Here is a 122611-nt window from a genome sequence, read left to right on the forward strand (position 1 = left end):
ACATTTAATGGAAGGGCGAGGGTATGGAGGCGGAGGGCGGGGGATTAATGGAAGGGGCGTCTGGAGGGCGGGGGATTTTAATGGAAGGGGCGGGGGAGAATGGGTTGGAGCTTTGGTGGAAGGGCGGGGCTTTGGTTTAAGAGCGGAGGGCTTTGGTGTGTGAGCGGTGGCTTGTTAGAAAGATAACGGAGGGACGGGGTCTTAAAAGGAAGGGGCGGGAGGAGCGGCCGTGCCTGGAACGATGCGGGGCGTGAAGGGGCTTGTATGGAATGAAGGGGGTTAGAGCGGGGGCCTGGAAGTAAGGGTGGGAAGTGGGTGCATTGGAAGTAAGGGGTGGTAGGGCAGGGGCTTTGAAGGAAGGGGTTGGGAGGGCAAATGGGTCTGGAACTTAAGGGTTGTGGAGGGCGGGGCTTGTGTGGAAGGACAGGGGTGGGAGGAGGGGACTGGTGTCAGGAGGGGCAATTGGGAAGCTAGATGTGTGGCAGGATACTGCCCTGAACAGTCTTTCCGGTCGAGCGCTGAAAAAAATAGAGAAACATTTTAGAAATTGTTGAAATAAGGAAAAACTACAGACAAATACTTGTTCTTTAGATATAAAATGCTGGGGCTACAGAATATCCGCTACCTGTAAATGGTACCTTTCATTCTTGTATCTGGTTACCTGGCGCCTTGTGGGAAAACCCATTTGGTAAGGTGGGATAACTGTAAGCCAGCGCTACAGCAGCCGTTTGTGCCTCACCCCCCCATTGGGAATTCAGCAGTGTATCTGATAGGGTAGATCGTTACGAACAGTCACAGGAATGTGAAATGTCGCCACAAAGGCCAGCACATGATACAGTTGGGCTCATTCATACACACTGGGCAAAACTGCACCTGGGCAGTAACCCATTAGCAACCATATAGCTATTACCTGTTCAGCTCAGTTACAGGTAGAACTATGAAAAACAAACATCTTATGGCCACTATTTATTAGCTCCCCAGTGCAGAGTGTGGTTAGTTACAACCAAATCTCCTCCTCCTCCACCTCCTGGAAGTAGGGCTTGAATTGGAAGGAAGGGGTGGGAGGGAGGGGCCATGGAACAAAGCAGGGGGCGGGTGGGGGCTTCTGTGGATTGAAGGGGTGGGAAGAGTGGGCGGCCTGGAACAAAGGGGTTGGAGGGTGAGGGCTTGATTGGAAGGAAGGGGTGGGAGGGAGGGGCTTGGAACAAAGCGGGGGGGCGGGTGGGGGCATTGTGGGAACGAAGGGGGGGGGAGAGTGGGGGCCTGGATTTAAGGAGGTTGGAGGGTGGGGCTTGATTGGAAGGAAGGGGTGGAGGAGGGGCTGGAACAAAGCGGGGGGTGGGTGGGGCTGGTGTGGAAACGAAGGGGTGGGAGAGGTGGGGTCCTGGAACTAGGGGTTTGGAGGGTGGGGCTATGAATTGGTAGGAAGGGGTGGGAGGGAGGGGGCTTGGAACAAAGCGGGGGGCGGGTGGGGCTTGTGATGGAACGAAGGGGTTGGGGAGCTGGGGGCTTGGAAAACTAAGGGGTTGGGGGTGGGGCTTTGATTGAAGGAAGGGGTGGGAGGGGGGGGCTTTGGAACAAAGCGAGGTGCGGGTGGGGGCTTGTGTGGAACGAGGGGTGGGAGATTGGGGGCCTGGACTAAGGGTTGGAGGGTGGGCTTGATTGGAAGGAAGGGGTGGGAGGAGGGGGCTTGGAACAAAGCGAGGTGCGGGTGGGGGCTTGTGTGGAACGAAGGGGTGGGAGAGTGGGGCCTGGAACTAAGGGGTTGGAGGGTGGGGCTTGATTGGAAGGAAGGGGTGGGAGGAGGGGACTTTTGTAGAGCAGGGCAAGGGAAGTTAGATTCTTAGGCAGGCATACTGCCCTGATCAATCTTCCGGTTTGAGCGCTGAAAAAAATAGAGAAACATTTTAGAAATTGTTTAAATAAGGTAAAAACTACAGACAAATACTTGTTCTTAGCAATAAAATGCTGGGGCTACAGAATATCCGCTATCTCTAATGGTACCTTTCATTCTTGTATTGGTTACCTGGGCCTAGTTGGTGCCCAGTGGGAAAACCCATTTGGTAAGGTGGATATGTAAGCCAGCGCTACAGCAACCGTTTGTGCCTCACCCCCATTGGCCACCAGGGAATCAGCAGTGATATCTGTAGGGCAGATCTTTACTCAGTCACACGAAATGTGAAATGGGCCACAAAGGCCAGCACATGATACAGTTGGCTCATTCATCAACACTGGGCAAACTATACCTGGGCAGTACCCATAGCAACCATATAGCTATTTACCTTTGTTCAGTCAGCTACAGGTAGAACATGAAAGCAAAAATCTTTATTAGCCACCGTGGATTACTGCCCCAGTGCAGAGTGTTGGTAGGTGGTCTGTGTGCCCACCTCGCTCTCTGTTGGAGATTTCAGGTGGCAGGTGTTTAATGCCAGATTCCTGTCATATCTCCTATTTGTTGTTATATTGAACCCAACCCTCGACCTAAAGTAGAACTGCAACACCACCAAATGTATATGTTTGTGCCCATAAAATAAGTGGAGACAGCAGAGCTTCGGGGCGGGGTTGATGCTTGTTATGTTTTGGCATTGTCCCTTTCTTTTATACCTCTCATTGCTTAAATTGCAGGACTATGTATAGTGAAGCCTTCCTGCATCTGGCTTTAGTCTGCATGTTCTAGAGGGCAATGAGAGATGTGGAAGGTCTGAGAGGCTTTAACGGAGGCAAAAAGTGGTGACCAACCGCCCCACTGAGCACTTGTGACATTCAGGTAAGAGTGGAATGGGCCTACATAAGAGTTTGCATGATGTGTTGGGATTGGGGGCTGCTCGGAGGTTTAAATTGTCTAATATATATGAGAGAAAAAATATTAAATTCAGCCAAACCTCCTCAAGGTCCTCTCCTCGCTCAGTTGCTCGTCTGAGCTCTCTCCTGGCCGGTGTCGGGGCCAGTTTGGAATGGTGATGCCTGGGAAATATAAATACAGTTTGCAACATTTAGTATGTACAGAGCCCCAGTGGCTCCCTGCTCCCTTATTTGCACATTTGATTGGTGGTTTCTCGGCCTGTGCATAAACTCAGGCTGAATATCTTCCCCCTATACCCCAAACCGTACGAAATACTAGGTCGGGCGGCGGGGTAAAAACTCACGAGCACCCAAAACCACCACCACGACTTTTCTGCTCCCCCCCCAGTCAGCCTGGCTATTGGTTGAAAGCTGACCTATTACTGGCTGAACATCAGGGAACAAAGACACTTCCAATCTAGAAGAAAACCCGGTAACTATAGCAACCAATTAGGAATTATCTTGGATCACTTTGATTGTGGTTTAATCATGAAAGCTCATATCTGATTGGTTTTAACGTACCTTGGATAGTGGTATTGCTGCAATGCCTATGATAACTCAGGGCAGTGACACAACGGACAATTCAGAGACTTTTTGAATCCCAAGGGATTGACAAAAGGCTTGTAATTGCCCCTTGTTTATTTTAATGGTCAGGTGACTCTGCAGCAGAACTACAATTCCAAGAATGCTCAGCCAGCCAACACTCTAGGCATCTAATGCGGGATATTGCATTTCAGCAACACCTGGGGGTGCGGGGGGCACAGTCTCCAGATGCCTGAACTAGTCCATGAAGATGCGTAGAGAATGGGGAGCTCCTAATTCTCAGAATTCACATTAGTGGGGATTTTCATGGTTCCTTTCAGCCCCAACACAGAAATGGCAGCCAGATCACTAGGCCACAATCTGTTTGTATAGAGATGATATAATGGGTTTCCCACTGGTACAACAGACCCCCCTCCCTCCCTGCATGGCACAGCAGTCCTTATATTTACACAATGACCGGATTGGTCACCGGGGACACACACGCCTCTTTTGTACAGGGACGTATACAATACAAAAATAGAAAGAAATGCCCTTTAATTATTCTTAATTAATAGACGAGTCTCTTTTGTTGCTGTGTCAGTCACAAAGTCACATATATTGTTCAACGTTGCCCCCTGCAGGTTAAAGTCTGTGTCAGCACGAGAGTGGCTTCTTCTATCCTCAGTGAACACAGCGCTTCCGGCACTGCCGCAGGTTAGAATTGCACCAGCACTTTGAGCAGCTCTCTCTTACATGTGCTCCGCAAGTGTATACAGTGTGGCCAACATTGCTACAGCTAAGTGTCTAAATTGTATGTGTGTGGGTGTATCTATGAAATCATTTCAACTACTGCCACCTGCAGGACAATGGCAGTACTGTGCCGGCCTGATTTTAACATACGCTGTACATCTGTCCCTTAATTGAACGTGTGTGCAAAAAAGTTGGGGAGGGGCGAAGAACTATTCTTTTTTTTTATCTTCACTACTGGTTCTGACTCCTGATAAAACTTCCCAATATCCATTCATTCCTTATTCTCACTGGGTTTATAGTTATGTGTAACTGTCACTTTGTCTGTCTCTCTGTCCCTTTCCCTTCTCTGCACTGCTGGTTCTGACTCCTGATACAACTTCCCAATATCCATTCATTCCTCATTCTCACTGGGTTTATAGTTATGTGTAACTGTCACTGGGCCTGATTCACTAAAGTGCGATAAAAATTATCACATGCTTTTTTGCGTTAAAAAACGCAAAATAATTTGCACCGCGATTCACCATAGTATTATCGCGTGCGAAAAATCGCCATTTTCGCATGGGTTATTTCTCGCACTAGTTTTACCGCATGCGTTAATTTCCGTGCTGAAAAGAATACGATCGCATGATTCACTATAACTTTTGCGCGCTAAATATCGCATTTGGCTATGCGAAAATTAACACCTACTACAGGCAGGCGAAAAATTATACAAAAGTACAGTAAATGATTTTTTGCAATAAAATATGGACTTGGACAGTGTTATTTATTCAAGTATGTGTTTCCCCTAGAGTGACGCAGCCGCCAGTTTGCAGCGAAATGGTCATTTTTAATACAGTAATTTTCTGCAAGTATTGGCGTGTATGGCTAACATGGCGTGCGTTCATTTGCGCGACTATTTATATTTGGCTACAAGTGATGAAATGTTTCGCCAGGCATGGATGCGCAGCAAATTTTTGGACGTGCGTTGAATTTTTTGCGGCTGATTTTTTCATGCGTTTCGCAAAACAATCCACCAATGGCAAAACGCATGAAAAAATTTGCTGCGCAAAACTTCACCGCACATCGAAAAATTGATACAAGCGTCAAAAAATAATAGTCACGGGCAACAATTTTTTTGCCCGCACAACATTTTTGCCGTTTTGTGGCTCTTTCGAAAGATTTGCTAATTTTTCACTAAAGATAACCAGAACACATTTGCTCATCACTAGTGGCTCCCATTTAAAAGCATCTACTATTTATATGATACCATTTATATGCTACCATTTATATGCTACCATTTATATGTGGCTAATATTTATATACACCATTTATATGCGGCGACAATTTTTATACACTATTTCTAAGCTACCATTCATATGCGGCGACCATACCGCATTGAAATAGTCTTCGCGAGTTAAATAACGCATGCAATGTCGCGCGTAAAAAAGCACGAGTATGCTTATAGTGAATCGTGCGAAAAATCGCCAAAATTAAGACGCGGTAAAATTTTAGCGCACAATAAAAATAGCGCACGTTTTATCGCCCTTTAGTGAATCAGGCCCACTGTGTTTGTCTGTCCCTTTCTCTTCTCTGCACTGCTTGTTAAGACTCCTGATACAACGCCCCAATATCCATTCATTCCTCATTCTAAATGGGTTTATAGTTATGTGTAACTCTCATTGTCTGTCCCTTTCAATTCTCCGCACTGCTGGTTCTGACTCCTGATACAACTCCCCAATATCATTCTCACCTGTCCTGTTCTGTTCTCTGCACTGCTGGTTCTGACTTCTGATACAATTGGTGAATATCTATGTATTCCTCATTCTCCCTAGGTTTATAGTTATGTGTAACTGTCACTGTGTCTGTCTGTCCCTTTCCATTCTCTGCACTGCTTGGTCTGACTCCTGATACAACTTCCCAATATCCATTCATTCCTCATTCTCACTGGGTTTATAGTTATGTGTAACTGTCACTGTGTTTGTCTGTCCCTTTCCCTTCTCTGCACTGCTGGGTCTGACTCCTAATACAACTTCCCAATATCCATTCATTCCTCATTCTCACTGGGTTAATAGTTATGTGTAACTGTCCCTGTGTCTGTCTGTCCCTTTCTGTTGTCTGCACTGCTGGTTCTGACTCATGATACAACTTCCCAATATCCATTCATTCCTCATTCTCACTGGGTTTATAGTTATGTGTAACTGTCACTGTGTCTGTCTGTCTCTTTCCCTGCACTGCTGGTTTTGACTCCTGAAACAACTCCACAATATCGATTCAGTCCTCATTTTCACTGGGTTTATAGTTATGTGTAACTGTCACTGTTTTTGTCTGTCCCTTTCTCTTCTCTGCACTGATGGTTCTGACTCCTGATACAACTCCTGAATATCCATTCATTCCTCATTTTCACTGGATTTATAGTTATGTGTATCTCTCACTGTTTCTGTCCCTTTCACTTCTCTGCACTGCTGGTTCTGACTCCTGACAAAATTTCCCAATACCCATTCATTCCTTATTCTCACTGGGTTTATAGTTATGTGTAACTGTCACTGTGTCTCTCTGTCCCTTTCCCTTCTATGCATTGCTGGTTCTGACTCCTGATACAACTGCCCAATATCCATTCATTCCTCATTCTCACTGGGTTTATAGTTATGTGTAACTGTAACTGTGTCTGTCTGTCCCTTTCTCTTCTATACACTGCTGGTTCTGACTCCTGATACAACTGCCCAATATCCATTCATTCCTCATTCTCACTGGGTTTACAGTTTTGTGTAACTGTCATTATGTTTGTCTGTCCCTTTCAATTCTCTGCACTGCTGGTTCTGACTCCTGATAAAACTTCCCAATTTCCATTCATTCCTCATTCTCACTGGGTTTATAGTTATGTGTAACTGTCACTGTGTCTGTCTGTCCCTTTCTGTTCTCTGCACTGCTGGTTCTGACTCCTGATACAACTCCCCAATATCCATTCATTCCTCATTCTCACCTGTCCCGTTCTGTTCTCTACACTGCTGGTTCTGACTCCTGATACAACTCCCGAATTCTCACCTCATTCTCACCCTTCCTGTTCTGTTCTCTGCACTGCTGGTTCTGACTCCTGATAAAACTCCCGAATATCTATTCATTCCTCATTCTCACTGGGTTTATAGTTATGTGTAACTGTCACTATGTCTGTCCATTTCCCTTCTCTGCACTGCTGGTTCTGACTCCTGATACAACGCCCCAATATCCATTCAGTCCTCATTCTCACTAGTTTTATAGTTATGTGTAACTGTCCCTGTGTCTGTCTGTCCCTTTCCGTTCTCTGCACTGCTGGTTCTGACTCCTGATACAACTCCCTAATATCCGTTCATTTCTTATTCTCACCGGGTGTATAGTTATGTGTAATTGTCACTATGTCTGTCTGTCTGTCCCTTTCTGTTCTCTGCACTGCTGGTTCTGACTCCTGATACAACTCCCCAATATCCATTCATTCCTCATTCTCACCTGTCCCGTTCTATTCTCTGCACTGCTGGTTCTGACTCCTGATACAACTCCCGAATTCTCACCTCATTCTCACCTGTCCAGTTCTGTTCTCTGCACTGCTGGTTCTGACTCCTGATAAAACTCCCGAATATCTATTCATTCCTCATTCTCACTGGGTTTATAGTTATGTGTAACTGACACTATGTCTGTCCATTTCCCTTCTCTGCACTACTGGTTCTGACTCCTGATACAACGCCCCAATATCCATTCAGTCCTCATTCTCACTAGTTTTATAGTTATGTGTAACTGTCCCTGTGTCTGTCTGTCCCTTTCTGTTCTCTGCACTGCTGGATCTGACTCCTGATACAACTTCCCAATATTCATTCATTCCTCTTTCTTACTGCGTTTCTAGTTATGTGTAACTGTCACTGTGTCTGTCTGTCCCTTTCTCTTCACTGCACTGCTGGTTCTGACTCCTGATACAACTCCCCAATATCCATTCATTCCTCATTCTCACTGGTATTATAGTTATGTGTAACTCTCATTGTCTGTCCCTTTCAATTCTCTGCACTGCTGGTTCTGACTCCTGATACAACTCCCCAATATCATTCTCACCTGTCCTGTTCTGTTCTCTGCACTACTGGTTCTGACTCTTGATACAACTCCCGAATTCTCACCTCATTTTCACCTGTCCCGTTCTGTTCTCTGCACTGCTGGTTCTAACTGCTGATACAACTCCCCAATATCGATTCAGCCCTCATTCTAACTGTGATTATAGATATGTGTAACTCTCACTGTTTTTGTCCCTTTCACATCACTGCACTGCTGGTTTTGACTCCTGACAAAATGTCCCAATACCCATTCATTCCTAATTCTCACTGGGTTTATAGTTATGTGTAACTGTCCCTGTGTTTGTTTGTCCCTTTCTGTTCTCTGTACTGCTGGTTCTGACTCCTGATACAACTTCCCAATATCCATTCATTACTCATTCTCACTGGGTTTACAGATTTGTGTAACTGTCACTATGTTTGTCTGTCCCTTTCAATTCTCTGCACTGCTGGTTCTGACTCCTGATAAAACTTCCCAATTTCCATTCATTCCTCATTCTCACTGGGTTTATAGTTATGTGTAACTGTCACTGTGTCTGTCTGTCCCTTTCTGTTCTCTGCACTGCTGGTTCTGACTCCTGATACAACTCCCCAATATCCATTCATTCCTCATTCTCACCTGTCCCGTTCTGTTCTCTACACTGCTGGTTCTGACTCCTGATACAACTCCCGAATTTTCACCTCATTCTCACCCTTCCTGTTCTGTTCTCTGCACTGCTGGTTCTGACTCCTGATAAAACTCCCGAATATCTATTCATTCCTCATTCTCACTGGGTTTATAGTTATGTGTAACTGTCACTATGTCTGTCCATTTCCCTTCTCTGCACTGCTGGTTCTGACTCCTGATACAACGCCCCAATATCCATTCAGTCCTCATTCTCACTAGTTTTATAGTTATGTGTAACTGTCCCTGTGTCTGTCTGTCCCTTTCCGTTCTCTGCACTGCTGGTTCTGACTCCTGATACAACTCCCTAATATCCGTTCATTTCTTATTCTCACCGGGTGTATAGTTATGTGTAATTGTCACTATGTCTGTCTGTCTGTCCCTTTCTGTTCTCTGCACTGCTGGTTCTGACTCCTGATACAACTCCCCAATATCCATTCATTCCTCATTCTCACCTGTCCCGTTCTATTCTCTGCACTGCTGGTTCTGACTCCTGATACAACTCCCGAATTCTCACCTCATTCTCACCTGTCCAGTTCTGTTCTCTGCACTGCTGGTTCTGACTCCTGATAAAACTCCCGAATATCTATTCATTCCTCATTCTCACTGGGTTTATAGTTATGTGTAACTGACACTATGTCTGTCCATTTCCCTTCTCTGCACTACTGGTTCTGACTCCTGATACAACGCCCCAATATCCATTCAGTCCTCATTCTAACTAGTTTTATAGTTATGTGTAACTGTCCCTGTGTCTGTCTGTCCCTTTCTGTTCTCTGCACTGCTGGATCTGACTCCTGATACAACTTCCCAATATTCATTCATTCCTCTTTCTTACTGCGTTTCTAGTTATGTGTAACTGTCACTGTGTCTGTCTGTCCCTTTCTCTTCACTGCACTGCTGGTTCTGACTCCTGATACAACTCCCCAATATCCATTCATTCCTCATTCTCACTGGGATTATAGTTAAGTGTAACTCTCATTGTCTGTCCCTTTCAATTCTCTGCACTGCTGGTTCTGACTCCTGATACAACTCCCCAATATCATTCTCACCTGTCCTGTTCTGTTCTCTGCACTGCTGGTTCTGACTCTTGATACAACTCCCGAATTCTCACCTCATTTTCACCTGTCCCGTTCTGTTCTCTGCACTGCTGGTTCTAACTGCTGATACAACTCCCCAATATCGATTCAGTCCTCATTCTAACTGGGATTATAGATATGTGTAACTCTCACTGTTTTTGTCCCTTTCACTTCACTGCACTGCTGGTTTTGACTCCTGACAAAATGTCCCAATACCCATTCATTCTTAATTCTCACTGGGTTTATAGTTATGTGTAACTGTCCCTGTGTTTGTTTGTCCCTTTCTGTTCTCTGTACTGCTGGTTCCGACTCCTGATACAACTTCCCAATATCCATTCATTACTCATTCTCGCTGGGTTTATAGTTATGTGTAACTGTCACTGTGTCTGTCTGTCCTTTTCTCTTCTCTGCACTGCTTGTTCCGACTCCTGATACAACTCCCCAATATAGATTCAGTCCTAATTCTCACTGGGTTTATAGTTATGTGTAACTGTCACTATGTTTGTCTGCCCCTTTCTCTTCTCTGCACTGATGGTTCTCACACCTGATACAACTTCCCAATACCCATTCATTCCTTATTCTCACTGGGTTTATAGTTATGTGTAACTGTCACTGTGTCTGTCTGTCCCTTTCCGGAACTGCAGGTTCTGACTCCTGATACAACTTCCCAATACCCATTCATTCCTAATTCTCACTGGGTTTACAGTTATGTGTAACTTACACTGTGTTTGTCTGTCCCTTTCTCTTCTCTGCACTGCTGGTTCCGACTCCTGAAACATCTCCCCAATATCGATTCAGTACTCATTCTCACTGGGTTTATAGTTATGTGTAAGTGTCAGTGGGCCTGATTATCTAAAGTGCGATTTAACGTGCGCTATTTATAGCGTGCGTTAAAATTTTTACCGCGTCTTAATTTTGGCGAATTTTCGCACGATTCACTATAAGCATACTCGCGCTTTTTTACGCGCGATATTGCATGCGTTATTTAACTCACGAAGACTATTTCAATGCGGTATTTGCTGGTACATGTGCTAAATTACGCCCGCGAATAGTCACCGCATATGAATGGTAGCTTAGAAATAGTGTATAAAAATTGTCGCCGCATATAAATGGTGTATATAAATATTAGCCACATATAAATGGTAGCATATAAATGGTAGCATATAAATAGTAGATGCTTATAAATAGTAGCCACTAGTGATGAGCAAATGTGTTCTGGTTATCTTTAGTGAAAATTAGCAAATCTTTCGAAAGACCCACGAAACGGCAAAAATGTTGTGCGGGCAAAAAAATTGTTGCCCGTGACTATTATTGTTTGACGCTTGTATAAATTTTTGTATGTGCGGTGAATTTTTGCGTGGCAAATTTTTTAAGGCGTTTCGCCATTGGCTGATTGTTTTGCGAAACGCATGAAAAAATCCGCCGCAAAAAAATTCAACGCAAGTCCAAAAATTCGCTGCGAATCCATGCCTGGCGAAACATTTCATCACTTGTAGCCAAATATAAATAGTCGCGCAAATGAACGCATGCCATGTTAGCCATACACGCCAATACTTGCAGAAAATTACTGTATTAAAAATGACCATTTCCCTGCAAACTGGCGGCTGCGTCACTCTAGGGGAAACACATACTTGAATAAATAACACTGTAAGTCCATATTTTATTGCAAAAAATCATTTACTGTACTTTTGTATAATTTTTCGCCTGCCTGTTAATTTTCGCATAGCCGAATGCGATATTTAGCGCGCAAAAGTTATAGTGAATCATGCGATCGTATTCTTTTCAGCACGGAAATGAACGTATGCGGTAAAACTAGCACGAGAAATACCGCATGCGAAAATGCGACTTATCGCATGCGGTAATGCTGTAGTGAATCGCGCGCTAATTGTCGCGTCTTTTTTTACCGCAAAAAAGCGTGCGATAAACTTTAGTGAATCAGGCCCACAGTGTCTGTCTGTCCCTTTCTCTTCTCTACACTGCTGGTTTTGACTCCTGATACAACTTCCCAATATCCATTCATTTCTCATTCTCACTGGGTTTATAGTTATGTGTAACTGTCCCTATGTCTGTCTGTCTGTCCCATTCTGTTCTCTGCACTGCTGGTTCTGACTTCTGATACAACTCCCGAATATCCATTCATTCCTCATTCTCACTGGGTTTATAGTTATGTGTAACTGTCACTGTGTCCCTTTCCCTTCTCTGCACTGCTGGTTCTGACTCCTGATAAAACTCCCCAATATCGATTCAGTCCTCATTCTCACTGGCTTTATAGTTATGTGTAACTGTCACTGTTTTTGTCTGTCCCTTTCTCTTCCTTGCACTGCTGGTTCTGACTCCTGATATAACTCCCGAATATCCATTCATTCCTCATTTTCACTGGATTTATAGTTATGTGTAACTGTCACTGTGTCTGTGTGTCCCTTTATGTTCTCTGCACTATTGGTTCTGACTCCTGATACAACTTCTGTCTGTCTGTCCCTTTCCCTTCTATGCACTGCTGGTTCTGACTCCTGATACAACTGCCCAATATCCATTCATTCCTCATTCTCACTGGGTTTATAGTTATGTGTAACTGTCACTGTGTCTGTCTGTCCCTTTATGTTCTCTGCACTATTGGTTCTGACTCCTGATACAACTTCCCATTACCCATTCATTCCTTATTCTCACTGGGTTTATAGTTATGTATAACTTTCACTGTGTCTGTCTGTCCCTTTCCCTTCTCTGCACTGCTGGTTCTGACTCCTGATACAACTTCCCAATATCCAATCATTCCTCATTCTCACTGGGTTTATAGTTATGTGTAACTGTCACTATGTCTGTCTCTCTGTCCCTTTATGTTCTCTGCACTGCTGGTTCTGACTCCTGATACAACTGCCCAACATCCATTCACTCCTCATTCTCACTGGGTTTATAGTTATGTGTAACTTTCACTGTGTCTGTCTGTCTGTCCCTTTCCCTTCTCTGCACTGCTGGTTCTGACTCCTGATACAACTCCCCAACATCCATTCATTCCTCAGTCTCACTGGGTTTATAGTTATGTATAACTTTCACTGTGTCTGTCTGTCCCTTTCCCTTCCCTGCACTGCTGGTTCTGACTCCTGATACAACCTCCCAATATCCAATCATTCCTCATGCTCACTGGGTTTATAGTTATGTGTAACTGTCACTATGTCTGTCTCTCTGTCCCTTTATGTTCTCTGCACTGCTGGTTCTGACTCCTGATACAACTCCCCAACATCCATTCACTCCTCATTCTCACTGGGTTTATAGTTATGTGTAACTTTCACTGTGTCTGTCTGTCCCTTTCCCTTCTCTGCACTGCTGGTTCTGACTCCTGATACAACTCCCCAATATCCGTTAATTTCTTATTCTCACTGGGTTTATATTTATGTGTAATAATCACTATGTCTGTCTGTCTGTCCCTTTCTGTTCTCTGCACTGCTGGTTCTGACTCCTGATACAACTCCCCAATATCCATTCATTCCTCATTCTCACCTGTCCCGTTCTGTTCTCTGCACTGCTGGTTCTGACTCCTGATACAACTCCCGAATTCTCAACTCATTTTCACCTGTCCTGTTCTGTTCTCTGCACTGCTGGTTCTGACTCCTGATAAAACTCCCGAATATCTATTCATTCCTCATTCTCACTGGGTTTATAGTTTTGTGTAACTGTCACTGTGTCTGTCCATTTCCCTTCTCTGCACTGCTGGTTCTGACTCCTGATACAACGCCCCAATATCCATTCAGTCCTCATTCTCACTAGTTTTATAGTTACAGTATGTGTAACTGTCCCTGTGTCTGTCTATCCCTTTCCGTTCTCTGCACTGCTGGATCTGACTCCTGATACAACTCCCCAATATCCATTCATTCCTCATTCTCACTGGGTTTATAGTTATGTGTAACTGTCACTGTATCTGTCTGTCCCTTTCCCTTCTCTGCACTGCTGGTTCTGACTCCTGATACAACTTCCCAATATCCATTCATTCCTCTTTCTTACTGGGTTTCTAGTTATGTGTAACTGTGTCTGTCTGTCCCTTTCTCTTCACTGCACTGCTGGTTCTGACTCCTGATACAACTCCCCAATATCCATTCATTCCTCATTCTCACTGGGATTATAGTTATTTGTAACTCTCATTGTCTGTCTCTTTCAATTCTCTGCACTGCTGGTTCTGACTCTTGATACAACTCCCCAATATTGATTCAGTCCTCATTCTCACTGGGTTTATAGATATGTGTAACTCTCACTGTTTCTGTCCCTTTCACTTCTCTGCACTGCTGGTTTTGACTCCTGACAAAATTTCCCAATACCCATTCATTCCTCATTCTCACTGGGTTTATAGTTATGTGTAACTGTCCCTGTGTCTGTCTGTCTGTCCCGTTCTGTTCTCTGCACTGCTGGTTCTGAATTCTGATACAACTTCCCAATATCCATTCATTACTCATCATCACTGGGTTTATAGTTATGTGTAACTGTCACTGTGTCTGTCTGTCCCTTTCTCTTCTCTGCACTGCTGGTTCTGACTCCTGATACAACTTCCCAATATCCATTAATTCCTCATTCTCACTGGGTTTATAGTTATGTGTGACTGTCCCTGTGTCTGTCTGTCCCTTTCTGTTGTCTGCACTGCTGGTTCTGACTCCTGATACAACTTCACAATATCCATTCATTCCTCATTTTCACTGGGTTTATAGTTACGTGTAACTGTCACTGTGTCTGTCTGTCCCTTTCTCTTCTCTGTACTGCTGGTTCCGACTCCTGATACAACTCCGCAATATCGATTCAGTCCTCATTCTCACTCGGTTTATAGTTATGTGTAACTCTCACTGTGTTTGTCTGTCCTCTTCTTTTCTCTGTACTGCTGGTTCCGACTCCTGATATTACTCCCCAATATCGATTCAGTCCTCATTCTCACTGGGTTTATAGTTATGTGTAACTGTCACTGTTTTTGTCTGTCCCTTTCTCTTCTCTGCACTGCTGGTTCTGACTCCTGATACAACTCCCGAATATCCATTCATTCCTCATTTTCACTGGATTTATAGTTATGTGTAACGCTTACTGTTTCTGTCCCTTTCACTTCTATGCACTGCTGGTTATGACTCCTGACAAAATTTCCCAATACCCATTCATTCCTTATTTTCACTGGGTTTATAGTTATGTGTAATTGGCACGGTGTCTGTCTGTCCCTTTCCCTTCTATGCACTGCTGGTTCTGACTCCTGATACAACTGCCCAATATCCATTCATTCCTCATTCTCACTGGGTTTATAGTTATGTGTAACTCTTACTGTGTCTCTCTGTCCCTTTCCCTTTCCGGAACTGCAGGTTCTGACTCCTGATACAACTCCCCAATATCAATGTATTCCTCATTCTCACTGGGTTTATAGTTATGTGTAACTCTCACTGTGTTTGTCTGTCCCTTTCTTTTCTCTGCACTGTTTGTTCCGACTCCTGATACAACTCCACAATATCGATTCAGTCCTCATTCTCACTGGGTTTATAGTTATGTGTAACTCTCACTGTGTCTGTCTGTCCCTTTCTCTTCTCTGCAGTGCTTGTTCCGACTCCTGATACAACTCCCCAATATCGATTTAGTCCTAAATCTCACTGGGTTTATAGTTATGTGTAACTGTCACTATATTTGTCTGTCCTTTTCTCTTCTCTGCACTGATGGTTCTAACTCCTGATACAACACCCAAATATCGATTCAGTCCTAATTCTCACTGGGTTTATAGTTATGTGTAACTGTCACTATGTTTGTCTGTCCCTTTCTCTTTTCTGCACTGATGGTTCTAACTCCTGATACAACCCCCAAATATCGATTCAGTCCTAATTCTCACTGGGTTTATAGTTAAGTGTAACTGTCACTGTTTTTGTCTGTCGCTTTCTCTTCTCTGCACTGCTTGTTCCGACTCCTGATACAACTGCACAATATCGATTCAGTCCTAATTCTCACTGGGTCTATAGTTATGTGTAACTGTTACTATGTTTGTCTGTCCCTTTCACTTCTTTGTACTGTTATTACTGTTTAATGTCATTTAATAGTTAATTAAAGGGGTTGTTCACCTTTAAATTAACGTTTCATATAATGTTGATATAATTAAATAATTTTTAAGGGGTGTTTGTTTTTTATTCCATGTGGTTTTTCAGTTATTAAGCTTTTTTTCAGCAGCTCTCTAATTTGGAATTTCAGACGCTATGTGGTTGCTAGAGTCTTACAAGTGGTTTAAATAAAAGACTGGAATATGAATAGGTGAGGGAATTTTTATGTGTCTATTCTATTTTCCTACAAATATATTTTTTTAGTTTGGGACGCTTTTTGCTTTATCTTGCTTTGTAGGCTTTTGTGAGTAAATGGAGGGGCCCTAAGGTCAGGTTTCTGGTGGGCCCCAGGTACTACAGTCTGACAATGAATTGAATGCTGGCAGTGTCCAAACTTAGCCAGCACTTGGGGGCTTCATTTTGAATAAAAATCGCATTAGCATTTATATAGACCCAGTGTTGCAGAGCACACTACAGTGCCTGAAATTGTGTGACCCCAAATGCACATGTGATTTTGAAATGAGCCCAACTTCCTTACTCTCTCTATGCAGGCAAATTGAGATGCGAGTTAAGATGGAACATGTGACAGCACTTGCTAAAGTGCACCCTGAGGGTTTGTCATGCAGCATCGCCCCTGGTGAATTCAGTTGGAAGCTGACAATCCTCTGGCATGATTCTTCTTATTACTGATAATGCAGGGGCTACCCATAGGACCAGAATATAAGAAAGTCCAGGATGCTTTTTATTCTTTCAAACAGCATCTTACTGTTAACCCTTTTGAACGGTAAAATACATTCTACTTTGGCCTCTGATTGAAAAATACCAACAGAGCATAGGTTACACAGAATTGTCTTACTCTTAATATGGATGCCTTAAACAAATTGCTAACAGTGCGTTTGCTGGAACAGGTGTACTACTGATTGCTTCAAGATGTTAAATGCCTAGCAGAGCTATTTGTTACTGATTGAACCAGTTCTTTCTCTGGGGTTCCAGCCAAAATGTTCTTTACCAGGCCCTGCAAAGTATGAAAGTATGTTCCAAAAGATTCTTGATTAACCATAATCTACATACTTGTGTCCTTATTCTGGTGGAAACCTGCATGCCCTTTATTCATGGGCCCCTTTCCTGATTTTCCCAGTTTCTTAAGGTAAACCTTACCTACCCCAGGTTTACTGCTCCATTCAGCCTCTTCCATTAAGAAAATCCAACAGAACTGATATGGTTAACCCTTGCATATGCAACTATAGGAATATAAGATTCACAGCAAGGCATACACTTCCCTTCAACAATACAGGTATGGGACCTGTTATCCAGAATGCTTGGGACCTGGGGTTTTCTGGGTAAGGGATCTTTCCCTAATTTGGATCTCCATAACTTAAGTCTGCTAAAAATCATTTAAATATTGAATAAACCCAATAGGCTTGTTTTGCCTCCACTAAGGATTAATTATATCTTAGTTAGGATCAAGTACAAGGTACTGTTTTATTACTACAGAGAAAAAGGAAATCATTTGAAAAAATTTGAGTTATTTGATTATAATGGAGTCTATGGGAGATAGCCTTTCTGTAATTTGGAACTTTCTGGATAATGGGTTTCTGGATAAGGTATCCCATACCTGTACTAGCTATTAGATTTAATATTAAGAATAAAATAAAGTGAAGATTTTTATTGACTGTTTGCTGTATGTAACTATAGCAGGGCAAACATTTAAACCAGTTTTAGAAAGGTCCCCAGCACATGCCAGATTCGTTTGGTGCTGTTGGCACCCTCCCACCTATAAGTAGTAAACTAGAAGGGATCTCTGTTGTGCCATAAATTTCTCTGTATTCAAATATTCTAACTACCAGTGTGAGTATGACCCAAAAATCTACTGTCGTGATTTTTATGGTATAGTTTTTATTTATAAATTACACAGTTTACATAGCAAATAATTCAATCTACCACCTAAAATTTTATTCTTGAACAAACAAATGTATTTGTTTTGTTGCAATATGGGTGTGTAGGCAGCCATCTCAGTGCATTGTGCCTGAGTCTGAGCTTTCAGAAAGAGACAGTGCTACACATTAGAACTGCTTTCAAGTAAAATATTGTTTCTCCTAACCCCATGTAAAGATCCCCATACACCTTTAGATTTGCTCGCTTGGCGATGTCGCCAAGCAAGCGGATCTTTTCCCGATATCCCCCACCTACGGGTGGGGGATATTGGGAAAATCCAGGCTAACTCGATCTGGGGCCAAACGATCGAATTATAACAATGGGTATAGGCATAAACGAGCCGATGCGGTCCCAGATCTGACTAGATTTTTATGCGTTAAAAATTTTATTGTGTTATTTTTCGTGACAATGCACAATTTACTAAAAGGATACTTGCGTTAATTTAGACGCAATGCTGTTTGCGTTATTTAACTCGCAAAGACCATTTTCGTGTGGTATTTGACGCAACACGCGCTAATTAAATTAATTGCAAATTAATTATATGCGAAAAAACGCATGCCATATTAGCCATACACGCCATTACTTTCGGAAAACTACTGTTCTGAAAATTACTATTTCCCCGCAAACTGGAGGCTACATCACTGTAGGGCCAACACATACTTGAATAAATCACACTGCAAAGTCCATATTGTGTTGGCTAAAGCTCATGAACTGTCCCAAGTAGGTGTTAATTTTTGCATAGACTAATGTGATATTTAGCTCGTTTAATGCTTCATATGTATTTGTAAATCATGCGTTAATACTATTTCTATTCGCTAATTAACGCAATGCGTTAAAGTTAACACATTTGGTTGCACGCTATTTAACACACACGATATGCGACTTAACGCATGCGAATCACGCGGGGTTTTTTTCCGTGTCAATTTTAAAGCAAAAAAGCATGCGATAATGCTTATCAACCTTTAGTGAATCAACCCTTATATGTATAATCTGCTGTGTACCTATGGGGGTGGTCAATCAAGGTGAAAAAAGGGGGAAAAGGCACAGGCTACACAGCAGCTTTGTTTATATAAACTATAGCAGTCTTTCTGAAGTAAACATACAGTAGAACTTTAACCAGGACAACAGTATATTATATTTTAATTACTTTGATATACTTTAATTTTTTTGGTGTTACTTTTCCTTTAATAGCAGGTATAGGATATCATTACCCACAGCACAAGCTGACTTAAAACTACTTCAAAGCCAGACTAAGGCTTGCAGCATAGTGCATGATGTCATCTTGCAATTACCATGGTTGGCCCAATTGCAGTGTTAAGTAATCCCTGCATGCTCATTATTATCCAGTAAATGTTCAGGATCGTTAAAAACTTTAGAAGCTTAAATAATACGCTCGTGGTATTTGTTTTTAATCAATATAATGCAGTGTTTTCATGAACAAAATGGAGACTGTGTGTTTAGCAAATTCAATGTTTAATGTTGGATCAGCTTTTCATAGAGAAACTATAGCATGATCAAAACACTACTTTTATGGAGAGAGATAACTGAACTAGAAACTATCCAGTAACATATTTTTTCAGCGTCCAACTTATTAGATTTGCTTCTTTTTAAAATCAGCTTCCCATTATTTTTGCTATACATATTGTTGTCTCTTAGCCATTAACCAGTCAGGGAACACCTTTAAGTAGCACTTAGAAACTGGCTAAAAAACAGACATGGGAATATTTTTCAGCCTGCAGATACTGGGAGCTGTCCAAGCAAAATAATTTCTTTTAAATTTAAGGCAGTTTAGAATCCTGCTGCATAACAATCAGATAATTGTCATAATTGAATTCAAAATGCATATATTAATGTCATGTAACTGGTCATATGGTACATGATTTCATTGCATTGACCTCTTGCAGAAGGGGCAAGAGAATGTCAATGCAAAGAGTTTTCTCTAAATGAAAATAACATTGTTTTGATTCATTTGATCTAATAGAGGTTGCTGGAGCTAAAATGCATGTAATTATCTTTTTCATTATTCATAGCCATGTGCTGGATATCAGATCCAAGTAAATCCCACAGCCAAAAAGGTTGAAGTGTACTTAAACTTGGCATGATATCCTTGGCCAGGAATGCAGCTACTAACAGAAGATTCTGTGTTTGAATAGGCAGACCAAGAGACATGAGTGTGAAGCTAGTAGAAACATGCACAGCTAATTTAAAAACACATCAGTTTTGGCCATCATTACTCCATCCAAGGTCTGCATTTACTCTATGTCAAGTTGGACCTTTCAGTACTGACCAGTATGCAAAATAACTTTTCTAATTAAATTTTTTTTAGCCAGGCTCGATTAAAATATGGAACACCTCAACCTGGAGGCTAAATGACTCCCTTCTTATAGACATTATCGTTAAAAAAGACTTAACCCAAAGAATCCGACAATACTTCCAAGAAAATAAAGTAGATAACATAGACCCTTGGACAGTCTGGATGGCACATAAATGTGTTATAAGAGGGGAACTAATTAAAATAGGAGCCAGGAAAAAGAAAGAACAAAATGCCAAGCTACAACAATTATTAACTAGAATTAAATCTCTAGAGGCACAACAACAAACTCTCTAAACTCTCCCACATTCTAGACTCACTCACACAAGCCAGAAAGGAACTGCAGGATACATATTCCTCATTTCTAGCGAAAGCAATCGAGTTTAATAAGAAACTCTTTTTCGAACATGGCAATAAATGCGGCCGTCTCCTAGCCACAGCTCTAAAGAAAAAACAATTGAGAGAAGCGCCCGGCCCAGATGGGTTTCCAATTTCGTACTATAAAGAATTTGGGGATCACATTATCCCGCACCTCGTGGAGGCTTCTAACTGTCTCCCCTGATAAAAACATACCTCAAAAGGCTTTAGAAGCCCACATAGTACTCATACACAAAAAAGGCAAGGACCTCTCGATCCAGTAGGTTTCAGACCTATTTCCCTACTGAACATAGACACAAAATTATATGCAAAAGTCGTGGCTACTAGACTTAATCAAATAATAGCAAATCTTGTATCCCCAGAACAAGTCAAGTTTATCCCAGGTCGAGAGGCAAGAGATAATACCAACAGATTATTCAGCATTATGCACCATTGTAAAAGGCAGTCCATCCCCGCCATGCTCCTCTCCACAGTTGCAGAGAAAGCTTTTGATATAGTGGACTGGTCTTTCCTCAAAAGCTCATTAGCAGGCATTAATTTAGGCCCCAAAATGCAGACCTGGGTCTCCACACTATACACATCCCCAACCGCTAAGTTACAAATCTCCTTACCATTTCATATAGGAAATGGGACCCATCAAGGCTGCCCACTTTCTCCACTCTTGTTTGTCTTATCAATAGAAAGCTTCTTATGCAGAATTAGAAACAATCCAGATATTAGCATCAAAATAGGGAGAAGAGAGCACAAAATTGCTGCCTAAGCAGACAACCTACTCATTTTTCTCAAAAACCCAAAAATCACTCTCCCCAATCTGCTAAGTGAGCTTAAAAATTTTGGCACGATAAGCAATTTTAAGATTAATCTATCAAAATCAGTAGCTCAATACCTATCCATCCCCCCTAAGTAGTTTGAAGAGGTGATGCGTAACTTTCCCGTTAAAATCTCCCACTATTATTTCACTTATTTAGGAATAAAGATCTACTCAGACATAGAACTCACTACAGAAAGAAACTACGGAGACTTCTTAAACTCTATTAAACTTGACCTACAAAAGACAAAGACAACTCTATCATGGATAGGTCACGTTAACTCTCTTAAGGAGAACGTTTTACCCAGATTCTTCTATATTTCACAGGCTATTCCTTATTCCCCACCCAGGAACACATTCTGCATTTTAAACACCTTAAACCAATTATTCGTCTGGGACAATAAAAATCCCAGACTGGCTAGGAACACACTTTGTGCCTTAAAATCTGAAGGGGTCTCAGTCTCGCAGACTGGGAAGAATACCACATGGCAACCGTTATAAACAGATGCTTAGATTGGTCCTTCCATAGAACCTCTAAATTATGGATTAGACTGGAACAGGAATCATCCGTCAACCCGCTATGGGCAGCTCTATGGCTACCCTCCACGGAAAGGACATACAGGGATAGAACAGACACCAAACTAAAATACACCCTAGACACTTGGGATTCACTAACCAGGACAGGAAAATGGTGCAATTCACCCACTCCCCTCCTCCATGTTTTCGGTAACCCTGCTTTTACCCCAGGCCTAGATTTAGATAACTATAAGAGATAGAAGCTAGAACTGCACTCAGGAACTAGCTTTTTCTATAAACGAGACCAGCTTAAATCTCTGGAAGACCTATTAGGCGACACTCCCCCCACTGACTTAGACAGATTTAAATATTGCCAAATTAGACACTTTATACATTCAACTTTCCCACCACACAAAGCAAAACCAGAACCAACAGGAGCAGAACAAATCTGGTCTAGCGATAGGGCTCCTAAAAGGACAATCTCCCTTCTATACAAGCAGATTCTGGGTCTCAGACCACACCCTGCAGCATACCTTAGAGCAAAATGGGAAAAGGACCTTAACACCAGCATAAATGAAACTCAATGGTCCAAAATTATATGATTAATACACACCTCCTCCCAATGTGCAAATACTCAGAAAATGGTACAGATACCCTACAAAATTAAATAAAATATATAGTGCTGTATCTCCAAACTACTGGAGATGCGGGAAACATCCAGGTACCCTCACACATACATTCTGGAGCTGCACTGTCCCAACTCCTTTCTGGTCCACAATACGAGATACTATTAAAGCAGTTACGGACATAGAGATTACAGATACCCCGCTGACAATCCTCCTACATGACACTCCCACCTCAATTAAAACTTACAGAAACTCTCTAGTTCTGATACTGTTAGATACCACCATAGCTACCAATTAAGTGGAGAACCACCGAAAGCCCCTCAGTAAGAGATTGCTTGCACAAGGTGGCAGAGATCCATAGATTTGAGGAGTTGAAATCCAATTCTGCAGCGGACTCTCAGAAATTTATCACCAAATGGTTTTACTGGAGGAAATTTACAAATACAGATTCCTACAGGAGATTGTGTCTCGTGTAGGGTCTTAATTATGCAAACTTCCCTATTAAAAGCATGGGAATACACTACCTTGGACGAGCTGGGCTGGACGCGGGCCTTGGGTGTCTCTCCGACCCCAGGTACGTACCTTCAATGACTCATGAACCTTAGTCATCTCTCCCTTCTGTACCCACTAAGCTTTATAAAGATCTCTCCACCACCCACCTAAATGATCTCGAACACTTTCCACCTGCTAACCCCCCAACCCTTCCAGACAGGACCTCTTCTACCCCCCACCGCCGTACCCCATCTACCCCCCTCCTGCCAGTTTCGCATACCCTGCCCAATTCTCTCCGCACCTCCCCCCCCCCCCCAATCTGGTATCTCTCTTTCTTACCTGCTTCTTTTCTATAATGTTTTACCTAATTTGGTTGGCAGTCCACTACCATATGGCAACTGTCTCTCTCTAGGCTCTGCAACATAAGAGCCGTATGTGACACACTGCTATTGACGACGCTAACTGAACATATCATGAAGCCTCAACATATCTATCTGACCTACTCTTGCATGCCGAATGTTATCTGATATGACTTGCTCTTGATATAACATGTTTCTATTCACGGCATATGTCTAGATGTTAATATCAAGTAATCATCCCAGAGAGAATCATGTTGCCACTGTAATTATAAAAACAATGTGAAGCAATCATGTCTACAATAGTCATCTTACTGAAACATACTGTGGGACATTTACTTAAATAACTACGCACTGGACTTTATTCTTACAGTAGAGAAGTACTTTATTATGAATATTATGTCCTGTTAGAAGAAAACTGCACCGGCCAGGGTGTATGTGACAAAGTGATCCTCTTTCCTCTTTGGTCTTTGCTTATGCGCAGTGGAATGTGAAGCTGAACTTTAACAAAAAAGCTGGCATCTTGCTGAACTGTGCATGCGCGGCCCCAGGATCTCATCAAAAGAATAAGGAAGGAAGATGAATGCTAATCTGCATTAACCCTGGCAGCTGCAGGAGCACTGGCCAGGGGTTTCAGATACAATCACAGGGGGGTGCCTAACATTTGGCGCCCCCCCAGTGATTTAGACTTTCCTTCTCCTTTGAAATATTCTAAAATTTCTATTCCTTAATCAAGTACATGTATTTTGCCTATTATATACAGAACTTTATATAATCTAACTGTATTTTTTATCATCCATGTTTTCAATAATGTTTCCTTTCTTATTTCATCTCTGCTTTTTAAGCATTTCTATTCTGAATGTTTCAATTCGCCTAATCTTCCTTGAACCAGAATCAATGAAATTAGTGTTACAAATGCTTTTCTTGCCAAAAGAGTTGCAGAAAATCATGTATACAATTTGGCTGACCTTTTGACTGCAAAATCTAATTGTTGGACAAGAACTTTGCTCAGTTACACAGTAGTACAATTATTTATTCTTATGTTTTCTGTTCAAATTTTTATATGGCTTTTGTGTTTTACTAACTGAAATATTTCCAGATAATTCTAACCCTGCAATTATAATTGCTGTCCCTCTATAGTACAAACTACAGCAATTTAATATCATGGGGTTATGTACTGTTGTTTACTACATACTGGTGTGGATGCCTAAATGAAAATTGTACTCACTTTCTGTTCTTGCAATGAGAACAAACCATTACATTTAACAAACCAAAAAGTAACTATTGTGGTTTTGAATTATGAAATGTATTACGCAATTTCATGCACAGTGCAAACTGTGTAAAATGTAAGAGAGACAAATGGGTCATTTCATGCTGGCTTTTATTCCCCATCATTATTTACACAGGGAGGCCTGTTTATCAAAAATGTATTGGTGTAATTTTTATATTTTTCTCTGCTTTGAATATCCTTGAAATTCTAAGAAATGCTGTTACCTTATTTATTAAAAAAATAATAAAAAACATGATTAAATCAAACCTTATTAAATACTTTGTACAATTACTTAGAGGGGGTTATAGACAGATAGGGGATGTTCTATTTTCCCATAAAAATGATCAGCGTACCAGAGGCCATGAGGAACAGAACTTTCATTTGAAGCAGCGTAGGTGGTTTTTCATGGTGAGGGCAGTGAGGTTGGGGAATGCCCTTCTGAATGTTGTTGTGATGGCAGATTCTATCAATGCCTTTAAGAGTGATATGGATGATTTCCTGAACAAGCTACTGGGATTCTAATATCTACAATTAGTACTGATGTTAGTATATATAAGTTATGCACAAGTGTGAGTGAATAGATAGGTCGGTATGGGTATGTGCGTGCTGGGTTCATTTGGAGGGGTTGAACTTGATGGACTTTTTCAACCCAATTTAACTATGTAACTATGTAACCTTGGATTTGTAATTTTCACCACTTTTAATGGGTCACAATGCTTGAAAAAATCAAAAGCTCAGAAAACTCAAATTGATTAAATACTGCAGTTAACTTAATCTTGCCTAGGACAACTCCTATTTTACTCTATATGACCTTGCAAGCTTCATTAAATATCACTTAACAAATATTGAAAATTTATGTTTTTAAAACTTGAGTTGCAAAAAAAACCAAAAATGATAAATGATAAATAAATAACCTCCATAGAGTGTGTAACAGGTTGCTTAGTATTGGCATGAACCTGTGAGAAAAATTCTACCCTTTGATATGATACCTAATTTGAATTCCATTTTAGTGAGTATTTTACTTTGCATTTGATGTCAGCACTGCTGTTGAAATATTAAATGATCAGCAGTTCTAGCTGATCCTGTTGACTAGTAAAACCAACACTTATACCTGTGGCTTCTTGGTAGTTTACTTAACTCAAGGTATTTATTAATGTACCCATTTTGCTGTAATTTCAGTTAAAACAAAACTATTAATCACTCCTGAACAACCAGTTACACAAAGTCAAACTACATTTAAGGTATTATCAAGGGTAGGTAAACTCTGCTGTTCAATAGCAGTTCTACTGCAGCTGGAACAGGGTGTCTGTCCCTGAAATAAATTAAAGGAGGCACTTTAAGTTGTCATATTGAAGGGGGAAAGGTGGAAGAATTCATCATCAAAATGCAACACCCGATACTGGCTTTAGGTGATCCTTTCTTATAAGGCATATTCTTTTTTATGAAACATTTCTTTTATAAAAGAAAGAAATGAAATTTTACAAGCCATGTATAAATCAGTATTGAGGTTATAAGCACATAAGTATTACATTTATTGCATGCATTGGAAGCCACAACACACCTTATTTAACCTTTCCTATGTCACTGAGAAGCCAGCTTATTAAGTTAAGCACATTTTTCTGAAATGTGTTACAGGTATATTTCATTTCTCATAGCCAAGTGATTTGGGTTCCAGTCATTAAATACTGAAAAGCCCCATCGTGTCCCTTTGTTTCCGTGCTAAACATTTTCCAGATGTTCTGGCATGGTACTCAGATAAAGGCAGATAGACAGGTCCTCTATATCTTTTGACCCTTGGCAAAAAATCACTGTACCTGCTGATCTGGTAAATATCTGTTTAGCAGTGGCATTGATAGCATCAGAGGCACTGGAGCTATTCTGTTTCTTCTTTAGGTGCTTACTGCTAAGTAAACATCATTGTTTTCATCAAGTGTTTTTTCATTATATGTTAAAGTTTTATCATGACATCCATTTTTTTTCCCTCATCACAAATATTGTATAGAAAATGAACTACAGGTATGGGATCTGGATAGCTGATCCCTGAGTTTTTTTTTTTTGGTTAAGTGTAACTTTTTTTTTTTTATTAAAAGGCCAAATTAAAGAAAGTGCCAGTGCTAGCTGCGCTGTGTAGTGGTTGAGAATAAGTAGTGAATAATGTAAATATAATAATTTGGGAATAAAATTAGTATATTTTACAACATTTTAAAGTATTTCTCAACGATGTTAAGGTATTCTGAGAAATTCTCAAATATTAATATAAAAACACTAAGATGCCCCATTGCTGAGGGCAACATTCCTTTAGAGTTTATGTAGTGCACTATTGCTTTCTGCTAAATGTATGGATCCATTACTACAAAGGCTTTATTTAGGGTTGGATTTTGCCTGTCTTCAGAAACTCTGTGCTTATGAGGACTGGGCTGTGGGTGCTTAGATTATGCATGATTTAAAGGAAAAGGAAAGGTAAAATCACTGGCGGGTGCCAAAAGTTTTCTCCTTACAGAAGAACCAGTCCAGAATGCCATCTCCCATAGACTCCATTTTAATCAAATAATTCACTATAAAAAATATATAGATATAAAAAATATATATTATATATATATATATATATATATATAATATGATTACATTACATTACATTACAACAGAACTTATTCAAGATTTGTTCCCTCTCTGGGACTCACCATCCAGGGTAACTTTCACACTTTGGAACCTTTTGGGGTTTTTTCACCATCCCCAAGTGACCTTCACACATCCACTGTGACTCTCACACTAAACACTTGGGCTACTCACTCAGCCCTGCTGTCTCTCCCCTCCTGGGATACCAGCTCACCAGCCTCTGGAACATTCTGGCTTTTCTCAGCTCTCATGCGATTGGTCGCAGCTCCCTCTGCTCCTTGTAGTGGAAGGCAGCACCCCCAGCCCTCCTGGGAGTTCCTAACACAGACAGTAGCCTTTCTGCTCTGTGCCCTGCTTTTGGAGGCCTCTGAGTGACCACCTTGCTGTGTAATCCCACAGTTCTTTTATTGGCTGCTCACCTACAGCCTAATCAGACAGCTACCTACAGCCCGGCAGCTGAAAGCACTAATTGGATTCCAAAATGGAAGGCCTATCCTAATCTCCCTCCATTTACTCCAGGGATCTATTTACTCGGCTTTTCCTAAGCCAGCCACAAGAAAACAGCATTACCTGCAGCAAAACCAGGCATTTTTTCCTAGTGTTAATTTTATACCACCTTCACTACCATCTAACACTAGTGGAAAATACACCAACTAATGACATTGCCTAGCACATCTCTTACAATATATGAACAATTTATTTATCAACTTAAAAACAAGGACACAGATTACCACTCCCTACATCAGTCTAAATGCAATGCCACGGTGCCAAGGGCAAAAAATTATGACCGTAGAACTTATATCTTACACCTAGCTCTTGCATGGTGCAATTTGTGCTCTGCATATTGTTCAGGATTTATTATCTGATGCAAAACACCTGCAAGAACCTAGTATTCAATGGTGCAAGGGAATACTGTGCACAAGGTCTGCCCTCAGTAATTTCTATAACTTCATGCACCCACTTACTCTTCTTTCTTACAACTCCTGAATGAGGTGCAAAGACAGGGTGTGCAAGAGTTGAAACAGAAAGACAAGATATGTTGTGTTACCTTTTACTCTATACTCTTTACTTGTAATGCTTTATTATTAGTGTTTTTTTCTGTTCAGATTTCACTTGATCAAGACATTCTTGTAAACCTAATGTACCCATCTTCAGCCTCTCAGAGCTTTACAAAGAAAATCAGCATCCAGCATCACAATATAATATTTTACAGGTAACATGAAAGTATGTATGTTAACATTAATTATCCATTAGCATCTCTAGAATGCTTATTTTGCTTGGATAACATGTAGAAGTACCTGTAGAAAACACTTTGAATGTATGGAGCTAATTTGATGATGTGGAATTGTCACTCTCACATAAAATCAATGACCAAAAATCTGTTTTAGGCTTATGAACTGCTACAGTTTAAATAGCAATGTTTCCTCTTTCCTCAAGTTGTATGCTTGTGTATAACAGTAGGCAAAACATAATTTTTGCACATATATGTAGGGACCCATAGGGTTAAGCTCCCTATGGCTTTACCCCTACCTCTTCACAATCTGTACTGTTATTGGGCAGAGCCCTTATACTCAGGTTTCAGTTATGTAACTGTATTCCTTATAGGTTTAGTCGGGTTGACCACTCCCCTTGCAGACTGATATAGTGTCTAGCACGGAGGAGTGGCTTCCTCTTTGGCTGCCTGCCTGCTTCCTAAGCACAGCTCCCTCTGAGCCTGGGTGCAGAAACAGGCCCCAGTAATCCATCTTAATCCAAAGAACACTTTACCATCTGAAGAAGTCGGGGACAGGGCCCCATGAATGAGGACAAGTAAGCACAGCAGAATATTATATAGCACTCTCTAGGAGAAGTGAGCATAGTCAGCTTTATCTAGAAAGGGCACCCATTAGCCCCACCAAAGGAGATACTAAGGGTTTAGCCTACCCCAGGCTCTGTATGCCTTGCTGTAGGGATCACAGTTAAGACAAAGGATTCAGGCTAGTAATTACCCCTGAACCACCGTTGGCTGTAGGGATCCGTTCCAGTAAAGGGCATCCATCTTGGGCTCTCAGCTAATACCTCTGCACATCTCCACCGTGGGCTATACTGTCTCTAAAGGTCACAACTGCTATTTACCACTGTGACATTCTATTTCAACTGCTTGTGAGTATATAACAACCCTGCCTAACATCTGTGTCTTGGACAATAAGTCTGTATTATAGTTCACCATAAGAATCCTCTGGTGTCCATTTATACTATCTGCACCACACAACCACAGCTAGTTGTAGTTCAACTACACCCTCAGCTCCATAGCACTTAGCGGAGGCCCATGCCTAAGCATTAAGGGTCGCATGTAACACATGCTCTACACTACGATACTAGCCAGGAATTGCCTTATCTAAGTCAAACAAGTGTTACATATACAAGCCACAAGATATAAAAGGAATCCTTACTAAGGTATGGGATCCCTTATCCAGAAACGCATTATCCAGAAAGTTCAGAATTATGGAAAGGCCATCTCCCATAGACTCCATTATAAGCAAATAATTTTAATTTTTAAAAATGATTTCCTTTTTCTCTGTAATAATAAAACAGTACCTTGTACTTGATCCCAACTAAGATATAATTAATCCTTATTGAAGGCAAAACAATCCTATTGGGTTTATTCAATATTTAAGTTAAGTCATGGAGATCCAAATTACAGAAAGTACCCCTTATCTGGAAAACCCCAGGTCCCGAGCATTCTGGCTACCTTAGCAGCTCAGTCACAATCCCTGATACCCATGGAATACAGTGACTGAAGAATCACAATAGGTGCTACAATTAGATGTACAGGTATGCCAAAAATGGAGGACCTGGCGAATGAAGTACACCAGCAGTTGAACATAAACACATGTAGGAAAAATTGGCATAGATCTCTACATACAACTTCTTTTCCAAAATGCGTGACTTCTATGTATTATTATGTCTTTCTGATTTAAAAAAATGTCTAGGTACCCCTTTACTCCTATTATCCCAAATAATTAGTAAACAATTTTTATTATCTTTTTCTTTGCTCTCTCTTTTTGAAAAACCAAACCTAGAAGAATCAATCACTGTAATAGAAGAGATTTAGAGTAGCAGCCAACACTTTAGTTATGTGCTCATGGAGTAATATGTCATGCTTTAATCTTCTATGGTCAAGTCAAGTATTTGAAATCCATTCATAACACATAACACATTGCATGTCACAGGCATGTACCATTTTCACCACCTTCATTAAACTGACTGAAGGGAAAATAGCATGGGTGGGAAATTCCATGACTCCCATAGTGCATCTCTCATAGCTATGCATCAATCTTTATGCTGACCACAAACAGCTGGATGTTCACTATTATAAATAATAAACAACTGTATTTAAATATTTAAGAAACAGTGTTAATATTAATGCAGGCTATATAAAATAAAGGCATTTTACTGATCCTTTTAAACAATATTGTCACTTTTTTGTGTTTTTACATAATGTACACTGTCCATCATTTATAAATGTAAAGCTTCAGCCACATTTTGGAGCAGAAGTAGTCTTTCTGTACATACATGAAATGCAATTAAATAGAATTTTGCTTGGCTGTTAAGTGGTATATTGATTAGAGCTTTAAAAGCCACATGAACAAATGAAGGAGCACAGGATGTACAGATCCAAAGCCCCTAGGCTTATTACAGTTTTTACATTATTGAACAATAACACACACATTGTTCACTACAATTTTGCAAGGTGTTTATAATTTGCTGTACAGTACTAAAAAGAGTGTCCAGTCACCCATAAATTCAGAAGTTACATCATCAAAAGTGGGTGGGGAAAAAAAAAGTTTACAAATACTTTATAGTTTTATAGATTTTATGGGATTTGGCCTTGCCGTAATTTAAAGGAACAGTAACACCAAAAAATGAAAGTGTTTTAAAGTAATTGAAATATAATGTACTGTGGCCCTGCACTGGTAAAACTGGTGTGTTTGCTTCAGGAACATTACTATAGTTTATATAAATAAGCTGCTGTGTAGCCATGGGGGCAGCCATTCAAGCTGGAAAAAAGGAGAAAAGGCACAGGTTACATAGCAGATAACAGATAAGACACCATTGTATTCTACAGGGTTTATCTGTTAGCTGCTATATAACCTGTGCCTTTTCTTCTTTAGAATGGCTGCCCCCATGGCTACACACCAGGGTTTATATAAACTCTAATAATGTTTCTGAAGCAAACACAAAACTTTTACCAGTGCAGGGCAGCAGTACATTATAGTTTTAATTTCTTTGAAATATATACATTTTTTGGTGTTACTGTTCCTTTAAAGCTTTCTCTATATCGGTTTCCCAGATAAAATATTCCGGCTAAGACCCTTTAGGTGACGTGTTGCTGTGGTGCTTATAGACCAGCTTTATATATAAAAAATCCTATATGTATCCTAAAAGTAATTTCTGTTCAAATTGCCTTACAGCCAATTTCATTAAACACATCAACACTAATGATTATAATCTGCAATTCACTTCTGAAATACATCACGCCAGCATTAATTTTCTGGATATCACATTAAGCACATTCAACCAATCTGTCACCAGCACTATCTTTCGAAAAAGATTGCTCGGCCAACACACTTTTAGATGCCACATCATGTCACCCGAGACACTCTATTCTCAATATTCCATATAGTCAATTTTTGCGTATCAGACGTGTCTGTTCTGAAGAATCTGAATTCATGTCTAAGTCTACTGATCTCTACTATAGATTACTTGACAGAGGATATCCAAGGAAGAATATCATAAAAGCTTTTGAGAGGGCTGCTTCCATAGATAGGTCCAGCCTTTTCGATAGATATCAAACTTGTAATTCAAAAGTATCTAAACATAAGAAAAATGTGCATAATAAGGACAATGAATCCTTGACCTGTATTCTAACTTACAGCCCACAACAAAACATGATAGAAAAAATTATTGATAATAATTTAACTATCTTAAAAACAGATCCCATTTTGAGGCAAATACTCAATAATGGACACAGATTTGTCACCCGGAAAACTGAAACCTTGAGCAACTTATTGTCACCCAGTTTAATCCACACTAATGAAACTACCAATACATGGTTATCAACAAAAGGGTGTTTCAAATGTGGAACTAGACAATGCATTACCTGTAACTACATACAAAAAACGAATTCCTTTACTTCATCCACAACCTCGAAGAAATATCAGATAAAACACTTTATTAATTGTAACACCAAAAATGTTATATATCTCCTCACTTGTACCAAATGCATGAAGCAATATGTTGGCCAAACTGGCAGAAAACTAAAAGACAGGATAAGAGAACATGTGTTGAATATCACCAACACTAATAGCCATACAACTGTTGCAAAACATTTTCATGAGTGTTCTAATAGATCCCTATCATTCCTACAGGTTATAGGGATAGACAGAGTGATTCCCAACCCTAGAGGGGGCAATATTTCTTCAATTCTAATTAGAAAGGAAACAAAATGGATTTTCTTTTTAAAAACTCGACAACCATACGGCCTAAACTTTGACTATGATGTCACTTGCTATGTTTGAATAGGTCTAGCCTTTTGTACCTATACTGTTATCTTAATCTAATGTATATAGTACTTAATGTATCCTTATGTGAATTAGTGACTTTTTATTCACTATCCCTAACAACAAGACCCGTTGGTCTGATTGGTTAATTGTAAAACCCTTTCTATTGGTCAATTTGCCTTTAAATAATGTGTATTGTGCATAATGTATTCAGCCTATGATTAAGTACCTCAGGGTAAGAAAGGCTTCTTGTTTTTACATATGGATCTAATAAAATTTATACTTTTTTAATGTAAACTACTTCTGCGGCTGCCTTTCTCTACGTTTTGAAAAGATCCGGAGTGCCTGCCTTTTTCTATTTTTGATTTTCCCATGATGGCTCCCTATGCTGAAAGGTCTGGGGCATGAGCACCTGGACCCACCGTAACTGTGGGTAAGAGATATCTACACATCTTACCATGTGTGATCATCCCTTTATTTGTTTTTGATTTGTGCCTTACAGCCAAGCAGTAACTACATAGTCAGTTTACTGTCTGCTAAAGTGATTTTACTGTTCCTGTCTGTCCTTGACGGTGCCATACAAATTGATTTTCTTGAATTTATAAACACAGAACTGCTGCACAGGGACATATAATCAGAATATATGTTCATTATCATACAGCTAAGGTGACATGTTGATTTGGCTGCACAGCTTGATGCTGATTAGCTGTAGCTTCCAGTACTACCATTTAGCTGCTATTGGTACTTGTTTCACTTTGAATTCTTTTGGAACAACAGGGAACTGATAGATATTCATAAGATACTATTTATCTGTTAGAAGACATATTCATTTTACTGGTCACGGTTGTAAATAACATGATATGGCTATAGAAATTAGAATAAATAGCATCATTATATTAATCCTTAAATGTAATTGTAGGGTTACGAAGAAGAAGGGCTGCTGTCTGCTGTTGCTCCTGATGGCAAAGTTCTGGAGATTATTTTGAACAATCTATAGTATCTTTTTTTTCTCATGTTTTTAATTTCTTTTAGGTTTAATTTTTTAATATATAAGCATACATTCAACTTTCTTTAAAGGACAAGGAAAGGTTAATATAAATTAAAAGTAAATCTAAAGGCATTCTTTTTAAGTACTTACTGCATATCTAAATTCCCAGATCCCTGCTTGCTTCTCTGAGATATGGTGCTGGCAGCCTACAGCAGTGTGAAGACTACATTGACATCACTGAAATCTCTCTGTCCTTCCTGTAGGCTGCCAGCGGCAGCCTTCCTATTCTCTGAGCATGTGTGTAACTTGATCCTGTCTCCTGTTCTGAGCTACACATGCCCACCAGCCAATCAGAAGCGGATCTGCCAGAGGGGAGGGGGGGAGGGAATGAAACACATGTGCAGTATGAAGCAAGGAGGGAAGGGAGAATACCTTTTTAGAGATGGCTGCCTGTTCTAGAAAATGTGAAGTAATTGTGACTGAGTAAATATTTGCTTAGGTGAGCCAAAAGTGTGGCGTTTTTACTAAACAATAGGAGGAATATTGGGCACTGTGCTTTTTAAATTTTGACTTGCATTCTCCTTTAATAAAAAAAAAACTTGAAAATTCACAAATTCATTTTTTAATTAGTGATCATGCTATTAAAACCGTTTTTTAACCACCATTAGTTTAAATTACATATGCCTGAAGTTTTAAAATACAGGTTTTTCTGGTAGTTTTTATCTTTATATGAATCAAATTGTTTGTACATTGATTAATGGATGTTTATATAATTGGACTGACTAATGAATTTCTATAGATACTGCTAATTTATCTTAATATTTACAATCCCATCATCTTATTAATTAATGTGTAAATTTATATGGAAATGAATTAATGTTACTATATGCTCCCTTTTTGATTTTGGATTTTTTGATACACTTATTTTATGATATATTGTAATAAAGACTAATTGATTAATTTTTACACATATGAGTGTTCTATGAGCGCTAACTCTGTAGTTATTTAGACTCTGAACTGAACAATTACCAAAGGGCAGGATACTATGAATACACAATAGGTGGGACATCATTTTTTCCTCCCCATTTTCTTATACAGTATATAATATTATTTTCTAATTAATTCTGACCTCTGGTTTGTATTAGACCCTGAATCTAGCCCAGAAGCTCTCAACATAAGCAGCCAGTTTGGAGGGAACCTTTGACTTATTTACTTAAAATGCATTAGGCTTACCTGGAGCCCTTTAAAATATTGTACAACATATTTGTGATTGTTGCATATGGCGGTTCTTAGTGAGACATACTGCATTCCCCCATGCATGATAAAACAACCCCTCACACAATATTATTCTTAGCTGACAACTAAAAGGGCTTTTAAACTGGGGAATTGTAATGAAAGGTGCAAAGTTTCCTACTGGTCTAATCACCTATAGAAACCAATAAGAAGGTAGCATTTTAAAAGCAAACATATTATTGGTTGTGATAGGTTAGTGCACTGTGGCCAGCTTAGCGCCTTTTATTAAATAGCACAGTCTGAATACTCAGTACTAAGGTCCTGTATGTTCTTTGCACATCAACGTGGCTTTCCTTCCCAACATTCAGGTGTGTCAGTGAGTTCTGCATTCTTCTCTTTATGCAATTGCTTTTGCACATTAACTTTTTGCCAAGGCATTATAAAATATTAAAGGAATTCCCTTTGTTATTATTGCCAGTTTATCTCAACTATGAAATATCTGTCTCATTATTGAGAGGCTGCTTTTCATTAGACGTATAGCACCAGGATACCGCTTCATGTCAGGGTCTGCCAGTAGTTGCTTCAGATTCATCAGGTCTTACATTTCCTTTCATTTGCTCACAGAACTGCCATTTAAAAAAGGCTTCAATAGAATCTTGTTTTGGATCATCATAGTGTTAAAGATTTACCAGTTCAGAGCTTCATAAAAAGTAATACAATGGGTGTATTTGTATGACAAACTGAAATGTAAAATTTCCTGAAAACCTTTCATGAGAACCTTGTCTTTGCATTTCAGTGATCTGTTTGTACATTACAGACCATTATCATAAAGCGGAACAAGCTCTGGTTTACTGCCCAGGGCTTCCATACTGAGTAGCTCTCCTATATAATTCAATTCTTCCAATTAAGCATATGCTGAAACAGCACAGCAGCATTTCAATAATGGCATTAGATTGAGCCATTCTTTTCAGAAGAAACAGAATACACTACCGTTTGTAGAGGAGATGACTAGAATGCCCTGTGGCAAAACTTGGTTGTCCAGTAGATACTGGTTTCCAGTTGAAAATAATTAGCTGTGCATAAAGATAAAATGAAGATTTGGGGATGATGGCAGTTTATTAATTTCAGTTTCACCATTTTCTAATCCTTTACAAGTAGTATTATGTATTAAGCAGAGGGCAGCACAGTGGCACTATGATTAGTGTTGCTGCCTTGCTGTCAGGGCATTAGCTGTAAGGAATGTGTCTATTTTCCCTCTGCTTATGATGGTTTCTCCAAAAATGTACAAGCGGATTATTTGGCTCTTGATAAACTGCCTGTAGCAAATGTAATAGGGACCTTAGAATATGTCGGTGCAATATATTTCAGAAAGACTAACAATTCTTAGTAGACTGACTCTTGACAATTTTAATACTAAATACAATGGCAAGCGAAGCATTTCTTAGGTAAGGAAATAATTTCCTGTAAGAAAAAGTAAGATTTTTTTCATTTCATTCCATTTTAAGAAACATTTTCATGAAAATAAATTTGCAACCAAAAATGTCCTTTTTCTTTCTTTTTATAAATTGTTTTTAAAGAATAAGTACATCTTTAAAAATTATGTAAATTTGCTCAAGGTGCTTTTCTAAGCACTTTTGCAATTTACATTCCTTTTTCCAGTTTCAGAGCTATTTAGGTTTTTATTAATTGCCAATAAAATTAATTTTTAAACAACAGTGCCACTTGCTGATCTGTTTTGGCAACTGTAGAGTTAAAGAGATATACCTTTAGAAAAAAAACTGAGAAGTATTCTGATGTTGCTTTGCTTAGGAAGGAGTTGGAAAATGGCATCAAAGGCTTCTGATCTTTGATCTCCTTCCTGAGCAGAAATGATAGTTAATAAAAGCACCCTTAGCAATTTTACATTATTTTTTTAAGGTTTACTTATCCTTTAGGGCCCTGGCACACGGGGAAATTAGTCGCCTGCGACAAAACTCCCTGTTCGCGGGCGACTAATCTCCCCGAGTTGCCATGACCCGCCATCCCACCGGTGAACATGTAAGTCGCCGGCGGGATGGCACACGCGGCAGCGCGAATTCTGGAAATCGCGCCGGCGACTTACATGTTCGCCCGCGAACAGGGAGTTTTGTTGCGGGTGACTAATTTCCCCGTGTGCCAGAGCCCTTAAGGTATTTAAGTGAAGAGACTAACCTTGCTGGAAGGTGATGATTTTGTTTGCCTGATACAGATTCACACCCATTAACTCCAATGCATTTGATGCAAGAAAAAGCTGTAACTAAAAAAAAATAGCCATTGATTTCAATGCATTTGACATGAGAAAAAAATGTGACTTAAAAAACACCCCCTGACTCCAACGCATTTAAAATATTCTGCTATTTCCATTTTTCCTCAGTTTTGCAAGTTTTTTCAGAGGAGTGATATGGGGCTTTTTCACTCATAACTACTTAGGATATTAAATTAACAACACTGTCATTGTGCAATTTCCTTAGACACCAGCAGAACTGGGGAGGAACTAAACTTTTAAGCTGGTGTATTTGAACTTTTGTGATATTGTTCCATAATTTCTGATTTTTTTGGCACTCACATATAGAATTTTGTTCACTAATAAAAATGTCATTCTATATTTTTTCTTGAAAAACAAGAGAGGTTATGTGCAAGTTAAGGATTTTTCTTGCTTTTTAAACATACAACAATAAACCACACATGGTTCTATATATTTTTGTGTTCGGTAAAAGATAGGGGAACAACTGTCTGTGATTGTGTAGGCCTGGCCTAGTACAGTAAGCTTTAGTAGAACTGGACTGGGGATTCTGAAGATAGATGAGTGAAGGAAAATGATTCATCAGTCTCATGAACCTGGTCTGGTGTAGTTTTCTGCTAACAGAAACACCAGCCTGGTGTATCAGGAAAATGGTTGTAATCACTAGGGGTGCCTAACATTTGGCACCCCCAAGTGATTATAACTTTCCTTCTCCTTTAACCACCTGTCAACTGTCAGAGCTGATTGTGCCACCCAGTGTAGGAGTATGTATTGCCTTGTGTAGAACAGCAGGGTACAGAATAGAGCTCTCATGGCAGCAGTTGGAGTAAAATCATCTACCATACCCAGTAAGTAATGAGTTTTTTTTAGAGGAGGTATCTCAAAGAGTGAGTTCTATTCTGGTGGTGGAGAACGGTATTGCGGTTTCAGTGGCGTAACTATCTATACATCTGTCCCAGCCCCCCTAGCAACAAGGGGACCCAGTCTGCTGTACTGTATTCCCCCCCCCTTCCCGGCCTGCAGGTGACAGAGTTTCAGTACTGTTTCAGTACTGTTAGCCATGCCCTATATGGTGTCTGTATAAACAGGTGTTTCCCTTGGATATCTGCTAATTTGCAAAATGTATGAATATACAGGTATGGGATCCCTTATCTGGAAACCCATTACCCAGAAAGCTCCGAATTATGGAAAGCCCGTCTCCCATAGACTCCATTTTAATTAAATAATAGAGAATTTTAACACTGATTTCCTTTTTCTCTGTAGTAATAAAACAGCACCTTGTAATTGATCCCAACTAAGATATAAATAATCCTTATTGGATGCAAAACAATCCTATTGGGTTTAATTAAGGTTTTATTGATTTTTTAGTAGACTTAAAGTATGGTGATCCAAATTAATAAAAGACCCCTTATCCGGAATACCCTTGGTCCCAAACATTCTGGATAACGGGTCCTATACCTGTATTTCAGTGATTCTATTTAACTGGCTATTGTAGTTTGGAAGGGGAAGTTAGGGTATGATGGATCTGGGTTGTGAAAAAGTACACTTAGGGGGCACATTTACTAACCCACGAACGGACTGAATGCATCCGATTGCGTTTTTTTCGTAATGATCGGTAATTTTGCGATTTTTTCGGCGTCTTTACGATTTTTGCGTAAAAACGCGAGTTTTTCAGCGTCTTTATGATTTTTGCGTAAAAACGCGAGTTTTCGGCGTCTTTACGAAAGTTGCGCAAAGTAGCGATTTTTTCGTAGCGTTAAAACTTGCGCGAAGCGTCGCGCCTTTTAAGTTTTAACGCTACGAAAAAAAAACTCCTTGAGCTTTTTTTTCTGTAATTGTAATTATGTGTGCAATGCTGGCTAATTATTTATGGAATAATGGCTAAATTAATAGCTGCAGCAAAGCTTGTAAATCAGTACAAATGCAATGAAGACTGATAGTCTTCACTGAAAAAAAGCTGTGTTTATCCTTTGAATATACTTTGTGCCTATTAATAAGTCAGGTGCTTTACAAATGAAAACTTAACATATTTACACAAAATGAACGGCGTTAGAAACACTTGCAGTGGGCTAGAACTGGCTTGGGATGCGGACAACACTGGGCAAATGGTATATAAAAACATGGGGCAACTAAACACCTTAATATAAAAACATATTTCTTGCAGCTGTCATTAAATGGTGAATTTTTCTTAATAGTCGCATAGAGACATAACATTAAAGGAGAAGGAAAAGTAAAAACTAAGTAAGCTTTATCAGAAAGGTCTATGTAAAGACAGCCATAAGCACACACAGAAAAGCTGCACGGAGTCCTCTATCAAAAGAAACACAGGATTTCTTGTCTCTTTTTTTGTAAACATGAGACTTCATCTCTCTTTTAGAAAAATCCTTTGTTCCCGGTGGAACATTCACTCCCCTAACCCTTAGGAATGTGTAATCTGAGCTACCAGCCTCTAGATCTATAGCAGGAAGCTATTAAGATCAAGCCAAAATTGCAGCTGCAATCTTAAACAGAGAAAGCTTCTAGGGCTCTTTACTCAGGTATGATAAAGCTTTCTGCAGAACAAATATAGTGTTCTAGCTTGCACTAATGTGGCAAATCTATTTGCAGTAAAATGCCAAAATGACTTTCCTTCTCCTTTAAAGGTATTGGTTCCGAAACTCAGGGACACCAAACTTTGAATGGGGCCCAGGCTTAAAGAGATACTGACACCAGAAATAAACCTTTTTTTACTTCTATCATAACATTGTCCTTGCATGACCTTCATTTTTGCCATAAAAGTATTTGCCCAATACTTTTATATTACCTGTCTGATCCCCCATGTTCCCCTATAAGGGGGCTGCCATATTTGTCCAGCAGGAGGCCGTTAGCATTAGAAGCTATAACTGACAGGCTGAGAAGTGACACTCAGGTTGGCAAAACAGGCAGGTTTAAGAACTTTAAGGAACAATTATTTACAAAAGCAAATCTCTCAGCAAAAATCAATCAACATGACCTATAGGCAACTTTTTATGTACATTCATATTTTGAGGAGTCGTTATTTAGTGTCAGTATCACTTTAATGTCAGTTATTGTAGGGTGACTACTTACTTGCTGTCCGGGATCGTGCTAGAACTTTAACATGCTATTTTCACCAAAATCAAGCAATTTAGCTATATTGCTATATTTGCTCTATTGCTGCGCTAAATCACAGAGGTCAATATACCCTTCCACTCAGTATCTCTTCCCATTCAAAAACTAAAAAAAACATTCTGCTCATAGGGGCAAGCTTTACTAATCCACGAACGGACTGAAAGCGTCTGAATGTGTTTTTTCGTAATGATCTGTATTTTTGCAACTTTTTCGTATATTTTCCCCGACTTTTTCGTCGTCGTCGCGAAAAAATTGGATTGGTTTTTCCGCCGTTTACTATTGAAAAAATCGCGACGGCGACGACAAAAGTCACGCAAAAAACGATAAAGTCGCGGCAGTGAAAAATACGAAAAATCGCGGCACTGACGAAAAAGTTGCAAAATTTTCATTTCCAATACGATTTTTTCCCTTTCGGGATTGGGATTCGTGGATTAGTAAATCTGCCCCCTAGTGTCATGGTTTTTTAGTATAGTTTTAATATAATGCTACACTGTTTGCCTTGCAAAAAACTGGTACCATTTAAAATTATAGTTAAGTTTTTGTATTTTACATATATTTTTTAAGTTTTAATAACAGTGTGCGCAGAGCTATTTCATTCTATAATGGATGATCCAGTGCTTGCAGAAATTCTTTAAGTCAGCTACTGCTATGCAATGCTTGTCTCCAAATCTTATATGATACTTATATGATCCTGCTTGGTGCTACTTTCATACCGACCACTGGGCTGTGCAAAGGTGCATTTTAGAATGCCAAAACATAGCACAAATTGCTTTGACACAGCAATGCAGAAAACATGACATCCATTGTGGAGTTCTGTCGCCCGCAGGGAGTGTGATTTCCCACTTGCAACAAACGGCCCACGTGTGAACAGGAAACATGTACAGTTTTGGCCATTTCTCTTCTAAAATATCAGAATGCGCTCTTAATCTAAAGCAGGGCAATGGTAGGAAACATCAGTTCAGCAGCTGAACCTTCTTGGAGAAGTGGAAGAAAAAGCTGGTATCTGGTTACCTATCCGTTCTTCTGTTGATAGGCTGCTGGCCGGGGGATTGACAAAACATGAGCTTGCAGTCCAGCAAGAAAAACGCTGAGCTGTGTAAATAAGATTCCCATAATGCATCGCTCTGGCACCGAGACTAAGACCAGCTCCTGAGTAAGCGCAGGGACAGGAAACTGAAACACGCCATACTAGCAAGCTCATACCTGTGTTTGCGCAGTGCACAGTTAGAGTAGGGTAGAGTAGGTCGTGCTCGCGTCTAGGGGGAGGGAGAAGATTTGCGCATGCGTGGTTACTTACGCGGCGCCATGTTGAACTAATTTAAATATCCAACATGATGGCCCGCAATAGTTGCTAAACAGCGTTTCGGAAAATCGGAGAGTGCTCAGAAAATAGTGGCTATAAAAGGTAAAAAAAATTAGCGATTAGCTACAGGGAGATAAGGCCTATGCATTTATGGGGTTGCATTTTTAACCCTTCCCTTTAAAATGTAAAGAATCTATTTGATCTAAAATATGTGTTTCAGAACTGGATTCTGCTTGTGGAGCCCTATTCTGTTCTGTTTCACTCCATTTGCAAACTGTAAAATTTTGCACTTTTGAAGAAAAAAACCCATGGAAAAAGGTCATGTGGTTAAAAAAAAAAAACAGTTGTGCTTTAGGTGTGAAAAAATGCATTTTAAAATATTTTTCCATTTCGTGTAATTATCAGAGAAACAAAACTGCAAAAATCAGCAGGAGTTTTTTTCTTGGCTACAGTGTGACTTTTATACTGTGCAACTTTTTTTTTTGCAGCCAGTGAAGCGTATGGGCGTTTTTTCACAGCGCAACCTGGTGAAAAATTCTGCTCATTACTACGGAGCACTATTAACTTTTAAAAGAAAAGTTTCTCCATGACAGTACTCTTTCAAAATAAAGATAACAAATGCACAAAAAACTCACTGAGCAGGAAACCATGTTATAGGACCCTTTAAAGACGCACAACATCCCTATTAAATTTTAAAAGAAAGTCTATCTAATATGTGTTTCAAGAATGTTTCAGAACATATGTGCCTATATCAAATTCTCTGGCACAAAGGTTAAAACTCTCACAACATTTTATTACAAAAACAAAGGTAATTGGATAAGACTGCTTCCCATTAATAGTAATAATTGAATAGGGTACACGTAATCAACTGTTACCTGTATCAAGGGATGTCTGTGTTTTCAGGTAAAGACCGTGCATATGTGACATTCCCTTGGCGAATAGTACTCTGTGGGAAGTGCCTGAAGTTTGGTCTTATCAACTTTTTCACAGAAGGACATTTAAAACAAAAGAAAATTACTTTCTTGGTGTAAATGACTGAAAATAGGGTTTAATACCTTTCAAAATATTCAGAAACAAAGAAAAATAGAGAATTACAATATACCTTTGTTAATGTTTCAAAATTAAATTTTTTATCAGCTTGAAATTTAAGTACGATTGATGTTAATATTCCCAGCTCTCATCATATACAAATGTCAAACCATCTTCCGCTGTGCAGGGCTAGATATTCTGTAGAATGTCTAATAAAAGGCTAAATAATGTAATGATATTTCTACCTCTAATATGATAGGTTTAGCCATTATATGTTATTGAATGCATTAAAGTATCTTACTCCATGTTCTGTTTATTTTAGAATCTCAAACAATTTAACTATTTAAAAATATCTTTGTAATAAACGACACTGATGGTGAAATGTTACAACTGATTCCTACACTATCATTATATCGTATTCACCTTTAACATCCCGATTTTCACTGCATCCTTATAGCAACTACTGGGTCTAATGGCTGGGCTGAAAAATACTTCTGATTGATAATCTTTTATTCAGTCCAACCATATCAGCAATAAAAGCCATTAGGCCAAGTCATGAAGTTGTAGCAGCTGTCATGTTTTAAAGCACATGAAAGTGTGTATCAGTTCAACCACATAATCATTCTCAGGATCATCGCAACATCAAAATCTGACTTGTGGCCTGTAGTGCATCTGCTTTGTTGCATTATTACTGATTCCAGTTTTCAGCATCCATTTGGACTTCATCCTTTGCACATACTGCATATCACGCTCACGCTGAACAACAGAACCTTTGGAATGGAAACAATTTGTAATGAATAACCTTAAAGATATACTTTGACTACAATGGAAAAGAGAAATACATTACATCAGTGGTGCCCTATTTCCAATAATATGATTATTTTCATGATAAGAAACCTTGAGTGCAAGTGGTTCCGTGCTTCTGATGGAGCCAACTGTGCTCTTTTGACACAATCCTGAAAATAGGTTAGGATTTTAAGGCAATCAGAACAAGCAAGAGCCAACACTACCTGTAAATCCTTAACACATTTCAAATTTTAATTTTAACCCAGTAAATGTGACCACAGTATGTGTACAAAGCATTACATGTAAGGGCTCGCTATTTATTGCCCAGGTGCAGGAGAACAGAGCACAGATGTGTCAAGGACAAGCAGCCTGCCATGTGCTTTGACAAGCCTATAGAGTTACGGGAGCTGCCCTTTAATGATGGGCAACCTACAAGGCCACATTAACTTCAAGTTGAAAACTGTGTTAAATAAGGGGTATTGGATACTTTTTATAACTTTCAAACAGAAGACAGCTCACATTTAATAGAGGAAGACAGAAGTAATCTCTGCTAATTAGGCAGCTGTGCAAAATACTGATACAATCATTTTATCAAAGGGTTATTTTAAGTTTGAGTTTAAAGATTTGTGTAGAAAAAAAATAACAATTGGTAATTGAACAACTGCAGGCAGGAAAAGAGTGCTTTATAATGTCAAACCATCTTCCGCTGTGCAGGGCTAGATATTCTGTAGAATGTCTAATAAAAGGCTAAATAATGTAATGAACAATTGGTAATTGAACAACTGCAGGCAGGAAAAGAGTGCTTTATGTTCAAACTATGTGCATTTAACAATTTATTTTAACAAATGTTATTTCAATAAATGAACAAATCTTATAGTAACCGACACTATAATTTTAGTTTGCTAGGCAGAAGCAGCTGCCTTTTGGAATCACATCAACTAGTCTATTATCGCATCTGGTTTTACAGAATGTGAACCAAAATGTTTATGTTGTGTACCACAGACTGTAAATTCCATGTTATCGCTGTCGGGGACCTGGCTGCCAGCACTGCAGATTTTAAATTTCTAGGGAATTCAAGTTTCTAGGTTCCAGGCATTCTATTGCAGACTGCAAACTTCAAATGGTTAGGGCTATTCTAAAGTTCAAGTATATCCCATGCCATTTTAGCAAACAGTTTTCTTTAAATCAGACTTCATTGATAAGGGTATGAAAGCATTTATTTTAATGATCAACCAGAGCCAATTCTATAAAAGACAACAATACATTCGCTAGGAAAAGGAGACTTACCAGTTCCACCTGTCCATCCTAGAGCCTTGTATTGTTGCAATAAACGCCCCACAGCTTTTTGGTTTTTATAAACCACCACTTCCCTGGTTATTCCAAATTTCTGCTTGTAATATCTCATCAGTGAACGATGCCCTATTCGAGAACCTGAATATGGACATGTAAGAGAGGCAGAATTTAAAACAGGAGATCAACCACAAGATTAGCCTAAACATTTAGTGCAAAGACACATGGGGCGATTGGTTGTGGCGACTACTCTCGGCAGTTTAACCTCCATAGACAAACATACAAGTCACCGCGACTAATTGCGCCCTGATTTACGGCACAGCAATTAGTCGCCAGAACTTTTTAAAAAGTTGCTGTGACTAGTTGCCCCATGTGTCGTTGCCCTTAAAGTTTCTTGTTACATTCCAGAGTTGCTATGTACACCCTTTGTCTGCTTAGGTCTAGTTTTGCTGTTACTGTTTACAGTTGCTATGTATCTATCCCATGCATTTTTTAAATCCCTTACCAAGTGAGCCCACAACAAAGTGGTATATTATCTACCTACCACCTTTTTTATGCACAGCACAAATTATGGGACAGATTAAAAAAAAAATCAGTGGCCTGGGAGAACACATATGGCAGAATTTTTAGCAATAGTTGCTGAGTTTGCTATGCTGTGCCACTGGAAACACAATTCCAATTTAGTAAAACAGCAGTAGTTTTAATGTTTTTATATTCATCATGACAGGACTGTCGAAATCATCACAAGTGCCATACTTTTAAATTTAAGTGCACATTTTGTTTAAAAATACCAGGGCTATGCAGCCAACTAATAAGCATGACCATAACCCATTTTTAACCAGTAGGTTCACATTCTATGTGCCTTGCCTGAGGGCAGAATCAACTCCATAGTGTCTTCATCATATTCTAGATTTTTATCAGATTCTTCTCTTTCAGTCATCTCTATATCTTCCCCTTCTTTATGGTCAGGATAGCTGGACCTGTTAAAAAAAAAAATTAAAATATAAAACAGGATATTTCATTTATGTATTTTTGAGACTCCTGCAGTTAACACCAAACCATGCTTTAACAAGATTCTATATGGGCTTTACGAGCAATCAATCACACAGAGGCTGCCTGTGCATCAATTATCCTTGATTTTTCCTTGATCCAAGAATACTACTATTTTTATCTGCTAATGAACAAAATAACTTAATTTATGTTGTGATCTGACTAACCCTAATATGATTCCTTGTGATGTAAAAAGGACTTTCCACTTTTGCCTTTCTTACCTAAAATCATAGAAATCAGCAAATTCAAGGGCTGCGTCTCCATCAGTGAAGAGTTTACAGTGGCTCTTGTCATTCATGTGAGCTTGAACAGATTCTGTGCTGTAAAACGACTTCCCCTTCTCGTTACACCAGAGGCAAATCTTCCCCACACCAACCTTCTCACCTGCAACAGTACCATTCAGCTGCAATTACAGACCACTTACAAAACATACATGTATTTTGCTTTTCTGACCACAAAAATGAAAAAAAAAAAAAATTTTTTAAAAGAACTGAAGACACTGGCATTTATTTTTGTATTAAGAACTGCAGAAATATCAATTGGTGATAAAATTTACTTTACGTAAGGTAAGCCTCAGCTATCATATAGCTGTGTAAACAGTAACCTAAAATGCTCAGTAACTGGCCAGGATGTATAATTCTAAAGGTTGCTGAATTTATTTTCTTGTAAAAGTATTTAGAGCACACACAGGCATGACTATGTTCTTGAAAATGCACACTGGCTAACTTCTGAACAGCAACAATGATTTTTCGGTGCTGCATACGTCAGAAACTGCTAAAGTAATAAAACTAGTTCGGATTTTTTTTTTTTATTTGTGAGCCAATTTAAAAAAACAAGTGGATCTGGCTGTTATATATTAGGTGCTATTAGAATACCCCCTTTTTGACATGAGCTCATTTAGATTTTACATGACTTCAAGAGTGAAACCCTGATACTGTGGAGCAATTTACCAACATTCGTTAGACACACAATATAATAAGTCACCACTGTCATGTTGTAGAAGTAAGGCTCAACATGTAAAGGGTTAAGTTTTCAATTTAGAAAGTCTGGTTGGAATCCACATTTGAGGGAAACCCTTCCCAGTAGGGGGTAATTCACAAATACCCCCTAAAGACACAACCAGGGACTGTGGAAGGTGACAACTTCTTTAAGCTCATCAGACAATGCAGAACCAGCTAGTTGGGACATGAAGCTGGGGGGGCCTTTGGTTTCTTTGATCTGCTGATCAAAGCAAGGCAAAGAGTGGACCTAGAACTGCAGGGGGGAACAGCATACAGAAAAATATGGATTATAGAAAGGGATCCATATCTTCTTTGCTTTAGGGTTCACATCCTCATAAATCATATGTGGTTTATGAGGAGGCCCCATGCTTCCCAAGGATACCAAACAGGGACGGCTTATACCCACCAGTTGGGGGGGTAGTTTCTGGGGGACTGGGACATGAGACACCCCTCATGTTTGGTATCATTTTGATCACCCACATATGGGTTAAAACAATCCCCTACTTTCATAATAATATTGGTTACTGGCAAGTACCAACAATATATGACAAGAACCTGGCATGAGAAGTGAGGTCCCAATATGTTGGGGGATGGGCTCAGGATTTTCAAACTCTTGCCTCAGGAGGACACAACAGATAACTCGGTACCGTAGATAGGGTTTTCTCTGTGTTTTTATTCCCTTTTATTTTATTTACTGTTTTGTATGTAGATGTCTCTTTTTGTAGATGTCTCTTTTTTTAAAATGCACTGTTTATCTTTGTAATATTAAATATAAAATTTAATAAGTTTTGTTCTTTGGCTCTATAACGATCTCCACGTACCTTGTATGACTGCTCAGGCCTAACTATATTAACTGCTTGACTGTATGTGTATTAAATAGAGTGCAAGTTTTGTGTAAATACTAATTCACTAGTGAGCTGCTAGCACGGGGGTGTGTTTGACTGTAATTTTAACCCTGTGGCTGCTAGTGTGCTTGTGGAATTAGTTTAAAGTTAACCCTAACTACAGTAAGAAAGCTGGTGTGATATATTTGTGTATTAGGTTTCTATCGCCTGTTAATGATAGATGGTGGCAGCGAATAGTTATTTGGGGCGGTGGGGTATTTGGGGGTGCTTGATGTTAGTCTAACCTGTGTGAAAGGTGACTGAGTGTAATCCCTTGGTTCCCCGTCCCGGTGTCAGGCGCGTCGGGAAGTGGCGTGTTCCTAACACCCACCTATATCTTGTTACATTGTGAAGTGATGAATTTTGTGACTTGAACTCCCTCTGCTTTGCAGACAACCTATGCACCACCCACTATAAAAAGCAAAGGGACTTTAAGTTCTTGATATCATCACTTCACAATGGAAACACTTAGGGGCGGGGTTGCATTACTGTGTAAGCTTAAGGGCCTGGGCACTAACGTGTGTGCCCAGGCCCCTTGGGCTCCTGAAACATGGGGCCTGTGGATAAAGGCAGGCTGAAAATCAGCCCCTACGCTTTAAAAAGCTGGTGGTGTTGTCCAACTTTCTAGATGTAAAGGGGCATACTTTGTCAGACTAAATTAGTGGGGGTGTCTGCAATGGAGCTAAGCCCCCAACAAGCAACCCAATATTTGTTTGCCTTTACATAAATAAAAGGAATTCCTGTGTATACTGGTAGGAGGGCAAATTTTTATGGAGGCCTATTTCTCCCCATTCTTATCATGCTGGTGCCCTCAAACCTGCCTGTTATCTGGGCAATCTTTCCCCAGATATCATTCAAGCAGGACCGTTGGTGTGCCCCATACATGTGCAGATAAGCTTACAACCCGGTCTGAAGGGGCCAAATCAGCATCTTTAATCTTCCTGTGCATGGCCACCCTAACTATTTTTTTTCCTACTCTTCTGATCTCTATTTTCTCTTTTCCTTGCTTTAAAGCTATTATCTATTCTCTCCACTTCCGCTTTTGACCTTTATGCTCTTCCTTGTCACATTTTTTACTCTTTAGCATTGATTATCTCCAATTTTCCTCTGCTCAGCCCACCTTTATAATCATTTACCCGTTCACCTTACTTTTACTGCTTACTTTTTATACTAAGCAGTATTGTACTGGGTAAGTTGGTAACAATTAAGCTTGTCAATGTTGTTAATAGGAAAGAATGAAAACAGAGGTTACACAGCCAGTATTTTTACTGGCTCCATTTTGTACCTTATACATACTCTTCTAAATGCAACCATACATAGACAGATCAGGTACACTCTCCAACCCATCAGGTTACAAGGGCCAAAGATTACAAGGGGCCACTGATGGTATTTCTATTGCTTTTTTCTATTGTTCTGATAAAAACATGGGGGATCAGCACATATTTAAAACCTGGCACTTACAATACTGACTGATATTCATAGACCATGGATATTGATTAGGATCTTAGGCTACCATACAAATAAACATACAAAGGTATATAACAGAATATGGCTACCTCTACTCTTTCACCTTCTGCTATCTTCTTCTATTCTGCTTAGCCCTGTCATTTCATTTTGTTGTCCCAAAATCTGAATTCCTAATATGAATTTTACAGAACCAGGATACACTGTCATCCTGCTATACTCCCCTGAAAATGACTGAGAAATTCCTATTGAGTGGCCACATGATGAGCACAATTGTGGGTATCAGGTAAGTATACCATCAATGGGGGGTGCCTAACATATTGCATAAAAAGAAAAACATATCAATTTGTAGCAAATAAATGCAAAGGTCAACACTTTTGTAGTTTTCATGCATTTATTTATTTGCTACATATTAATGTTTTTCATGACAAATAAAAAACCCAAAAAATCATCAGTAGGCCCAACATAATAAGACACTATTACTTACCCAAGTACCTAATAAGACCATGAAGATCCTGGAGATATTCTATATCAGGAATAAAGAAGCTATGGACTTTGGTCATGTGTGCTACATTTTTCACCAGCGAGCGGGAATGGTGTGAGCAGAATAAGCAATCTGTGACAGGAATTGTTCCTACAGGCAATTCACTCTCATTTGCAGTGATGGCCTCTCCCTCTGCTCCATCCATGTGCTCTATTTCCTCATCACTATCCACTTCATCCTCTTCTGCTGAATCCATGTCCTCCCAGGCTTCTATCAAAGGAGAAAGAATGGTAAAAACTATGTAAGCTTTATCAGAAAGGTCTATGTAAATACAGCCATAAGCACTCACAGAAATGCTGCACTGACTTCTCTGTGAAAAGATTTCTTGTGTCTGTAAATCATGTGCCAGAGACACGCAGCTCTTTGCTTTCTCCTCTCTCCTGCTCCCCACTCCCCCAAGAATGCTAAGAATTCACTCCCCCCACTTAAGAATGTGGATCTGAGCCAATCAGCAGGAAGCTGACTCATAGTCTAACTAACTGAGCATGTTCACTTGGTCTGGGTGTCTGTGCAGGAGCGAGGCATTATAGGAACTTTCTTTACACAGCTCAGCATTTTTCTTCCTGTTTGGCTTCTGGTCATCTGAACAAGTGAAATATGGGGAGACTTAAGGCACTATTGAGACAACTGAAGGTATGCCTGCAGCTTGAGATTAACTCTTTATTAGCCTTTCCTTCTCCTTTAAATATAAAAAGGAAGGGGGGGGGGAAATAATCCAGAAGCAGACTTGGCAAAAGAACATTCTTTAAAATACCCCTTTTTCAATATGAGTTCAATGAATACAAGGAATAGGGCTTGTACCCTCACTAATAAAAAAGAAAAACCCTATATCGCTTCTACAAAAGTAAGCAAAGGACCCTGTAACCTATGAGGTGTAGAGTAGTGGCCATGGGAAGGCACATAGTGGCTCTGCAGTCTTGTAAAAAATTCTTATTTTAGGGAAATATACAGGTATGGGACCTGTTATCCAGAATGCTTGGGTCCTGGGGTTTTCCAGATAAGGCATCTTTCCGTAAATTGGATCTCCATAACTTAAGTCTGCTAAAATCATTTAAATATTGAATAAACTCAATAGGTTTGTTTTACTTCCAATAAGGATTTATTATATCTTAGTTGGGATCAAGAACAAGGTACTGTTTTATAATTACAAAGAAAAAGGAAATCCTTTTTAAAAATTAGAATTATTTGCTTATAATTATTTGCTTTCTGGATAATGGGTTTCCGGATAAGGGATCCCATACCTGTTCCACAAGCTTTATGTAAATACCAATCAGAAACAAAGTATTTGTATATAGTACACACTTGTTTTAAATCCTAGATCATGTTGCTTATTTTGTCTCCAGAGGGCTGTAAAAAGGAACCCAAAGCAGTCTGCCATACACTTAAATGTAAATCGCCTTGTGCTACTGCCCACTAAAGTTTTGTAAAAGTTTCGAAAGACACAAACCTAACCCATATTGTATTTAGGAAGGTATGTACCGTATATACTCGAGTATAAGCCGATCCGAGTATAAGCCGAGGTACCTAATTTTACCTAAGAAAACTGGAAAAACTTATTGACTCGAGTATAAGCCTAGGGTGACACCAGTAGGGCTGGTGCGAGCGAGCCAGCACACGAAGCACAAGAAGTACAGCAGGATAATCTTGTTACACGATATTGCTTGAGAACTGATAATAGATAACTGGCATAGATCCCCCCATTCTCAGCAGAAAGCATATTGACATTAACCTATTGCTGCTGCCTATATACCCGAGTTTTCACAAAGTCCACACTTAAATAGAGATGCAAGAGTGTATAATAGGCAATAGTTAGACAAGAGTGTAACAAGTTGGCCTGTGGGGAATTCCTCTACAGGAACTTACATGTATATAAGAAAGTTCAGTAGCTAGAGACTTCCTCTTTGGCCTAGGAACGTCAAGCAAAACGACAGATGTCCACAGAGCCAGACCAGGTGGGAGGCAGTACCATGTTAGTTCTAGGAAGTGGGTTAGGAGATTTATGTTATGTCTCTCTAGGGGTGCAAGATAGCCAGGGCATAAGGACAGTTTGTCCCATCGAAGAGGGATTATTTGGGGAAGAGACCCAAGGCAGTTGAGTGCCAGTTAGGGAACTAGAGTGTTTAGGATTAAATTATTGGGAACCTAGTGGAGCTATAGTGACAGCTCAGAGGCTTATGCACTGCATGCTGGTCATGACAGAGATATAGGGGAGCCAGCAACCAGTACTGCAGCATGTTTGCTACAACTTTGAGAAGCTCTCAATAAATTCTGCCTTGGTTCCTCACATTGACTTGCTACATACCTTCTTCTTGCAGTAAAGGCCTTCCTAGTCCCCTTTTACTTATTGAGGATCTACCAGTTATGGGCAGTTCCATTACAAACCGATAAAAAATTTCCATCATGACAGATAAAACCTCTATAAACGGGATCACAGAATTATCTGTTGTAAAGCCAACTTTCCATACATGCCAAGGTGGTCAGGCAGTGTAGCCAAAATCAGCTTCCCAGAACCACCATCCTCCTAACTGTGCGCTCTTCTGCTCTGCTGTGCGCTCTTCTGCTCTGCTGTGCGCGCTTCTGCTCTGCTGTGCGCGCTTCTGCTCTGCTGTGCGCGCTTCTGCTCTGCTGGGCGCCGCAGTCGCTCCAGTGATGTCACGCGCCCCCTTCAGTTACCTATACCTTGTAAGATGAGGCCATGAGTAACTGAAGGGGGCGCGTGACGTCACTGGCGCGACTGCGGCTCCCAGCAGAGCAGAAGCACGCACAGCGGAAGAGCGCACAGCAGAAGAGTGCACAGCAGAGCAGAAGAGCGCACAGTTAGGAGGATGGTGGTTCTGGGAAGCTGACATAGGCAGAGAGCAGGACTGAGGGAACTTTAAGTGCCGGTATGTAAAACTGCGACTTAGTTTGCAGGAGTTTTTGTCCGTGCAGCGTGTGTGCATGTGGGGCTTTAGAGTTGGTTGAGGGTAGGTCGTGTTGGCCGGGGCAGCGGGAATTACCAGCAGGGGGTCAGGAGGGTCTCGAGTATAAGCCGAGGGTTAATTTTTCAGCACATTTTGTGTGCTGAAAAACTCGGCTTATACTCGAGTATATACGGTAATGTGTATTTCATGTACTTGATTTATTACCTTCCTCCTCATTCTCCTCCACTAAATCATGTTCAGTATCCTCTAATGTCAGTCTCTTGGCTTGTTCTTCATACCACTGTTGCCTGGGTGTTTTTTCTGGCCGGGTCTTAGCATGTTCATTTACTTTCCCAGATGCAGTATCTGGCTGCTTTCTTGGAGACACAGAGGGCTGTGCTTTAATAGCTTGCTGAATAGCTGTGTTCATTGCATCTCTATCTACACTCTCTGGACGAAGACCCTTTTCTAGGTTCTTTTCATTCATTATCTCAACTTTTTTTGTAATTGCGTCAGTAGCCTTCTTCTCCAAATCCAAGTGTTTCTTGGACTTCAGGTGATTTTCATAAGCATTAAATGAAGCAAATCTCTTGCTGCAAGCTGTGCAGTAAGTAGCTGTCTCTTTACTTTGTTCCTCTACCACAGCTCTCTGTGCCAGCACCCTCTCCTGGAAATTCTCGGCAGTGACTGGAGGCATGTCAGCAACTTTTCTTTTCAGGTTGTATCTGTGCCAGTCAGTTTTGTAATGGGCCCTCTGAATATCAGGGTCTGCAAAAGCAACCCTACACGATATGCATGTATAAGAAGCCATCTCTTGCAAATGCAGGTTCTTAGCTTGGGTACTAAAAGCTGTAAATTCAAAACACAATATAAATTACACAGGCTGGTAATGAGATCTGTGATATGCAGTGCTGATTAGCTTGTTTACTTTGTAATATAGTAAGTACTATTATTATGAGGACATAACTAGCAATATAAAATAATGCATACATAAGTAGGTAACACTTTTGTGTTAGAATCGTATTTGCCATTGTGACCACTCTCTAGTAAGAAACACAGTAACCTTAGGACGGTACAAGCTGTAACTGAGGGACAAGCAAGAGAGTCCTAAAGGGCTCATGGCACCTCGATAAAACTGATAGTATTGATTTAACTTCTATAAGTGGAAAATATACAGAAAGCTACATTATTTCACAGTCAGTACTACGGATTCCACTGCTACCTTAACTTTTCTTGGCACTCGCATTTATATCTATACCACTGGCTCCCACCGACCATTAGCAATAGTTTGCTGACTTGCGTCAATGTGTTCCTATGGCAGTAGTTTGCACAGAAATATTGGCTGTATTGGCGAATATCAGATTGCCTTAAATAACAACCCACGTTACCCAACAGCGAAGGTCTAAGTTACCCTGCGATATCTTTAGTAAACAACTTGTGCCCAGTCAAGGCAATGCGAGTAATATCACAATAATCGTGTGGCGGTTATATATCTATAAATATATATTAAGGTATTTTAAAAGTACAGATAGATAACTACACTTACTCACGCTGCCCTCCTGTCACGTTTCGCTTACTGTCAATTCCTGTTCCTGTTCCGCTCTCACCATAGAGAAGATCCGGTTACTGACAGACCAGGTATCGCTGTGGGATAACCAACCATCCTCTAGCACTACGGTGTCCACTTTAGGACATAATTAGACAAAATCAGTATGTAGCGCCTAGCATCATCCTGCCTCCGCTGCTTACAGACTGCAGGGGAGGCGGGGAAGCGCAAGTCACTGTAGATTTTCCATGGAAGGTATTAGTGGATCCGATGAATGAACCTTACGGGGAACAGAACGCAGTGACTTGACAGCTTTGTGTTGCGGTGAACTACAGAAAATGTCGGAGGCGGAGGAGGGCAGCCAGAAAGCGTCTGGGGAAAAAGAACAGCTGCCTTTCTGGCGCAGCACTGCTAATACCATGGTGCTCAGTTTCCGAGATATTTTAACATGGCACAGGCCGGTGCGCAGCCTAGTCACCTTCATATGTGCCAACTGCCTCTTCTGGTAGGTCATAGCGCCAGGGAATGGGGGAAGTACCATCACTGTGCCACTGTGCAGTCTTGGTTGCACAGGGTCCCATTGTGCTGTCAGGGATGAGGGGCAAGATTCCATATGGGCATTTTACTCAGCAGAAGAGCGCATAGAGTTGCATTCCTTACATTGCTGGCTAGAAATATTGGACGTTTTGTGTATGAAGTTGAGTTTGCTGGAATCATATGGTACTAGTTGACGCACCAAGTAATGGGAATTTTTTAGGTGTATGGCCTTCTGCACTCCAGCACATTGATGTTCATTTTAAACCTTTTTTCCCCATCCCAAGGCTGTTTGTTATACTGTAAGTTTTACAATGGTACAACAGCTGTGCTGGGAATTACTGTCACTTGCTTGGAGTGTTTCTGGTGTACTTATTGACAAGCGCTGAATTTATGATACCAGTATACACTTTTCTGTTTGTTTTCACAGGAACTTTTTTTTTATAAACACATAAAATAATCCAAACATTTGAATAAACATGGATACAAGTTCTAAGTCTCCAAACAATATACTGTATAAATCAATTTCTGCTTGCCCACAAGCACCACGCACCGAAACGACTTTGGGAAAACCGAAGTGATACGAAGGCCTTTCCACCAGGGATTCCTATTTGTGCTGGCGGAAAGGTATTTCGGAGCAGTTAGTCACCCACAATAGCATAGATTTATCGTAGGCGACGAACATGCTCTGTGGGACATCAGCCTTAGGGTATGTATACATGTTACAGTACAATTTTTAAAACTAAAAATGCAGTTCAGTACACTTCACAATTTGGTTGCTTTGCAATGGGTCTGTTAGCACAAGAACAGAGATCATCACCGAACACAACAAAAACTGAGCAAAAACGGTTACTATTGCTATAAGTGTTGCGCTCCATTGCCACTGGGAAAAGCAGGGGTCGTACATGGGGTGGGTGAGACAGGTGTGTTGTCAGGGACCCTGTCAAATCAAGGTTCCAGACCAACATGAAATGGGCAGGCATACCACAAAAAAGGTGGGTTTGGGCAGGTTTGAGGAGATAAAATTGAAATGATTTAACTAAGCTGTTGCTGAGTAGCAAAATGTGTTTAAAGAAAAATGTGCTTATAACCCTAGGAACCCCTTCCAAACCTCACCTTAGGGTATATGGTGGGCGCGTTTTTGTCCTGCTGTAGAGGAGTTTCTACAGTTTAAAACAGGTTTGAATCGGCTTCAGTTGCACATGTGCTGTGTAAATAGTCACAGAGAAGAGGACCTGTAGTGGCACAAGATACAAGTGGCACCCAACTTTTATGTTGCACTATTCTGCAATACACATCTGATGTATCCTTGTCAACTGAAATTGTTCCTTTTAAGAGTACAAGGTTAATCTGTCATAGGAATCTAATGCTGTTATAACTTCACATAACATACAGACTTGGTTATCATTAGTTTAGCACACTACACTGATAAAGTGAAACCTCAGTTTTACATACCCTGATTTTAAGTTTTCTCACATTTTAGACCGTTTCTTTTGCAGTCTCATCAGTATATGATGCATAACGGATTTCCCTGATTTTACATTTTCCCATATTTTACACCATTTTTTCTAGTACTAAAAAAAACGTAAAATGGGGGTTTTACTGTACTTTTGTCTACTTTTTATTTTCATGTGTGTGCATCAAGTGTCTGGGATTACCACCATGGAGCAGCAAATTATTTTTTTTTTTTCTTTTAAATTATGCAGGAACCCACACCCTAACCTTCCGCAATGTAAAATATCTGTGGACCATATGCATAGTTGGGTTATTCAATAAGAGTCAATGTTGTTTATCAACAGTTTGAAAATCCAAGAGATACAGCTGAACATTATTTCATTGCACTAGCTCAGGGGTCGGGAACCTTTTTGGCTCAGAGAGCCATAAACACCACATATTTTAAAATGTAATTCCGTGAGAGCCATACAATATGGATGCTGCGGGGCAAGGTAGGGTGGGTCCCAAGGATGCCAGATGCGATGCAGAGGAGGGCGTGGCCTGCACTCGGCAGATGGAAGACGTGTTCTAAGGCTTAGAACACGTCTTCTATCCGCCGAGCACAGGGGCAAGGTAGGGTGGGTGCTAAGGATACCGGATGCAATGCGGAGGAGGGCATAGCCTGCGCTCGGCGGCTAGAAGACGTGTTCTAAGGCTTAGAACACGTCTTCTATCTGCCGAGCGCAGGCCACGCCCCTCGTTATTTTTTTTTATTTATGATTTGGCAGAGAGCCAGATACAGCCATCAAAAGAGCCACATCTGGCTCCCGAGCCATAGGTTCCCTACCCCTGCACTAGCTCTATATGAGTCTCTCGTGTTGCAGGAAAATTGGGTCATGTATCTTTAATGCATGCACATTTAACATTTTTTATCCTTTATATACAGATTGCAGATAAGGTTGCTATTTAAACTTTATTTCTTTCCCCAAGAAAAAAAAAAACCCATTATGTCATCCCTTGGTCTGTTTCTTAATGCCCACAGAGAGAAACTGTTTCCTCACTTAGGATTGTTTTCAGCTATGTGTCTGTTTTGAACTGCCTCTTAAAGTTCATGCATCATAGCAATATGTACCACACCCCAGATATCGCAAGAACAGCAAAATTCACACATATGTAATGTTTAGTCTACATACTATATAAAGGTAAATGTTTAACAACTCCGCTGCCCCAGACACCAACATTTTTTTTAACTTGACAAGCTTTTTGATAAATTAATAATATATTGTTGCAGAAGGAATGTGTAATATTATGCTGTGTTATACTAATTTGCTGTGGTTGTATGGCTTTGATTTTATAGGTGCTCCTAAATATATTTCATCTCTAAATTTATGAGGGATTCTAGATATGCAGTCACAATTAATGCAAATATCTTTGGGTCTAGTCATGAGAGTGGTAGAGATAAGCAGACTAATTTATCATACAATATCCATAATTCCATGATTCCTGATTTTCATATAGCCATGTCTAAATTAACAGGTTAGCTATGTCTACTGATCTCATCACAATCATGCATTTAATTCAGAATTGGAGTATTCTGTGTTCAGGTAAACCTGGCTATACTTGAGTTACTTTCTTGTAACACTGCCCCCCCCCCCCAAAACATGTACTATGTCCCCTTTATGCTTTCCAAATCTTTTTGTATGAAGTAACTCATAGCTGTTCTTAGATCAGCTACAGTTAGTGATCATTTATAGCTTACTGGAAATGGTACCAACTTTAAAATGTACTTATTATGATGTCGCCACAAATTTTCAGTGCTGTCCAACTTCACAGTAAAGAAAGTCATATATATTATCGCACTAGTTGAAGGGGCAACCAGAACTGGAAAGTACATCTTGTACTCGCTTCCATCAATATGGGGGCCAATGCTGTACATACATCAATATTAGGTATAGTTTGGATCCGTTAGTAGGGCTGATCCAGGCCATTCTGCCGGCTGATACACCCCTGTGCCAGCTACCCCTTTTGCTTAATGTTAATTTCTGTTGATAAAAGATCATTGATCCATTTTACATATTTCCCATTATCTGATTTCAACAAAACAATACAGAAAGTGGGTGAAGTTTTGGGTAGATTCTGGGCTTGTCTGTGTGTAATACAGGGTGAATAGTGATGTGGCTTGAATTAATCTTTTTAAACTAAAATGAAAAAGAAAAAAAGTTTTGCTGAAATCCTTGTGTCTGCATTTGGTGGCAGGTTTGTATTACAGAAAAACCTCTTATCTGGGGACTGCAGAAATGGCAGGACACCATGCATTTTTTAAAGTTGGAGGTTATGTTATTAAAGCAGATTTTTTTTTAGAATGTAAACAGAAAACAAGTCTGTAATTTATGTGACACTGTTTTTATGTTTTCAGGTTTCTTGCTCTGACTCCCTGGAGAATGTACCACTTGATCTCACTGCTTCTGCTTGGTGTTGTCATGCTTCAAATTCTCAAGCATTTTATACTGTCCAGAAGTAGAGGTTAGCATGCATGTTATATTTACAGATTGCACACTATCAAGTTGCCTTAAGGGAGTAGTAGTTTTCTTTGTATAAAACATGTCACAAATCAAAACTTGCACTGTGCTGCAGTGTTTTTAAACAATTTGGTACAATATATTGGAAATATTTGTAGTTGTGCTGCAGAAGACACAGAATTCCAGGCAGTATTCAGGCCTATTAGAATTTCAGCCCAGCATAAGGGGGAAAACTGACAGAGAAGTTATGTAACAAAAAAAAAAAATGTAAAAACGATTGCGCATACACAGAAAAAGCTTGCCTAATTTCCTAAATAACACCTCTGCTAAATGTGTGGATGCATTAGGAGATGAATAAAAGAAGTAGGAAAACAAAGCAAACCACAAGTACTTCCCCATTAAGGGTAAACCCATAACAGACATGGGCGTCTGTCACAACTGGACACACCCCGGTAACAGTCCCATAGTCCAGGTTATAATTAACCATGTAGTGAAAACCATTTCTAAAGTCCAAATAAAAGTCTAATAATGTCCAACACAGTTTAAAATATAGATCCAGTGTCTTGAAAGTTCATCCCTGAATCACCTTATGACAGAAAGAAAATCACATTGCACAAAGCTACTATGACAGGAACTGCTGCTTAAACAGCCTACCTGTCATGTAAACACTGATTTGGACAGGAACAACTCGCAAAAACAAGTATGTACAGTAATAAAATGTGACCAAATAAAATGTGCACATCATTACTGGCTTATGGCTTTACCTACAGAACTAGAACATCGGCAGTAGTAATATTAGCCTTACCATAAGGCATGTTCTATGCTGTATTTTGTATAAGTAATGGGCAGGGAATCAAAATCTGCAGAAGTTAAGAAAAAGCAATTTGTATAATGTGTACAGCAAATCACAGAAACAATCTTATGCTCCAGCCTTAATAATTAAGACCTCTGGAATACAATGTATCCAATTTTCTTATCCAGTAGGCTTCCCTTTGCAACATAAATTAAGGTATTTAATATTCCTTCCTCTCGTTAGAGGGCATAACTTCCAGGTCTATCCCTTTAAGCTGTAAAAGGTGGTACGCTTCATGGAAATGACTAAATACCGAGGTGTCAGTCTGGCTGACAGATTTGAAATTCTTAATATTTCCCCAGTATTATTGTATGCAGGTTTTTATAGCCCTAAGGCTCTGGCCCACATTGGCTCTGCCATAAAGGCACTTAAGTAAATATACAGTGCCCATGGTATCACATATGGCATAACATGTTTAATGGGTGTGTTTTGCCTAGGATGTCTGACCACCTCCCCTTTTATCACAGAAGAGCAACAGATACAGTTTATAAAAGTCATGACACTGTGTACTTAAAGAGGAGCAGAAGCTTAAGTTAACTCTGGGCAGGGAAAATTAAAAAAAAAACATTTTTAAAAAGCAATGATGTTCTTTATTATTAGACATGCTTTCAACTGTTGTGAAAATATCAGTATCAGACAGTATTTCCTCATTGAAAGGGGTCATCAAATAAAAAATTCTGTACAGTGAAAGAAAAATGTTTTCCTGACCAACTTTCCAATATACTGTACAGGTATGGGATCCATTATTCAGAAGTTTATTATCCAAAAAGCTCCAAATTATGGGTAGTCCATCTTCCACAGACTCAATTATAATCAGATAATTCAAATGTTTAAAAATTATTTCCCTTTTCTCTGTAATAACAAAACACCTTGCATTTTCACGAAATAAAAATAATCCTTAATGGAGGCAAAAACCAAATCATATTGGGTTTAATTTATGTTTAAATTATATTGCAGTAGACTTAAGGTATGGAGATCCAAAATATGGAAAGACCCCTTATCTGGAAAACCCCAGGTCTTAAGTATTCTGGATAACAGGTCCCATACCTGTACATTTATTAAAGTATATCAGTGGTTTTAAAGTTATATGAAAATCCAATATTACTGAAATCGATATAGGTCTTTAATGTTGTCTTCACTCTTGGCTCTGACTCCTGAAACAATGGTTCAAGTCAGTTAAATAAAAGATCTGACAGACGGATTTTTTTTTCTGCGATTCAGATTTTTTAGCTCTAAAAATCTTGGAGAAAAAAAACACATTTTCCAACATTTACTATGTGACAAAATTGCGACTATTCCGAATATGAAAATACTCCATCTAAAACTTGTTGAGATCACGCCACGTCAATGCCAGATATCCCTTCCCATTCCTTAATGAGCTTTCTTTGCTTCAAATCTTTAGAGGTTTCTGGGTTTTTGTGTAACGATATAAAAAAAGTTCCAGTTATCGTGTGACAATATGAAAAAGTCACAGTTTTGTAACTTTTCCGCAACTTTTTCCAGCACATGCTTTTCCAGTTCAAATTTTTAACTAAATGCCTGATATTTGTGAAAATGAGTTTATTCGACGTTTAAAAAGAAAAAAAAATTTGAGTTTTAGTAAATCTGCCTCTAAAACTAAGACCCAGTAAACAGATATGGATAATGAACACAATTACATTTATGAAAATTATGTTTTCTTTTTTAATATTATCATTACTTGGTGGAGAACCCCTTTCAGTGATGTGTAAAAAGCAAGTGTTTAGAATATAAAAAGTTAAAGAACATAAAAATAACATACAAATACTAATTTTCTCTTGTCTTTTTATTTAACATATTCTTCCAGGAGAACTATGGAGGAAAATGTCTTTAAGGTAAGAGCTGTGCATTTTACTGATCAGATTATAAGCAAATAGTTCTAATTTTTACAAATGATCTCCTTTTTCTCTGTGGGTTTAAATAATTTTTTTTAAGCAAAGTTAAGGTAGGAGATCCTAATTACGGAAAGACCCCTTATCTGGAAAACCCCAGGTCCCAAGCACTCCGGATAACGCGTCCCATACCTGTATTTGGTTATGTATTTTTTGAAAAATAGTAATCCACTAACATATCTGCATGTGCAAAAGTAAGTGAATCGTACTCTCAGTATTTGGTGTGACCCCCTTGTGCAGAAATACCTGCAACTAAACATTTGTGGTAACTGTTGATCAGTCCTGCACATTGACTTAGAGAAATTTTCGCCCATTCCTCCGTACAGAACACCTTCAGCTCTTGGATGTCGGTGGATTTCTTCACATGAACTGTTCACTTTAGGTCTTTCCACAACATTTCAATTGGCTTAAAGGAAAAGGGAAGGTACAATGACCAGAAGGGGCCAAATGTTAGCCCCCCCCCCCCCAAGTGATTGTAATCACTTACCTGATACCCCAGGCCGGTGCAGTTTTCTGCTAAAAGGATCACTGGCCCGGGTATCAGGTATGTGATTACAATCACTGGGGGGTGCCTTACATACCTTTCCTTCTACTTTAAGGTCAGGGCTATGAGTTATGAGATCATTTACCTTATTTTTCTTTAACCATTCTTTGGTAGAATGTCTTGAGTGTTTAGGATAGTTGTCTTGCTGCATGACCCATTGTCTTTTGAGATGCAGTTTACGGACAGATGGCTTGCCATTTTCCTTTAAAATTCTCTGTTATAGTTCAGAATTCATGGTTCTATCAATGATGGCAAGCCGGCCAGGCCCTTATGCAGCAAAACAGGTCCAAACACTTCCACCACCATGTTTTACAGATGGGATATGCTTCTTTTGCTGGAATGCAGTGTTTTCCTTTCTCCACATGTAACGCTCCCCATTTAAACCAGAAGGTTTTATTTTGGCTTCATCCCTCCAGAAAATTTTCTTCCAGTATCCTTCTGGTTTCTCCAGATGATCTTTAGCAAACTGTAGACGGTCGGCAATATTTTTGGGAGAGAGCAGTGGGGCTATCCTGCTATACACACCATTGCTGTTCAGTGTTTTCCTGATGATGGATTCATGAATATCAACATTGGCCTTCAATTGCTCAGAAGTTACACTAAGTTCCATTGTAACCGCTCGTACTACTAGATGGTTTGCAGTTTGAGTTATCTTTGATGGTCGACCACGTCTGTTTGAATGTTGATTGGTTGGGTCCAAACTCTTTAGAGATAGTCTTGTAGCCTTTTCCAGCTTTATGGGCATCAGCCACTCTTTTTCTGAGGTCCATTTAAATGCCTCTTTTCTTTGAGCCACGATGCACATCCACAAATGTGTTGTATGTGTGATCAGGCTTTGCTGGATCCCCATTCTTTAAATAATATAGGGTCTTTTGCTCACAACTGATTGTCATCCCATTGACTGAAAACCCCAGACTTTGATTTCACCTTCAAATTATATGATAATTCTAAGAATTCACTTACTTTTGCCACACGCAGATATGTTATTGGATATTTTTTCAAAAATACATGACCAAACATAATAATTTTTATTTATTTTAACTACATTTTCATACTAAAACAAAACAAGAAATGTGGTGTGCAAGTGGATAAAACTGGTACCTCACCACCAGTATCACATACAATAAAAAAGGCGCAAATCCACTCACAATGCAAAAAGGTGTATGTTTATTTCATGTGATTTAGCATGACACCTATTCACACCCTGCATAATGTTTTGGGAAGGTGTGTAACCCTATCCCTTCCTCAGGAAATAAATGTACACTTTTTTTGCATTGCTAGTGGATTTGCTTCTTTTTTATTGTAGGTACCGTATATACTTGAGTATAAGCCGAGTTTTTCAGCCCCCAAAATGTGCTAAAAAAGACGGCCTCGGCTTATACTCGAGTATATACAGCAGCATCAGCCCCCGTGGACGGACGGGTCACGAGCCGGCGGGCACGCTGGGAGTATATACGGCAGCAGCCCCCGTGACTGGACGGGTCCCCCCTTCTTCTGCTGCCGTATATAGTCGCGAGTAAATACGGGCACGCTGGGAGTATATACGGCAGCAGCCCCCGTGACCGGACGGGTCCCCCCTTCTTCTGCTGCCGTATATAGTAGCGAGTAAATACGGGCACGCTGGGAGTGTATACGGCAGCAGCACCCCCCGTGACCGGACGGTTCCCCTCCTTCTGCTGCCGTATATACTTCCAAGTAAATACGGCAGCAGCAGCCTGTGGACTGACCGGTCCCGTGCCGGCCGGCCGGCGTGCTTTTAGTAATTACGGCAGCGCACTCGCCCGTATATAAGGCAGCACTTCAGACCCCGCCAACCTCTAATGCGAAACTGAAGCCACGTCATTCAGCCTTGGTTTACCTGCTGCAGAATTAGACTGATGATGGTGGAAATACGAGTACTTAGCACACTCCCGAAGGCAGAGCATAATCAGCTCCAAAAGTCAGCCCAGTCTCACATATAAGTTTGGCCACATCTGTGACTCCAGCCCCCCCCCTACAAGTGGGTCCCGCTGCACGGCCCACGGCTTGGCGCTGGGGAACATGAGGAGCGCGGGGAACTTGTGGCACCTATATGTGAGTACTAGTATATACTACTAGTAGTAGTATATAGTTTACACGCCTTGTATGTGAGGAGCACGGGGAACTTTCAAGTTACTCAATTGATGGTTGCACCTCCTGAAATGTTATCACTAGGTGCAAAGAGCTCTGGGGAAGGGTGCAGGGAAAGTATAAGGTATAAGTTAACTATTATAGCCATGTTATATGTTGTTATATAGCCCCCACATGGTCATGCCTGCTTCCCACTGCAGATTTTGCTGCTTCATTTGGTTGGCAGCTAAATAGAAGTCAGCATTTTATGTTTTTGTGCTCAAACTTTGGTTGGTGAAACATAATCCACTGCACCCTACAACCAATTGGCAGTGCATGGGAGCGCACACAGCAGGATGGGAACGTACACAGCAGGATGGCAAGTACTTGATACTTAGTATGGCAGCTTCCTTAGCCTTCTCAAACTTGCCTGATAGTTAAAAAAAAACACCCTAGGCTTATACTCGAGTCAATAAGTTTTTCCAGTTGTCTTAGGTAAAATTAGGTACCTCGGCTTATATTCGGATCGGCTTATACTCGAGTATATACGGTAACTAGATGTTCATTATTTACTTTTAGGACTAGTTTGAATATCAGATGATGTTTTAGGTCATATTCATATAAAATATAGAAAATTTGAAAAGGTTCACAAGCTTTTCATAACCACTGTATGTAAGGGAAAGAGCACCTCTAACAATAAATGCACTTTTAAGTATAAAAAGAAATACAATAGTTTGGTGGATAGCAGCAAATGAAAAAAATAGTTATATGCTGCAGGACAAAATGGATAAATATGAACAGATCTGGGGCCTCTGGACTAATATAGGTATTCTAAGGGATGTTATTATTCAGTACACTATAGTGTGTGAATAACATCCCTTAGGAGAAAGCAATGACACGGTGTCAACATCTTGTTATGTTTATAATTTTATTTTGGTTATATTGTTTAATTCAGTTTTCACTTTTCATCAAATTGTCTTCTCTTGTCAATGCCTTTAATACCAATCACAGTTATAGGTGTACAACCATAATGTTACAAATTGTGTTTCAAATACTTCTTTGTTAAACATGTACCTACAGAGAAGAACTGCTACTAAAACATTTGAAAAATGAACAAACAGTTCAAAATCAATCAATACAATAATAAAACCTCTTTGGCACCACTAAAGTTTTACTGTTATTGTTACCTATTTAGTAATAAAAAGTAGTAAAATGGTAGCTTCACAGGGCAGTAGTTTGTTGCTTGTTGAGGTGAGTGACCCCCATTTGTACACTGGAAAGAAGAGGAAGACAAATAATTTAAAAACTACAAAAAATAAGACCAACTGAAAAGTTAAAAATAGGACATTCTAGCCTTTTGCCCTGATGCAGTGGGTGTGCTGTGCCTTTGGTCAGATCTAAACTATACAGGCCTTTACTAATAATGAGCAATGCAATAGGAATCCAAAAAATACTTTAGTATAACTCCTGTGGCTGCTTTAGATTTGTACAGCTCGTAGCATTATTGGTTATTTTCACATAGCATTTCTTTGATGGGCACTAGTGACAATATAAGTATAGTCAGTAGGGAGCAGGGAGTGTATACCCCCTGCAATCCCATGGAGTTGGTGCGCCCCTGGGATTAATGGGGCTGAGTTCTAAGTTGTTGCAGCTTGTATGGAGAAAAACAAGTTTAAAGGTTATACAAAGATGGTTAATAGCCTGGATAATAGTAGTGTTTATGTTTGATACATTTGGTAAGGCAGCCTGCTGAGGTTAGCAGAGGCTGACTGGTCAGTCATATAAAATGTACAAGTTATTACTTACTGAAGCTTAAGTTGTACTTTGATATAATGTGATTAATAAAACAAGTTGCTGCCTCGCTCATTGTCTCAGTGTTATTACTTATCAAGGTTAGCATGGTTATTGCGAACTACCAATCCCATGTGATCTCCAACTCATTACAATACAGTTTTGCGAAAAACCTTATTACTAAAATCATGTTACTTTTCACATATTGCCTTTTTGTTTTCAATTTTCCAGTTCATGTTTTTTAAAGACTGTATCCAGTTTTTGTAAGCATAGTAAACATTATTTGATACACATTTGTCTAAAATAACTCCTAGCACTGTTCGTTCTGCCAGGTATGGAATCTAATCAGTGATTATTAAACATAATGATACCTCTTTGTTCCAGTATTTGCAGAGGTTTTAAGCTCATAAACATTTTAGTAGTAATGCCCATTTACTGTAAAATACTGGCACAGTTGTCCTGCACTTTGCACTTTAGCTTTGAGTTTCCATTGTTAATGTAAGCTGCAGCTTTAAAGTGAGTAAATATGTTCCAGACATAACAGTGAAGTTCTGTGTGATGCAGTCATCTTAGTTACCTGGGCAGGTGTGTATTGAGCTATGGATTAGTAAATATGAGATTGTTTATTTAAGAATATCATTTTACAGAAACCCTCGCCTTCATAGAGTATTACATACTGGGAGAGGCTTTGTGTTTGTTTTTAACTAAAAGAAATGCTACTTGTTATGCTAGGTTTTAAAAAGTGTGTTATATTATAGCACTACTAAGTTGAGTCAGTTAAGTAAATGATTCAGTTCTACAGAAGTACATTGCAGCTACTGTAATATTACAGGGGCTCATCAGCTGCTTATTTCTTCTCTTTACTTCCCTCTAATTTCTGTTCTCCTTATCTTCTTTTTAGTGCTTCTTTCTGTCATTTTTCTATTTTGTTTCGTACCCATATACCATCTCTTCCCCCCCCCTTAAGTCACAATACATGTTTAATTAGTCAATTAATTCAGAATTACATTTCATGAAAGCCCAATAAGCTGTGCTTTCACAATGAAACATCCCTGTAGAAACAGCTCATAAGAAGCTTAGCTTGCTAAACATCAGACTAGATCAGTGCTGTCCAACTTCTGTGGCACCGAGGGCCGGAATTTTTCTGGCCTACATGGTGGAGGGCCGATAATGGAAGCCAGTTTTGGCCACTCCCCTTTTTAAAACCACACCCACTTCAAACCACACCCATGTTACGACAAGAGCTTTTAAGGCCATACCAACATTAATGGTGGTAGTGCAGCTAAAACCCAAATGGTTTGTGCTCACTGCAGGGATATCACCCCTCAATTATATGTGAAAAAATTATATGATGTCATATTAAGACATACCCTTAAATCCATATGCCTACTCTTCCCCTGTGGATAGCATAAAAAACCCCAGAATATAACTACACACCTTAGGGACCATATATTGACTTTGTCATTTACTTTACAAATATGCATTTCAGGGCATTGTAAAAGTCTCTACAAATTTTAAAATCTAATTTGGGTCAGTTAATCTAAGACACTTTAAGTCAGCCCCCATTTAGAAATATAAGTGATTTTTCTCTCATGATCACTGCCAATACAATTGATTTATTTCATGAGTCATGATCAGCACAAAGTCATGCTTCAGCAGGGCTGGAATTCTTAAGTTCCAAGATGGATTAGTATGTCATGGGGAAGATTCCTTTGCTGTCAGAGGGCTGTGACAGCCCCACTCAGCTTGGCACAAGACTTGCCGCAAGACCTTTAACTGCAGAGACCTTCTGGTATCAGAATGATCTTTAAGCAAAATGTATTGGACAAACAACAAGGAGGGAAGTGTCTCTGAATACTATAAATGCTTTTTTAAGTCCACTAGCAAATGTCCTCCATTTCATATTTTTCTCTTGCCACTTTCCTTTACTTTCTTAAAACCAAAAAAGAAAGATAACATGAACCAAGAAAGATAACATGCCAGAGCTAAATTGGATTGGCTTCATATTATCTATTTTTAAACTGTGGCTTCAGGAGTCACAAAGTCAAGTACTGGAAAGCAGGGGACAGACTTTCAATCAATCTTCAGACACATAAGAGTTCTGGAAATGTTCTGTGGAATTGTCATGTCATGGCCATTAATTCTGCTACAAACAGTATAAATAAACAGTTGATAACTGCATATACATTTCCTAGAGTTTTATTTCAGTACAGGATCTTTTATCCCCAAATAACAGACCTGGCGGCATTATTGGACTGGATAAGAGGTTAAAACTGTATGGCAACACATTTATTAATCAGTCCCAAGAGCAGCATTCATCATCTGGCCATGCAACCATTGGGGGGTCCATTAGAAAATGGTAGGATTTATCTTATTCTTATATCTATTTATTATATGTTTAGTAAACATAAAAAAAAACAAAAAAACAAAAGTCTAGGCCAATTTGGCGCTATCTAATATAGAGAAAAACAACCCTACCAGAGGTGAGGCCTAGAGCCCAGTCCCTACAAACAGTTTTTAGAGGGAGAAAAAAACAGGCACAAGATAGACAGACTCCCAAACTAAAGTGCTATTTACCAGGGCCTGCCCTGCTCAGCTGCAGGCTAATCAAGAAGCTACCTGGTTGATCAGCTACAAACTTTGGATGGCCTTTGGAATGGAGGGAAAAGCACTGGCACTCACAATAAATTGCACCTCTGCAATAAAATTTTTTAAAGGGCTTGTCCTGTTTGCAGCTCTGAGTGTCAGTGCTTTTCGTTGCTACTTGTATCCTGGGAGGGTGCCGATCCCTCCAGCAGTGTGCACCGAGCGCTATAATTTTTGGAGAGCCAAGGGGTGTGCGAGTAGGGTCTCCTGTTGTTCTTTGGAATGGAGGGCCCATCTTACTCTCCCTCCATTCGCTCCAGGGACCCTTTATCCAGCTTTTTCTAAGCCGGTAAAAGAATGTAGTATTTACTTGCTACAATACCACACATTTTCCCTGGAACTTAGTGCATCTTGGCATCTCATATAATTTTAAAAAGTTTTCTCTGTTTTATGTCCAAGGAGCTTTATTATGATTGTATAATTCTCTTGGATCAGTACCTGGTCAGAGAAATTGATTCTGGATATGTAGATATGAATGCAGATCATTAAATGTATCATTGTATTTGTGCATAGACATATATAAGTAGTAAACAGGCTTTCAGGTTCTAACTGATATTCTGTGCTTATAAAGTTGTTGTTTATGCAGAGGCATTTCACTAAGCAGTCCTGAAATGCTGTACTTTTTGAATTTGAAACAGTACAGGGACTTTTTGCTCAGTGGACTAATGCAATAAAAATGCAGAAATGCTTGTTTACAGCTATGAACTCTGTCTTGTCATTTTAGCATTTTGACTACCACTGATCTTTGTAAATGATAATCTGCTATAGACTTTATTCACACTGAATTATCAGGGTTCAGTATTCTGTTGCTTAGTTTATTCCCTCTGTCCTGAACCACATACAAGTCCGTCCTGAAAACACTTTACATTTATTACATGATTGTCAAAGACAGACCCTCACAGACAGCCCCATTTCAGTATTATGTGGGTCTCTGGCACTAATACAAGGAGCATGCACACTGAAGTCAGAACCAGATTTGCTTCCAGTGTACATGCTTTTAGCAATTAGCAGTTAGTGCCAATGGAAGGTAAATGGGAAATGTCAGAAATCACAGCTCACACCTATTTAGATTCACAAAAGATCAGATATTGAGATCAGACACAGAAGAGTTCAGTCATTTGTATCCAGAATGTTGACAAAATAAGCTAGTGCATCATTGGAAGTAATTTGACACTGGGGGGTGTGCTCCTTATTCTGCTTCCTATTGGTTTATGAGTCTTCATCAGAATGTCCTTTAGCTGCTTGCTTATCAGAGAAATTGCCACAATAACATGTTTGTTTCTTTGCAGCTTTATTGACACAACCAGGATTTGGTACAAGTCCTTATAGTAATGTATTATGCACCTTTTTCTAATGTAATACATCTGCTGCATAACTTGCTGTTTCTTTAAAAATAATTGATGACAATGATCCAACTATAATTAAACATTGTAGAACATATCTTGCTTCCTCATACACAAGTATAACAGGGGCATTTGCTTTATTTAGAGCATTTGTCACACTGAGTATCTAGCCCAGAATTTGCAGTGTGACCTGGCTTAAATCCTGGATGTCAGTTGCTTACTAAACTTTTAGTATGTTATACATAGGCCAGTTCTAAACAACCTTTTAATTGGTCTTCATTATTTATTTTGTGAGGTTTTTGAGAGGACACTCAGTAGCCAAGAAACTGTTGCTCTGTGAGGCTACAATTTTATTGTTATTGTTACTTTTTAAGACAATCTCTCATTGCAAATCTACCTTAGAAACTCCCTGGTTGCTAAGGTACTGTGGATCATAACAACCAGATAACTGCTGAAATTTCAAACTGGAGAGTTGCTGAACAAAAAGTAATTCATTTAAAAACCAACATGAAGACCAGTTGCAAATTGTCTCAGAATATTACTCTCTATATCATACTAAAAGTTAACTCAACCCCTTTAAAGATTTAATTTAGACTTAATAATGTATCTCAATATATATAGCTGTAATAAAAGGAAATTTTATTGTGCCTAATGACCCACCCTTGAAAATTTTTAGGGTCCCAAACCTTAGATCACTGTTTTTATCCTATCTTTCAGGGGACCCAAATTATGTTGATAAATCAGTTTTGTGATCAAAAAATTGGTTAAAAACCAATCATGCACATTAATAAAAAAGGATCACGAGGCCCCATTCTATGCAGCAAGCTTTTGCTTTCATTGCTAAACGATTCATCCCACCAAATGCCACTAATGTTCAAGCACTACTAAACTGAATCATTTTTACAAGTTTCCCCTCTTGAAACTACTATTTGGCTATACAACCTCTTCAAACTGGGCACCTGATGACTCCCAAAAGCAGTGCAAAAACACAGTTAAACTCTAAATGAATGAATATTCATTGGAACAGAATTAATTTTTTTTTGTGTATAAATGAATACTTTTTATTCTGACAGCAGTGTTCCTTGTAATTTGTATTGTGGATGGAGATACATAAATGGTTCTTGACTTGTATATCTCTTTCTATTAAATTGGTGGTTCTGAAAGCATAAGCCACGGATAAAGCCATAAAGCCATATAATGAAACTTGGTTTTTGACATGTACTGTGGTTTCTGTGTCTTAAAGCATTAATAATTAAATGAATAATTAAATATTTTTTACACTTACCCCCCCCCCATCATATGTAAAAAGAGGCACTTTAATTGTTTTTTTTTTGATTGGTTGCTACAGGTAACTGCTCCTGAGCAAACTTAGTGCCTTTTATTACATAACCCCCTAAACGTTTTATTTGTTCTGCACTATTTATTGGCAAAACAGTTCCAGTTTTATATGAGGAAAAAAAATTAATTCTCATGATTGAACCAGTGAATTAGGGTTTCCTAATGCAGGGTTATGCCTATAAAACCCTTCGAATTTTTAGGTCCTCAAAAGGACAGGTTAAGACCTGTCTCTGCCATTGGTACTTCGCTTCAAAGGGACCTAACCACAAAAAAATTTATGTATAATTACTCAGAGTGGCCCTTTTAAATTTTTACATTTATTTTATAGTTTTAGATTTTTTTTTCGATATAAGTACAGTAGTTTCACAGGCTTTCAGCTGAGCAATTATCTGTGAGGGTCAGATGTCAGTGTGTATGCAGTTCCTGTATTCATTTAATCCTAGAATTGCTCTTCTAATTAACTAGAAGTTTGGTATTGGAAGTCTAAACTTAAAATGTCTCAGAAACTCCTATTACTAGACTGAATGTAAATTGCAAAAGTGTTCAGAAAAGCACTCTTGAGTAAGCTTAAATCAATTACATGTTTGAGTTTGGATCCCCTTTCGGAACCCAATGGAGCCATATATCATAATGTTCTGGACTTTGGCAGTGATCATGCACTAAGGCTTTACTTTAAAGTTGCCCCAATGTGTGTAACGGTGCAAATTCAGCCAAATGCAGTGAGCCACAGCAACTGAACATCCATTTGTTTTTTAATATTTGAACTACATTAGACCAGCCAAAGGTATCTGCTCATTTATAGCTAAGGAAAAGTAGAATAGAGGCAATATATCTTACTAGTAAATACATCCCTTTTTTAAAATCTTTTATTATTATGAGGAAACAGTGTGTGACAAATACTAAAGTGAACTTTCATCAGACTTAAATTCTCATTCTCTATAGGTGTTCCATGCTGAATGGGAATTTAAGTTTGATGAATGTTCCCTTCAGTATCTGGATCTGAGATAGAAGCCCCCTAAAACATTATGAACGCCACAGCCTGTATGCACATTATAAGTTAAAATAAGATATTTTTGGAAGGGATATCATTCTTTATTGGAATATTGGTGTGCTTGTCTCTGTTCCATTGCATGTAGATCTTCAGACAGTGGGTCAGGCTCTGGAAAGCTTATAGCACCCTACAAGAGCTGCATCAGATTGAGTGCAGATTCGTTTGTTTGGCTGATAGAAGGGGGAAATAGGGTAAGTATGTGGTTTCTAATAAAAAAAATATACTTTCCATTACTGATTAACACATGGGTACCCCCACATTTGTGCAACATTTACTACTGATAAAGTCAAACAAGTGCCTTATTATTATTGTACATAATTTAGACAGCATGTTTATCTTGACACGGTTTCATTAGAGTCTGTGGATGATGATGATGATGATGATGATGATGATGATGTGAATGATATTGTGGATTAGATTGTAAGCTCTACAGGGCAGGGACCTCTTTCCTACTGTGTCTCATACCACATGGCACTTATATATATATATACAACCCGGATTCCAAAAAAGTTGGGACACTAAACAAATTGTGAATAAAAACTGAATGCAATGATGTGAAGGTGCCAACTTCTAATATTTTATTCAGAATAGAACATAAATCACGGAACAAAAGTTTAAACTGAGAAAATGTACCATTTTAAGGGAAAAATATGTTGATTCAGAATTTCATGGTGTCAACAAATCCCAAAAAAGTTTGGACAAGGCCATTTTCACCACTGTGTGGCATCTCCCCTTCTTCTTACAACACTCAACAGACGTCTGGGGACCGAGGAGACCAGTTTCTCAAGTTTAGGAATAGGAATGCTCTCCCATTCTTGTCTAATACAGGCCTCTAACTGTTCAATCGTCTTGGGCCTTCTTTGTCGCACCTTCCTCTTTATGATGCGCCAAATGTTCTCTATAGGTGAAAGATCTGGACTGCAGACTGGCCATTTCAGTACCCGGATCCTTCTCCTACGCAGCCATGATGTTGTGATTGATGCAGAATGTGGTCTGGCATTATCTTGTTGAAAAATGCAGGGTCTTCCCTGAAAGAGATGACGTCTGGATGGGAGCATATGTTGTTCTAGAACCTGAATATATTTTTCTGCATTGATGCTGCCTTTCCAGACATGCAAGCTGCCCATGCCACACGCACTCATGCAACCCCATACCATCAGAGATGCAGGCTTCTGAACTGAGCGTTGATAACAACTTGGGTTGTCCTTGTCCTCTTTGGTCCGGATGACATGGCGTCCCAGATTTCCAAAAAGAACTTCGAATCGTGACTGGTCTGACCACAGAACAGTCTTCCATTTTGCCACACTCCATTTTAAATGATCCCTGGCCCAGTGAAAACGCCTGAGCTTGTGGATCTTGCTTAGAAATGGCTTCTTCTTTGCACTGTAGAGTTTCAGCTGGCAACGGCGGATGGCACGGTGGATTGTGTTCACTGACAATGGTTTCAGGGAGTATTCCTGAGCCCATTCTGTGATTTCCTTTACAGTAGCATTCCTGTTTGTGGTGCAGTGTCGTTTAAGGGCCCAGAGATCACGGGCATCCAGTATGGTTTTACGGCCTTGACCCTTACGCACAGAGATTGTTCCAGATTCTCTGAAACCTCGGATGATGTTATGCACAGTTGATGATGATAGATGCAAAATCTTTGCAATTTTTCGCTGGGTAACACCTTTCTGATATTGCTCCACTATCTTTCTGCGCAACATTGTGGGAATTGGTGATCCTCTACCCATCTTGGCTTCTGAGAGACACTGCCACTCTGAGAAGCTCTTTTTATACCCAATCATGTTGACAATTGACCTAATTAGTGTTATTTGGTCTTCCAGCTCTTCGTTATGCTTAAATTAACTTTTTCCAGCCTCTTATTGCTACTTGTCCCAACTTTTTTGGGATTTGTTGACACCATGAAATTCTGAATCAACATATTTTTCCCTTAAAATGGTACATTTTCTCAGTTTAAACTTTTGTTCCGTGATTTATGTTCTATTCTGAATAAAATATTAGAAGTTGGCACCTCCACATCATTGCGTTCAGTTTTTATTCACAATTTGTTTAGTGTCCCAACTTTTTTGGAATATATATATTTATTGTATTTATTTATTATATCACTTGTCCTCCCTGTGTGTAATTTTGTATTCTGTAAGATTGTACAGTGCTGCGTACCCTTGTGGCGCTTTATAAATAAAGTTATACATACATGATATACAGTGCTCTCAGTGAAACTAAGCGTTTGCCTTGAGTGTCTGATAAAGCATTTCCTGCTGTCTTCAACAGGAAGCAGTGACATGCAATTATGGGAGTTTTAACTTCCTAGGTTTATGATATAACTGCAGCAATAAAAATGTAATACAGATAAACAAAATCTTCTCTGAAAAATAAAATATATCCATATATTTGATGAGCCCAGAATAACTAGCTAAAAAGAGACTTCCTTATGCGAAGGGTTTAAAAGGATAAGGAAAGGTTAAAACTAAGTAAGCTTTATCAGAAAGGTCCATGTAAATACATTAATAAACACTTAGGGGCACATTTATTTATCCACGAGGCTCCGACCGTTCGCTCGATCGGTCCAATCGTATTTTCCGCAGCTTTTTTGACGCTTGCACTACTTTTTTGGAGCTTTCGCGACTTTTTCTACGCTTGTGCGACTCTTTTGTATTTTTTGCGTGAAAAAATCGGATCTGTTTGTCAAAAGAAACACATTCATTTGCTTCTGTTGTGTACACAAGGGCTTCTGTATCAGACTTCCTTCTATCAGCACAAATCTCCATGGCACAGCACAAGCCTGCGCAGCTTGCTTCTCTCCCCCTCCCTGCTGTAATCTGAGCCCAGAGCTCTTGTGCAGGATAAGAAAGTAATGTTACACAAAGCCAATATGGCAGCTGCTTTCTTAAACAAACATGGAGAGCTTCTAGGGCTGTTTACTCAGGTATGGTAAAGCTTTCTACAGAATAAAAATAACGACAGACAGACATTTTTGTCTCAGTATTAAAGGGATGGTTCACTTTTAACTTTTTCAGCTTTCAAATAAAGGTCACTAATCCTGGCAGCCAAAAACTATTGCTCTGTGAGGCTTTTATTTTATTGTTATTGGTACTTTTTTTTTTACTTATCTTTTAATGCAGACCCTCTCCTATTTATATTTCTATCTCTCGTTCAATACACTGCAGGATTGCAAAGGTTAAAGAACCCTTTCAACCAGATAGCTGCTAAAATACCAAACTGGAGAGCTGCTGAATGAAAAGCTAAATAACTAAAAAAGAAACAAAAAATAAAGACCAATTTTTTCAAATTTTTCTCAAAATATCAATTTCTACAACATACTAAAAGTTCATTTAAAGTTGAACTACCCCTTACACTTATGACCATCTAAATGCAGGCACAGCACTAGGTGTTAAAGACCGAGTGCATTTTATGTAAGAATTAAGCCTTATATTACTGTTAACACCTTGTCCCTTATACTGAGGCAGAGGTCACATTTTGAGGCTGAGCCTTAGGGCGAAGACAGACTGGTCGATTAGAAGCCACGATTTATTAAAATCAAGTCGCAGCCACTAATCTCCACCACTAAACGTAGCAGCGACTTGTACAGTGTTTTGAACAGAGGTTAGTTGCTGTGACTGTGTTTTTAGTTGCCGCAATTAATCACCCCGTCTGTCTTTGCCCTTAAGGAGCCTTTGCACTTTTCACTGACCCCATCTCAAAGTATTGGCCAAATAAAAAGTGCAAACAAAGGGTATTAAAACTCATGTCTCAATCAAGTGCCTATCTTATAACATATTGTAACTGGCACAATGTTTTGAATACCAGAGCAAATCCAGGCAAGATTATTTTAGTTACCAGATATTCTAGAACAGTTGCTCTGATACCGTTAACAGTAAAATATGGCTTCCATCCCACACAATTGTATATACAGCTGGGGTATCTCTGTGCATAAATGACCACAATTTTGAAACAGAATTTAAAAAGAACAGACTAATTACCCATGTAGTAATATATTATCAAAATCATAATACGAAAATCATTATTTATTGTGAATTACGCACATTGTATGTGTGGATTACTTTTGCTGTTATCGACATCTGGTGTAAATTTCATGTCAATAGCTCCATTAGAAATATATTTACTGAGAAAAACATTGACGTGTTCAATACTTATTTTCCCTGCTGTATAGTCACTTTTTTGCATGCTAGAGATGCACCAACCTTAAACTGGGCCCTAGTGCTTAAAGGACATGTAAAGCCTACATTTGCCTACAATGTATATCAGTTGGGCATGTCTCCTCTGCCCAAATGGCATTATTTGTACTGCATATATCGCCTCCACTTGCCAGCACCATCACATTATCCTAAGGGCTCTGGCCTTGAGAGGAAACTTCCACGATTTCAGGTAAATCGCGGCGCTGCGTATGCCATCCCACCGGCGTTTTACATTTTTTGCAGGTGGGATGGCATTTCGGGGAGATTAGTCGCCTGCGAACAGGGAGATTTGTCGCGGGCGACTAATCTCCCCGTGTGCCAGAGCCCTAAAGCAAATAGCAGCTTTCACCCCGTGGCCATTTTTCCTCTGATACATAATCAGATACATTTAAGTTTGCAAACAGCATACACACACACAGACCCTTATTCAGCATACATTCCATCAAGAATACAGATTCAAACAAGCAGAACTGTCTGATAAAGTTCTGCTTTGTTTAAGCTGAGCGCAGGAGAGTTGGTTGGGAGAACAACTGAGCATGCCCCCAAGCCAACAGCCAAAGCAAATTCTAGAGGGAGGGGGCCGAGTGGGTTACAGGAGGAGAAAGAAATCCAAGTGATTAAGGAGATGTTGCAGCCTTACTATTAACCCCTAGACAACCAGTGTGGCAGGTATTGAAAGATTTCAAAGAGGCTGTTCACTGATTACATTTTTGTGTGGGGGGTTTACATATCCTTTAACTCTTTTACTGCCAAGCACGTATGGCATACGTGCTGGCAGTAAAAGGGCTTAAACGCCAACGACGTGTCTCATACGTCGTTGGCGTTTAAGCGCTGCCCTCTGCAGCGGCGGCATGTGCCGCCGCTGCAGAGGGCTTCTAACAATGACAGCCCCCCTGGGCAATGTGCCAGGGGGGCTGTTATCAGGGTCCTGCGAGCCGATCGCTCGCAGGACCCTCCAGGAAGCAGCAGACGCGATCGCATCGCGTCTGCTGCTTCCTGCTTCCTCCCTCTCCCCCAGCGCCGGCCCAAATGAGGAAGGAGGCGATCGGTCTTCAGGAACAGGTAAGGAGTTTTTTTTTTTATTGCATTTACACACTTTTACACACTTATACACACATTTACATACATTTATACACACTTACATACATTTACACACACTTACAGTACACATTTTAGCATTTTTTTTTTTTTTTTCATTTTTCACACTTTTATACACTTATTTACACTCATATACACACTTACACACTATCACACAACTTTTACACATGTACACACATGTATACACAAACACTTTGGGTTTTTTTTGTTTTGCTTTTTTTTTTTTTTTTTTTTTTCATTTTACCACTTTGTTTTTATTTTCTTTTACCTAAAAACTGTTTATTTTGACAGCGTAACTATTGGATCAGATATTCTGGCCACTAATTACACTGTCATGTGACTTATTTTGTTGTTTCACTGATTTGCACAATTTTTGTGGTTTTATCACATTTTATCCCTATATAAGTGTTCCTGATCTGTTTTTAGCGTAGCTTTGCCAGGTGTAACTTTGGTGTACAAAAATAACTTTACCTATTTTGAATTCATCAGAATGTGTACTTTCCAAAAATATATGGTTTTCTGGGGGTCACTGTATAGTTAGGGGGGGTTACTGCACATAATACACTGACAGGGGGCTCTGTGTGCAAAAGCTGAGTTGGCAGGCGAGAAATCCTTATGCGCTATTTTCATTTAGGGTTCAGTACATACCGCAGACTTTGGTATATCTATGCATATTGGGCATCAAACTGTTCAGTAGGCCTCTGGTGTTCCTATTTGGGTGACTTGCCTTTGTACGCAAGAAATTGTGTGAGATAAATGCGGCAAATTGCAACATTTTTAGGCGATTTTCTGAAATGTCATAAAAACCGATAACTTTAGGAAAGCTTTGCGGCTTGGTACTTTGGTGTAGAAAGGACTCTTTACCCTTGTTGGATTTGTCAGAATGTGTACTTTCCAAAAATATATGGTTTTGTGGGGATCTCTGTATAGTTAGGGGAAGTTTTGGCACATAATACACTGACAGGGGGCTCTGTGTGCAAAAGCTGAGCTGGCAGGCGAGAAATCCTTATGCGCTATTTTCATTTAGGGTTCAGTACATACCGCAGACTTTGGTATATCTATGCATATTGGGCATCAAACTGTTCAGTAGGCCTCTGGTGTTCCTATTTGGGGTGACTTGCCTTTGTACGCAAGAAATTGTGTGAGATAAATGCGGCAAATTGCAACATTTTTAGGCGATTTTCTGAAATGTCATAAAAACCGATAACTTTAGGAAAGCTTTGCGGCTTGGTACTTTGGTGTAGAAAGGACTCTTTACCCTTGTTGGATTTGTCAGAATGTGTACTTTCCAAAAATATATGGTTTTGTGGTGGTCTCTGTATAGTTAGGGGAAGTTTTGGCACATAATACACTGACAGGGGGCTCTGTGTGCAAAAGCTGAGCTGGCAGGCGAGAAATCCTTATGCGCTATTTTCATTTAGGGTTCAGTACATACCGCAGACTTTGGTATATCTATGCATATTGGGCATCAAACTGTTCAGTAGGCCTCTGGTGTTCCTATTTGGGGTGACTTGCCTTTGTACGCAAGAAATTGTGTGAGATAAATGCGGCAAATTGCAACATTTTTAGGCGATTTTCTGAAATGTCATAAAAACCGATAACTTTAGGAAAGCTTTGCGGCTTGGTACTTTGGTGTAGAAAGGACTCTTTACCCTTGTTGGATTTGTCAGAATGTGTACTTTCCAAAAATATATGGTTTTGTGGGGATCTCTGTATAGTTAGGGGAAGTTTTGGCACATAATACACTGACAGGGGGCTCTGTGTGCAAAAGCTGAGCTGGCAGGCGAGAAATCCTTATGCGCTATTTTCATTTAGGGTTCAGTACATACCGCAGACTTTGGTATATCTATGCATATTGGGCATCAAACTGTTCAGTAGGCCTCTGGTGTTCCTATTTGGGGTGACTTGCCTTTGTACGCAAGAAATTGTGTGAGATAAATGCGGCAAATTGCAACATTTTTAGGCGATTTTCTGAAATGTCATAAAAACCGATAACTTTAGGAAAGCTTTGCGGCTTGGTACTTTGGTGTAGAAAGGACTCTTTACCCTTGTTGGATTTGTCAGAATGTGTACTTTCCAAAAATATATGGTTTTGTGGTGGTCTCTGTATAGTTAGGGGAAGTTTTGGCACATAATACACTGACAGGGGGCTCTGTGTGCAAAAGCTGAGCTGGCAGGCGAGAAATCCTTATGCGCTATTTTCATTTAGGGTTCAGTACATACCGCAGACTTTGGTATATCTATGCATATTGGGCATCAAACTGTTCAGTAGGCCTCTGGTGTTCCTATTTGGGGTGACTTGCCTTTGTACGCAAGAAATTGTGTGAGATAAATGCGACAAATTGCAACATTTTTAGGCGATTTTCTGAAATGTCATAAAAACCAATAACTTTAGGAAAGCTCTGCAGATTGGTACTTTGGTGTAGAAAGGACTCTTTACCCTTGTTGGATTTGTCAGAATGTGTACTTTCCAAAAATATATGGTTTTGTGGGGGTCACTGTATGGTTAGGGGAAGTTTTGGCACATAATACACTGACAGGGGGCTCTGTGTGCAAAAGCTGAGCTGGCAGGCGAGAAATCCTTATGCGCTATTTTCATTTAGGGTTCAGTACATACCGCAGACTTTGGTATATCTATGCATATTGGGCATCAAACTGTTCAGTAGACCTCTGGTGTTCCTTTTTGGGGTGATTTGTCTTTATCTGATCTTTATTAAGAAATTGTGAGAGATAAATGCGGCAAATTGCAACATTTTTATGCGATTTTCGAAATGTCATATAAATCTGCAAACTTAGGAAAGCTTTACAGCTTGGTACTTTGTAGCAATAAGAAATATTTACCCATAGATTCGGGGGGATGTGTATTTTCCAAAAATATATGGCTTTCTGGGGTGAATGTACTTTTTTTGTAGCATTATCCCACATAAAGGATGTAAATGTGTTGATTTTGCAGGAGCTGAAATGATAGATCATATGGGGGTATGTTCCCATTGGGGCCCCTACATGCCACATACTTAGGTAAACCTATACATATTGGGCATCAAACTGTTCAGTGGACCCCTGGCGTTCAAATTTAGGGTGTTTTATCTTGGTACCTAACACTATGTGGGAGATAAGATGCTGCAAAGTGGAAGCTTTGAGGGGATTTTTGGAAATGTCATCAAAATTGCTAACTTTAGAAAAGCTGTGCGGCTTGGTACTTTGGAGTAGAAAGACATGGGTACCCATTTTAGATTCGGAGGAATGTGTACTTTCCAAAAATATATGACTTTCTGGGGTGAGCGTACTTTTTTGTAGCTTTATCCCACATATAATAATGTAAATGTGTTGATTCTGCAGGAGCTGAAATGACAGAAATGACAGTTCATATGGGGGTATGTTCACATTGGGGCCCCTACATGCCACATACTTAGGTAAACCTATACATATTGGGCATCAAACTGTTCAGTGGACCCCTGGCGTTCAAATTCAGGGTGTTTTATCTTGGTACCTAATGCTATATGGGAGATAAGATGCTTCAAAGTGGAAGCTTTGAGGGGATTTTTGGAAATGTCATCAGAATTGCTAACTTTAGAAAAGCTGTGCGGCTTGGTACTTTGGAGTAGAAAGACATGGGTACCCATTTTAGATTCGGGGGAATGTGTACTTTCCAAAAATATATGACTTTCTGGGGTGAGCGTACTTTTTACTAGCTTTATCCCACATATAATGATGTAAATGTGTTGATTTTGCAGAAGCTGAAATGACAGAAATGACAGTTCATATGGGGTATGTTCACATTGGGGCCCCTACATGCCACATACTTAGGTAAACCTATACATATTGGGCATCAAACTGTTCAGTGGACCCCTGGCGTTCAAATTCAGGGTGTTTTATCTTGGTACCTAATGCTATGTGGGAGATAAGATGCTTCAAAGTGGAAGCTTTGAGGGGATTTTTGGAAATGTCATCAAAATTGCTAACTTTAGAAAAGCTGTGCGGCTTGGTACTTTGGAGTAGAAAGACATGGGTACCCATTTTAGATTCGGGGGAATGTGTACTTTCCAAAAATATATGACTTTCTGGGGTGAGCGTACTTTTTACTAGCTTCATCCCACATATAATGATGTAAATGTGTTGATTTTGCAGAAGCTGAAATGACAGAAATGACAGTTCATATGGGGTATGTTCACATTGGGGCCCCTACATGGCACATACTTAGGTAAACCTATACATATTGGGCATCAAACTGTTCAGTGGACCCCTGGCGTTCAAATTCAGGGTGTTTTATCTTGGTACCTAATGCTATGTGGGAGATAAGATGCTTCAAAGTGGAAGCTTTGAGGGGATTTCTGGAAATGTCATCAAAATTGCTAACTTTAGAAAAGCTGTGCGGCTTGGTACTTTGGAGTAGAAAGACATGGGTACCCATTTTAGATTCGGGGGAATGTGTACTTTCCAAAAATATATGACTTTCTGGGGTGAGCATACTTTTTACTAGCTTTATCCCACATATAATGATGTAAATGTGTTGATTTTGCAGGAGCTGAAATGACAGAAATGACAGTTCATATGGGGTATGTTCACATTGGGGCCCCTACATGCCACATACTTAGGTAAACCTATACATATTGGGCATCAAACTGTTCAGTGGACCCCAGGCATTCATATTTAGGGTGTTTTATTTGGTTACTTTATGACCTGTAGGAGATAAGATACTATAGACTGGAAGCTTTGAAGCGATTTTTAAAAAAAATCACAAATTTTGATAAAAACCAATAACTTTAGGAAAGCATTGCGACTTGATAGTTTGGAGTAGACAGACAGTTGTGCCTATTCTGTATTCCCCAGAATCTGTTCTTTCCAAAAATGTACAATTTTCTGGGATTAACCTTCTGTTAGTGGAATTTTGGCCTTGAAATCCAAAGTATGCAGTTTTTTTGGAGCAGTGCTTTGGGAATTTGGTAGTGTACTGCTGGGAGTTTTTGACCTATACAAGTGAGAAATCTCCATAAAACTATATATATTTGGTATTGGCACGTTCAGGAGACATGGGACTTTCCAAATCAGTTGTATATTCGTGCATAAAATAATTTTTGTTTCTAGTATGTGTGATTATATTATGGAAAATTTGTTTTTTTTTGCATTTTTAGACATTTAGAAGCCTATATCTTGTTACAGAATTGGAATTACACAAAAATTCTACCATATTTTGAAAGCTTAGGTTGTTCTGAAAAAAACGATATATTGTTTTCCTTGGTAAACTAAAAGTCCCCCCGAGGAAAGGCCCCTAAAGTGAAACAGTGCAAAATGTTCAAAAACTGTCTGGCAATACAAGTTCCGCTTTGACCAAAATGGCTGGCAGTAAAAGGGTTAAGAAGGATAATAATAAACTTGAGAGAGTGAAGAGATGTACACCTAAAGTGGCAAAAGGGAGGATTAAACTATGAGTCACGGGAAAATATTTTTTTTTTTGTGTTGGGGGGGGGGGGGGGGTAAGCAGGTAAAAGTGTTATGTGTATATGTGTGCACTAGGGCTTGTTTGAAAGGGTTGAGCTTGATGGGCTTTTTTTAACAGTGGCATAACTATCTATATACCCCGCGGTCACAGCAGGGCCCAGCCCCCCTGCCCAGCCTCTTTTCTACCTTAAAAATGGCTGCATGGTGTCGGATGAGAGGTGCGGTGCAAGTAAGCCGGGGGGGGGGAATATTTGAGGGAGCCTGGAGCGACCAAGTTACACTACTGCTAACTATGTATACAGTATTACAGAATTCTGTAGTCTACACTGCAGTATAGATAGGAGAAGCCACAAGTTTTGTAACTGTGGTTATATTTCTACCAATACACATGAGATTCTTTATATACAGGAAATGTCAACATGCAATATTTTTGTATCCTTGGTCTGTTGGCAGCTTTTATCATCCCTTGTATGGACATCTTAACATTAGTAAATGGGGCCTACAGTTTTTTTTAATAAAAACAAAAGTTTTGCAAAGCAATCAGCTGAATTTTAGAACTTAATATTCTTTAAGGAAATAGCTTATTGCTATTCTTCATTTGTTTTTGTTTATGAACTAGGATACAGTACTCCTGAAACCAGGAGTTGTTATTATGAAAGTGTTTGAAATGGGTGTTGTCTAATCACTCCACAAGATAATGTGCCAGCAGGCTGGGACTGAAGCACAGCCCATGAGATCCATGGCTCGCTCAGCTCTATTTATAACAGCCAATCATTGCTCTCATGCTGTCTGCTCCATTCAAGACAAGCTGACACACACAGGAAGAACATAAACACAGACTCGGAGCTCACATAGCTTGCTCAGACTGTCTCAGCTCTCCTTACAGTCGCGGCCAAGTTCAAAAGACACATCTGTACTTGGATTACTTTTTTGGCACAAACAATTTTTGGAGAAGGCAGAAATGCCTGAAGGAGAAGATTCAGATCCACATGGAAGGTACTGGAAAGTAAATGTGCCTTGCTAGGAAAGTGTTCTTTTGGGTTGATTTCAGTGATATACACATTTGTAAAATTTGTCATGAATTACTGTTTGCATTTGTTGCTTCTGTTTGTATAACATTGTGTTCATTTGCCCTCTGTTGTTCATTGCTAATTAAACTGTTATAACTGATATAAATAGCATAAATATCTTTCTCTTTTCATAGTTTTTGTCCCAATAACATACTCATTTTCCTAAGAAGTTGTTAGTATATTTGTACAAAGGCCCCCCTGTGGTGGTCATCAGCATTCCCTCACAGGGTGCATTCCAGTCAGTCAGCAGTGGCATGAGAGTCAGTCACATTCAGCTCTGACCGCCAAAGGGCATCTGTTGGACTAACAATAGAATTTAGTTTTTTTTTTGTGTACAGTGATTAATTTTTTGCATTGTCTTAAGGTTAGATGTTATATTAATACTCTCTTCAGTATGCCCAGTATGATGATATCTAGAAAATAAATAGGAATTAAGCCATTAATATTCTTCTATTCAGGCATTCTCCTATTTATATTACAATGTCTCATTCAAAGCACTGCATGGTTGCTAGGGTAAATTGGAGCACAGCAACCAGATAGCTGCTAAATGCCATACTGATAAGCTGTTAAACACAATCTGATTAATTCAAAAACAAAAAAAAATTTAAAAACTGCAAATAGCCTCAGAACAATACTGCCAACAAAATGCAAAAAGTTAATTTAAAGGCAAACTACCCCTTTTAAGTAATATTTCATGACAATGAATATGTTGCTTTTGGTGGCCTGTTGTAAGTTTCCTATTAAAAAGTAACAACCAGGACTTCAGCAAATTCTGCTTTCAATAGCAATTACATTTACACCTAACTTTTAAAGCGCTAATAATTTTTAATAATTGAAATTGGAATTATGTTTTCTTTTATTAGGCAAAACAATTATTTTTGGGGTTGACATGTCCTTTAAGGTTATGGCCTAAAAATGCACCTTGGAAGATAGATGCAACCTTATGTCATGTTTGCTGTGATTCTGGTCTATAATTGAAAGCAATCTTCAACTGTTCCTGGTACTTTGTTCTTAGGAAAAGTCTCTGCAACTAAATGACCCATAAGGCATTAGACTATGTATGGAAATGTCAGGGCCTTATGGTCTTTACAGGGTTGAAGTCAGGATCAGGGAGGAAGCTGAGTTCAGAAAATTATACGCCGTATCCATGGGGTAAAGCAAGTCTCTTAGTCAAATTCAGGCTAAAAATTGTGGCAAGTAAGAACAAAGCTGAAAGAAACGTGTAGATTGAGCCAAAACAGTAATTTAATGCACCAAGGAACTTTACAATGAAAGATATATATTGAGGCATTGAATCCGGGTCTTTGGTGTCCTTTCGGTTTGAATTTTCACGCCAAAGTGGCATGTGATGACATCATGCAGCAACAGTGTGACAATGTGACATTGTGGCCATGGGCACTGCCTTCTTTGGAAGGAGGCAGAGTGCTTCTAACCAGAGAACTCCTGACAGGGCATCCCCTGGCACACTCCTAGTTAGCATGATTTAGAATCTTGCTTCCTTATTATTGCTTATTTGTGCCCCTAGACCAGCTCATATCATCATCATCATTTTTTTTTATAATACAGAAGTCATGAATCTCTCTCCTATTTAATGAATGGTGCTTAGTGGTGTAATTTATCACATGACACACTGAAACTTGTGCATTAGAATATGTAATGTACTCTCTGTTGTAAAATATGAGGAGTCAGTTCGAGAGCTGCTCCTGCCATGAGGCAAGGTAAGAACTTTCACCCAGCTATCAGCACAAGAGCCACAATATAAATTTTTGCACTCTACATGGGCTTGGCACAATTTACATCCTTCTTTTAGCCCTTAATATATTAGCCTGCATGTATTTATGCGCACATTCAGCTTCATGCCTAAATTATATGCTATGTATATGCCTGCTATATAAATAATGGTATATACATAAAGAACAATAAATACTAATATGGGACAGTTCAGGGTTGAATTTTCAAATTCATCTTATCATTTATCATTTAAGGAATTTTTTAACATGTCCAAAAAGGTTCCCAAATGAATCTATTTAATATAAAGTATTGTTTTCTAAAGGCAATATCTAATAGCACCAGTAATTTTTTCTCAGGGGGAACAGCAATTGATTGAAAACCTCAATTTAGGAGATGTGGGGTTATGAAGATTTGAGCAAGTATTGTAGGGTTATGAACACTTGAGCAAGTATTGTGAGTATTAGTGTAATGCAAGTCATTCAGTAGGATGCTGACAGGTTGCCCTGTGCCATGCTCTGGATTTTAAATCCTGCCCAAGATACATCTGGAGCAGATACTCCAGATGCAAGTTCTTTAGTAAGTCTAGTGAGGATCATCATAGCTAAACCAGAATATAACCCAGGGGTGGGCAAACTACGGCCGCGGGCCACATCCGGCCCCTTGGCCTTTTTAATCCGGCCCGCCGCCGACGCCAAGTCTCATCACGCGAGACTGGAATTAAAGAGATGAAGGGGGTGTAACGCTGGCCTGGCCCTGCCCGCCCTGGCCCGGTCCGGCACGGGGGTAAGTAAATGTGGCCCGTGAGCCAAAAAGTTTGCCCACCCCTGATATAACCTATGGTACACATGGCATTTGATGTTATTATTTTTCTGTTACTGAGAATGCCACAGGTTGCTTGAACCCACCTCTTATTGCAGTGAATAGGAAGTTAATGGGAAATTGCTTATAGTCTGTATTTTTATTCAAATCCATTGTAATTGGAGGCAATTTCAAACAAGTCATGCAATTGTAACCAAGATTTTATTTCCAATTGCACTTAATAAGAATAATATATTAACTTATTAAGGATTACATCCTTGAAGCAGTGTTTCGACTTAATAAGCCACTCTCTTTGTGCAGTAGTTCATGTTTACTTAACCACTTATCTTTTAAGTATGGCTTCCCTGCTGTCTCCTTCTTGTGGTTTTTCTTGTTTCTTTTTGTATCCATTTCATTAGAAAAATAATGTTGATTGTGTATGTCTACTGTAGGACTGTGTAACTGCTCAGTCTGTAATTTTGTAAATATGGGAGCAGCTGTGGTTGAAGTGGTATGATTTATTTACCTTTCAAAACATTTAACCACTTACATTTACCTTTTTGTGTGAACAGTTTGCCACTGTCTGTTATTGCAGTACCAATAAACCAACAGACATGTAAATTATAAAAACAGATACTTTCCCATCTCTTGAAAACTTTCATAGAGTTCTCACAAAAAATGTATATTACCTGTGTATGTCATCTCCTGATTGTTGTTGTAGCAAATTAGATGAAAGCAAGATGACAAGCATGTATAATGGCAATTGTACATGGCTCATTCCAATCCTCTTGGCACCTGAGCAATTAGTAGCTCTGTAGCTGTGATTGTCAAATTCTTTGAGTTCAAGTCCCCATGAAGGTCCAACCAGTTAGCTTATGAAACTGGTACATGTTTGAAAAATGTTGGTGTATTGGTCATTCAGCCATAGTTTGGGTGAAGTTATTCACCCCAAATTTCAGCCTAACTGTCCTTCAAGCTGGGCCTTCAGGTGTAAGTAGTAAGTTCTAAAGGCTATTTTCCCTAGTTCTCATCCTAATTGGTGTGTCCCTCACAACCCCAAGTGCCACTGTTCTTAGGGGGCTCTAAGAGATTGAAGTTGAAGCTCAGTCTACCTGAGAGGAACTTCCTTGCTTTCTTCTTTGTTGTATAGGATTTGTTGGTGCAAATTTACAAAGGGTGAAAATGTAGTACATGATGGCGAGGTTAGTTTTCATCTTTGTCTCTGTCTCTGATCCAACATATAACAGGAAGGAAAATAATTAGTATACCTGCCTTTATTAATTCTTAACTGCACATAGCAAGGCAAAACAATCATATCAGGTTTATCCCGCTATCCCAGCACAGGGGGAGGGGCCTCAGGTTTATTATCCATGGTTTAAATTCCACAAATATCTATCCTGTGGCATAACAAAACATTACAGACGCTCAGAGCAAAGCATTTTTATGTTCTTCCAAACAGCAAATTACTTGATTTAAAAAGATAAATACAAGTTGCTCAATAGTTAGGGCTCATGTTCCCCCCCAACAGCCCTTAGACCCCAGCTGTCGCTATGCCAACGTTCTCTGTTGTTACATGCCTGTATATATATATATATATATATATATTAGAGCTGGGCGGTATGACCAAAAATTTATATCACGGTATTTTTCAAAATTATATCGGTATCACGGTATTTGACGGTATATAAATAAATAATAAATATTGGTGGCCAGGGCCCCTAAATAGTTTGCTGGCACCCCCCCCATACATAAAAATTGGTGGCCACCCATCCCCCCCACCCTCCACCCTATACATAAATAGAAATTGCTGGCCACCCATACCACTACCCCACCCCCCAAGACCGTGCCAATAAATTGCAAGGTGGCCAGGCAGGCACCGCCATAAAATACGCAGGATTGCAGGCCAGGCACCCCCGAAGACAGCGCCCCCCCCATGCACATTGGTGTTCAGTGGAACTTACCGAACTTGAGGTTCCTCCAGCGATGCGTCCGATCGATGCGTCCTAGCGATGGCACTTTTGTAGAGCGCTGACGTCGCGTGCGCGCTGACGTCACAACCCGGATATACTTAGAAAAAAATTGCAGGAGGCGCGCACACCGGTATTGGGGTATGTTGAAAATTAATATCATTTTTTTAAAAAAAAAACGGTATTTGGTTTAAAACAGTATACCGCCCAGCACTAATATATATATATATATATATATATATATATATGCAATTTTGGCACCCTTTTGGGTTTAAAAAGCGTTTGCATTACACATTGGTGTTGTTGTCCCTGATGAAAGTTCCAGTTGGAACTGAAACGTCGGATTGAATAAAACCTCACTTCTACATTTATCTGATGTCTCCAGTGTGAAATGCCGTCATTTTCTCTGTCTATATATATATATATATATATCTCATATATTAATAAATGTAAAAAAAATATACATTTACCAAACATAGTTACATAGTTAGTTACATAGTTACATAGGGTTGAAAAAAGACCTGTGTCCATCAAGTTCAACCCATCCAAGTAAACCCAGCACACCTAACCCACACCTACCAATCTATACACTCACATACATAAACTATAAATACAACCACTAGTACTAACTGTAGATATTAGTATCACAATAGCCTTGGATATTCTGATTGATCAAGAACTCATCCAGGCCCCTCTTCAAGGCATTAACAGAATCTGCCATTACCACATCACTAGGAAGGGCATTCCACAGCCTTACTGCCCTCACCGTGAAAAACCACCCACGCTGCTTCAAATGGAAACTCCTTTCCTCTAATCTAAAGGGGTGACCTCTGGTGCGTTGATTGTTTTTATGGGAAAAAAGAGCATCCCCCAACTGCCTATAATCCCCTCTAATGTACTTGTACAGAGTAATCATGTCCCCTCGCAAGCGCCTCTTTTCCAGAGAAAACAACCCCAACCTCGACAGTCTCACCTCATAGTTTAAATCTTCCATCCCCTTAACCAGTTTAGTTGCACGTCTCTGCACTCTCTCCAGCTCATTAATATCCTTCTTAAGGACTGGAGCCCAAAACTGCACTGCATACTCAAGGTGAGGCCTTACCAGGGACCTATAAAGGGGCAAAATTATGTTCTCATCCCTTGAGTCAATGCCCTTTTTTATACAAGACAGCACTTTATTTGCTTTAGTAGCCACAGAATGACACTGCCTGGCATTAGACAACTTGTTATCAACAAAAACCCCTAGATCCTTCTCCATTAAGGATACCCCCAACACACTACCATTCAGTAGATAGTTTGCGTTTATATTATTTCTACCAAAGTGCATAACTTTGCACTTATCAACATTGAACCTCATTTTCCAGTTTGCTGCCCAGTTATCTAATTTTGTCAAATCGCTCTGCAAAGCGGCAGCATCCTGCATGGAACTTATAGTTTTGCACAATTTAGTGTCATCAGCAAAAATAGAAACAGTACTGTCTATGCCCACCTCCAGGTCATTAATAAACAAGTTAAACAGCAAAGGCCCAAGGACTGACCCCTGCGGTACTCCACTAACCACACTGGTCCAATTAGAAAATGTTCCATTTACAACCACTCTTTGTACTCTATCCTTCAGCCAGTTCTCTATCCAATTACAAATATTATGTTCTAGGACACTGTAATGTCCTGGACAAATATATTGTTTGCCTGAACCCGAACTCCATTGAGTTACAAAAGTTAGATAAAGTAGACCACAAGGTATAATGTAACATAAGATCATCAGTAGTGTTCATATAAGTGTCATGAGCTGATCATTCTGGTGAATGTTTGTTACTAGGAAAATAAAGAACAGAGACATGTGACACCTAATAAGCTACTGTTTGGATGCTCTGTTTATTTTTGCTTCTACTCCAGACCAGCCCCCTCTCCTGAATTTAAAAAAGGAAATGTAATATACTGGAAAGAGTAGCAAGAACATGGCTTGATGCCCTTCCTGGCATTTCCCTAGTCTAACAAATACCAGAGTAGAGGAAGAGAGGAATTAAAACTGTCTATAGCTGTGCTGTCTGCTGAATAAATTGCAGTGCTGCTGCTACAGTTTTTTATTTTCAATACTTATTAGCCCCTTGGTTAGCTTGGGCATTACAATTTACATAGCTACACACATTTTAATGTAGCTTGCATGCACACACCCAGATGTTCATTATTTGTAGTGATTTGTAATGTACATATCAAAGTGATTCATTAGCACATCTGCAAATGATGTCACTTAAGCAGAGAGGTGGCTAGGTGGTAACATAGACACCCGAAAGTCATGTGCCTAGCAACACAGGCAGTGGTGGCTGGATAACTTGAAGCATAAACACCTGGACATACTGTATGTTCAGAGTAACATGGTCAATGTTGCCTGTGTGCAAAGTAACAAGGTATATATTTTAGGGGGACTGTTGGCAATATAGCATGGGAAAGTAACTGTAGGTAGGTACATTACAAATAAGATAAGATACATTGTGAGGGTCCTGACTGATGCAAAAATTCTATAACTGTAACAGATCATCTGTCTATAGTGTTGTCTATGGTGGTACAGCTAGGAAGACAAAACATTGCAAAGTTCCCTGTGTCCCATTACACAAATAGCCAAAGGATAACTGAACCGTAATAGAATCCCCACCAAAATATTTTTTTTAAGTCAAACCATTGTCAAAACTCCATGCATGCCACTTAAAAAATGTGGCGCACATGGAATGACCACTTAAAAAATGTTAAATAAAAAAAGACTCCACAGAACGGATAACTGATCTAAATCCAAAATCTAAGGATATTAGAAGCCACCAAGGTGTTCAATGACCTAAGACAACATAAGGCCAAATGGCACCTGTAAATTGTATTGCAATTTGTATGACATGATTCATGAGTATATTAGAAGCCATCTCAGTTTCATGGCCTATGTAAAAGCACTTTGTTTTGTGCCTTTCTGTGTTAATTAAACTACTTGAAGACTTCTAGAATTCTAATTACTTTATATTTTACTATATTTGTATATTAATACAGATGTAGGAGCAAGAGTGAAAAGCACCTTTTCAAGCTCACCAAATATTCTATAAAAGACAGATTTGACAAGTTGCAGCCATATATTCATGGGAAGCATAGCACAATATACTTGGCTCCCTGTGAACCTTAAGATCTTTTACAGAAGTGTAAAGGATGACTTATTATGAACAATCCTACATCTCATAAAAACCGAAGGCTGCGCTCTATGTTCATACAAATAGAAACTACAAACATAACTATACATACAGAACTGTAATGCAACAGTGCACTAACACATAGCAATTAGTTGGCAATTTAGTTAGTGGTTTCTGAGGGGTGCTAAATCAGTGCAACTTTACACTCATTTAAATTTCCATTATTCATTTTCAGATATATATTTTGTTAATAGAGCTTGCAAGTGGATTGTCTGAATATATTTAAACTTAGTGCAAGTTTTTTTTATTATATCGGTACTTATTTTTTTTTTTATAAATGTTCATTTTAAAGGAAAACTATACCCCCAAACTTTGTAGGTCTCTATAAAAATATATTGCATTAACAGCTCATATATAAAACCCGGCTTCATCTAAATAAACCATTTTCATAAAAATATACTTTTTTAGTAGTATGTGCCATTGGGTAATCCTAAATAGAAAATTGTAATTTTAAGAATTAAGGGCCGCCCCCTGGGATCATAGGATTCACAGTGCACACAAACAAGCCAAGGCACACATACATGCTAGGCCCCATCAGCCAATGAATGGGCAGAGTTCTGCCTTTTACTTCCACACTACCTCCTGTTACAGCTGCATTATTTCCTGTCAGGTGATCTCTGAGAGAGCACACAGCCAATCACTAAATGGCGGATTAAGGGAAAGGATGTAAATTGGTAATATTTACTGATATATTCCAGTTTGGCGAGATTCAGTCTATGTAAATACAGCCATATGCACTCATAGAAATGCTGCACTGAGTCCTCTATCAAAATAAACACAGGGTTTCTTGTCTCCGTTTTTGTAAACATGTTCTTAGGGTATCTAACGTCAGAAAAATTCTTCATTCCCGGGGCCAGAGTCTATGCAGTTATAGCACTAGAGCTGCAGCAGAAAGCTACTTAAAATGGCAGCTGCAATCTTAAACAAACAGAGAAAGCTACTAGGGCTCTTTACTCAGGTATGGTAATGCTTTGTGCAGAATAAATATATTGTTCTAGGTGTCACTAATGTGGCAAATCTATTGGCAGTAAAATGCCAAAATAACATTCCTTCTATAAGGGTGCCAGTATGTTTTCAAAACTTTAAATAATTGCTTGAATTTTACTCTGGATGTTACAAAGCTTGTTCTTTATAGGAACAAGTTGTACTGAACCTTATTCAGGAGGAGGGACACTTTTCAGTTTTTTATTTGTAAATAAGGTTGAAAACTATGTAGTGTGTTCAGATACATTCAGGTACATAGAATCCCAATTAAATTCATTTTAAATTCAGGTTGTATCACAACAGATCGTTGTAAAATCCAAGGAGGTGAATACTTATACAAGGCACTGTATACATGTATACAAACGTTTAGGATTTTTAAGTATTTCAGGGGAACCAACCACAATAAATAAAAATATGTTAGTGGTTGCCTATACCTCACTTTGTAAGGTAATTTATGGGACTGATTCTTTAATACTGACATTTGTTTTCCAGTTGTCATAGCTGTGTTCACAAAATTCAGTTTGCTGGGAAGACCATGTGGTATTTACTACTGAGGCACATGTTGATAGTCTCACATAATTAGAATGTTCCAGCAGCTCATCGTGAGAGATTTTGAAATCAGCTTACCAGACTAAAGTGGCATTTCTGTGAAAAGGCTTCCAGAGGCTGGGCAGGGGCTGGTCACTAAGAACACAGACAGGGTTGCCTCACCACAGATCACTATACAAGAGCACGAGAACATTAGTCATCCCCTCAGAACGGGACGTGTATTGGTGCCAATTATGGAAGGGTTTTTTTTTTACACTATGATGAGAAGGGGCAGCTGTTTGAGCCAGATGGCAGGTGACTGTCCTCTGGCTGTTTATGTTTATCCGTGTTTGTGTTATAGGCCTGATTAGATGCAGTAATTTGGAAAAATACCAAGATTTGTGTGCAGATCAAAGAAATTTGGTTCCTACTGCAAAACAGTGTCTAATTTCTGCTTGTATAAAAAAGTGTTCTGAAATCTGATGTGTTGTATGATACTTCATTTATGCATATAACTTTGTGAAGGAAAGCACAGGTGCTTCAGAGCACTGCAGTTAAAATAATAATATTTTTATATTACTTTTCTCCCATGAAGCTCAAAGCGTTTAAAGGATAAGTAAGCCTTTTATTAAAAAGTCCCTAAAATACTCTATACAAAAAATACTCTATACAGCCTCCAAAAATACTCTATACAAATAATACTCTATTCAGCCTCCAAAAATGCTCTATACAGCTTCCAGAATAACATTCCTTTGGCCCTGCATCCATACTCATGCAGATTCTGTATCACAAGTGTCAGGGAAACGCCACTCACAGACGCGCCTGACACCGGGACGGGGAACAAGGGGGTTACACTCAGTCACCTTTCACACCTTTCAAGCACCCCCAAACAAACCACCGCCCCAAATAACTCTATTCGCTGCCACCATCTATCATTAACAGGCGATATAAACCTAATTACCCAAATATATCATACACAAACTTTCCTACTGCAGTGAGGGATAGTTCTACTAATTTAACAGCACATTCCAGCAGCCACGGTTAATTTACATCCACACTCTCCTGCTGACAGTCCACTAGCTAATTAGCATCTACACAGAACTTGCCCCCTCTCCTTGCTCAACACACACACACCAAACAGTTAATACACCTCTAGGCCTGAGCAGTCATACAAGGGACGTGGGAATCGATATAGAGCCAAAGGACAGAACTTATTAAATTTTATATTTAATATTACAAGGATAAACAGTGCATTTTAAAAAGATGTTACAAAAAGAGACATATATAAAACAGTCAATAAAATAAAAGGGGATAAAAACACAGAGAAATCTTGAGTACGTTACCGAATATCTTGTGCCCTCTGAGGCAAGAGGTTGGAAACCCTGAGCCCATCCCCCAACATAAGTTGCAGCCTCCAGAATGAGCTATCAGTACCTGGGTGTGTACCCTTTTTATCCTTCCTGCTGGGCCCCTCCCTCATTACCGTATGCATGAGGGGGAAGTGCCCAGGAACTTGTCACATGACCCCCCCGTAGAGCTGTACTGTTGACATTTTTATTTTCCAGCTATCCTTAAATACTTATGGGTATTCACCAGAATTATAGAACCATGTGCATTATGTGGGAAATGGAATTCTCTTTTCGTAAACACCAAACACACCCGGCCTAACGCATATTAATGTGGTTTTATCAGAATATTGGATGATCCCGCGAGGGATCATCATAACATAGGAGTGTTTGGAGTCTGTGGGGAGCTCTAGCTACAAGCTAATGACTGGGCGCCATGATGTTTATCTTTAGTAAAAGATATTTATTCTATGGGCCTAAAGAAATGTTAGCTAAGAATCTGCTAAGAAGAGACAGACCCCCACTGTAGCACAGGTATGATAATTTGGTTACCCTTGTTGATTTATTCTGGCTCTTCACACTTCACCAGCCAACCTAACTTCAGTGTCATTTAGTGGGTATTTGTGAATTACCCCCTACCGTGAGGGGTTTCCTTCCAATGTGGATTCCACGCAGACTTTCTAAATTGAAAGTGTAACCCTATACGTGTGGAGCCCTACTGCTATAACATAACAACAAGCAATTCATATTGATAAATATGATATTTTATAAATAATATGTCTATTTATCTAAAACTTCCCCAATATCAGAAAAAAATTCCTTATGGTCAGAAATGTATAAAAAAAAAGGGAAATTATCAATCTTCTGCAAATATTTCAGAATTCCCCAAGCTGACATGGGGGACAGGGTCACTATTTACCTTTGTTATCTTTACAGCATTTTTATTAACACACAAATTGACCTTACAGTCGCTGTATACTGGGCCCAATGGTTTACTTCAAATGTTATCATTTTTAACCACAGTTTTCACGTAATAAAAGTAAATGAATATGTGCCATCTGGGATAAAATAAGAAGCAACTATTTTTTCCTTTGCTCATAACCATTGTCAGTAGTAGCAGCTACAAAAGAAATTTAATAGACAAATTGAGTTACAGTGGATATAAAAAGTCTACATACCCCTGATAAAATGTCAGGTTACTGTGCTGTACAAAAATGAGACAAAGAACTCATTTCAGAACTTTTTCCACCTTTAATGTGACCTATAAACTGTACCACTCAATTGAAAAACAAACTGAAATCTTTTAGGTGGAGGGAAGAAAACCAAAAAAAAATCTTAAATAATGTGGTTGTATAAGTGTGCACACCCTTAAACTAATACTTTGTTGAAGCACCTTTTGATTTTATTACAGCAATCAGTCTTTTTGGGTATGAGTCTATCAGCATGGCACATTTTGACTTTGCAAGATTTGCCCACTCTTCTTTGCAGAAACACTCCAAATCTGTCAGATTGCGAGGGCATCTCCTGTGCACAGCCCTCTTCAGATCACCCCACAGATTTTCAATCAGATTCAGGAGTGGGCTCTGGCTGGGCCATTCCAAAACTTTAATCTTCTTCCGGTGAAGCCATTCCTTTGTTGATTTGGATGTATGCTTTGAGTCCATGTCATGCTGAAAGATGAAGTTCCTCCTCATGTTCAGCTTTCCAGCAGAAGCCTGAAGGTTTTGTGCCGATATTGACTGGTATTTGGAACTGTTCATAATTCCCTCTATCTTAACTAAGGCCCCAGTTCTAGCTGAAGAAAAACAGCCCCAAAGCATGATGCTGCCACCACCATGCTTCACTGTTGGTATGGTGTTCTTTTGGTGATGTGCAGTATTGTTTTTGCGCCAAACATATTTTTTGGAATTATGGCCAAAACGTTCAACCTTGGTTTCATCAGACCATAACACCTTTTCCCACATGCTTTTGGGAGACTTCAAATGTGTTTTTGCAAAATGTAGCCTAGCTTGGATGTTTTTCTTCGTAAGAAAAGGCTTTCGTCTTGCCACTCTACCCCATAGCCCAGAAGAATACGGGAGATTGTTGTCACATGTACCACACAGCCAGTACTTGCCAGATATTCCTGCAGCTCCTTTAATGTTGCTGTAGGTTTCTTGGTAGCCTCCCTGACCAGTTTTCTTCTCGTCTTTTTATCAATTTTGGAGGGACGTCCAGTTCTTGGTAATGTCACTGTTGTGCCATATTTTCTCCACTTGATGATGACTGTCTTCACTGTATTCCATTGTATATCTAATGCCTTGAAAATTCTTTTGTACCCTTCTCCTGACTGATATCTTTTAACAATGAGATCCCTCTGATGCTTTGGAAGCTCTCTGGGGACCATGGCTTTTGCTGTGGGATGCGACTAAAAAAATGTCAGGAAAGACCAACTTGAGCAGCTGAACTTTATTTGGGGTTAATCAGAGGCACTTTAAATGATGGCAGGTGTATGCTGACTCCTATTTAACATGATTTTAAATGTGATTGCTTAATTCTGAACACAGCTACATCCCCAGTTAGAAGAGGGTGTGCACACTTATGCAACCACATTATTTTAGTTTTTTTGGTTTTCTTCCCTCCACCTAAAAGATTTCAGTTTGTTTTTCAATTGAGTGGTATAGTTTATAGGTCACATTAAAGGTGGAAAAAGTTCTGAAATTATTTATCTTTGTCTCATTTTTGTACAGCAGAGGAACCTGACATTTTATCGGGTGTGTGTAGACATTTTATATCCACTGTAAAGTAAGAAAAGTAGAAAATATATAAATATTTGGATACAAATTATTTAGCATTAATAAGTTTTACAGTCATGCATAAATACACTGAGTCCTAGCTAAGCAATGCATGTACAGTGCTGCCTCCTATACAGTGCCTCCCACACTTACTGCCAAGTAACTTGAAACCTGTTGTGTATGTGAAATTCTGCTCTCTGCATATCAGCTCCCTAACCTACTGGCTTGTAATTTCTCTTGATACACATTATACCAATTAAGTTCTCTGTTGTTTATAATGGAAATGTCCCGTGATGTAATAGTTCCTTTCTTATTCACAATATCAAAGTTACTTGTAGGGAGGTGCTCAGTGTTTACTCAGGTGCAAAAATGAGCCAACTTACTTAGCAAATGGACATGAACAAAGGCACACTCCACTCCCATGCTTCTGCAACACATCTTTAATCCAATTTGTTTAAGTGAGATCTCATCAAGCATGTGCCTTTGTACATATTTGTCCATTTTATAACAGAATTACTTTGCATACTTCTTCAGCTGGTTTATTGCAAAAAATACGAATTGTGGAAAAAAAAGAAATATGAACATTAGTAAATGCCCCCCTAAGAGTAATCCAGTATCACCTACATTACTTGTGAAAATTATTTTTAGATTTTGTAGCCTTTTGTTAAGGGGGGCTGGAAATATCTATATACTCCTGTTGCCAGAATTAAATCAACTCTTGCAGTTTTAATACTTTTGTAATAAAAACAAACATTACTCTCGAGTGGTGGGGAATAATGGACTGATAATGCAAAGTTGTTGACCACTGACCACATCCACAGGCTGATTTTACTACCAGCCTTATTAACACCTCAATGAGCCAGAATCAGATATTGTTTAGGAAGGCTTTTTATTCTCATTCAAATGTGGACTGGCTGCTAATTTTTTTTTTTAATTAGAATCAGCAGATGTATGCTTTTTAAAAAGCCTGGTGTGAGGAAATCACAGGTAACTACAGCTACTAGGCCTAGGGAAGCACTATTTATTGGGAAGCAATGTGCCCTTTTCCCATACAGGTATTGGAACCATTATCTGAAAACCTGTTATACACAGAAAGCCCTGAATTCCGTGAACTCCTATGGAGTCTATTTTAATCAAATAAAATTTTAAAAAAATTATTTCCCTTTCCTCTGTAATAATAAACCAGTACCTTGTACTTGATCCCAACTAAGATATAATTAACACTTATTAGTGTAAACAATCCTACTGGTTTTATTTTATGTTTAAATTCTTCTCTGGAAAAAGGCGCTTGTGAGGGAATGTGATTACTCTGTACAAGTACATTAGAGGGGATTATAGGCAGAGAGGGGATGTTCTTTTTTCCTATAAAAATGATCAGCGCACCAGAGGTCACCCCTTTAGATTAGAGGAACTGAACTTTTATTTGAAGCAGCGTAGGTGGTTTTTCATGGTGAGGGCAGTGAGGTTGTGGAATGCCCTTCCTAGTGATGTTGTGATGACAGATTCTATTAATGTCTTTAAGAGGGGCTGGTATGAGTTCTTGAACAAGCATAGTCCAAGGCTGTTGTGATACTAAAATCTACAGTTACTATTGAACCTGAATTTGAATGGGACTTAACCCCTGCTTTGATCACTGAGGCAACAAATTAGTAAAAGCAGAAATCTTTATTTCCCCACTACCAAAACATAAAAATTCTTTTAAAATGTACATACCCCATAAAAACAAATCAGCAATAGTAGAAGGAGGGCCTCCTCCATATTGAATTAATCACCTCTTAATAAATGATGTAATATGCATATACAGTATGTCCTTATAAACATGTATAACACATAATTATAACATGATAACATGCCCCAAATTATAGCATATGTATTTGACAGTTACTTATCGCGTTAAACTGGGTAAAATATCAAAAATGTCCAAAGAAAAAAAGATGTGCATAAGTGCTGTAATCTAAATGGGCTATAATTGGTCCATAAAGAGGCTATTGTTGTATTAGACACCCAGTATGGTACCTGTCCGTTTTAATTATTTCAAATGTTAATAGAAGTTTCAAAGGAGTTTTTTTCTCCACAATTCAATGGAACAATGAGTTAAATAGTATCATGTGGCTGCTCCTGTGCTAATCTAATATACAGTTAGTAGTGATGTTGGTATATAAGGTTTATGTATGTGATAGTATAGATAGGTCAGTATAGGTTTATGTGCTGGGTTTTCTTGGATGGGTTGAAATTGATGGACTCTGGTCTTTTTTCAACCCCATGTAACTATGTAAATTATATTTTAGTAGACTTAAGGTATGGAGATCCGAATTACTAAAAGACCCCTTATCTGGAAAATTCAGAGCATTCTGGATAACAGATCCTATATACTGTATTATGCTTCCTCCTATAGAACAGGAATATTTTAACCCCAGATATATTATTCTTGGCTATAGGTAAGCTTAGGTGTATTCAAAGAGTGTGTCGAAAGCATTTATGCTGTCCAAGCAATATAGATAGATAAAAAAACAATGTTAATTCATGGAACACTTAGCTCAGATGCCTGCTGCAATATATGCTGCCATTCTGGGCACTTCTGTAATAACTTCTAATCAGCCCTGCTGCTTGTGAATTTTCAGACACACTTCCTTGCAGTAATAAGTCCAGATGCACCAGATAAAGTGCCCACTTTAATTACAGGGAACTACTGGGCACAACTTAAGCATAGAACTGCTGTGACTTGTTGCTGAGTTGTATCTCATGTCTTGATATTCACCAAAAAAATGAAAAATAGACAGCATGGAGAGTGTGTTATGAGTCAGTAGATATGCCTGGAACATCTCTAAGCTGCAGAGAGCCTCTGAATTTCACAGGCTCAGAGTAGTTACATTCCTAATGGGTCCTGACATTCAAGCCTTTCTTTTTCTAGAGATCTTTAAGCTATTTAATGCAGAGAGAGAACCTGGCAGGAACAAAGTTACAAATCTCCAACAGTTGTTATCATTTGTTATCCAAATATGTATTTTTCATGGTCTCTCTATATATAACAAAAGCACTAAATTAATTATGCTACCCAATACACCCCTTGCCACATTAGGGTATAAATTATAAAGTTGATACATTATTAGTGCTGTTTGCCTGATCTTGGTCTAAGTACTCTGTTTACTGTTTATTAAATATGCATCACATTATTGGACCTGGACTATACTATATAAACAATAAAAACAGAGGACCATTAAAACAGGGCTAATCTTTTTGTTCACCAGTTTTTTGCTGTCATGCACTAGATGTCTCTAGATATCTCAAATGCAAGATAACATTTTAGCCCAAAAAAATCATATATAACAGAACACTCCTTGGTGTATATCTGGCAGAACTGGAAAGGTTGTGTCAAGAGTGTTGTTCAGTGGGGAGCAATATTAGTATTATTTAAAGCTAGTATGTGTAACTCTATGTTGGGTAAAACATACAGCTAAGTAAGACAGAACATCAGTTATGCTATACTCTAACACACAGGATGGGCCTTCGCTAAGTGGAAGGGTGAACTTAGCAGGGCTGTGGAGTCGGAGTTGAGGAGTCGGAGTCGGAGGCAATTTTGGGTACCTGGAGTCGGAGTCGGCAAAAAATGAACCGACTCCTACTAAATTTAAATGGGAATAAAAAAAAATAAATAAAGCAAGTTTAAATGTCCCAATTCACAAACAGTCATAATTAATTACTTCTCTGCTATAAGAATAAAGCCCAATGCACACAGTGCATAAACAAACACGTTGAGTGACCATGAAGCATGCTTTTCACAAACCATTGAGGAAGCATAATAGATTATAGCTGGTCAATGTTAATACAGTCAGTGATGAGACAGAATGATTTGACACCATGTGGAAATAAATTGGGGATGTCTATGGTTCACCTTCTAGAGTCTTAATGCCTCATGTGGTCCGGATCACATACAGCAGAAATAGATCAGGGTGAAGGCTATGCCTGATTCCTCTTCAGTACTACAGTCCAGTCACTTAGGTAACAAAAGCCTACAAGAGAGATACTCCCTACTATGTCTCCTAGATGGAGCATAGCCTGCTCTTGTTAACTAGTTCTATCTGACTTACTTTTCTAGAAAGTGTTATAACATAAAGTAACCTGTAACTGACTGAAGCCTTGTTCACAGGGTCCCTTTTCCCAATAGATGTGGGATCCCTCTATGGCAGCACATTGTATTGGGGACATGTTGATCCTAGGCTCTGTGGAATATCCACCTGATTCAACAGATGCAGGCTAAAGAGAAAGGACCACCCCATCCCAGAGACTATATTAAAGTGTGGCAGAGAGTGGTCATAAGCCCAAGGGCCAGTGAAACAAAATTAGATAAACTAGATACATAGGCATTTACCCAGCAACTAGTAGGGATTTAAAGTCTTAGGGTGACATTTATCCTCATAGGTCCCTACATATGCATGCATTTTTCCCTTAATTAACAACACAGCATATATTAATATTTACTTTATCAAGGACTTCTCATTCAGTACTTGAATTTATATGTCACACACTTAATACAATGGACATAGCATCCCCATAATCTCTCCCTGAGTACAGATAACACATTTAAATGTTTCTGGTTTATCAGTTCAGAATATGTAAAGTAGCAAAAAATATGAAGAAGTTGTAGAATTCTGTTTTATTAAAAGAAAGAATGTTTCGGAGTCTCACAATATTTGTTCCTCAGGACAACTTTGTCCTGTGGAGGAAATACTGTATCACTCTCAAACATCAAATCTTGAATAAAGAGTTTGAACCCCAGAGTATGCACCAATCCCCATATGTAATTAAAGGCACTAAGTTTTTCCAGGAGCAGTACCCACCGTAACCAATAAGATGTTTTCTTTTAAACAAGTGACTAGTAAAGGCTGCCTGCGGATTAGTTGCTATGGGTTACTGCTGCTGGGCAAAATTAGTGTCTTTATTACATACCCCCAAGTATTTAAAGTGAGCTTCTGTGTATTTTGGTGTTATTTGTAAAAGATTTTAAATTCACAGAACTGGGCTGCATGTATATCCTCTATATCAAGTGTTAACCAGCTGGGGTTCAGCTACTTGAAAAAGCTTTTGAAAATTTTTTTTTTCCCTGAATTTGGCCATGGCCTAACAACAGCAGTACTGAGTTAGTAACATGTTATATGTTTATATTATTCAGGTGGGAAATAATGACCTCTTCAGAATGCAAGCCACGGCTTGGTCACTGCATTTCAGAGTCCTGTTCCGGTTCCAGTGCATTTCTGCAAGAGTTACTTCATTTTAAACAAAGAAACCCTGGCAAGGTATGTTGGAAACCCTCTTAGAGCTTTGTATCTATACTTCGGTTCTCAAGTGTGTTCTCATGCATTAGTGGAAAAAAGGCAAAGATTTACATGTAATAAAACTAAATTATAGTATTATAATTTCAACTATTTATATACACAATATGGCTAATTTACAGTGAACAGGGATGTAAGGGGTGCAGCACTGGCTGGGGCAATGGGGCTCCGGTCTTAATACCTGTCATGAGGTGTTGCCTTCACCTTGAATCTCCTGGCACTGATGCCTCATGTGTTTAAGAGACATGCTGCATCTTTAAAGGAGAAGGAAAAGTACAATCACTGGGGGGGTGCCAAAAGGTTAGGCAACCCCCAGTGAATGTAATAGCTTACTTTATACCCTGGGCTGGTACTCTGTCTAAGGAGAAAGCTGCAACAGCCCAGGGTATCTGCGAGAGAGCGATCTTGTTCCTTCTTCACTGTACTGCGCATGAGCCTGCCCTGGGATTCCGAAGATAGAGGAGAGAAGGAAGAGGATCGTTCGTTTGCAGCTACCCCGGGCTGGTGTGGTTTTCTCCTAACAGGAGCACCAACCTGGGGTTTAAGGTAAGCATATCATTTTTAGTAACCCCCCCCCCAGTGATTTTACCTTTCCTTCTCCTTTAAAGAAGCCTACGTTTTCCTACTATGTATATTAGTTGGTCATGTCTTCCCCACCCAAATGGCATAATTTGTATTGCATATATCCCCTCCATTTGCCAGCACCATCACATTTTCCTAAAACAAATAGCAGTTTTCACATGGCAGCCATTTTTCCTCTGACACATCATCAGATACATTTAAATCTGCAGCATACACAGACAAAGACCCTTATTCAGTGTAAATTTCATCAAGGATGCAGGCTCACACATGCAGACCTGTGTTTTATAAAAGTTCTGCTTTGTTTGAGCACTGTTATGGTTAAGCTAAACTCAGGAGAGGAGGTTAGGAGACAAAAATAGGAGCAGACAGCTAGATCTGAGTTTCTGTGGGAACCATCTCTACATTGGCTGCTAGACCGGAGAGTGTGTTTAGTAAAATGATCTGAGAAAAACAGAGTAACCCTAGGAGCCAACAGCCAAAGCAAATTCTTAAGGGAGGGGGCCAAGTGGGTTACAGGAGGAGAAGGAAACCCAAGTGATTAAGGAGATGCTGCAGCCTTACTATTAACCTCTGGACAACCAGAGTGGCAGGTATTAAAGGAACAGTAACACCAAAAAATGAAAGAGCTTTAAAGTAATAAAAATATAATGCACTGTTGCCCTGCACTGGTAAAATTGGTGTGTTTGCTACAGTAATACTACTATAATTTATATAATAAGCTGCTGTGTAGCCACGGAGGCAGCAATTCAAGCTGGAAAAAAGGAGAAAAGGCACAGGTTACATAGCAGATAACAGATAAGTTCTGGAGAATACAATAGTGTTTTATCTGTTATCTGCTATATGCCTGTGTCTTTTCTCCTTTGAATGGCTGCCTCCATGGCTACATAGCAGCTTATTTATATATATTATAGTAGACTTTCTGAAGTAAACACACAACTTTTACCAGTGCACGGCAGCAGCACATTATATTTTAGTTACTTTTATACACTTTCATTTTTTGGTGTTACTGTTCCTTTAAATGATTTCACTGATTAATTTTTGTGTGTGGGGTTTACATGTCCTTTAAGGCCTAGCTTAAGAGTTAGTTAAAAAAAGAAAAAGTCTTGGTGTTGGTTGAATATGTCAGACTGATTAAAGTTAGTAGACTACAGTACCCTTCTGTCTGGAATTAAATAAGGATGTAGCCCTGCAAAAGGAGCTGAGATTACTAAGGCAAGTAAAACTATAGTTAAAAAAAATGTAAATGAAACTGGCTAGACCACCTGTGTCTTCACCATGTAAACTAACATAGACACAAAAACCTGCATATGCATTAGGGATGAAATGAAAGTAGGATTTGGTTTCATATTTGGCACAATCACAACCAGCGCCGGAGTTCTGGCACAAGCACAATCAGCCCCATTATTTGCCCCCTACCTCCCCCCGCGCATGCACGAACAACCGAAACACTCACACCCCCCACACCCCCGCCGAGTGCACATATGTGAACAGTAAAAGTCCTATACGGAGCAGTGGGGAGAGGTCCCCATTGCTCCGTATGGGAGCAGAATTTAGAAATTGCTCTGTGGCGGGGCGGCATGCCGTCCCTACGTTTGTGCCGTCCTAGGCCCGGGCCTGATCACAACATTTATAGGGGTTTTGTAATTATGAAAAATCCTTAACCAAATCTGAATCGGAACCATTGATATGACAACTGAAAGGCAACAGAACAACTGAAAACATTTTTCTGTTTGAAGGTGATGCAATGTTTTGTTTCTTTCTTAAATTAATAAACAAATGAAGGTTCATATTCACTATGGTATTCAGACAAATCTTGCGTGAAAGATTTGGGATTAAGCCAAATTTCAAAATTATGTAGCTATGAACATTAACTAAGCCTATAGAGACCAGTGACAAAGTTAGCACAGAAAAAATTAATTAACTTTAATTGTTGTCTTAAAATCATTCTGAAAATTATACTTGAAGCTTGACCTTGTATTTTCTAGAAATACTGCAGGTATAGTTTAATCTACCAGACCCACAAGGACCACCAAGGGTCACCACAATGGACATTAAGGGGGTGATTTAATAAAACTAATTTTTTTCGGATTTATATCTGTTTGAAACCACAAAAAAACTAATTTCCACAAATAGCAGTCCTTTAGTAAAAAATCTGAACTGAATAAGCACGAACAAAAAGAAATTGAGGAAAAATTGGGAAAACCACAACTTTTTCAACTTGTTGCACTAAAGCCAGTGTCAAAAAACTTCTAAAACCACAAAGCAAAGAAAGATCTTCCAGTTGTAAAAGGGACATCTGCCATTGACTTCTACATGATCTCGACAGGTTTTCGAATTTGTTGCAGTTTTGTTGCATAATAAATCTCGTAAATGTTTTTTTTTTCTACACAACTTTTTCAGGTTAGGCTTTTTGTTGCCAAAAACCTAAAACAGTTGGGCCTTTGCGAACATTCATATTTTTTTTTCACAATTTACTAAAACTAGTTAAGGCTGATGCCACACGCGGCGTAGGGCTGATTTTTTCGGCAAGCGGAAAAACGCTTGCCGACAAATCAGCCCTACGCCTGCTACTTGTGCCTGCACCCGAATGAATGGGATACGCTCGGGTGCAGGCACATGTAGCCGATATACGCATGAAAACGCGAGAGAATGCAAAGTCTATATACAATCTATATGGGAGGGTAACTTACAGATACAAATAGGCAAATATAAGTGCTGTAGGTCACGAGTAGCCTACAGTTCCTACCAAACTCAGTCAACCCATGTCATTTTCTCCTTCTCTCTTGACAACACCAACTTATTTTACATAGTTTATGCTAAGAACCTACTTTCATTGCACCCAATTAGCCCTTTATTTCTATTAAGTGGCCTGCTGACACTGCACTCGGCTACATTCCAGAACCATATGCTGAGGCGCACATGCTATTGCACCAATTACTAAGCCTCTTCATCCAGTGACCTCTCCAGGCCTATGATGAATCTCCTGCTACCATTTCATCCTGTTGCTAGACCCACGTATTGCCCCCTCTGACAGTATCCAGATATCCCTAATAGTGTATGCTAAGCCACCTGCTATACCTGATAAAATACAGCAAATATACTGTATAGACTGGTTCAGGATGTACCAAAAATCCAGTTCCCTCAAGGACAGGCACTGTGATTTTAGCAATCAAGAAGTCTCTTGCTCTTACAGTCCCACATAGGGAACATTGTACGGTGTTATTTTTAAACACAAAACTAATTATAGCATTAATTTAATCCATTAATTAATTATCTGAAAATGAACCTGCTGACCCTACATATGCTATATGTACTCGTGAGACCTTATTTTCTTATTTCTGGCAAACTATCCCAGTCCTTTCTTACACACAGTATATTGTTAGAAACTCAAGTTTACAAGTTGGGGGAAAATCTGAGGGCAACACTTATGTGCTCTCTTTAAAATTTTTAAGTTATGACAGGATGACTGGTACAGAATCATTTTCTTATATCTGCAACTGAAAAAGGAGGATGATCCCAAATATTCTCAAAAACCACTGTACCAAATCTTTCTGCCATGTCTGGGCATGCAGGACAGGAGATACAAAGTTTCAACAGTTGAGATGCCTGCAGTAATGCTATTTAAAATGAATATAGCTGACTGAAAGCATGTGCAGCATATGTAGCAATTTAATATACTCCTTTTCTGTGTCTTGTCTGGGTGAAAATTGATGGCATGCAAATGTACTGTCTTCATTTATGAGTAAATATTCTGTCACGTAATGACAGCTGATACATACGGAAAGGTCTTAAATTCCTGCGTATGTATTGTTGCCAGTCTGAGCCTTTATCTAGAAGGGTGGAGCACGTTTTGTCTTCACAACTAATCCTCAAAACCTTTACACTGTACGTTTTGTGCCTGTGATTATGAGTTGTATTTAGCAACCAGGCATGCAAGTAATGCCAGAAATTGCTTTGTAATTTTGTCACTTATTTAGAAATTCATATTATTGGCATTCAGTTGGTTACACTGTAAAAAATTCCTAAACAGGATTTATAGTCAATTATTTTACCTTATCTGGACAGTGAAATTTGACAGCATAAGCTATTGTTTACAAATAATGCCCAAATAAATCAAGAGTACATTTAAACAGGTGCAAATCAAAATGCTAAAGTATTGATATATGTTTGTTAGGTTACTCAGCAGTTGATTCCAGGCAAAGTGTTTCCAGTTTAAAATATAACTTAAATTGTTGTCAAGTTCTTGGAATTAGATGATCCAGGACAAACTCCTGGAAACGTGTAACATATTTATTTCTTGGAGGAGTTTATTGCCTTGCTTTACAGACAACTTGACAACCAGGAATATCAGATACCAAATCACACTTGCCAGCACATGACAGCACTAAACATATGCCCTTTTTGACTGTGCCAAAATATCAGACAGCCTGGAGTTCATGGAGATACAGAAGATACATTGTTTACCTTTAGAAAATACATATACAGTATAGCTCCCTGAAAAAATATAATAATAATAATAATTCAGTTCAGAAAAAAAATTATTTCTCGGTAATAAGCCTACATACACGTAAAGTACATGAAATAATATTTACAGAATCCAGTGACAGCCTTTTTTACTGGTGACTTCTTGTGTCCATGGGGATGACACAAAAGCACCAGAGTGAGTAGGATGAAACCTACCTGGCACAGAATGGGTTAAATATTTGCAGGAAAGCAACACAAAATGATTAAGGCTAAAATGCAATACCAGATTTTGTCATCAGATCTTATGTCTATATATTTTAATTTTAAAAATAGTTACATAGGTACATTGTTTATTTGGGTTGAGAATACATCTGAGCCAGTCTTAAAGTCATTAATGGAATCTTCTAGCACAGCATCACCAGGCAGAGTATTCTACCATCTCGTTGCCCTTAAACAAAGTACAGGTATAGGACCCATTATCCAGAATGCTCGGGACTATGTTGATTTAGGTGAAAATGCATTTTCTTCAGTCAAAGTACCTCTTGTCTTGTGTGAAAAAGAACACCTGCTATCTATAATATGCTCTAATATACAGTATTTATAAAGAGCAATCATGCTCACTCCTGCCTTTTCTCCAGAGAAAACAACTCCAACCTTGATAGTCTTTCCCAATAGTTTAATTATTCGATTCCATTTACCAGTATACAGTAGTTGCAAGTCTCTTCTATCTTATTTAAAACTTTGCTGGAATGCATTATTAGAGTGTGGTCTTACCAGGGATGTAACATATTTACAGCCTCTTTTGTGTCAGTACCCTTTTTGTGTACAAAAATGTTATTTGCAGCTAGAGTTGCAAAGTCTGTTATTCATAATAAGTCCCAATGATCTCAGTAAAGGAGGTCCTTACACACTAATACTTAGGGGCATATTTATTATACTGTGCAAAAAATGGCGCGAAAATTCGCCACACATCGCCAGACTTCGCTGTGTAAAAAATGGCGTAAAATCTGCGTAATTTTTTACGTGGTTTTTCTTCCGCTGGGACATATGTAAAATCTGGCGTTCTGACGGCGATCTTTTCCATTTATTTTACACATCTTTTTACGCCGTTTTTTCAGCGAATTCGTTTTACACAGCTTAATAGTATCACTACTGTTGTGTGGTTTTGGCTCAAGTGTTCAACCTTACTGAAAACTGTACTCTCAAAAAATGTATGTCTCTATGAAAATATATGGCATAAACAAGCTCATATTTAAAACCCTACTTCATCCAAATAATCAATTTTTATAAAAATATACTAGCTGTTGGGTACTCCTAAATAGAAAATTGCCATTTTAAGAATCCCTCCTGGGATCCTAGGATTCATAGTGCACACAAACAAGCCAAGGCACACAAACAAGCCATTAGTGGCCAGAGTTCTGTATTTAGCTTCCACACTTCTTCCTGTTACAGTTAAAGCTGCATTATTTCTGGTCATGTGATCTCTGAGGGAGCACACAGACCATCACTAAATGGTGGCTCAAGGGAAAGGATGTAAAAGGGCAATATTAACTGATATATTCCAGATTGGTGATATTCTTTAATAGGTCACCTAACATAATGTAAACTATCTGTTGGTTAAGTATTCATTCAGGGGGTATAGTTTTCCTTTAAATAGCAGTGGACCAAGGACATAACTCTGAAGTACCCCACTGATCCAGTTAGAAAGACTGCTCTTTCTAATCTATATTTCAGCCAGTTCTCTATCCAAGTACAGGTATAGGACGCGTTATCCAGAATGCTCGGGACCAAGGGAATTCTGGATAAGGGGTCTTTCTGTAATTTGGATCTTCATACCTTAAGTCTACTAAAAAATCAATAAAACATTAATTAAACCCAATAGGATTATTTTGCATCCAGTAAGAATTAATTATATCTTAAGGTCCCCATACACGGGCCGATTCTAGCTGCCGATATCGGTCCCTTAGACCGATTCGGCAGCTAATCGGCCCTTGTATGGGCATTACCGACGGGCCTGCCCGACTGATATCTGGCCTGAAATCGGGCAGATCTCGATCGGGCAGGTTAAAAAATGTAGTCGGATCGGGAACCGCATCGGCTCGTTGATGCGGTTCCCGAACCGACTTTGCCCATACCCGCCGTAATAATTCAAATGATTGAATTAGCCTGGATTGACCAGTATTGTCATTTGAAATGTATTCCAGTATTTTATCCCTTAATTATGTTTCGCAACTTCTTGTATGATTTTCATATTATAGATGTCAAACTAAGAGGCCTATAGTTACCTGGCTAAGAACAGGGTCCTATTTTGTTTAATGGCACCACCTTTAAAACTTGTCTTTGCATATGTACTTTGCCAGAGCTCTGGTGATGAATAAACTACTTTAGTACATTTGGGGGAATGTCATCAAATCATAGACATTTGTTTCTTTTGATATCCTAATTTTTGTTTTCTAGAACTGTCAGTAATTACAAAACATAATATTTGTGATGGAGGTGGTATCTCAATGTGTAAACAATAACTGTGTAATGTGTGTTCCTGCAGTTCTGCCTGCTGGTCTGCAGCGTGTGCTCTTTTTTCACTATTATTGGAAGCTACATTCCAGGAGTTGTACTCTCCTATTTATTGTGTAAGTATGTAATAATAAATGGTTATTGTTTAATGCCTAGAAGAATGTGTTTTTTGTGCCAGGCAGAATGAACAATTTGTCCTTGAAAACGTCTGCAGGGCTTACAGTAGCGCAAGTAAGTCTCAGCTAAAGCACTTTCTGGTGAATGCTGCAGGGTGTTTACTTGTCAGAAATATTTACTTGTCAGTTGGTCCCTTACATGTATAACATGGATGAGTTTAAACGTTACTTGTGAAGTAGATTAATACCATGCAATGTATATACTGTTTTATTCCTTCTTAGCAGGAGTCAGGGTAGCTTCCACCTAATTGCATGGTATTTGCCATTCCCCTTTCAAAGGGAAATATAGCCTGTCATAGATGAATGTTATTATGTGGACTAGTCCTGAGATGCTCAACCCTTCTGCTATTTTACTAGACCACATATGTGCACTGAATGAGCTATTACACAAGTTGGCCAATCATGCCAGTAGGTTGTTATGAATAGCATGGGGAAATGTCAAGTTACATTAAGTCTAACTGTAAAGCTGAGTATGAAAGCCAACAGAGTGCAGGCAAAATTATATTTTAAGTTTTCCTGAATAAAAAACAAGCTTGTGCTGCAATTATTTGTGACTGATATATAGTGTATTATAATTGCATGTACAACCGACGTTTCTGTCCCTTGTGTTGGATTTGGTATCTATATGGTATTCCATGCACAGGGGCAGCTACATGGTAGCAATCTTTGGAATGTGGTGCTGTTGTGTGGACTCTTTTATATATATATATATATATATATATATATATATATATATATATATATATATATATATATATGCATATATTTTGTTTTTTGAGTTTTATTCTTTCAAATCAAGGATCTTCTACAACTATTAACAGCCACTGCATAAAAGTTGTAGTTGAGCAAAAGTTCCCCAGGTTGAACACGTACAGTAAGAATAAACGTTTCCAATACATATTGGGACATATTTATCAAATAATTATATTAGAGTTCACCAACATCTGCCAGAGTAAAATGCCATTGGTCAATTTTCCTGTCTTTGGGATTCGTAGAAGCATATTCATCAGTAAGTGTTTACTCTATGATAAATACTGTACACCACCAAAAATCCCATATAAATGAATAGAGACTGGTGGAATCTCACTCTAGCTGACACTGGAAAGCTCTAACTTCACTCTTTGATAAATATGTCCCTTTCCTGGAAAATTTTTGAAAATATAAAAGGAAAGTGATTTCAATAAGGGGAGAGAAACAGTTAGATCCAAATAAAGATGGCAGTAAACAAATGTATGTAATCAGAATTCCGTGGATGAAATCACTGTAAACACATTTTTATTTTATTTTCAATGCAGTATTATTTGCCTTTCTGTGTCCATTTTTGAAATGCAATGAATTTGGGCAGAGAGTGTGCAGCAAAGTCAAGACAGTTCTGCAGAAACTGAATTTTGGATTTCAAACCTATGTGATCCAGTGGATAAAAACAAGATCCAGTGAGTGTCTCATTTTATTAAAGAAAACAAAAAAAACTCTGTCTAACAAATATATGCTAATTTACTGTTGCCTGTAAATCTGTCGGTCTATAGAGAGATTCAGTGATGTATCCTCATTAGGATGGTATATGTAATATAAAACTTATACAGACTGAAGGCATCATTCACTTAGACCACAGAATGAGGTACAAGAGCACTAGTGCAGCTAAGGGGCAGATTTAGCAACGAGTTTTTTCTGTGATTTATATCTTTCACAGCTAAAAATTGCAAATTCACATGAGTTTCCAAAAGCTCCAATACTGAAGATTTATTAAACTTATTGGAGATTTCTTAAGTATATTGAAGATTTAAAAAAAACTTGTAAAACTCAAAATCACTTCAAAATTCAACCTAATTTCAATCTAATTTACAATTCAAGTTTTGAGACTCATTTAAAATTAAGCAGACTTATTAAAATGAAAGGCACAATGTGATTTCACTGTGTTCAACTTGTGTTTGCAAGTTTTTAAATTTTCAAAATTTTGAGTTTTTTCATAAATATGCACAGATGGATTTTTGAGATTTTTTTTCCAATTATAAAAGATGTTTACTTTTTGATAAATCTGTTGCCAAGAGATGGCAAAACTGTGCTAATTTCCATGTAAATGGAGGCTAGCTCAGTCTAGCTTCCTATATCAATGGAAATAAATTAACATTAAAATTAAAGTTATTTGAGGCTTAAAGATTCATAGAAGGCTTGTAAGTTTGATGGAGCAGACCCAAACCTGAATAAATACTGTGGGAATCCATTTTTCCTTGTTTTACAGGGAAAGAAGCAGAGAATATCCAAGGGGATGAAAGCGAACTAGATCTATCTGCATTATGTCCTCAGGTGCCACATTATATATATCAGATTCTATAAAACTGTTTTGGAATTGTTACTCTTAACGCTTAATACCAAATAGCACCTCAAAGTGCAGAACATATGTAACTTATATATTCCCCAACTGATTTGCTTTATATTTGAAATGACTTAATCTTGTGGGTATTTTTTAGATCAATCCTGCAACAGTAGGCAAGGAGCTTTCTGTTTCTGACACAGAGCCATCGGAAGTGTCCTGGACAGACAATGGAACCTTCAACCTATCAGAAGGGTACACTCCACAGACAGACACCTCAGATGGTAGGACATGAACTATACCAAACCATTTTAAAGCAGAAATACGTAATGAACCTGACAGTTAAATGATTTGGAAAGCACCATTATTATAATTTGTTTTAATAGAACACATAGGGGCAGATTTACCAAATCACAAGTTCCCGAATGGGGAAAATTCGGTTTGGATACAATAATTTCTGAAGATCGCAAATATCACGAAAATGCTTACGAAAAAATCGAATTAGTCACAATAATATTGTATTGGCGATCCGAAAGTCACAAAATTTTCGTACCGAACGATTGTAAACAGCGGGAAAACCTTTCCGAATTTGATCCTTCTGTGCATGATTTCGGAAGCCTCCCATAGGAATCAATGGCACTCTGCAGCTCCAACCTAGCCCAAGGAAAGTCATGATAACAAAGCTTGAATGAATCCGAAACTTTCGTACTCGGTGCGACAATTTAGTCGCAAAGTATGAAAAAGTTGCGCAAGGTACGAAAAAGTCGCCGAAAATATGCTCGGAGCATTCGAATGAACGATCTGAGCGTTCGTGGATTAGTAAATCTGCCCCTTAGAATACGTTAAACTTGATGGGTAGTTACAATTTTTTCCTGAACATTAAAACATAGGAACGAAGAAAAATATAACAGTGGCAAAAATGTTGGCTTCCAAGTATTTAGTAATACCCCTTTTGGCATAGATCACAGCTTGTACTTTTGTATCCAGCTAGGATTCTTTCAATTTTTGTGGGATTTTGCCCACTCCATCTTAGAGATCACTTCTAATTCTGAGATCTTCTTTAAACACAAGTTTAAGATCTTCCAACAGATTTTAAATGGGGACTGTCAGGGCCATTTCAAAAACCGCTGTCTGCTTATTTTGAAGTAGCTCATGGTGGCTTTTGAGGTATGTTTAGGACCATTATCTTGTTGTAGAAGCCATTCCCTTTTCAGCTTTAGCTGTTTGGCTGAATGTTTCACATTTCACCCCCCATGTTTAACAGTTGCAGTGGTTGATTGATGTTTAGAGTTTGCTTTTCCAATTTTAAATATTTGAAAGAATTTAATTCCCCCATACACATTTTTGTTGTTTGTTAATTAGTTGTTTAAGCCAGTATTGTAAAAGTGTAGTTATTAAACGTTTGATTTTTAGTTTATTTACCACCTTTCTTCTCTTGCCAGATTTTGACCGTCCAAGTGACCAGGAAGAAGCATTTTCCAGAGACCTAACAGAATTCCTCTCTCATGAGAATGGTTCTGGATCTAATGATGATGACTCCAGCATAGGTCTACCCTCCATGCCCATGAGCAAGCATGGAAAAAGTAGCAAATTAAATGATGAGATTAATCCAGCAGCAGCCCTGTCACTTGTCCTTGGCAGCCAGAAACCCTTTAACTTAATCAGTGGCATGGCTGGGGAAGCCATCACAGTTGCAGTGTCTGCAGCTATCACAGACCAGTTACAATCATCCCTGCTTTCATCACCCCCTCCAGCTGCAAGCTTCACTGAAGATACAGATACAGAAGAAGCTGATGATTTTGAACTTCTAGATCAGTCAGAGCTGGAGGACTTGGATGAGGGACCAGAGAATGTCCCAAGACAGGATCCAAAGAGCAAGAAGCCATCTTCTGGGTTTCTATCCAGTCTTCTAGGGGGGCATTAACACTTAATAGTTTCCAACCCTAGAACAATAACTTAAATTCAAAGGCAACAAAATGAAGTAGGAAGTTCTTGGGAAGCATTGCTCCCTTTATAATTTGTTGTCATGTTAGGCCCCAGTGAACTGTTCTGGATGCCTAGCAGTTGTCACACTGATTGTATTCCCTTTGCACTTTGACATTGTTGCATGGAGTTGACTTTCTGTTTATGTACTGTTACAGGTGTGAGCCTTAGATGGCAACTTACTGTGTATGTACTGTTACAGGTGTGAGCCTTAGATGGTAAATGTAAAATGATGTACATGAATTAAGGTATTTTTGTTGGCTTATAAATTCAGTCCTAAGGCTCACAATTCAATCATATATCTTACTAAAACAAAATAGAAATGCTCTGTGATAGAAGATGATTTGGGGGTAATAATCTGTCCATGCCCTCAAAGTTTGCACTTTAAAAATTGACATTGAGTAATTAAAATATGTAATAGTGAATAATAAAATATGAAATATATGTAATATAAATCACAGTACAGTTGCCAGGATTACAAACATGGCAGTAGTCCACAAACATAATTATTAGACAAACAAGTTTCTGGAGGTTCTGGAATTCTGAGCATCCTATCCACAAATGCTTTAGTAAAATAGAACACTGAGAGGTTTTCTTTAGACCACAGGTTGGTCTGTCAAAACTACTGCTTATTTAGTTTGTTGATGATGGTCTTATTTAAAATAATTTCTAAAAATGTTACTCAAAACAGATTTTTAAGCTCTAGGTGAAGTGGCTCCAAGTCCTTGCATAACTCCATGTAGAAATCACCAGTACTTAAAAGCTTACAAAGAATGTGGAAAACTATATCCTCTTTGTATTTATTTACTTATCAACACACACCAAAGTAAGGTAAAGTATAAAATATTTCAATGCATCCCTTATGTCTGTATACCTATTAGAAAGTTGAGTGTATATCAAATGAATAAACACTATCCAGTTCATAGAATTTTTCCTAAATTCCAGTTAATAACCTAGTACAGGTACGGGTTTCCTTATCCAGAGATTGATTATCCATAAAATGCTGAACTATGGGAGGACCACCACTCATGGGATCCATTTTATCCAGAAAACCCAGGTCCCAAGTATAATAATCCTATACCTGTAATTAAATTCCAGTTAATTAAATAAAATGTGATGTCCATAAATAAACTGTATCCAATTAAAAACAAAAAACAATGCCCAGAAATTTAAGTTACTATTGTCTTATTTGGCTTCTGTGCGCCTGACCTCAGAGCAGTCAGTGTTAGACACAGAGAATTTGGAACAAACCCTAACTGAGGATACACGCGTAAATTTTCAGTTTTTTATTTTAAAAAATATGTACCATTACATAAATACTTGTACCACACTGCACAAAGCTCTTCCCAGCCCTCTGAGAGTCTTGTAGCACTGTGATTGCCCAACGGTGGAACTTCTGAAACTCTGATTTGTTGTATTTTGGATAGTCTTTGGTGTTTTTAATTATTATTCCCCTATAAATTTAGACCAGTAAAGCACTTTATAGAAAAAGAAACACTTTATACAATAAAAAATGTGCAAAGCGCACTGTTGTACCTGGGCTGCACTTCAGTGGTGTTAAAAGATGAGTGTTTATCTATCTCCCTGATAGGTCATTTGCAGGATCAGAATATTTGGCTGGCATACCTTTCTGTAGGTCAGTATATCTTTCCATATTAAAGAGATACTGACACCAGAAATTAAAATCTATCATAATATTGTCTTTTCATGAGCTTTAGAATTTTGCCATAAAATGATTTGCCTGATGCTTTTAAATTGCCTATCTGATCCCCCATGTTCCTCTGTGAGGGGGCTGCCATATCTGTGCAGCAGGCGTCCTTTAGCATTAGAAGCTATAACTGACAGGCTGAAAAGAGACAGTCAGGTTGGCAAAGCAGGTTTAGGAACTTCAAGTAATAATTACTTACAAAGGCAAACCTATCGGCAAAAAATCATCAGCATGACCTATAGGGAACTTTCATTGTACCTTAATATTTTTTAATTTTTTAGTGTCAATTTTACTTTAAACCTGCTATTACCTGTTGCCACATAAACCATGCAATTTACAGTGCTGGTACTATGTTTCTGGTTTAATCTATTTGTCTATTAGATCTTTGATCTATCTGCTAACATCAAGTAAAGGGTTAATCATACCAGTATTCTCTGGATACCTGGGCTTAAGTTAACTGTACTATAAAGACCACTTCTTAGGGTGTTGGGTGTTACTGGAAGTTTCACTATGTAAGGATACATCATTAAAACTAAAACATTTGTACACAATAGTTAATGTGCCTGATAATTTACAAATATGTTCCTTTTTAGTCTACAGCTGATGGCACAAAATATTTTTACAAGAGCATTTTTTGCCAGAGAACCCCACCACCACTTGTGCCATCAGCCTTGCAGTGACTTTTAGCCTTTGTCTCAGTGATAATGTATTGTAAGTGGTGAAAAGGTGTGTATTAGCATGAGTATATTTCTCTAGCAGCTGCAAGTCTTTACATGTTTTATATGTCACTCAAAGATATTTGTCAAAAGACACTGGAATGGTGCAGCACCCAATAGTGGATTTGCTGAGGATATCTGTGTATTGTATACTACAGCCAATGTATAATAGCAGAACTTGACTACTGTCCTGTCACTAATTGACTGGATACTGATTGGGCTGACTTTGGACTCTGTCCACATAAGGGTCTGGACAGAGTCCTAGCCTTGCGGGTCATAATAGGACCTTTATATAATCCAATTGTTTGGCCTAGTTTCTACTATCACCACCTGAATGGCCAAACCATGGTCAAAAGCTTGATACCCAAAGTTTTGTGTCATTTCTGTTCTTTACATTAGAAGTCGACCTTATTATTAATGTTAAGTATAGGAGGAACTTCAATATGAAAAACTGAAATAGAATAAAGCACTGCAGAGTTTGTTAAAGAGGTTAATTCACCATTAAATAATACCTTCAACAATACATTTTTTGTGTAATTATTAATTGTTTAATTAAATGATTTCTACTGTGTGTGCACAGTAAGCCAGTGAACTAACACCCACCGAGCAAGCATTCTCTTTTCCAGCCCGGCTGCCCCTAACTATTCTATAAAACAGAGGCACTCCCTTGCTCCAAAAAAAGTGTCAATAAAATGTTGTGCGTGGAATTAGTTGTTCACCACTGGAAATGAACCTTAAAGGAGAAAGAAAGGCAAAGTCACTTGACCAAAGATTGCTACTTTCAGGCCTCTATGCCTGTTTTTCATCTCTCTCCCATTTCAAAAGGAAAGTAAAACTGCCAACTCCAATTTAAACAATAACAAAACTGTGTAATGTTGATATATTCAACTTATTGTTCAGAGCAAGCATTTTGGATAGAATAGTAAATGGCCTTGGATCATTACATTCTGCTATTGCTATACCATAGCTTTATCGGGGTCATGGAATCCTACTAACACTAAGCCTAAATCTAGCCTTACTCTTCTCCAGAGTTAAGAGCACACAGTTTTTCCCAGATCAAATATTTCCTTTGCATCTAAGTAGATTTGGTGTTAGTTCTAAAGCATGACATTCATTAGAGCACTTCTGTACAAAGGAACTAAATTACAAAATTGCTCCATGTATATTTTCTACACATCACTCTTTGTTGTAGGGATAACAGTATGTCTTTGCAGCTACAAGTAACACATATTTGACTGAGAAGAGACCTGTAAATAGGCAAAGCAGTAATTTATAATAGAGGTTTCTATATGGCAAAGTAGAGTACTTCCAAATTAACAGTAAAAAGGAAATTAACAGTAACAGGAATCTCAATGCACTTTTATTACATTTGACCTTTTTTCATTTATTTCATACCCAACTACAACTAATCCATGTTTCTGTAAACTGAAATTCAGCTAGAACTGTATTGTTATTTTTGTTGTGTTTTTTTCTAACTGTACATTTTGCTACAGGATGCTTGCTGCATAAAATGATTAAATAGAAAGCACTTTGGTACTTTGCCTGTATGCAAAAGTACCTCTGTATGCTATATGTGTATGGAAAGAAATAAAAATGATTAAAGTCTCAAATGTATAATAAATGTACTATATAAACAATATATGTTTAGGTGACTATTTTTATGGACAGTTTTGCTTCTTCTGATACAAATACTTAATGTTGTTGCTGATCCCTCCTCTTTTACTCCCATTTTCTAGGAAACAGTGCTATTTTGCCATGAGGCAAGTTGAGGCAGTGAAAAACACCTCAGGTAATGCCAAGAGCTAAATTATTGAGAGTTTTACAGGAAATGTTCTTTTAGTGCAGAGACCACCATTTTACTTTCTGCAATAAAGTTGCACCACATCCCTCAACCCTCTCTGAGAAAAAGTGAGGTAATTGTGATGTCATCATTCTCCTCTTATGTTTCCCTTTTTATTGTCAGCTGTGTGGATACAGGCAGCTTCATTCGAAAGGGTTGTGTCCCACCACAGTCCTGTACAAGGGATGAATCAGCAGGTACCCCAGAAAATAGTCCTGGTAGGAAGTCGTGGCTTGGATGGTCTACTACTCTAAAATGGTTTATTAATATTTAAAGGGATTCTGTCATGATTTTTATGGTGCACTTTTTATTTCTAATTTACTCGGTTTACATAGCAAATAATTTACCATTTACAGTGTTATTCTTGAACCAACATATGTACTATTTTAGTTGTAATATTGGTGTGTAGGGCCATCTTAGTGCATTGTGCCTGAGCTTTCAGAAGGAGCCAGCACTACACATTAGAACTGCTTTCAGGTAACCTATTTTTTCTCCTACTCCCATGTAACTGGAGGAGTCCCAAGCTGGACTTGGATTTCTTACTAGTGAGTGCTATTCTGATATCTACTGGGAGCTGCTATCTTGCTACCTTCCCATTGTTCTGCTGTTCGGCTGCTGGGAGGGGGTGATATCACTCCAACTTGCAGTTCAGCAGTAAAGTGTGACTGAAGTTTATCAGAGCACAAGTACCTATTAACTGATGCATTTTGAAAACAGTATTCCTTTAACTTCCTCCGCAGACTTTGGGGAATAATTTGTTGCTGATTTAACGTAAAGTTTCACCTATACTGAAATGGTGCAAGATCATGCTTTTTTCTTGAAATAGAAAAGTACTATTGGTGCTAAATCCTCCTATTCCATCTCCTTATTCCTTGGGCATCCTGGCTTGCGTGGCTACCATTACATGTGATTAAGGGGCCAAAATCTGCGGTAAATAAAATAAACAGCAATAGACCCTTGATATGGAGTTGCCCAAACTTCACATTTTTCTATACAGTGAAGGGGATTCAACATTATCTACTTTTTCTTTGGATCCCCTGAGCAGTGGGGTGTTACAATGTGTTGGTTAAGAAATCGCTTTATAAAGTGATGAGGAAGATAATCTAAATAGAAAAGATATATATATATATATATATATAAAGGAGATAACCTAAATAGAAAAAGATAATCTCATAGGAAGGATATATACACTGATCAAAAAAGGGAACACTTAAAGGAACAGTAACATCAACAAATTAAAGTGTTTTAAAGTAATTAAAATATAATGTGCTGTTGCTCTGCAAAAAACTGGTGTTTTTGCTACAGAAAAGCTACTATATAAATAAGCTGGTGTGTAGCCATGGGGGCAGCCATTCAAGCTGGAAAAAAGGAGAAAAGGCACAGGTGACATAGCAGATAACAGATAAACCCCCATTATATGGGGCTTATCTATTAGTTATCTGCTAAGTAACCTGTGCCTTTTCTCCTTTGAATGGCTGCCCCCATGGCTACACAGCAGCTTATTTATATAAACTATAGTAGTCTTATTTATGTAACTATAGGCTATTGTGATACTAATATCTACAGTTAGTACTAGTGGTTGTATTTATAGTTTATGTATGTGAGTGTATAGATTGGTAGGTGTGGGTTGTGTGTGCTGGGTTTACTTGGATGGGTTGAACTTGATGGACTCTGGTCTTTTTTCAACCCTATGTAACTATAGTCTTTCTGAGGCAAACACACCAGTTGTACCAGTGCAGGGCAACAGTACATTATATTGTAATTACTTTTATACACTTTCATTTTTGGTGTTACTGTTCCTTTAAACAACACAATGTAACTCCAAGTCAATAGCTGGAAATTATAGGCAATTAGCAAGACATCCCCAATAAAGGAATGATTGTGCGGGTGGTGACCACAGACCACTTCTCCGGTCGTATGCTTTCTGGCTGATGTTTTGGTCACTTTTGAATGCCGCACAGCCCTCCATGTGCTCGCCAGAGGTAGCCTGACTGCCATTAGGAACCGAGATGAGATCCTCAGGCCCCTTGTGAGACCATATGCTGGTGCGGTTGGCCCTGGGTTCCTCCTAATGCAAGACAATGCTAGACCTCATGTGGCTGGAGTGTGTCAGCAGTTCCTGCAAGATGAAGGCATTGATGCTATGGACTGGCCTGCCCGTTCCCCAGACCTGAATCCAATTGAGCACACCTGGGACATCATGTCTCGCTACATCCACCAATACCACCATGCACCACAGACTGTCCAGGAGTTGGTGGATGCTTTAGTCCATGTCTGGGAGGAGATCCCTCAGGAGACCATCCGCCACCTCATCAGGAGCATGCCCAGGTGTTGTTGGGAGGCCATGCAGGCATGTGGGGGCCACACACACTACTGAGCGTCATTTTGACTTGTTTTAAGGACATTACATCAAAGTTGGATCAGCCTGTAGTGTTTTTTTCCACTTTAATTTTGAGTGTGACTCCAAATCCAGACCTTCATGGGTTGATAAATTTGATTTCCATCGATAATTTTTGTGTGATTTTGTTGTCAACACATTCAACTATGTAAAGAACAAAGTATTTAATAAGAATATTTCATTCATTCAGATCTAGGATCTTATTTTTGTGTCCCCTTTATTTTTTTGAGCAGTGTATATAATATATGTTTTTTTCTGTTTAGATTATCTCCCTCCTCAGTGCCTTGCCCCATTCAGGGACTTGATCCTCTTGAAGTGTTCACCTGGGACTTTAGAGCAGGGATCCCCAACCTTTTTTACCAGTGAGCCACATTCAAATGTAAAAAAATTGGGGAGCAACACAAGTATAAAAAATGTTTCTGAGGGTGCCAAATAAGGGCTCTGATTGGCTATTTGGTAGCCCCTGTGTAAACTGGCAGCCTACAGAAGGCTCTGTTTGGCATTAGACTTGGTTTTATGCAACCAAAACTTGCCTTCAAGCCAGGAATTTAAAAATTAGCACCTGCTTTGAGGCCACTGGGATCAATATTCAAGGGGTTGATACTGGTGCTTTTATTATATATATCATAAAGACTAATTGCTGATTGGGTGCTATAGGTAAATGTATGGTTGCTGCCCTTTGTAATCATTTCTTTAAAATGTTATATTGCAGATCTGACATTTCTATACAACCCTTCAGCATGTTCCATTATGCAGTCCAACTGCATACTGAAGAGTAAAGTAATAAAGGTCGGGTTGGTAGTTTCTGGCTCAACAGATTGGAGCAGACACCACCTTACACCTTACATTTTCCTGTGCTATAATTGTGAAATCATTGCTTAACTCCTCTGCTGCTTTTCTCTGTGCATAAAATGTGGATAAGAAAGTGCCAGTGTAATTAAGTTCACATGTGCTGCATTCATTTTTGGTGTGGTGTATGCCTCTGACCATGGTCAGGGTCTCAGCTAGTAAATTTGTAGGCTTCAAACACTGTTACTCAAGGTAATTTTCAATTTGAAACCTGCCTCTGCATTGTACATTGTGATATGGCAGCCAACAATTTGTCAGCCTGTGTCTGCACCATCCAAGCCTCTCCTAAGGCTCTCTTCTTTGCCTGTACCCAGAACCATTGAGTCGCCT

At 39.0% G+C, this 122611-nt stretch overlaps 2 protein-coding genes and 1 long non-coding RNA gene across 8 annotated transcripts; 1 reads left to right on the top strand and 2 right to left on the bottom strand.

Annotated features, from left to right (window-relative positions):
* Positions 1-42473: 42473 nt before the first annotated feature.
* znf622 (zinc finger protein 622) lies at positions 42474-54312 on the bottom strand. Of its 4 annotated transcripts, none has more exons than XM_012964625.3 (7): positions 54199-54312; positions 52878-53501; positions 49693-49959; positions 46078-46240; positions 45674-45786; positions 44804-44947; positions 42474-43500 (listed from the first exon to the last, which is right to left on the bottom strand). In XM_012964625.3, the coding sequence occupies exons 2-7, from the start codon at positions 53461-53463 to the stop codon at positions 43373-43375; spliced, it is 1401 nt and encodes a 466-aa protein (XP_012820079.2). In that variant the 5' UTR covers positions 53464-53501; positions 54199-54312; the 3' UTR covers positions 42474-43372.
* A 199-nt stretch (positions 54313-54511) lies between these two features.
* On the top strand, positions 54512-118831 carry retreg1 (reticulophagy regulator 1). Of its 3 annotated transcripts, none has more exons than XM_012964308.3 (9): positions 54512-54703; positions 58583-58689; positions 61364-61391; positions 102581-102704; positions 110332-110416; positions 111772-111909; positions 112716-112780; positions 112945-113071; positions 114230-118831. In XM_012964308.3, the coding sequence occupies exons 1-9, from the start codon at positions 54537-54539 to the stop codon at positions 114709-114711; spliced, it is 1323 nt and encodes a 440-aa protein (XP_012819762.2). In that variant the 5' UTR covers positions 54512-54536; the 3' UTR covers positions 114712-118831.
* LOC105947658 lies at positions 85978-88586 on the bottom strand. Its single transcript, XR_001171087.3, has 2 exons — positions 88546-88586; positions 85978-87812 (listed from the first exon to the last, which is right to left on the bottom strand). It is a non-coding gene; the product is annotated as an uncharacterized LOC105947658 (long non-coding RNA).
* Positions 118832-122611: the final 3780 nt, after the last annotated feature.

The sequence above is a fragment of the Xenopus tropicalis genome, chromosome 6, assembly GCF_000004195.4.
Source record: "Xenopus tropicalis strain Nigerian chromosome 6, UCB_Xtro_10.0, whole genome shotgun sequence".
NCBI lineage: Eukaryota > Metazoa > Chordata > Amphibia > Anura > Pipidae > Xenopus > Xenopus tropicalis.

What these genes read in the sequence shown, in the direction of transcription:
- znf622 (XM_012964625.3), bottom strand. Translation starts at nt 53,463, where the DNA reads ATGGCTTCTTATACATGCATATCGTGTAGGGTTGCTTTTGCAGACCCT. An exon ending in GGAGGAGAATGAGGAGGAAG is followed by an intron (nt 49,960 to 52,877) that starts GTAATAAATCAA and finishes CTCCTTTGATAG; the next exon opens with AAGCCTGGGAGGACATGGAT. An exon ending in TGGTCTTATTAGGTACTTGG is followed by an intron (nt 46,241 to 49,692) that starts GTAAGTAATAGT and finishes GTACTGTTGCAG; the next exon opens with GTGAGAAGGTTGGTGTGGGG.
- retreg1 (XM_012964308.3), top strand. Translation starts at nt 54,537, where the DNA reads ATGTCGGAGGCGGAGGAGGGCAGCCAGAAAGCGTCTGGGGAAAAAGAA. An exon ending in TATACTGTCCAGAAGTAGAG is followed by an intron (nt 58,690 to 61,363) that starts GTTAGCATGCAT and finishes ATATTCTTCCAG; the next exon opens with GAGAACTATGGAGGAAAATG. An exon ending in TATCTGCATTATGTCCTCAG is followed by an intron (nt 112,781 to 112,944) that starts GTGCCACATTAT and finishes GGTATTTTTTAG; the next exon opens with ATCAATCCTGCAACAGTAGG.